The following is a 144179-nucleotide window of genomic DNA, read 5'->3' on the forward strand; positions in this document are numbered from 1 at the left end:
TGGCATCCCCTGCATTGCAAGACGGATTCTTAACCACTGGACCACCAGGGAAGTCCCACCTTCAACTCTTATAGCAAAACACTTATTCCAGTTGTGTTAAGGCCAATCTTTTTCTTGCTGTGCCCGATGCCCCCTCCCTGGTCTAACACCTGTCACCTTGTGAGGAAGTACTCTCAGTTTTACAGGCAGGTAATTCCTCCCATCTGGCAACAATGTTTGGTATAGTGTATCAGGAAATGCTCTTGTACTTGGAAGAGTGAAGACACACTTCAGGGTGAAGGTTATGGGCACGGGGATTCTGGACAGGAAATCTCACTGGTAGAATGAAATCATGTGTGATGTCAACACCTGGGGAACAGGTGGACACTCACATAAATCTGGAAATGAGGAAGGAGTTCCACTAACAAAGATCTTCTCTGAGTTAGATGTCTAAGTAGTCACTCTGTATCACATGTTTTTTTTTTTTGTTTTTTTTTAAATTTATTTATTTTTGGCTGTGTTGGGTCTCCTTGTTTTTTTTTAAATTAATTTTTATTGGAGTATAGTTGCTTTACAATATTCTGTTAGTTTCTGCTGTACAGCAAAGTGAATCAGCTATATGTATACATATATCCCCTCTTTTTTGGATTTCCTTCCCATTTAGGTCACCACAGAGAATTGAGTAGAGCTCCTGTGCTACACAGTAGGTTCTCATTAGTTATCTATTTTATACATAGAAGTGTATATATGTCAATCCCAATCTCCCACTTCATCCCACCCTACCCACCCTTTCCCCCTTGGTATCCATGTTTTTTTTTTTTTTTTTAATAAATTTATTTATTTATTTATTTTTGGCTGTGTTGGGTCTTCGTTTCTGTGCGAGGGCTTTCTCTAGTTGCGCCAAGTGGGGGCCACTCTTCATCGCGGTGCGTGAGCCTCTCACTATCGCGGCCTCTCTTGTTGCGGAGCACAGGCTCCAGATGCGCAGGCTCAGTAATTGTGGCTCATGGGCCCAGCTGCTCCGCGGCACGTGGGATCTTCCCAGACCAGGGCTCGAACCCGTGTCCCCTGCACTGGCAGGCAGATTCTCAACCACTGCGCCACCAGGGGAGCCCCGGTATCCATGTTTTAAAGATAGTTTTACCACATGGAACAAGCTAAAAGGTGAGGATCTCAGGCAAGAGGCATGCAGAGATATCTGCCCTTGGGGCGAGTGTAGTATTCAGAGGAAATCATGTAGAACAGGGCAAGCTAGCTAGAAAAGGATTAAAGACTTGTGCTTCCCAAGTCAGATTTCTTTTCTGAGTACTCTTCCTGTGTTTCCACTTTGTTCTCCTTTAGGATTTAGTAAAGACTCTTACAGGGGTTGGCTTGTGTCAGCACTGCAAAGGGACAGAGCCGACCTCCCCTAGGATCAGCATGGTGGCGGTGGGTGGGCTCACAGGGAAGGGACCGAGTCAGAGCAGGCACAGTACTTGGGAGGCAATGCAGTGAAGTGACTGAAGATATGGCTGCATAGTCAGACTCCTGTCCCACCACCAGCTGGCCGTAAGAACTTCATCAAGTTGCTGGACTCTTCCTTGTCTGTTTCCTCATCCATAAAATGACAATATAGACTCAGCAGGTTGCTGGGAAGATCTAATATATTGATGTTTGTAATGTGCTTAGAACAGTGCCTAGCCTATAATAAATATTATATCAACCTTTCTTTTCACCAGGAAACTCGACTCTGGGCACTACATTTTGGAGGTTCTGCATTTTACTTTCTTAAGGGAAATGACATTATCTTACACGCTTCATGACTTGAAAATGTACTGACCTCCCATGTGCCACTCCGATCCAGATTTTCTAGTCTCTAAACCATGTATGGCATCTTATCACCAGGATACTCTTCCTTGCAGCCCATTTTCACCATGACCTTGGATTCATTCTGTCTGTAGAGCATCACCTTTTTTTCTTCCCATTTGCTTTGTTCAGGGTGGTCTCACATACTGTCCTTGTTCCTACCTCTTTGTTTTCATTAAGAATATTTCTTTACCTGGAATGTCCTTCAATCCCAATTCTTTCCCCGTTCCCTACCTCCCCTCCACAAACTCTACTTATTCTTTTAGATCTAAATTAGTCCAAACTTTTTCCAGGAAGTATTCTATGGCCTCCTTAGCTTTCAACTATTTATAGGTCATCTCCACTAGATGGTTCACATGGACTTTGAACTCAACATATTTAGACCTGAGCTCTTTTTTTTTTTAATATTCATTTTTTAAATTATTTATTTATGGCTGTGTTGGGTCTTCATTTCTGTGCGAGGGCTTTCTCCAATTGCGGCAAGCGGGGGCCACTCTTCATCGCGGTGCATGGGCCTCTCACTATCGCGGCCTCTCTCTGGAGCACACGCTCCAGACGCGCAGGCTCAGTAGTTGTGGCGCACGGGCTTTGTTGCTCCGCGGCATGTGGGATCTTCCCAGACCAGAGCTCGAACCCGTGTCCCCTACATCGGCAGGCAGATTCTCAACCACTGTGCCACCAGGGAAGCCCTAGACCTGAGCTCTTTATCCTCCACTCCTCCCATTTATTTTCTTATAGTTTTTCTCTTATTGCTGCCAGCCAGGGTGTGTGAGTTGAGGACACCAAATTATGACCCAGTAGAAATTAAGAACATCCAATAAGAATGCATCATCATTGATCCTGCTCATATTTTATCCTCAGTATCAATTGGCTACCATGTTGTCTTGGTTCTACATCCTACGTAATTCTTTATCCCATACCTCTCATTAGTTTTTGTCTTAACTACTGAGATAGACTCCTAATGATTTCCTTGCCTCTCATCTTGTCTTACTCCAAACCATCTTCCAGGCAGCAATTAAGATAATCTTTCTACTACACAATACAATTGCCCTAGTCTCCTCTTCTGATATTGTAAAGACTTTCTATTGTGTAAAGTTGAACTCTCCATCCCTATTGCCACCTGGTTTCTGCCTCTCTGCCATTCTCATTTCCCATCATTGCTCAATTTTTACTCTGACTTCAGCCCACTAATGGGCCACCATGCCGTTTCCTGACTCAGTGCCTTTGCACACCCAGTTCTTTCTACCTGGAAGATCCTTCACTCATGAGTCTACTTAGAAAACACCTTCAAGACTCTCCTCAAATGCCACCTTTTTTGTGATGTTTCTCCTAGTTCTCATGCCCATCTTAAGCGTTATCTATCTATCTATCTATCTATCTATCATCTATGTAAATTGTCTACCTATAGATAGATAATTATAGGTATTTGTAGGTATCTATCTACAAATTGTTCAATCTTCAAAGTAATAAAAAATATATATTACTACACACACGCACACACACACACACACACACTACACTAAAAGTAAGCAATTTGTTTACAGTCTGTCTCCCCTACCAGCCTGAGTTCCACGTGGGTGGGATTATGGGTTATTCATATCCCTCTCGTTTAGCAAGATGCTTCATATGTTACAGGTGGTCCATTAATCTTCACTGAATAAATTAATAAACAGAATAAATCATACTCTTCACAGCGAGAGTGTAAAGTCTGCAAGGGAGAGCGCAGTGCCTTTTACATACACTCTTGCACCTCATTCACGTTTGGAACTTAGCAGGCGATCAACAAATATGTATCGACGATCTCAGTTGAACTCTGTCACACAGAAGTAGAATCTGTTTTATATTATTATTAACAAATATGTTTATGCATATATGCCATGCTCTCATAATTAAAGTTCCTTTAGGGTAAGGACAATATTTTACCCACTGCTTTCCCCACAGTGATTCATGCAGTGCTGTTTAATGAATGTCCATTAATTGAATAACCAGGTAGCAGAGCCTAGATTATTTCTTTCCAACTCTTATGGCTTTTTGTTTCCTGGGACAGTATTTGGTCTCTCCCATTAATGGTTCCTAGTGAAGAAGTTGCTGAGGCCTTGGGGGACCAGCTTCGTTGGGCCAAGCAGGGGCTCTAAGCTCTTTATGAGTGTTCTGATGTGCTCTGACAGGAATAGCGTCTTTAGGTGTCTCAGATAACACACTCTTGAAAGCACCTGGTCATTGACTTTCGTCAGGAAATGGCAGTGCTCCAGGGCCTGTTCATTCTGGCTGGCAGTGAGTTGAGTGAATTCTGGGCAGCCTGTCAAACGTGGGTGGCCATTTTCAATTCTGCCCGCACCAGCAGAGCGCTCCTCTGCATTTCCTTATCTGCCAAGCAAAAATGATAATTGCCTCTCATCTATCTCAATGAGTTATGATGAGGCTAAACCAGACTATTCAATGTGAAGGAAGCACCCGTTGGAAGTGCTTGAACAGCATCGATGCTGAGTAGAAACCGGAAAATTCCTTCTCACCCGATATTAATACCTGCTGTGACCTATAGCTGAGTGATGAAAATTATAAATGATTAGGAAGTAGAGATTTGTTCCATTAGATAAGGGTAATTATAGAATTATGAATATGGAAACGCCTCTTTTTTTCTTCCTTTTTAATACATTTTAATCCAATTACTATATTCGTCATCTGTGAGGATTATGTATTTTATTAGTCATGTAAAAGGAATGAATAGCATTTTACGCCCATTTTTAACAGATGGGGCAGGCAGGAGTGGCTCCCATACAAAATGATTGCCAGGGTCAGAAAAGTTGTTGTCACACGTGGTCAAACACTGCCCCCTGGTGGTCCAAAATGATCTCACATCTCCTCCAGGAAGGAAAACCCGCAATCCAAAGGCAACACATCCTTAGGGGATCTGAGGATCTCTCTCTCCTCCTCACACGCATAAAACTTCTTTCCCTACTGTTCTCCCTACTCCACCATGTTATTTACACCACCATAACTGCCATGTTATAATTTTATTTTTAAGAAAATTATTTATTTATTTATTTATTTTTGGCTGCGTCGGGTCTTTGTTGCTGCGCGTGGGTTTTTCTTTAGTTGCGGAGAGCGGGGGCTACCCTCCGTTGTGGTGCGCGGGTTTTTCATTGCGGTGGCTTCTCTTGTTGCGGAGTACGGGCTCTAGGCGCGCGGGTTTCAGTAGTTGTGGCTTGAGGGCTCAGTAGTTGTGGCGCGTGGGCTTAGTTGCTCAGTGGCATATGGGATCGTCCCCGGACCAGGGATCGAATACGAGTCTCCTGCATTGGCAGGCAAATTCTTACCGACTGCGCCACCAGGGAAATCCCCATGTTATAATTTTTTTTTTCCCATGTTATAATTTTTATGCATAAAAGTTTATAACTTTTCTAATTCCAATGTAGGCTTGCTGAGCACAGTTTTGAAGGTTAAGGAAACATTTACTGAGCACCTCCTATGTGCCAGGCCTTTGCCTCCACCTCAGATAAGAATCTCTGGACAACTTTATCTTATGTATCCCTTTAATCTAACAGAGTATGAATCTCATCATTTTCATGGCCATTTCCCCCAAGTTGTATGAATGTATATATATGACTTATTTGTTGTCAGTCTCCCCTCACAACCATGTAAGATCCATGAAAGCAAGAATCACATCTGTTTTACTCAGTATTGTATAGTTAACACCTAGTCAAATATTTGGCACTTAATAGTTCATCAATAGTGTTTGTGGAGTGAATGGGTAAAACTGGAAGGAATTATTTCAACTGCAATGTGATAATTGTTGATACAAGCAAACATAGGGAGTTACAGAAGCAGAGAGGAGAGCCAGCCAATGGGGGGAAGTGGGAAGGGATGGATATGTGTTCAAGATAGGTTCGTAAAGGAACCAGTGGATGTGTGAGCTGTAGAAGAAGGCAGGTAAGCAAGCAGATAGAACAGCATGAGCAAAAGCATGAGCCTGAAAATGAGCATGGCGTGTATAAACTGTGATTATCAGTTCAGTCATGTCGGAGGGCACCATGCTTAAGACCATCCAGTGGGCAACTGGCAACTATTGTTAAGAGTGTGAGATAGCTATATTTGTTTTTTAGGCAGATCACCATTTGAATGGCCTCACAGTTGTGGATCAGGTTCTATTCATTTATATATGCAGGGCTTGGTGTGCACGAATCACTCTCTAGATGTTGAATGCAAACATGAATCAGTAAGAACAGGAGTAAGAGAAGGACAATCATGAGGATGGTTGATGCAAGTAGAAAATAAGTGAAGAGAATGGGCACAGGTCTGTGTGTAGAAGAAAGAGCAAAAGATGGCGAATGCATGTGATAGTTTTCTCAGATTGTGTAAACTCCATGCTGGATCCTCAATGAAAGTTTTCTGAATGACTCAGTGAACTGGAGGACTTGTTACCAGAGAAATAGTGACCTGAATGTGTTGCAACAAAATTCTACAGATTGTGCAGTTTCATTCCCCGTTTACCAGTGTGCCAGGCATTGGGCCAGTTGAATTAATTGAGTTCTACCTTTGCTCTCGGTTTGGTGTTGTACTGCTCATTCTGTAGTGCCTTCCTTGTATATGCCATTTAAAGAGCGAGACCATTGATTTGCTTAGATTTAACCTACTTTTCATAAGGTTTCAACTGTGAAATGAGTGAGGAAAGCCCCCTGAAATCTGGGTTTCACTTCTGGAAATTGACCCCTACTTAAAAGTTTAGAAGCTTTGTTCTGAGTGTGCTGCCATGAAAATTATGTTTTGGCTTATTCATAGAGTAGGATTTTACCTTAAACTTATACATAGAACAAAATCCATTTTGGAGTAGCTTTCCTTACATGTTTTTCTCTTTGTGGACACTAGCTGAAATTCATGGGTCTTTTAATAAATATATTACTTGAGATTGAATTCCACTGCATGGCAAGACCTTTCTAGAATTTATTGCAGTTTCTGGAGGATCTGAAAATTTAAGAATCAAGCACAACAATTTACAAGTGTTCTGGATTTTGTGAAATTTTAAGGAATCATCTGTTTTTACTGAGGCTTCCTGTGTTCTTAAATTTACTGAATTCTTTAGTGATAAGATAGTGTGGAAGGAGTCTGATAAGAGGCTTGAAAAGAAGCTTGATTTGAACTGCAGAGAGTTTCTCTTTATAAATAACACTTTTTTTGGATAACATTTTCTGAAAAGTTCCAAATTGTTATTACTTTTGAAAAGGCCATTACTGGTAAAAAGTCAATCAGAAACTATTTTAATTATGTCACACTGAAAGAGATTTAAGGGAATTTGGTGTTTTCCAGAACTTTGTAAGTGCTGTAAGAGTGAAAGTCAGAGGCACTGTAGCTGTGTGGTCCAGAAAATCAGGAAGTCGTTGTTGCCATGTAGGAGTCTAGAGACGGCAGGAAAGGCCAGTGTCCATGGTCACAGTTGTCCTGAAGTAAGGCATTGTCAGAGAAATGTGACTGCTACAAAAGATCATCTTTGCTTTTCCCACCAATTCCAGGGGGGAAAGAATGACTTCTACTTCCCTTCCACCTTCCAAATCTAATGCAAGCACATATCATTGGCAGAATCTATAGAGTACCAGGAACTCTGCTGGCAAAGAAGACAGGAAGTGTAGTTCACAGGCTTTTAGTCCTTGGGGAGAGTACAGAGGGATGAGAACGATGCTGAATGATGTTAGACAATATCAAACATACTCATCAACAATAATTAGAAGACCTATAAATCTTACTGGCTCCTTATATTGACAGAGTATATCCTTGAGTAATTTTCTCAGAAATTGGGCAGTACCTTTTATGAGTTCTTATCTATATGAAAATATCTTTATTTTGCCTTTGCATTTGATTGATCATTTGATGGATATAGAGCCCTACCTTATTTCCTCAAAACTTTAAAGATATTTCTCCTTTATCTTTTAGCATTCAGAGTTGCCAACAGGGACTCAGAATCAATCTGATTTTCACTCCTCTGTAGGTAAATTATTTTTAATTCTGTTGGCAATTTAAAGGATTGGATGTTTCCAAATTTCAGCATTTGTGCGGGTGCAGTCTTTTTGCATTTGCTCTGTTTAGCACTTAGTTGGTTATTTCTATCTGCTGATTCATGTTGCTCTGTAGTGCTAGGAAATTTTCTTCTGTTATGTCTTTATTTCCTACACAAACTGCTCCCCCTCGCACCCAAGTATTCTAGAAGAGCTCTGAGATGAATGTTGGAGCCCTCAATCCATCTTTCTTCTGTTCTTTCTTTTGGTGTCAAATCCAAAATAATCATTGCCAAGATTGATGTCAAAGAGCTTACCTTTGATATTTTTTTCTAGTAGTTTTATGTTCAAGTCTTTAATCTATTTTGAGTTGATTTTTGTGTATGGTGTAAGTTAGGGGTCCAGTTTCATTCTGTTGCATGTAGTTGTCCAGTTTCCCCAACACCTTTTATTGACGAGACTATGCTTTCCTCATTTATATTATTGACTCCTTTGCAACAAATTAGTTGAGTATATAATACATGGGTTTGTTTCTGGACTCTTTATTTGGTTCCTTTGATTTGTTTTTATGCCAAAGCATACTGTTTTGATTACTATAGCTTTGCAATATAATTTGAAATCAGGAAGCATGATGCCTTCAGCTTTGTTCTTTTTTTTTCAAGATTACTTTGGCTAGTCAGGGTCTTTTGTGGTTCCATACAAATTTTAAAACTATTTGCTCTATTTCTGGAAAAATGTCATTGGAATATTGATAGGAATTGCATTGAATCTGTAAATTGCTTTAGAGAGTAAAATGAGTTTGAGTGTGTTCCCTCTTCTTCAATTTTTTTTGGGGAAGAGATTGAATAGAATTTTCATTAATTCTTCTTTAGATGTTTCGTAGAATTTGTCAGTGAAGCCATCTGGTCCTGGGCTTTTCTTTGTTGGGAGGTTTTGATTATTGAGTCAATCCTTACTTGTTATTGATCTGCTCAGATTTTCTTTTTCTTCACAATTCAGACTTGGTAGGTTGTATGTTTCTCAAAATTTATCCATTTTTTCTAGGTTGTCCAATTTGTTAGTATATAAATTGTTTATAGTAGTCTCTTATGATCCTTTGTATTTATTGGGTATCAGTTGTAATATTTTCTCTTTCATTTATAATTTTATTTAGTTGAATCCTCCCTCTTTTTTTCTTGGTAAGTTTAGATAAAGGTTTGTCAGTTCTGTAAACTTCCCTCTTAGAAATACTCCTGTTATCCGATAAATTTTGGTATGTTGTGTTTCCACTTTCATTTATTCTATTCTTTTTCTTTCTTTTTTTGCCTCTCTGTCCTTAGGGCTCACACTCATTGTTTTAGTTCGAATACAAAGATAGTGTTGTCTAACTCTCACTAAAGCCTGGAAAGGGGAAAGGAGTCAGCTGGCCTACATACTCAAGATATATGCTCTCAGTTAAACACTCTGATACCTGGTTGCCCCACACATGTTACCTCTTGACTCTGGACTTAGAACTCCCCCCAACTGCATCTACCTCTGAAATACATGCCTTCCTCGAGCTGGATTTCTCTACAGATCTGAGTCCAACTGGTCTCCATTGTTCAAAGTTTGCTCAAAACTTCTGGCCTATTTACAGCACTTCTATTTTCTATTATTGCAATGGAATTACTCTATCTTAAATATATTTTATGCTATTTCAAGGATTTGGGGCAAAAACAATGAGAAATGAATGTATCCAACCCTCCATCTTGATCTAACTGGTGACTTCTCAATTATGTTTTCCTAAAGAAATAGTCCCTTAAACCATTTATGGTGTTGCTCAAATAAGAGGAGATCACCCTTTGCTTTCAGAATTTTAATTAAAAAATTGATTTTCAAAATATGTATATTCAAAATTATTATCCTGCATTTACAACACAACAACTAAAAAGTTATTGTTCTATCTGTTCTGATACATTTTGTGCAGACCTACTCAATGACAGAGAAATCAATTTGTTAATCCTTTGAGATTACTTTTGATTCTGAATTTTTGTTTTGTTTTTTTTACTCTCCGTACTTTTAAAATGTTGTCATCAGCCATGTTTTTGGGCTGAGCTGTGAAAGGAGGAAATGAATCAAATCATTAAGAAAATGGAAATGTTCCCTTTGTTTCATTCATTTTCATTGTTTTTTTTGTTTTTTTTTTACACTCCACAAATGTTTTCAGGCACTCTGTTAAATGTTGGGAGGAGAGAATCATGGTATTTTCCAGAAACTAAAGAAAGTAAGGTTGTTACATAGATTATAGGGCTATGATGATAAGACATGAAAACAGTGAGACCACAAGTTTGTAAATTACACTAAGGAATTTAGAATAACTTCAGGGCAATGAGAAGCCACCAAAATATTTTAAGTGGAGAAGTGACCCAATCAGATATCAATTTTATGGATTCCCACCTTGGCTGTAGTATGTAGAACATACTAGAAGTGGGTAAGATTTTTTCTTTGCAAAAGACTGTCCTATTCTTACATGTTTTTCTTGCTCTTCTCTTCCATTTGCTGTTAGATTCATTTTACAAAAATGAAAACCTAGCCAAGAGATTACAAACCAGTTTAATAAGAAGGTTGCATGTGATTCTGTAATAGATCTTCTATAATGGACATTCTATAATTGCTAGAGTTTAATAGATTTCCCCATCCTTTTTGTGATAATTTATAACTAGGCTTAGTTTATAGCTCTGGACTAGAAATGATGTTTCTTTCTTCTGTAACCATCAATTTCATATTGAATGTATGAAACATTAAAAGTTTCCCAAAGAGGTATTACTCAAAATGTTAAACTCTAGGGGAAACTTTGACTTACTCTGTTCCTCCTCATTATTTCTTTTTAGTATGTAATTTGGTAATTAACTGTCCATCTCCCAGTAGATAATGAAAAAGACATATAGGCAAAATATTGTGGTTACACAAGTGCTTGTTAATGAGTAAACAAATAAATTACATATAGAAGGTTGCTGACAACTGCTTAAATTTATAAGTGATTCTTATTGTTGTGTTAAATGTTGTGTTCCTTCAGCAGAATAAGTATATTTTACTCATATGTTTGGGCTTTGTGGCTACAATAACTGTGAGTGGAAATATATTTGTTTAATGCCCTACTCTGTTCCCAAAATCATCTGAGATATTTATATTTGTAAATATAAGCCCTCATTGCAGGCAAAGAAGTGTTTGAAAGCTAAATCTGTAACAAAACTTATATGAAAATCAAAGTGGGGCTTCCCTGGTGGCGCAGTGGTTGAGCATCTGCCTGCCAATGCAGGGGACACGGGTTCGAGCCCTGGTCTGGGAAGATCCCACATGCCGCGGAGCAACTGGGCCCGTGAGCCACAATTACTGAGCCTGCGCGTCTGGAGGCTGTGCTCCGCAACAAGAGAGTCCGCGATAGTGAGAGGCCCGCGCACCGCGATGAAGAGTGGCCCCCGCTTGCCACAACTAGAGAAAGCCCTCGCACAGAAACGAAGACCCAACACAGCCATAAATAAATAAATAAATAAAAATAACGACTGTGGAGTTTTCATGTGTTGCCCTTTCTTAAAAAAAAAAAAAAAAATCAAAGTGGCCTGGGTGTAATTATAAAATGTCTTTCAAATAGCTGTTTGTGATGAGTTTAACATAAAGTTCATGACAGAAAAGTTTGCATTTCAGTTCCTTCTAGATAAAAAATAACCAAAGTAACTAATACTTTATAAATAGTAAGTACTACTTCCTAGAGGTTAGGCTTTTTTTTAGCCCTTAAAGTTGCTAATTCATTTAATTTTCACTATAACTTTATGAGGTCGGTACTACTATCCTCCTCCATTATATCTGAAGAAACAGAGGCAGAGGGGTTAAGTTATTTGTTTACTGACACCTGACTGATAAGTAACCAAGGTGGGATTTGAACCCACACACTTTGGTCCCATGTTATTGGCCAGCACACCATGTTTCTACATTGTTAGAAGGCTATCTCAGTAATCCCAACAAATGATGATGGTAGATTAGACAAAGGTGATAAAGTATCTATCTATCTATCTATCTATCTATCTATTATCTATCTATCAATCATCTATTTATCTATCTATCTATTGATTCTGAGAATAGAGTCAACAAAATTTTCTGATATTTGCCTATGGAGTATGAGAGAAAGAAGGGGATCAAAGATGACTACATGGTTTTTGGCTGAGCAATTTAAAGGATGAAAATGTAAGAGAATGGGGAGTGGGATTTGGGGGGAATATTGGAAGTTCTGTTTTGGGCATGTTAAGTTGAGGTGCCTATTATACAAATATACAAATGGAGATGCATGCAGTATATACAAATGAAGATGTTGAGGGTCAGTTGGCTATATGAGACTGGAGTTCAGGTGACAAATATAGATCTAAAAGTTTGGGAGTTGTATGCATATAGATGATGTTTAAACTTTGAGACTGGTACAGACCACTAAGGGAATAAGAGTGAAAGTAGATCAGACCAGGGACTGATCCCTGGGACACTCCAACACTTAGAGGTTGGGTAGAAGAAGAGGGTCCAGCAAAGGAGAAGAAGAAGCAGAAACACTGAGATGAAAGCCAAAAAAAAATCCGGGGTAGTTAAAGCCAAGTGAAGGAAGATATCATGGAAAAGAGAATCATCAGTTATGTCAAGTAATAGGTCAAATAAGATGAGGGTTGAGTATTTACCATTGGATCTGGCACCCGGAGATCATTGGTAATTTGACAAGAACAGTGTAGGTATAGTAGAATGTGGGTAAAAGCCTTATTGGAGAGGGTTCATGGGAGAAGAGGAGAGAAAAGATAGTGAAGGGAGACAATGCTTTAGGAGTTTTGCTGCAAAAGGGAGCAGAGAAGTATGTCAGTAGCCGGTGGAAAAATAAATAGAAAAAATTTTTTAAAGTGGGAGACATAATAGCATGTTTTTATGCTGACACTGTAGAAAGAAAAAAATGATGAAATAAGAGGGAGAGGAGAGAATTCCTGGAGCAATATATCTGAGCTTGTGAGAGGAGATGGGATCTAGCACACAAATGGAAGGGCTGGCTTTGGATAGCTCATCTGTAGTAATAGACAGGAAGGCAGACATAAGTGTGGTAGGTGGATAGATGTGTTGGTGGGAGTTTGTGGAAGTTATCTTCCAATTACTTCATTTGCTCAGTGAAGGAGAGTCATAAGCTGAGTGTGAAGATAGGGGAGGTGGTATTAGAAGCTTGAGGAGGTTTAAGAGAGTATAAGAATAAAATTAGAGTAATAAAGTGTGATTTCCTGGAAAAATTAAGGGCTCACTTGGAGTTCAAGTTCGTGAATTTAAAGATAGACGAGTGAGAATAGCTGTGTGATTTCTACAGCTGTGTTCATCTGCATGGGTACAGCATGGATTAGATGGAGAGTTAATTTAGCTCGGGTGTGGGTTTGGCCAACTGAGAACAACCCATTAAATGGAGGGAGTTGTAGGGATGTGTAAGAGAGGGAGTGCAATAATTGCCCATGGAAAATAAGCTGGTAAGGAGGGAAGGGATGACTGAGAAGGATAAGGAACATGAAGAGGTTCTATCAAGGAATTGGAGTCTCAGTGTGACTGAAGGATAGGAATCAAAGTACCAAAGGGATTCAGCTAGAAAAAGGAGGTGGTAATCAAAGAGCGCGATGATAGAATGGAGATAATGGGGGGATTATGATTATTGATAATAACTGATCATAATATGATTATTGATAAGGTCTAGGGAATAACCAGGAGACTAGGTGACTGAGGAGAAGTTGAGGATCTAGATCCCTAGAGGAGGAGAGGTCAAAGAGCTCAGAGCAGAATGTGGGAGCTTCATCCATGTGGATATTATCATGAACACAGAAATAGAGTTGAAGAGAGTAACAGTGATCCAAGAACTAAAAAACATAGAGAAATGAGGGAACGTGACCTGGGGGTTTGTAGTGCACCCCAACAATGAAGACAAGAGGTTGAATAGTCTGGTGACATGAGATGCAAGAGTGGGTATTTCAGGGAGGAGTTAGAATGGTCTGAATGTGGAAAACAAGAACACACACTCCTTGAGAAGCCTACAGGGGAAGCAGAATCCCCAGGGGAGAGAAGGAAAGACATTGTTTCCAATGGGAATTTCCATTGGGAAAGACATTGTTTACGTGGGGAATTTAAGGCTTAAAGGAGACAATGCGCGTACAGTATTCGGCACGTAAATGCCAGGAATTTTGTTGTCACCAGACCCTGAGAACTGTGCCCTTTGCTGTACTTTCCCATTTTGGAAGAGAGTTCAGTTAAACTCCATTTCCTCAGGAACAAATGGGAACTTCAGGCTTCAGAGCCCTGGACTAGCTGCTGCTTTAAGTGGCCTGACCTTAGGGCAGAATCTGCAGCCCACGTGGTGTGACCTGCTGGGACCAGTGTTGCTTTCATGGAACGTTGCTGAAAGTGTTACCATTAAATTCCTAATTAAAGAGTTGCCTCCAAGTGATTTTATTCTGTTTTTCTCTATGGTTAGATGTTAAAAAGTTTTCCCTTTTTTGCAGAGGTTTATTTTTCTGATCATCTAAAATCGTTTTGTATACCTAAAGGTTAATTTCAAGCTCAAATAATTTGAAACCAAGAAGACACTCTTAGACTATAGAGGAAGGAAAGAAGATGGGAACTCATATTAAGCGTTGAATATGCCCAGCACTGCGGTAAGTATTCTTCTCATTTGAATTCATCCATTCATTTTGTTCATTCATTCATTAACTCACCAAAAGTGTGTGTGTGTGCGCGTGCGTGTGTGTGTGTATTGAACCCTTGCTAAATACTAGGGATTCAACAATAAATTAGAAAAAGACTCTCTGCTTTGGAGGAGCTTATGGTTAAATGAGAGAAACAGCTAACCAAACAGAAATTATAAGATAGTGGGATATATGTTAATAATAATTATGGAATATTTACTATGCACCAGGTGCTGTGTAAAGATCCTTTACATTAGCTCATTTAATCTTGTCAGCAGTCTTCTCAGACACTACATTAATCATCTCATAATAATGTTGTGTTGGGGCTTCCCTGGTGGCGCATTGGTTTAGAATCTGCCTGCTAATGCAGGGGACACGGGTTCGAGCCCTGGTCTGGGAAGATCCCACATGCCGCGGAGCAACTGGGCCCGTGAGCCACAACTACTGAGCCTGCGTGTCTGGAGCCTGTGCTCCCAACAAGAGAGGCCGCGATAGTGAGAGGCCCGCGCACCACGATGAAGAGTGGCCCCCGCTTGCCGCAACTAGAGAAAGCCCTCGCACAGAAACGAAGACCCAACACAGGCAAAAATAAATAATAAATAAATAATAAATTTAAAAAAAATTAAAAAAAAATAATGCTGCGTTACAAACCATTTCAAACCTCGGTGGCTCATGACCATAAATATTTACTTTTCTTTCATATATATATACATTTTTCCTGTTTCAGAGTGTTGGTCAGCTGGGCTTGGCTCCAGGCTTTTGACTGGGTTCGGGTCTGCTCACGTGCCTCCACATTCTCCTTGTTACGGCAGCTCCTCCAGGACATGTCTCCATGACAGGTCATAGGAGTATAAGCTGGCAAGCCTCTGCTCGGTTAAAGCCTTGACTCATGGCAAATCCAGTATTATTCCATTGGCCAAGGTCTGATGTGTAGTCAAGCCCAACATCAGTGGGTGGGGAAATGTACTCTGTCTTCTCCAGTGAGAGGTCCTGCCGTCACATGGAAAGAGTGAAGAGCTGAGACAATGATTCAGCCAACTATAGACGTTTACTATGAGATCATCCCCAGCTTACCGGTGAGGACATTTAAAGAAGATAAGCAATTTGCTCAGGGTCCGAGAGCTAGGGACCTTAATCTCCAGAGCCCATGCCTTTGACCACTACGCTATTTTGCACAGGGTGCTTTGGGAGCACATAGGTGATGCAGCTCACCAACCTATTGGGGTGTGAAGTGTTCAAGGACGGATCTGTAGGGAAGGAAGGGACTGGAGCTTATCCTGAGTAGTATTTGGCCAGACTGGGAGTTTAGTAGCAAAGGGGCCATTGGTAGTGGTGAAAGCAGTTTCACTGGAGAGGTGACAGCAGAAGGCAGACGGTGGTAGGTTGAAAGGTGCTTGGGAGGTGAAGGAAGAGAAACAGGTTCTAGAAGCTTGACTAAGATGGGTAGAAAAAAATATGACAATAGGATTGGAATAGGATAGAAGATAGCATTTTTTTTTTTTTCTTCAGAGACCTGAGTGCTTAGTGCTAACCTGAGAGTTAGTAGAGAGGCCCCGCTGGATTAAAGTTTGGCCTCCATCACATCTTTGCCCCTCCATACAAGATGACCCCGCTGGATGGTGGGAGGTGAGGGACAGAGAAGAGTTGAATGTGACTCAAAAAAGAGGGAGGGGGGGACTTCCCTGGTGGTCCAGTGGTTAGGACTCCACGCTTACATTGCAGGGGGCACGGGTTTGATCCCTGATTGTGGAACTAAAATTCCACATGCCATGAAGTGCAGCCAAAAAAAAAAAAAAAGAGAGAAAGAGATAAGATCATTTCAATGATTGTATGTGCCATTGCATATAACATGTAGGGTAGCTCAGTGTCTGTCATGTAGCCTACAGAATTGAATTGATACATTTATTTAACTAGTATTTAGGAAACATCACAAGCAGGTTTTAAAAGACTTTCTGGAAGTCCCCATTAATTGAAATGGAATCCTTCACAATATTCCATGCTTGTGTCAGATTAGTCAAACGTATTATTTCCTTTCATACACAAAAGGGTCTACTGAAGCCTCAGTCATGGGAATATGTGTGTTAGGCAAATAACTTTTAGAGGTAGTTGGCACAAGTATGTATGTGAAGATTTTTGTATGCTAGAATTTGTATAAGGTTTTTAACTTTTTGCTCTCTTATCTTTTAAAACAATGCAGGTGACTATAGTTCAAAATAAACCAATGAAAAAATTCAATTTGCCTTTTCGTATTTGAGATAAATAGTTCAGTTGGTTAGGTCAGGCCTCCTTCCCAATATCATAGTGTTAAATGGTTTCTTTGCCATTTAAGACTCAAATGAATTGAAAATATGTAAACCACTTGAAAGCTGTTGAAACATTCAATTCAGACTGGGGATGATGTGGTTGGCTAAAAGTTACGGTGTGTGATGGTAAAAAGAATTTCAATTCATTAATAGTTATTAATGAATAACAACCTCAAAGCTCAACGGCATAAAACAAACAGAGTTCACCCCATTCCTGATACGTGTCTCTCACAGATGGGGGCTGAGCTTTGCTTTATCTTCTTCCAGGTCGTGGTAGCAGGGGGAAATCAGGCATGGTGAATTGTGAGTTTCCTCTTAAGTTTTCCACCTGGAAGGGGCACAGGTTACTCCCGCACAACATGCACTGAGCAAAGGGAATTACACAACCACGCCTAACTAGAAGTGTCAGGGAAGCAATCAATCCCAGAAAAAAGAAGCCAGAAATATTTAGTGAATAGCACTAATGACAAACAAATGGAAGGTATCCTAGCTGTCATTAGCACTGTTCTCTAATTCTGTCGGTGGTCTGTACTACAGGTTGTCATATACTCTGTTTGTCCTTCCAGATTCTCTTTCTGCCTTTCTTCATCCTGCTCAGCCCCAGAGGCTGACTTCCACACACTGCATCACCTGGGCTCCCTTGCCCTCTGGTTTCTTTTTGGATTTGGCCACTGCGAGTCCTTGGCTACAGATTGAAGAGTAAGAGAAGAAAGCTATTCTATTCTGTGGATCCCTCCTTGCTGGGCTGCATTTGTTAGAAGCTGAATTCCTCTCTTTAAGGTCATAACCCCTGATCAGACAGCCTTCTACAGCTACAACTTTCTCTTGGATCTACAGGCCACAGGTGGAAATGGCTTCTCTCTGGTGGTACACACTAGGTCCTTCACCATCCTTTGTTGGTTTCTTTTAATCTGTCCACATCCTCATAAAAGAATCTTCATTAAATATACTTCATTTACCCCTTTATAGTATGCCATCTATTTCTTGCCAGGTTGAGGACTAATATGTGGGAGTATGATAGTAAAAACGTAATGAGTCTTGGATCTACAAGTTTGGTGGGCAGCAAGCTGGCAAGGAGCTGCCCAGATTCCATGGAGAGCATATTCTCCAATGCCCCAAGGGGAATAAAGGAACAGGAAGATCTGCTTAGGTGACAGAGCCAAGAGCCACGGACTGGGGAGCCCCCCTCTGGGAGTAGAATAGAGACAGAAGCAAGGAATGTTCCTTATCCCAAAGGAGGAGGACCCTCATAATGACTGGCCAATGGGTCACCAGAATTTCTATCTTCAGTGAATGCCATGTATTCCCTATTGTTCCCCTTTAGAACAAGCTTGTTTATCGTGATTATCTGTCCCCATTTCACCACCGTATATTGAATATGTTAGGGAAGATAACTTGTATTTTACATTTGTCTCTTGTCAAGAGGACTCACATCCACATCTGTCGGAGAGAGTACTGTGCACCACCCAGAGATCCTGGACATAGAGCTTGATGTCATGGACAAATGGGACTTGGGGATTTTCTATCTTAGGAACAGTGTGAGTGTACTTTACATGTGGGAAGGAGAGTCAACCTGCTATTTGGTGACCAGTAGGGTGGTAGTCATTGGTGCTGCTTACCAAATATTTCTGGCTTTCCTCCTTCTGGGCTTCTGATGGGATGGAACTTTTCCTGATCATTTGGAATTAAATGTGGTTATATCACTTACTTTGACCAATGAAATATAACTGTGCTACTTCTGGGAGGAAGCTTTAAGAGAGCCAGCACGTGATTGGCCATGTTTACACTTTTCCTCTTCTACGGTGGCCATCGATGTTCCAGATAGAGGCAGTCCTTGTAGGCCTTTGGCCCCAGAGTGAGCAGTGAAACAGAACAGCGTCCACTGTGACTCATGTTGGACATGTCCAGCAGGAGAAGGAAATAAACTTCTGTGGTTTTATTTCACTGAGATTTGGGGGGTTTTATTACAGAGCAAGTTAGGCTCTTGTGATTGATATTGTAGTGAAGATAGTTCTAGACAGAGAGTACAGCATATGCATGGAGGCCAGAAATTTCACGTCATTGGTATGTCAGGATGCATAGTTTGGTGTCTAAGGAAAATGACATTCTTGAGAAAAGAGAGGTGTGTTGGGGACAATTTAATGTCATGTAAAGAAGTGCAGATTTTATTCTGCTGGTAAAGGGGAGGCGGTAGTAGAATGTGGGAGAGACCTGATCAGCGTGTAGAGGGGGCTGTAGACTGGCACAGAAGAGACTTGTTAGTTGGCTCTTGTAAGAGTCTAATAGCATCCAAATTAAGACAGTGTTTATGAAAGCAGAAAAGCAAGGAATGAGGGGCAACTTGGAAGTCAAATCAGTGCTGCTTGATGGTCACTTGGAGGTGGGCAGTGGAGACAGAGAGGAATCTAAGATGATCTGGGATAATTTGGGGGAGCTTGAGGATGTTAGTTTTGCTTTAGGCTCTGTGTTTGCCTTAGCAGTTTTCAGCAAACTGCCTGATTAGAAGTCAAGGACCGTTGTCCTGTCCAGCCTGGGAATGCAAGAGGTGATTGCTTGCTAAAGTCAAGGGTGCCATGTCTCCCTTCTCATTCTCTCCCTCAGTGGGAGGGGTGGCGGGAGGGGTAGAGTACGGCTATCAGTGCATTTTTACTTCTGCTTTCTCCTCTGAAGTGTTGTGAAGTCTGGTGCCTGATCCAGGGAAGAGAATAACATTTATCAATCCTCCACTGTTTCACACATTTTTGAGAGTAGAAGAGATGAGAGGAGGGTGAATCTTCAAATCAATGGGATTATGTGAGTTTTCTTTAAAGAACATTTCAAAGTCATATACACAATTTAAACGTAATCCTGAGGAAATCCAGGGCTTAATCACAGGTTCTGGCCCAGTGGAAGCCCTTCAAGTAATGTTTACTGAATTAAGCAACATAAAAATCTGTGTGAAAGTATAGTTTACTTTATGCTAATCAGAAGCTCTGATTGACTTCTCAAAGGAAGATCACGGAATTCATGTTTTTAAGGATGTGTATCAATGGTTGCAGTGTTAGATGCCCACAAATAAAGGATATTCAAGATAGGGACCAGGTGGCCTCCACCTTAAACTTGGCTTGTTAGAACTCCTATGGGCAGTAGCTCAGTTTGCTTACTCATAAGTCTGTGTGGTTTCAATTATTTATGATTTTCTGCTAAAACTGGATGTGGTTCCTTTGGTCCTGCAGTATCCATCTGGGTCATTGACGCGCCCCCGCTGGGTCCGTGTGTGCAGTGTGTTTATTGGCAGTGCAAAATTCGGCAGTATGGCAGGGAAATCACATTTTAACAGGCTGGGGAAGGTGTCCTGTGGCCGCGTGGGAGAACGTGAGGTGGTGCCAGGAAGCTTCCAAGCTCTTTGAGAGGGGCTCTCTCCTGCAGAATTATCAGTCTGAACCTGTGGTATCTCCTTCAATTTTGAATGTTTTGAAGGGGAACAGATTGCAGCCCTCTCCTGCTGTGTTGGCCCATCAGAGGGAGAGAGAAAAGTGATGCTTCCTGCTGCTCCAGAAGGGAAGTGAATCAGCAGGGCCCTGGTTTCCTTCAAACTCTAATTACTGTCTTTGCTTCTGAGATTGCCTAATCCAACGGCCACCCTTTTAAAATCTGAACTCCAGGGTCAGACACACGGAGGGGCAAGAGAACAGACCAAACCTGTATTAGTTCACAGAACTCCAATTCTTTATTAATCACAGCTTGCTCACAATGACATACAGGAAAATAGCACTAATGAAGAGTAAATATGCAGGCAGCAACCTTCGGGAGTTGGGAGTTGGGGGAGAAACGACTTCAAAACTGCGATAGGTACTTATGGTGGGTATCTGTTGATTCTCTCAGTTGGCACAAACGCCCTGCCTAGCCCCCTTGACTGCATCAGCCCTCATAGATGGAGTAATATATATAAATATTTTTTAAATAGGCAGGATTGCCTCACACTGGGGAAGAAAGACCAGCTTAAGTGAAAGTCCGCAGTGTTTTTGATTTTGTTTGCGTGTGTGTTTGAATGCAACAATCAGCTCACAGTTTCCAAGTGGAAAAATATTCAGTAGCATCATGTACTTGTACTATAGGTAAGAGCTTAAAATGAACATCACCAATCATGGCATCCACAAATAAGCCACCTGACACATTAATTCATTCCATCAAAAGAACTTAAACTAGAGAATAAGCCCACTTCATGAAAAGCGATTTCACGGCTGCTTGAACCATTTGGGTTAGGATCTGTGTTCAGCACTTTAAAAGGTTCAGCTTTTTGCTTCTACCCAGATTGATCTCAGATCTGTCTTTTTCATCCATCCCTTTCTAAAGCCAAAGCACATTTGTAGCACATAATCCAGTAGAAGCAGAAGTAAATGCTACGAGTCGTGGTTTTTCTTAGCCTGGTTTTGTAGTTCCTAGGCAGTTAGTAGATTATGAGCGGACAAACGTGGTGATTTGTGTGGAGTTGTAATACCTGTGATCTAGGTATGGTCTCAGTCAAGTTCAGAGATTACCAAGCTGTCTAGGTCAGTAGGCAATGGTGGGTTTCTAGCACCAAAGACTGTCTATTGACCTCATTTTTCTGTTGGAATGAAAAGGGCAGGGAATGGAGTCAGACATGGGGAGCTTCAAAAAGAACAGACCTAGCAAATTCACTTGAGTGGAAAGACACAACATCAAAAGCCTGTTACAGGACATGTAAGATTATGAAATAACTTGCATAATGCAATACTTGTATTTTTTAACAAAAATGTAAGTATTTACAAAATAAGATCCAAGGTATTTTTTAAACATCAAGCAAAACATTCTGCAAAGAGACCGCATTGATTTATTTTTTTTTATTTTTGATTCTGTTTTTTGTTTTTTATAATGAGTTCTTTTTAAACCATGTCATACATTTCCCATACTGATATCGCATGATCCATTATAATATAGGCAGGGGGATTTTACTAATGGTGGGGCGTGCCATACCCTCCGTCGCTTCAGCCAGACAGTTCGACCTGGAGTTCCTTGTTCCTGCGCACCTCCGCAGCATGCCTCTCCTGAAAAACACCGAAGGGAGATGAGACATCAGGAGCCTCGCCTGGTCCACAGAGAACTAGGAGGGCCAGCCCACTAATTTGGCTACTATGCGCTTGACCGGAAGTAACCCTCTTTTGCTTCTACCGTTAGGAAATGTTCTCATTTCAAAGAAAGGAAAACGTGGAACCCAATAAGGGTCACATTACAGGAGATCATAGAAGACTAATAGTGTCTAAAAAAATTTTATCACTGTATTTGACTAAAATGATGAACAAAAGAACATATGATTAAGAGAATTTAAAAAAATTTTTTAATTTTTTGATTAGGAGAATTTTGACTATTAGAATTACTGTATAAATCCAGAGAATAGCAATAAAATATCATACTGTCTTCTCTATCATTCTGAACGGTGTTTTTCCTTTTCCCTAACATTTTAAGGGATTTATAATTGCCAGTGGACACTTTGGGAGGATAAGATGCAGGGACAAGACTTTTTGTATACTTCCTAAATTCTTAACCCCTTAGTCAAGGTCTTTCAAAACTTGAGTCCAAATGACCTCTCCAGTCTTACCCTCCACCCTTATCCTACGCCTGCTTGATTTCTCGGTTTAACGGAATTGTCTTTTCATGCACTTTTCAATGCTTGAGTTTCCTAGTCTTCCAGCTCCATCCACCAGGATAGTAAGTAAACAGACTCTTTAATCCCTGTAGCGGTTGCCTCTTTCTCCGTGAAGACTTTCATGAGACTGAAAACTATCTCACTTTCCATTTGAAAACCTGCATTAATCTTCCCTTTTTATGTGGCAGCCGTTTTATTCTAACTTGTGCTTTGGTCATTTCTGTTCTTATCTCATCAGCTCTCTTAGGCAGATGCTTATTTAGAAGCTCGCTGAGGGCCAGGGCTGCATTTTCTCACTGTTGTTCCACTTGCAGGGCCCAGCAGGTTCTCTTGTACATAGTGCATGATCAATAGATGTTTATTTACATGAGGATCTGGGGCACTAAACTTGATTTGGGAACTAAACTCTCTGAGAAGGGAACTGATAGGAAAGGTGGAATTCTATTTTTAGTACACAGTTCTGCCTTGGATGATTATAAGCACATGGGCTTGCCTATCATAGGTGATAAATAAGTGGGTGTTAAATTGAAATTGAATTTTTAAAATATTAATTGTTATTAGTATTATTTATTTTTCTATTTAGAATATTATTTATATTGCTATTTTTTTTCCCCTGCAGCTCCAGAAATTTCTTGTGGCTCTATAGCAGGGGTCCCCAACCCCCAGGCCACAGACAGGTACTGGTCCGTGGCATGTTAGGAACCGGGCTGCACAGCAGGAAGTGAGTAACAGGCGAGCGAGCGAAGCTTCATCTGTATTTACAGCTGCTCCCCATGGCTTGAGTTACCGCCTGAGCTCTGCCTCCCGTCATATCAGCGGGGGCATTAGATTCCCATAGGAGCGCGAACCCTACTGTGAATTGCGCATGCGAGGGATCTAGGCTGCGCTCTCCTTATGAGCATCTAATGCCTGATGATCTGAGGTGGAGCTGAGGCAGTGATGCTAGCGCTGGGGAGCGGCTGCAAATACAGCTTATCATTAGCGGACAGGTTTGACTGCACAGAGACCATAATAAATCAACTGCTTGCAGACTCATATCAAAACCCTATGAGTGAGTGGCAAGTGACAATTAAGCTGCATCTTACAGAATAGACTGGACACAAGCAACACACTTCGGGTGTCACTGTCTCCCATCACCCCCAGATGGAACCATCTAGTTGCAGGAAAACAAGCTCAGGGCTCCCACTGATTCTGCATTATGGTGAGTTGTATAATTATTTCATTATATATTACAATGTAATAATAATAGAAATAAAGTGCACAATAAATGTAATGCACTCGAATCATCCCAAAACCATTCTCCACCCCCCGCCCCGGATCCGTGGAAAAATTGTCTTCCACGAAACCAGTCCCTGGTGCCAAAATGTTGGGGACTGCTGCTCTATAGATTCCTTTAGTTCAGAGGCAATGATCTTGACCAGCTATAAAGTAAATCTTATCATTAAGCTCTATTAATCTCAAGGAGTCTCTGCTTATAGGTTCCTTATAATACGAAGCATTTATTCGGCACTTAATATGTACCAGTTCTGCATAGGTACAGATTTTACCTGTATTAATTTCCTTGATCCTCGAAACAATCCTGTGATGGAGGCTTTATTCTGGTGCCCATTTTACAGATGAAGAAACTGAGGCACAGAAAGGCTAAGTCACTTGCCCAAGATCACAAAACTAACGAGCAGCAGAGCTGAGACTCCAACCCAGGGAGCCTGGCTATGCAGCCCCCGTTCAACCACTGCTATGTAGCCTCAATGTGAACGTGAGGGGAAAATTTTATAGTTGTGTGGAAAAAGGTGTCTTTTCAAATGTAGGTTCTGGGAGAGAAAGGCATGTACAGCCCTACATTTCCTTCAAAGGTACAGAGTTAGAGTAAACAGGAAGTTGATTCTAGAGAAAGAGTTTAAAAGCAATTTTATTTAATTGGTTTAAATGAGCTTTTTGTCATTATTCAAAAGCCATGAAGAGAAGAGGGAAAAAGTATGTATAGAGAAATCATGTCCTGTTTGGAAATGTCACAGGGGAACTAGCATGAATGCAGCTGACTCTTCTTTCTTTTTGTTCTGCTATGGTGAGGAAAAAGATGCCATAAAATCTTTTTCTCATGCAGAAAGAAACTAATTAGTAAGACCTGAGCTCTGACAAAAATTGAGAGAAAGCCCAGACCATCACTATGTTAGGAAAAAAACCAGCCTCAAGTCTAAAGATTCATATAAACTCAAAAGGAAAGATTATAATCAGTATTATTAGGCTACTTTGGAGCACACTTCTTATTCAGCTCAAAATTAGTTGCAAAGAAATGGATTTTGCCATAGGAAAGAACAAATATAATCTGTGAGCTTGAGATAACATGAAAAAAAAAGGAAATTTAAATAAATGCTGAGCTTCTGGGAAAAATATTGTTTATTTTCAGGTATTTTAGTAAATCTATTATTTGAAAACCTTACGTTCAAATCATCAAATATATCCTCAAAATTGTAATGTGATTTTGTATAAAAATGTGGGAGAATCAAAGGCAGATATGCAGGGGGCATGTAATTTTCAACATAATCTCTTTTTTTTTTAATCATCAAAATGTTGGCAATTGTCAGACCTTGAGTAAGAGGTTACTGAGGAAGTTGTGATACTCTGAGAAAGCGCATCAAGAGGTCAAGTCCATTCTTTGATAATATTCATTTCATTATTGAGCTTCTAATATTTGCCAGGCACTGTCAGACACGCTGGGTTAGAGTGAAGCAGATCTAAATTTACAATGTTCTCTACAATTTACTCTCTTGCTCCCATCAATATAATAGTGCTTAAGCACCTGTATGCAACTATTCTTTTGATATGCAAAAATGTGTAAGAGATGGTTTTAGGAAAAAATTCTGATTCTCGGAGAAAATGTTATTAGAGAGATTTCTGTACTGGAAGCGAAGAAATATGAGGTCCTTCTTTTACTTTACCTTTTAATATCCCCTTCACCTCACTAGGTATCAAATCTAAACAAGCGGCTTGAACTAGATGACCTAGGGTATCAATTCCAATCCATGAAATCCTATTATATGAGTATTTAAATGCAAGATGAGATTCAACATCATCAGAATCCTTCTTTTTACTAATAACTATGAGCTTGCAGTACAAAAGAGGGGTCAGGAGTGAGTCGGGAGTGCAGGAAAGCACATTGTCATACACGAAGATGACGCTGGTCATGGGGGCACTATCAACATCCAATGCCGTTGCCAAGTCTGCTTACTATGCAGTGTTTGAGGATGGCCAAAGTTACAGCTTTAGCCTAGTATAAAAGTTTGGAGTCAAAAAGACATGGGTTCAAACCGAGACTCTGCCATCTGCTTAGCTTTGTAACCTTGGCCAAATGGCTTAACCTCTCTAAGGACCAGGTTCCTTAGATGTGAAATGGGGTTGATAACAGTATTTCCTTCTAGGGCTGTGGTTTGGATTAAATTCCATAGTATGTGTCAAATGCCTGGCCTATGGTGAGAAATCAGTGAAAGCTAGTTTAATCCTCTTTTTCCTTTCATTATTCATTTATCAGACATATTCCATAGGAAATAGTTACACAAGTAGCATTCGTGAATCAGAATGATAAAGAAAAAAAGTCAGATGAGAAGAATGAACGGTTACAACAGACGGAAATTGATAATGGTTGAAATCTCTATCTAAAGAGTTATATATCATCAAAATCATCTCTTAGAAAAAGAATCACAGAATGTTACTCCCTGAAGAAAAAACATTTTTTATCCTTTCTATATCCAGATTATTTTGCATATGTCTTTAGCCTTCACGCAATTAAAAAAAAGGAAACTGTAAATCATAGCTAATGTGATATAGGTGTGGCTAACGCAAGGAAAGAGAAGGACATGGAACTCCAATTTACTGATCCATTTCTCAGACAGGTCCTGGTCCACATTCAAAGGTTGTCATTGGAAGTACATTTAAATGTTTGATGTTAAAGGTATATGTTTAATGAATGTATCTATTGTCAAAATGATTATACCTGCTTTAACTGATTTTTCGAAATTAACTACTCACTACAGTTCCTGGTTGGGTTTGATAAGAGAGCTGCTACTACCCAGGGTTCCAAATGGGTCAGGTGGTGAATTTTCTGTGGGATACTGTCTAGTGGGTTAGGGGAAGAAGGACACGTGGGAGAAGGAGAACGTGTCTCTTATCCTTTCTGTATGGTGAGAATAGGTGTTTCCTCTCTCTCTGTCTGTCTCTTTCTATTTTTTAGAAATAGAAACTCCAAGAATAATAACATTTTTAATTTTACCACAGTGTCAATCATAATCCATAGACTACGATTTTGAGCCCTGAGCGTGACTATTTATGTCACTCAATTTGAGTGACTGAAACAGATCAGCCTAATGCAGGTCTTTGTGGCACAGGCATCTTTTTTCTCACACCCTCTTCATTTGATTCTTTTCTATATGATAAGTTGGAGTGTTGAGATGAAGTGCTAAGGAAATTTAAAAACAGTGTAACATTCAAAATTGTACTGAGCACAAAGCTAATATGTGTCATGTGTTCAGTAAATGTATCATCATCATCACAACTACATTTATCATTAATAATTATTAACTGAATGATTAATAAACTAATAATCATAGGGTATGTTCTCATATAGGAGACAGTAGAAATTGTGAGAGGCATAAGGAATCCTGGGAATAGAATAGAGAGAGAAGAGGGATCATGAACTGAATTATGTATGTATGTATGTATGTATGTATTCAAAAATATTTGTTGAGTTCTTCCACATTTTAGGCACTGTGTGTTCAGTGGTGAATAATATAGACACAGTACCTGCCCACATATTACTCACATGTTAGTGCTTTTATATTTTTATAGGTGCTCATTTATTCAATAAATGAATAGTAATATATGTTAAAAAAAAGAGTGTAACATTGTTGAAGGAAGAAGGAACACGTTTACGGAACAAAAAATAAAAAAGATTTAAATATCATTTATGAAAACATAAGAAAACATATTTAAGAAGCCTTTAACTCAGTGCTTCTCAACCCTGGCTAAATATGAGTGCCTATGGGTAAGCTTTAAAAATAATGCTGATCTCTGGGTTCCGCCCCAGACAGCTACATCAGAAGCTCTCATTTTAAAGAGCTCTTCAGTAGGTTCTAAAGTGCAACCAGCATTGATTTTGCTTTAGGCTTTCAGTCTTATCTAAAGACTTTGTTCTAACATGGCTGGAACTCTGAGAGGTCTGTGGGAATTCATCAGTGAATGACACTGAGGATACCATCATAGCCACCATCAAGGGACATGCTCTGCTCAAATGCTCAATTTGATTAATTGAAGAGGAGGGGGACTGAGGGCTGGGTGGTAGGCAGATCGCTGCAAAAGCTCACGTGGAATTGTATCACATCTCTTGGCTAATCGGTAGGGCCAGTGAGGGCTGTCAAAATGGTGGGCACTTAGTGTGGTCGCCTCATGACTATCTCACTAATAGATGTCATTTCAGTAATAATCATCTTTTGATGTGGGAGATTCCAGAAAAGCTTATGTTATATTGGCAGTTTCATGCACTTTCAGCATAATTATTATTATTGATCCTCTTTTTAATTTCTAACTTCATTGCAGTAATTTCATTCAGAAAAAGTCACAATAAAAAACTAACTGTCTTATTTTAGGAAGAAGCATACATACATGTGTACATACAAACACATATACCATATGTCAACAAAAAATCTACAATGTACTTAAAATACAACAAATGGAAGTAAAGTTAGTATGCTCTAAGGAGTGTCTCCACTTTACTGAGAAGATAACAGATCTTGGCTGTCACTGGTCAAAGATTCTATTAGATTTGAAAACTGTCTCTTTAGCTATGGAATTCCAGGGAAAATGTGGCCCTAAAAATGATGTGGGCTGCATCATTCAGCACAGGATAAAATGCTGTCAGCTGAGATTTACATCAGAACAGGCTACAAACCGCTGGTTCTCAAACCTGATTGCATACTGGAATCATCTGGAGAGTTAAAAAAAAATATGGATGCCTGAGTCTCACCCCTGGAGATTCTGCAGCTTGATGCCAGGAATATTAAGCATTCCACAGGTTGATTATTTCCAGGACAAACTGTATGTATGCATGTATGCATGTATGTAGACATGCAAGTGTGTATGCAAATATGTATGCATGGAGGGAGGAGACCAATTCTGGGTGAGAGTGAGAAGAGAGAAAAAAGGAGCTGGCCAGAGGGGTGGGTGAAGAAAAATACACAGAGAAACATAAATTGCCCATTAAAATCCAGCACTTCTGGAAATAATAGTTAAATATGCAAATTTTATGAACTATTTTACAACTGAAATCAAGAAGGATCTGTTGTGTGTTTGAGTATGTGTAATTTAAAAAAACAGTAATGCTCCTGGATAGCCTTGGATTGATATGTCTTTTTTTAATTTAATTTAATTTTTTAAAAATTTTATTTTATTTATTTTTTTATAAGCAGGTTCTTATTAGTTATCTATTTTATACATATCAGTGTGCATATGTCAATCCTAATCTCCCAATTCATCCCATCACTTGGATTGATATAAATCTTGCACTGGATATTAAAGGTCTAATTGCCAATCCTGGAATAAGATCAGCATGCCCCATTCCTAGCAATGCCATTTGCTTTTATTTTTTTAGGGCCTAGGATGAGAGATGAAGGTTGATTCACAATTATCCTGAGTAAAAGATACAGCAGTTCTGAGAGAACAATTTCTAGAGGATTTCCGGGACTGTTCATCCTGACTGATGGGAATAGTTATATGTTCAGGTTGGTGAGAAGAAAGGCACCAGGATGCCAGAAATTGAGTAAATGAACTTCCCCTCCTAGCTTTTAGTGTAGATTTTCCTACATGGAGAGAATGGGTTTTCCGCTGTTCATAAATATTCTGCCCTTTTCTGACAAATATGTTTTTCCAAATGTATGGAAATATGTCCAAATATATTTTGACAAAACCTTTACATATTTAATATTATATATTAATTATTAGACTAAATTTATTACTTTACTATATATTATTGTCATTTATTACTGATTGTATGAAATAGTTAATATTTCCAATTTAATACTTTCCAGTAGATGGGTTCCTAAGATTTGTACCGAAGTCTGTTATACATTTGAAAAGCAGGAATCAGCCTCCCTCAATCTACTCACCACTGGAAAATCTGACAGAATTCCAGCTTTAAGTCCTACTCCCATTCCTCAACCATGCTTCAGTGCCCACTAAGGCCATGCTACCCCGGGAAACCCTGCCCATGGGGTTAGGTGCCTTCTGCACCTGCAGCAGAGATTGATTAAGTCTCTGGTGCCTGGGCATTTGAGAGTTCATCTGGCTGTGTTGCATATGAATGCGTGCATCTGCTCAGGACTCTGTTATGATTACCTTTTCCTGCAGACGTTCAATAATAGCAGCTAGATTAGCCTCACGGTTTTCCTTAATTTGTTCCATCTTCAGGATCAGCTTCTCCTCTGCCATTTTGCTGAAGTTGTTGTTCTCCTCCAAAGCCTTCTGGAGGACCTCTCGCTCGTGTTCCCGCTTCTCTGCCAATTGTTTCAGCACCTGAGCCTCCTGAGACTGGGGAAGAAAAACATATCCATTTTAGAATCACCCAGACACAAACCTGGTGGAATAATGGTCCACTGATTCAAGACAGCATTCTTTTCAAATGAATAGTACTTCTAGCCTTGAGCACCGTTGTCAATTCCCTGCTCATCTGCATGCCTTAGAATTTTCTATAGAATGTGGTGAGTGGGGAAATGTAATGAGCTGAATTTTCAGCTGTGAGTTTTTTTGGCAGATTGTTTTAGAAGAAGAAGCATTTTACCCTCCTGGAAGAGTTTTTGTTTTCATAAGTCGCTGCTAAGCATTTACGCAACAGGGAATGCTGTAATTAATCACCTGATGGCAACATCCACGGAAGCCTGAGGAAAATAGGTGAGGATTGGGGCACGTTCCCATCTTTTGCCTGCCTCATTGTTTTTGATCAGTTGTAGGCTGGGCCCTGCAATGAGCCTTTCAACTTTCCCCAAATTGTTAAATTCACTTTCTCATTTTATTCCATGCCCACCTCTGCTCTTTTTTTTTCGTGCACCAAATTCTCTTTGGAGACTTGGGAACAGCGCAAACTTCATCTCCATATGGCCACAGACAACAGAAACTCCTTTTCTGGCCCCGTCTTGAATATGCCAAGGCCACCTGGGTCACCTGTGAAACCCTGTGATTGCTCAGTGATTACAGCAGAAACATCAGAAACCTGTGTACCCACTGCGGCACGTCCCGCACATTTTTGTGCACTGTAATTCTCCTGCAGCATCAGGAGGCTATACGGTTCTGTATGTTAACAGTCAGAGGGGTGCTTGATAATTATGCCGAGGCCTGGTATCCACCCGCGAGATTCTGACTCTGCAGTTCTTTGGTAAGACCCAGGAAGCTACATTTTTGATAAGCATCCCTAGTGATTGTAATGCAGGCAGTTCACAGCCTACTTTTTGAAAAATACACTGGCATGGGCTTTGGTGTCAGGTCTGTGTTTAAGTCCTAACTGTGTCAATGACCCTGGATATATTAACATCTTTCCACATTCATCTTCTCCTCCGCAATTATGCAGCTAAGAGAAGTCTTACCCAATACTGAACTATCCAGGTTTAAGACTAAATTATTACACATCCATAGTTCCTGGGTAATTCCTTGGGATCAGCTGGTCCTCTGAGGTGAGGCTTCACAGGAGTAATCGTAAATGTGAATATCTAAACAATGGTAGATCAAACGAACATTTCATGGGCTAAATATTGATTACCATTAAAAACATTAATAGGAAGATATTTAAGTTGATGGGAGTGGTCGTGGGCCCTTACTGGAGAGATTGTGATGTATAAACAATACGAAGTCTGACAGGGAAAGAAACTTTTCTTTAGATAAAATTCTACAGGAATGGTAAAATCAGACGGCCTTAAGAGTCTTTGTTGATGTGGTTATTCTGAAGTTTATCAGGAATATGTCTAGTGACTCATTGGAGATTAAACAGACAGTTCTGGGAACCAGCCCCACTTCTTGTTTTAACCCCATAATCGTTTCACTGACATCTTTAGTGGACCCATTTCATTCTTGCTTTGCTATAGCTTGCAAAAAATACTATGAAAAATGATAAAACGTTAACACAAAGTAAGTTCAAGATCAAATGGAGCCTTTCTGGAAGAAACATGAAAAAATATTTTCTAGCTTATTCATCGTCCTGCCTCTAGGTGGGACTATTGGTAAAACATCCTACATTGATTTTGCTTATCTACTGCTACCAGGACTACTGAATTGTGACACAGGGAAAGAGAGACTGACTAAAGGTGTGTGTGTGTGTGTGTGTGTGTGTTTAAAGTTTCTCTCTGAGAGAAGTCTTCATGAAATTATTTTTTTGGCATATGCATAAAGATAGTAGCTTTCTCATAGGACTATTTGCCAGCATCAAATGAAATAATGTTTACTAGGTATTCAGCACGGTGTCTAATATCGAGTAAATTAGTGCTGAGCAAACGGCAGCCATTATTATTGAAAGGAAAACTCAAAACACTTGTGACAGGAGAGGATGGCAAATGAACCTTCTGCTACACCTAAACTCAGATGTAGAATCTTGGTTATCTCACGTGTGCAGGATATCTGTTCACATTCCTTTAGTTATTGACAGTGAGTGGATTCAGGTGTCCTCGTGGTTGGTGACATCAGCCCTTTCTTAACTCCCTCCTCTCTGCCAGCACACGTACACTGAATGGGGCTGTACTGCTAAGAATTTTCACAGTTAAGGAAGCACCACAAAGAAGTAAGAGGAAATGACTTTGATCTTTCATTTCAGAAAGTTCAATTCAATTTACATAACCTAAGTCCAGAAAACTTTTTGAGGGAGAGAACTCTGGGTTATCACAAAACAAGGGTGCAATGTGTCCAAGAATTATGGATAAGATTGGGGCCTTAGGTATCTCTTGTAATGGGCAGAAAACGATGGGGCAGCTCCAGGAAACCAAAGAACACCAAATCAATCAAAATAAAGCAAAACAAAATTTTTCAAAATCCTCTATAGCAGTGCTTTTAGTTTGTATTCCTCTGTATGACATGGTCCATCAGCCAAGGCTGCTGAAGCCAGTAGATATGTGAACTTTCTGCTCGGTATGTTAGTAAGTCCCTTTCCCCTCCTCCTTCTCCTATAGATCAGTGCTTCCAGCGCTGCCCTGGATAGGATCTACCTGGATTTTTCTGTGGCTGTTTCTTGCAGAGTTACCATGGATAGTTATCCAGAAGCAACTGCGTCATTTTTAATTTTCAGATGCTCAAATTAACTTTGGCACTTTGTGAAATTGTATTGTAACTTGATGTTTATATTTGTGCTCTTAATTTTCTTTTGTGAAAGAGCCAAAACCAGTCAAGAGACAGCAGGGGAATAGGATTGAGAAGGGAAGGCCTTGGCATTGAAAGGGTAATAGAGCAATACATTCCTTTTCAGATCTCTTGCCTTGGTGGGACACATTTGGACTGTGTGAACACAGACTCCCTCGGGGGCCCATAATCAGTAAAGGAGGGAGGCCTGTTGCATTTGTGGAGTGTGGCGTTTGGCTCAGTTTGAAATGCCTCAATTAATGGCGTTAGTACTTTTGCAGCCACTGGGGCTAAATGAGATTACCCAGCCTAGGTGTCAAGTGCATTCCTTTAGCACAATTAATGGGGTGAAACAGAAACAGAAGGCAGTACAGAACGTTCTCACGTGAGGCCGCTGCTCAATGATGAAGACCTGCCTAACCGGGCCAGGCCACCCTTCAGGGCCACTCGCTTCCATGAAGACTTTCCTTACACGCTGGTAGGGATTGTTACAACCACCACTGCCTCAACTCATGCATTAGTAGGATCTAATAATTATACATGTTTCAAATATTTAAAGCTCAAGTCCATGGAAAAAAAATACAGGATGAGAAGTTGATTATGGAAAGAATTCCTCACCAAGAAAATATGTCTGCCTCCCAGTTTTGATTCTTCCTCATACGTACTCAACTCTTAAATTCTTCCATGGAGCTAACAGCCCTGAGGGCTTTGACCTCAGTTCCTAGGGTCTCTGGAACTCCACTGCTGCAGAAAGTCATAATTCTTCTTCCTTCTTACATAGCCTGGCATCCAGATATCACCACCTATAACCTCTTTAACTTTGTTCCTGGGGAGAAATTGATTCTATGAATACAGCTTTAATCTCCCAGTCACGGCCTCACTGGTTCCGATTCTAAGATTTCTATCAATAAGCAAATAAGTATTTGGGCCAGAAAACTGCCTTAAAACAGAAAATGAATGTGAGGATGTGTTACATAAAGGTAGAAGCATTTTCCTTCATTTCAGTAGGAGTAAAGTTTTTGCTACGTGGTCGAATAGGTATTCTTACTTTATTCCTTGTTTGGGCAGATTAGCAGAAAGGAATCTTGATTGACTTATAGGGAAGCTGGAGAGGTGGGATTTGCTAAAAGTTGTTAAAAATAAATTTTTTAAGGGAAAAGGATCTGACCATGGAGGAACATTTCTGAATAGCATGTACCTAATGTTGAAGGTCACTGAAATGTGGAAGTAGAAAATGAGGGCATGATAATGACCAGCAGGTATAATGCGAATGTCAAGGCAAAGTATTTATAGAGCTAAGACATCCAACATGATGTTCTGGGAGATGCAGAACATCTCCATCTTGCTATTGTAATAGCGGAGCCACATTGATGGTGAACACCTATTCTAGGCATAAATTTCCTCACATTGAACTCAGTATCACTGAAATAATTACAAGAGAGATACGTGAAGGGAAAAATAATGAGATGGTGAGAAGAATTATTGTACATTTAGGAACACTTTAACTATATAATTTTCCAAAGAGGTTCATTACCATTTCTTATATTACTGAGTATAAGCATTTAATTACTGTATAATGAAATGGAAGATAAATTTGAGTTAAGTGGTATAATAAAACTCATTTTACTTTGGGTACACAGAGGAGATTTAAGACTATATTTTAGATAGTGCTAGTTTTTATTTCTCTGTGTTTTGAAGTATACACATTTCTACCTCTCTATTTTCTTTTAAAGTATTTTTTTTTTTTTTTGATGGACCATTTTTAAAGTCTTTATTGAATTTGTTACAATATTGCTTCTGTTTTACGTTTTGGTTTTTTGGCCGTGAGGCATGTGGGAGCTTAGCTCCCCGACCAGGGGTCGAACCCGCACCCTGCATTGGAAGGTGAAGTCTTAACCACTAGACCGCCGGGAAGTCCCCATACCTCTCTATTTCTTGTCCCTTTTCATCATTTGGATATATTTCTTGCCTTCTGGAACCATTTATCCGACGCTAGATCGCCTAGTACCTAAGTGCTTTTACTGTAGTAGGTTAGATGATGTGCCTCTAATTATTTGCTTTACTGTTAACAATGAAAAAACATTATTAACCCAGCTAAAGTCACAAATAAAGTCTTGTTAAATATGATGATTGAATATAATTATGTAAAACAAAAGGGTTTAATATTCACTTTGTGTTGAAGAATCAGAAGCATAATAAGAAATTTAAAATGACTGAAATCCAAACACCTTTAGAATGAGCCCTTCTGCCAGAGTCTGTAGTGCATTTACTGTGGTTAACTCCTAGGAAAGAATCACGGGGGTGCTTTTCACACACGGGAAGAGTGTGGACCACGTGTCACATTCTCTAAGGAGCAGAACGCTTCCTGAATGTTGAATTGTGAATAATCCAGCACTTTAGCTCATAATCATTGCTATACAAACCACCCATCTTTTACCGGATCCGGCTTTAGTTGCCATCTACAATGTGAGATGCCGACAAATGGAAAAGGTAAGTCTACCATGTTTGGTGACAAATGGTCCACTTCGAGGCCATATTATTAAAAATAAGCAACACAGATTTCTTTCGGAGGTTCGATGACTTTGGAGTTGATTGTGCCAGTATTGTCAGTATGCCAATTATAGTTTACTGGAGTGGTTTGAATAACTTTCTTTTTAATTTAATTGATTTTAGCATGAGATTTTATCAATATCATTCAATTCCTTAAATTTTCATCATTGTTTTTCATAATACTAATTTTTTGAAGCCACTTTTAGTTGGGCTGAACTATTTATATATCTGTTACCTATCAAACCACCTTTGTAATTTGATAACTAATATTTTATAATGTTTAAAAATATTTATGAAATGTATTATACAGTAACATTTCAGTATCTGTGTTAATGAGAAGCTTTCTTTATAAAATCATGAGTTTGCTAGATCATCATCTCTGTGAGGTTGGAATTGGATGTGTTTTTACACAATAATAGCTGACACTTTCACAGTGCTTGTGATATGGAATAACTCTTTTAATTCTCACAATAACTCCAGGATGTAGGTCCTATTGTTAGTCTCATTTTACAGATGGATAAAATAAGACATAATGAGATTAGTGACTTGCCCAAGGTCACACAGCTATTAAGTGGCGAAACCAGACTTTGATCACAGGCATTCTCCTTAACCATGTGTTCTTAACCACTATGCTTTTAAAGATGCTCTTAAACACTGTGCTTGTCTTACCATAATCACATAATTTATTGTCCAAACTGGGATACTTACGAGATTGAGATAATAATGATAAACAAACAGTAGGAATAAGCTGGGGTTGTCCTGGGCTAACTGGAGTGTATGGTTAGCTTAGCTCTGCTGCCTCTCACTAAATAAATGTTTGTTGAATGAATAAATGGATAGATGGATAGATGGATGGATGGATGGATGGATAACTGAAGTGTTCATATCATTTCATCCACATGGGTAAGCTGCTGTATGGAAACTTTAATTTCAAATAATGAGCTTCAAAGCTGACCTCATGAGGTAATGTGGTCTCATGGAGGTGAATACTGATTCTCAGAGATAATCAAAGAAGGAAGAAAAAAATCAGGAACAGGACTTATTCCTTTTATAATAATCTTCTACCAACTAATCAATGGAGCATTAATTCTGGTTCAAAGGGGCCTAAGGGAGGAGCATTTAACGTAGTGACCAGATGGTCAGTGCTGCAATAGTATCAACAGATGGAGTGAGGAATTGGGGAAACTGCCAAAACACTGAACACAAAGTGAATTTGAGCCCACACGGAGGTGAGTCAGTGGCAGCCCTCCAGCTCCAAATCCAGCAGGCTCCAGCAGCACAGCCTAGGTAGGTCACTGCTTCCCAGACATGATCTCTAAACTCAGGTCCCAGAAGCAAGTCTTTCAAGGGTACTAATGGAGGGGGAGGGGTCTCATAACCTTTTTGTTTTAAAAGCCCTATCAGAAGTCATATTTCACCTCTGTGAAATACCTCTGTGTCTATCTTTATCCTTACTTTGAGTTAGAATTATGTTAATTTAGTGAGAGAATGCTTATTTTATGATAATCAAAAATATTAATTGGCAGTTAAAGATGCTTTGATTATAACCATGACAAAAGGAATTAATACTTATTTAAATGTATTATGTTTGGTAAGCGGAATCTTTACAAACTGTTAGCTTGTAAGAAAGGAAATGGAACCAGGGCAATATGAATGTTGCCGGTCACTCGGCTAGGTTGGACATCTGAGTATTTTTGAAAGCCTTTAGTGACTCCTCATTTCTTAGATAAAATGGAGTTTGAACACCTAACCTGGCATTGAAGGCCCTCCACGATCTCACCTCACTACTCTCCAACTCCCTACCCAAGGCCACTAGCCCAAACTACTGGTCTACCCACTGCCCTGAAAACACACTTTCTGCACTCTCACCTCTGGGTATCCTTAGTTCTGGAACCATTCTCTACATCTAGAACACTTTCATATCTTCTCTTATCTTCCCAATGACCTTCTTTTTCATTTGAAGTCAGAGTCCTTAAAAATGCTACCTCTGACCTCAGTTCCTACCAGTCTCCCCTTGCTCCTTCTACTCCCACCATACTGTCCTCTGTGTTATTTCTCGAATAGTCCTAGCATACTCCTACCTCAGGGCCTTTGCACTTGCTATTCTCTTTACTTCAAATTCTGTCCCCCAGAGAAGAGTCCCATGGCTCACTCCTTACCTTCTTGCCTTCTTTTCAAATGTTTTCCTTCACTATCTTCATGCTTCATTTCAAATGTTCTCATATTCAAGAGGCCTTTTCTGACCACCCCATATGAATAGCACTTTTCACTCCAGAACTACCAATTCTCTTTGTCCTGCTTTATTTAGTACCATCTTATTGGGTTGGGCATGTGACCCGACACAGGTCACTGAGACTCAATTCTAAGACTACTATTAGAACTATTAGGAAAGAGAAGCTCTCTTTCTGCTGGAGTTGCTGATTTGTGAGAAAAATAATTTGGGACTGACTGAAACAAAAAATCCTTGGTATTGAGACCAGTTAGTTGCAGAAAGAAATGATAAATGTAAAAAGAAATATTGAGCTCCTGGATTAAGCTGTTTTTGAAGCTGTAACATTCTGAGGATTTTAGTCCCATACCCTCTTTTTGCTTCAGTTAGTTGAGTTGGGTTTTTGTTATATGCATGTCCTCACTTAGATAGTTACTGAGATATATGCACTTGCTAAAGCCTCTGTAAAGAGAATTAAAGAATTTAAAGAATTTTCTTTAAAGAGAATTAACAGTTCTTCACATGAGTGTTAATTAAGTCAGTACAACCCAATAGAAAAAAATCAATTAATGTTTTCTTAAGTTGTCACTTTCTGTTAATTAGTTGTATTTTCTTCTAATTAAAACCCTACTTCCTGGACATAACTATATAATGATTTTTTTAAAAATCATTTTTTTGAAAAATGAAAAATCATTATTTGGAAAATTTTAGTAAGAGCAGAAATGTGACAGGATACTGATTTTAAAGGGCTCCAAAGAGTATTTTTCCTGGGTGTCGCAATGCTGGATGATTACATTTGTAAATGTCTTTTAGCTACGTGGCCAATTTCTAGTTAAATTCAATTGTTTAAATGTGTAATTGTTGATAATTTATTGTTGTCAGGGTACATGAATTTTACCAGAATCAGTAATTAGTTAACTCAGGGAATTTTATGAGCACATCCAGTTAATTTTGATCATCTCTGTGTTTTTCTTTTTCTTTTAATAATTTCCTTCAAATTAAATATACCAGCAACATCCTGAACTATGATGTTGAATTTTCATCTCTAATTTTCAATTTCAGGTCAGTTACTGACTTCTAATCAAGCCATGGCATCTCCATATGTCAACCTATGACCTATATTTACACCTGTTAGCTATAAGATGCCAATGCTTTGGTGAGAACTTAAATTACCTTGACTGTAACATGCTCTCTACTATTGTAGTTAGTTATTCATATTTGTTGGCGACAGTCTCGAAGGATTGTAACTCTGAATACGTTAGTTCAGTTTTACTATGAGAAGAAAGCTATAAATGACAACAAAAAAACCTGATAAATATTTCTAAAGCAACTTCCTGTATGTCTACTTGGGTTAGTAACTTAGTTTCCTTCCTTTGAAATCCAAATTGATAACAACAGTAATTGGTCAAATACAATAAATAATATGTAAAGAAATACTCACTGGATGTAAAGAGAACTTCACCTGAGTAAAAATTGAAATTGTGATCAGAAAGTTACATGATATAGGAAGATTTTCCAACCACAAAGATTAAAACAAAAAGTATTTTTGTTTCAGAAAACTTAATCTAGGATTTATAATCTCTGAGCCTTGTTATTTGATGCTACAGTTATATATGTACATATGTGTGAGTGTGTGTGTGTGCATGTAGGTATATATAAACACATATACATACACACACATTTGGGTTTGTTCTGCACTCCCTGTTAGAGAATTCAGTCTTTAGGAGAAGGACTATTTTCCTTTTCTTTGTAAGTATCCAACATAGAAATGTTTAATGTATTGGCTAACTTTTTATAAACATCTAAATAAAATTTAAAAATCATTATAAATGCAGAGTTTCCATTTAAGTCATGAGACCATGCATGGAGCATATTCTTAGTGACTACATGATTCTAAAAATATATCATGATAAAGTCAGTGGAAAATACAACATAGAAATTAGTTACCTGCAGTAATTCATTTGGGTTAATCAAGAGCATCTCGATGGGATGGACCCCCATAATCACACAGCTGATATACACATATTCAGACATAACTTCTGTCTCTATGTATACAGTCTTAGGGATTTCTGTATGCCCTCCATTTTTAATACCCTTGGCTTTTCTTATTCAGCTGATTATGGAAAATTAAAGATATAGCTCTGTAAGAAACAGCTCTTTAATACAAACAAGGACCAATGGAAAAAAGAAAAAAATGCCATCAAGGCTTAGAAATGGGTAGAGGAAGATACTCATATATTCCCGAGAGGGTTCTGATCTTGGATGAACCAACTTCAAGGACAGGGAGTGAGGCCTTGGGGACAGGGGCAAGCTTCTGGCCCTTACCCTGGGCTGAACAGCGTTTCTGGGCAGGAAGTATCTCAGAGAGAGTATGTGGTGCTTTCTAGTTCCGAGGAAAACCATGTACTATGCTTTGGGGCAGGACGCAGACTCTGAGAGGAAGGGCTCACCACTTGGGTACCTCTCCCCATCACAACCCCTTGAGTTACGGTACCTAAGGCTGTGCTTTCTTGACAGCAAGGATAGGCTAAGGCAGGGAGGCTTTTATCAAAATGGGTCCAAGATGGGGGGAGGGCACTAGGGCACTGAAGTTCTTTCAGTGTCTGAGATCTTTGGTTTTAACTAGCCTCAAAGCAGCAGTTTTTACTTGAAGTAGCCTGGATCTACGTCTAGAAGACCTACATGTGCAGGTTCAGACATCACTGTCTGAACTTCTGATGGAAGTATGTGTGTGTGTGTGTGTGTGTGTGTGTGTGTGTGTGTTTGTGAAAGCGGAGGGGTGGGGGAGGGGAAGGGAGAGAGAAGAGGAGAGAGAGAAGGCAAGGAAAAGAGGAAGCAGAATTTAAAAACCTGTGGAAAAAGTTACCTTTCTTCTTTCCTCTGCAGCCTCCAGTTTCTTCTGGATCTCCTCCAGGGACAGATCTTTCTTCTTGGGAGAAGCTAAAGTTCGTGGGGCTTCTGAGATAGGAGATGGTGGCTTTAAGATCAGCTCAAAAGCCTGGCCGGAGGCACGTTTGTTGATTTGCTTCACTTCCATATCTGAGAGATGAATATTTGAGAAGGTTAAGCCCACAGAACACAGGCATGGGTTTACTAAAATAATTTGAATGCTGGCAATTAAAAGTAGCCTTGTTAGTCTGGCAAAGATGAGTAAAATACTGCATATGATCATTTACTCTACATTGTTTGAACATATAAGACCTCTTTCTTTAGTATAATTATGGATATATTTTAACTGGATAAATATTTACAGTGTTGGGAAATTCAATAATGTCCATAGGGAGTTGAATCATGGTAGGCGTGCCCAGAAAAAAATAGCCTGAATCGATTTTAAACTAACTTTATTTTCCTTTTGAATAAATATGAGCCTCATATGAAAAGCAAGGAGCACAGATTTAGATTTATTTATTTTTTTGGAAATTAGCATAGCTGGAAACATTTTCAGATTAAATAATGAGGAAAATAACAAAGTCCTCCAGTTCTCACACCTAATCCTGTGATTAGAAATCACAGGAGCTGTATTGGAACCAATGTAGCTCCCTGAATGGTTGGAAATACTTGGAGCAGTCAAGGCTCATGTGCAAGGTATCCTGCTGGTTTCTGTTTTGCCCTTCAGTGTGTCTGTTGATTTGAGTCATCAAGCAATGTAATGTCTACTCTGGGGAGGACACTGTGATGGGGGTCCCTGTCTTCAAGGTGCTTACAGTCTAATGAAGACAATAAGACAGGGTACCATGGTAATATCTTTGCTTCTACTTTGTTGCTACTTAGAATGTCCTTCTTCATCATCCCTCAGCTGTAGACAGAAACCGGGGGAAGAGGCATTGTGGTAGGGGAAGGAGGGGGCAACATCTGCTTATCTAATTTATACACTCTGTACATTTTAAAAATATTTAAACTCAATAGCTGCATAATATGCATAGTAATTAAATGGGCAAAAACCTGAAAATAAATGCATAATATAATTTATAATGTAAAATAATACCATTTATAGTATAAAATAGAGTGATAGCTAGCACCTGCTAGGATATTAGTGTAATTACACAACTTACAGCTTAGTAAAATATACTGATTTTTAAAAGCTCATTGGACAGCTCTCACTTTTAGATGAGCGTTTTTTTATTTTGAACCCCAGACTACACCCCTCTCATTTCGGCCCCCCAGTCCTTGTTTTGTCCTCGGAACCCACCCAAAGTCAGGCCAGTCTCTGTCGTGCATCACAATAGTATTTGAAAATAGTTATGATTTTCCATTTCAAATTTTTTCCCCAGTCTAAAGCATTCTCAGTGTCCTAAAGTGACACTGTTTCTAGATCTTTACTACTGCATCACTCCCTAATCTCACAGGGCTCACTGATTTATTAATGTCCCTTGAAAATTGTGGCAACCAAGCTGGCCAGGTCTCCAGACTAGTTCTGACTCGAGCAGAGCAGAGAGGAATTATAAATTAGCTTCCATTAATGTTCTTTTAGCAGCCTCGTTAGTGCACTTTCAGCTTGTGGTCAGGTAAGACCCCAGGTGAACAGGAACTGACCTTACTTAGTCCTGTGAATGCTAACAGATCATATAGACAAAGTCAATTCAGTATGTTAAAAATGATGTGGCTTTTTTCACAAATGTAAAAATATTTTAAATCTTCCTGAAGGCATCCAAATTTGTACTTATATCTTAAGTACAATTCTATAAAATTTATGGAAAAGGATTTCAAGAGAACAGAGAACAGAGGCAAATAAAAATCACTTATTTGATAAGGTGATGGTATTTTAAATGGATAGAGTTAGAGACACTGAAATCAGAACTGCCTGTATTTGCATCCAAATAGTAAGCCCTGCTTACTAGGGTGTGATACTGGGAAGGTTAATTCACTTCTTTAAGCTTTCATTTCCTCATCTAAAAGATGGAGATAAAAGGCACCTTTCTCATAAGACTGTTGTGAAGATTAAAAGATGAAGGATACTTGTCCAAATTAATCAAATTATATACATTAAATATGTGCAGTGATTTGTAAGTGCCCTCAATACAGCTGTTAAAAAAATTAAATTGTAAAGATGTTCCAAAAAAAAGATATAAAGGATACTAAATGTAAAGCACAGGCCATAGCACTTAGTGTTTGTAAATGTAAATAATAATAATTATTATTAATTCTTGTTATAATATTTGTCTACAATAAACACTTCACATTATTACCTAATATAGAAAGAGAAGACAAGGTTAAAGACTTTGGGAATTTGAAATTCTCTACCAGTTCTTTTAGGAAGCAGTTCATGAGCTATGCTAAATTGTCTATTTGACTTCTAAGTCTCAGCTTACATATAACTTTTGATTTTCGTTTCCCTCTCTCCAGTCCCTAAGAGGGCAGAAACCATCACTGTCTTCTGTGTCCTACCAGTAAATGCTGCCTTAGCAAATAACCACACTGAGTTCCACTTACTGATTATTTGTATGTTGTAATTCTCTTCTACTAGGCCATGAGTGCCTTGAAGAAGAGGCCTGAGTCGTATTCATCACTGGAACCTCAGTGACAACACATGGTGAGATACAGTCTCAGAAGAAACATAGCTGGATTACTAGTCACAGCCACATTTAGCAGATTAAGGATAGGGCCAGTGTATTTGTTGACTGAATGAACTTATACGAAGTAGACATGGGGCCTGCATTCTAATGAGTTTTGGTTGGAAACCAAAATCTTTTTGCATGAAAGACATTTCCTTGTGAAACAGTTAATTCATATTTATGATGCTTGTGCCATGATAGAATCAGTTTGAAAGAAAAACGTCTTTGAGTCCTGGAATATTTTAAATGCATAGAAGGGGTTAACTGCCATAGATCCTTTCACCTTACCTTTAATGTATTTCCTTATACATGTGGAAAAGAAAATCGTTGTGAGCCGAACAGGTAGCCAAATATGCCTCAGCGTTATCTACTACATATATAACTGCACCAAACATTTTGATTAAATGCACTGAATTAAGTAAAAATGGTATTGTTGATAATGACAGCTACCATTTTGAATGCTTACAAGAGGCCAGGCTCTATGCTAAACATGAAACCATTTAAACCCAACAACACCACTGGGAGGAAGATACTAGAGTTAAATCAGGCTCAAAGAATCTAAGTTACTTGCCCGAGGTCATGCAGATAGTGGCAGAACCAGGAAGGTAATCAAATTAAGTAGTATGAATCAGGATAAATCAAACCAAAAGGGTTTTACTGCAAAATAAGGTTCATAGCTATGCCACTTCTTCAGGATTTTCTTTTAAAATCCTCTTTATCTGGGGCTTCAGTCATAGGTCGGTTTTACTATTGGAACTTATTAGGTTGTTGACATGCGCACACAAAATACGGGGATTTTATAAAGACTACACTAAAAAACTGTGATGGTGGTTGATTTTCTCTCCTGAGTTTTCTAACTACAAAGCATTTTCTTGCAAATTGTGATCTCCAATTACAGCTTAGCATATCATGTTATTTGCAAAGAAAAGCCTCGGACATATTGTGGATGTTGACATGTTGGATGCGATGGCTAATAAGCACTCAGTCATGTTTCTTAAGAGACATTAATGTGCTGTTATTAGCATCAAACTCATACTGTTTTGAGCAAACGGCAATCAATAAGACCCGTTAGCTAGACCCGGCAGGTCAATAGTAAGATCTACAAAATATTGATTTAATTATACCAGGAACTGTGAGACAGAAACAAATACATCCAAGCTTTGCCAACTGATCCAGCCAGCAGGGGCATTTCTACTGTGGGCATTTCTACTGTAGGCATCTCACCATCGTAAGTATAGATGCTGATGTTGCGAGGTTCCGGGTAGAAGCAAGAGCAGATCAGTGACAGCATGGACAGCTCCTTCATTTTTTCCTTGTAGGCTGAAACAAAAGGCTCAAGATTAGTATCTATCATTTTCTGAATTTCCTCTGAACGTTTCTTTTAACCTGAGTAATAATTGTAGCCTCCTGCAGAGTGAATGTTGCCAGGGACACTGCCCTCTTTCACAAAATATAAATGAATGAAAGATGGAAGCGGACGGACTCTGGGGTGCATATTCCTTACTACAGAGGACATAAAACACAAATTGTTGCAGGTTAGATAAGAACTGAGAGAAAGGGAGCTAGAGAAAGAAAGGAAGGTAGAAGGAAATGAGATCCAGCAGGGTAGGAGGGAGAGACAGGAAAGATATGGAGCAAGCAGAAACAGACAAAATGGGCAAAGAGAAAGGTCCATTCTAGTACATGTGCACACAGGTCTGTTGTATATAAATTAGCTTCAGGAGGTGTCCTTTGCTGGTTGACCCTGAATGGCCACATACTCATTTGGGGAGAGTCAGAGAACTCAACAGGATAGTTATTAAGCAAATATTGATATATTCTGCAAGGACCAATGTTGCTTATTTCTCTTCATCCCAAGTGCACCTTTTTTTTATCTCCCTCTTTCCACACACACCAAAAACCTGGACCTGAGATCTGATAAGGATGTCTCTTCCTCTCTGCACACTCAGTTTGGATACCAAGCAGCTACTGGAGTTCAGACCTTCCTTCCCTTTCACTCCCCCCAACCCCCCCCCCATTTCATTTTCCCCTTTGTCTTTCAAGAGATCTCCTGTCCAGGCAACCTTAGAGGGCCTCTTATCTCATTGGTCATCACCGGGACAAGTGACAACAAGATGGGGATAAAGAGGTGGGATCCTCTCACCTTTGTTGGTTATTTAATTAGCAAAATTAATAAATTAAGGAAAATGGAAGAAAAATAATAGAGATAATGTGCACTGACTTGTGAGAAAGTATAAACAAATGGTGATGTCCTAACATATTGAACCTCACAGGGAGCAGGTACCTCTTGGCAGGGTCTTCTGATCATTATGTAACCCATGGAAGAGTACCTTGGGAAGGCGAGAATCTGCAGAAGATTGTTTGGGCATTATTGCCAGGTGCCTTGTGCCAGAATAGTCCTGCCAACACCCATTCTGAGAGATTTTACTGGATGCCTTGGGAATTTTAGAAGGCTGAAACCATATTTCTTTGTCCTATGTGTCTATTTAGTTAATAAAATTATGTCACTTATAAAGGTCCAAGCCGATCTTCACATGGATGTTCAGTGTGAATCACAATATCTGTCACATAAAAGCATTCTGTGGTTCAATGCATTTAATTCCATGAACTGATTAAAACCAAAACAGCAAGTCTTTGTAGGCTTGTACCTTTTTCTGGTAAGAGGATGCCAAATGGTACCAAAATATTTTGCAAAATTAAGCACATATTAGAAGCACATGTTAAAGACATCAACTTTATTAGAGAAGGACAATCCAAAAGCAAAATAAAAGATATTCTGTCTCATAGAAAAGGGAACCTTTCTATACTGTTGGTGGGGATGTAAATTGGTGCAGCCACTATGGAAAACAGTATGGAGTTTCCTTAAAAAAACTGAAATAGAACTACCGTATGATCCAGCAATCCCATTCCTGGGCATATATCCAGAAAAGATGAAAACTGTAATTTGGAAAGATATATGCACCCCAATATTCATAGCAGCACTATTTACAATAGCCAAGACATGGAAACAATCCAAGTTCCCATCAACAAGTGATTGATTGGTTTAAGAAGATGTAGGGGGTGTATATATATATATATATATATATATATATATATATATATATATATAATGGAAAATTACTCAGCCATAAAAAAGAAATATTGCCATTTGCAGCAACCTGGATGGACCTAGAGAATATCATACTAAATGAAGTAAGTCAGACAGAGAAAGATAAATATTATCTGATATCTCTTATGTGTGGAATCTAAAGAATAATACAAATGAATCTATATACAAAATAGAAACAGACTCACAGACATAGAAAACAAACTTATGATTACCAAAGGGGAAAGGGAGGGGGCAGGGATAAAGTAGGAGTATGGGATTAACAGATTAAAAACTACTATGCATAAAACAGATAAGCAACAAGGATTTACTGTATAGCACAGGGAACAATATTCAATATCTTGTAATAACCTATAATGGAAAATAATCCAAAAAATATATAAAACAGAATCACTTTTCTGTACACCTGAAACTAACACAATATTGTAAATCAACTATACTTCAATAAAAAAAGATTTTCCATTTTATAGAGAGGTAACAGATTAAAGCTGTAAAAGAAAATGAATTTCTACTGAAGAAAACATTCCTCAACATCTGTCCTCAGTTTCCTGGAGATGAAGTTCACCAATTTTCAGTAAGGTCACTGATCTAATTAAGATTGATAAAGGTGTAAACGTTGTCCGGAACCAACACATTTAGAGCCCATGTGTAATATATAACTGTGACTGATAAAAATGTTTGTTCTTTCCTCTCTTAGGTGGTCTGGGGACAAACCCCAGCTCATCTCTGTGGGTGATTTCTTTAATGGCATCCTTACTTTGATTATTTTTTTTAAACATCAGGGCCTGTGACTCTACATGGCACGACTCTATCCAGTAGTAGCCATTGCATAGATTTTCGCTGATATAGTTGCTCTGATCCTATGGAACCCCATAAAACCAGTTGCAACCACAGCCCAAACAAATTCTGATTGTTTTCATGCAGCAAAGGCATACGGTGAAGATGGGTCTCCTTTCCACTTGCTGCAGTTGCCCAAGATTTTCCCCAGATGGCGCATTGCCCTTCCTAATCCTCTCCACTCATCTACATCCTTCTCAAGATCTGAATCCCAATTCAGATCACCCCTCTTCAGTGTTTCCCTCTCTTCGGGGGTACTCCCACATTGATCTCCTGTTGTCCTTAGTAGGCTCTACTACATAATCATGATTATACACTGTTATACATGATTATATACTGTTTCAGGTCATTCACTACTGGTTTTTGATGTGTAATTTTTGTTTACTAAACTAAGCTCTTTGAAGGCAAATGTTGCATCTTACTCATTTATGAAATAATTTACAGCATAGTTCTGAATGGAACAGAAAGCAGTTGCTTAATAAATAGTTGTTGGCTATTTTGCTCACTGATTTTAAATCAATCTCTCAGTTGACAAGTATCAATATTTATGATCACCACCTATGGTCAAGAGCTTCTGTGAGGCATTATGAAATTAAAAAGAGATGTAATATATGTGTCCTCATTCTTAAGGAGCTTTCAAGTCAGGGGAATGAAGTATATGGATATAAAAAGTGATAGAAACACATGCAAAATAGGGTAAGTGTCAAATAGAGGCAGATGATTTGTACTAGAAATTCAGAAGAACCTCAAAGCCCTAGGGCTGTGGGGATGGTGGTCAGCAATGGCTTTACAGTTAGAGTTGCCAGATTTAGCAAATAAAAATACCAATACCTAGTTCAGTTTTAATCCAAATATTGCACGGGGCATACTGAAAACCATTCCTGGCTTTTCCGAAATTCAAATTTAACTGGGTACCTTGTATTTTATATGGCAACCAGAGCAAATGGACCAGGATCACAGGGTTGAGGAGGGTTGAGGAAAGCAAAGAAGAGAGGAGGTATATTTGTTAGTGTTGACATGGAAATGGGTTTATAAAGAGACCATATGGAAAACTTTTATGAGTGGAGCAGTGAGTTTACATAAGGATGGATGACTCAACTCAACTCCAGGGAGCATAATTCACTTCCAGGTCTTGGTGAATGGCCTTCTCTGTGTTTCAGGAGACAGCTTTTTCATAGACTGCACTACAAAGGGTTTTTAGAAGTTGTGTCCTGATAGTAAGTCTTCTTTGAGGTCAATTTTACTCCAAGATTTTGGGTAAGATGTTTTGAAATTTTGCTCATGTAAAAGGGTTGCTGGGACTTAAAAACATTATGTGTACATTAAAACGAACATGGATATAAACAAGAATGTCAGAATTTCAAGAATTTTAAATGTGTAAACTTAAAAGAAATTTGAATTTGAGAGTTTAGTTTTGAGTCCACCCTTAGGAATATTTAGGTGAGAAAGTTTGAAAAGCACAGAGGTGGCAATGGGTTGGTTTGCTGTTAAGTCCTGGTTTGCCTGCATGATTCTGGTTTAAGCCCATTAATAACATTAATGACATCCCCATTCACGGTCAAAAAGTTTGGCTATTACAAGTCATCCTAGCAATAGGAAGCCATTGAACGTTTTGAAAGTGGAATTACCTGATAAAAGCTCTTCTTAGACCTATTTGGCCGTTTTATGCAGGAAAGACCCATCACTAGGAGACAGACTTAAGAAACAATTGAATAAAGTTCAGCAGGTAATGCAGTGTGGTTTTGGGAAATGGTAGTGCAGAGGAAAAGGAAAGGGAAGATGCAGGGGACTTTATGAAAGATGAATTGATAGAAAAGAATAACTAAATTTGGAGTCAAGGGCAGATGGAAGAGAGTGAGAGATCCTCATGGATGGGTAGCCAAGGGAAGCTTTCCAGAAAAAGGGTCGCTAAAACTGAGTCCAGTAGGATGAGTTTGCCTTGCAGAAAATAGACCATGGGTTGAGGTACGGAAATATATATAATTTGGATAAACTTTTTTATTGACAATAAAACAAATCCCAAGCAAATGTGAATGCTATTAGAAACATGTTACTAAGATTTCCCTATTGAAATTTCATACTTTGAATTGACAATCATTTTCTTCATTGGTTTTTGGAAATCAGCATATATTAATCTTTTCACTATACCCAACACCAAGCAGTGTGCATGTTTGTAAGGATGCGGGAGGAGATAGTTAATTCCATATAATGTTTTTCATTGTTGGTTGCATTTGCTATTTATTATTAATGTTTACAGGTAAGTGTATTTCTCTAGTAAATTCATTTAAAATTCAACCCACATGATGCGTAATAATTTTATAGCAATATCCACTTAACCTAATGGTGTATGATCGCTGATATTTTTTCCATTCTTCTAAATGGCTACAATGAACTATGAATAATGGCAAAAGCTGCTATTTGTTGAGCACAAACAATGTACCAGGCCTGGTGCTAGCTGGTTGCATGTATTTTCTCATTTAATCATCTCAACAATACGATGAGAGGTACTATAATTAGTCCAGATTTACAGATGAAATTAAAAGACTCAGAGAAGTGGTGTAGCTTGCCCAATGTGTAGTAGATGATAAAGTGTGGAGTTTAATTTGAATGTAGGTCTGTCTGACTCTAAATGTTTTGCTGCTAATGTTATTCACTTCCCCAAGAATTTGCTCAGATGTATTACACTCACCTTCACCATCTATATATTGTTTCTAACTAGAAAATAATGCATATTGTTACTGAGTTTTAAAATAATGAGTTCAAGACTTTTTTCTTTCCCATTTTTTTCTTTGGCATTTGTTCTTTAACTTTATTGGCTACATGGCTATAGGTAAGTGTAGGGGTTTATAGAAAGAAAATGTAACTTTTCTTTTGCTTGTGGATTTTACTCGGTACAAAGATGGCTAGAAAACGCAGGAACAGTTTCTCAAAAGGAACTTTGAGTATATATATTTTTATTATATGAGTAAATATATCCTTACACACTCATATTCCAGCTAATGAGGTAAAAAGATAAAGTGGTAATTATCTAGGTATTTTAGGAAAAAAATACTTTCGCATCAGTTATTTGGATTATTATTTTAAGGATGATATATTTTGGCAGGCAATCACCTAAATTTTCTCAATTTTTTTTTTTGCTTTTTCCTGTGTGTGTGCATGTGTGTGTGAATCTGGAGATTGTAGTCCTCCCTCGAGGAACAAAGAGTGGTTGAAGAGAACAATACAATCCGTACTAGAGATTTAATTATCAGATTAGGTCTTGGGATAGATTAAAATAGCAGAGAGATTTTGTTTACTTAGTAAAATACGAAATAGACACGCACATATATATGTATATACATATAAAATTATTTCTCCCATTCTTCTAAATATATATCACAAACTCTAAGCCCTTTGCTCAAAATTTCAAATACATCTTAATTTTATACACTTTGTGTTTCAACAAGACAATAATCTATATTATTCATGACAATATACTCCATTACTTTTGAAAGGCTTGAATAATGAAAAATAAGTGTTTTAAAAATGTTCAATTTTCTATTTCACCTGGCTTGTGTGGGAATGACCATCAATATGAGTTCTCATACTTACTTTGTTATTTGATTTAGAATCAGTAGTATCACAAAAATATCTTCCATTTATTCATTCTGGGCAAAATTTTATTTGACTCAGTTTTGGCTAATGCAGAGTATAAAAAAGAAGTAATATGTATTAGACTTCCTGTTAACATGTGAAAGACAGTTAAGGAATGCTCTGAAAATGTCATTAATATACTACTTTGGAAGAAAATATCTCATAATCTCTGAATGCGCTACTGGTCTGTGTCCCCACATAGCAGTGTTAACCATAAGGACAGAGTCATTCAGGGCGCTGGTTGCCTGACCATGGGCTTGTGTTTTGGGGGCTCCGATGAAGGATGCTCAGGGTCTGTTAGCACATTGCTTTTCCTCCTTTCCTTTCTCATGTTTTACCTGCAATCATTGATCAGTTTAGTCCAGTAGGGGGTAGGGGTGGGGTTTCTTGGCAAGTCCTAAGCTACTCAATTTGGAGTCAACCTAAATTTCTTCTTTTGAAAGGTCTCTGGGCAGAAAGTAAAGGACAAAGTTAGATGATATACAGAATGCAGGATGTAAATTCCTTGCAATGATTTTACAGCAAGTAGATTTGCATTGGTTTCTAAGAGATTTCATTGACAACATTTTTTTATTTGAAGCTTTCCAATTTATATAAACAGTGAATTAAAAGCACCTCTTTCTTTGGGAAAAAACGCTGTCATTTCCAGGTAGGGGCATCTTTAGGATCTGGCAAGTTGGGGGCGATAGTTGTGGACATTCCTGGTAGTCCTCGTTGCTGGTGCCAGGGTTTAAATGACAGATAATGGGAGAAACAGGGTACTCTGCTAATTGATTCTAAAAAGACTCAAGACTTACACCCACAGTTATTAAACACTGAACCCACACTCTACCACTGATCTCCTAAATCTGACTTCTCTCCGTGCCTCCTATTATCTGTCTTTAAATAGATGGAAATCCGTTACCTATAAGCTCTTTTTTTGATGCCTTCTTTATCCATGTCATAAATTAAGCTCTTGCTGCTCATCTTAACTTGATTTTGGCCATATTGTGTTATTGTGTGTGTGTGTGTGTGTGTGTGTGTGTGTGTGTGTGTATGTGTATGTGTATTGTGTTTGGTAGTCTGATTGCTTTGAGGTCCTAGAGCCTGAGGTCAGATTATCTTCTAAAAGTCAAATCTATCATCCCGTTTAGAAATACTTTCAGGAGTTCCATCACAGTGATTTTCTTCTTGAAAGATGAAACAGACTAAAATGATTCTATTTAAAACATTCGCATACTATCTTGGCTTCAATTTGGACCCTAAAAAAACCTTAGCTTGATGAATATGTAATTGAGAATTCAACATTTACATGAAAAAGAAATCTCAGATTTTTCAAGATCTATTTTAACATCCCAGAAGATCACTGATATGAAGTAATGTTCTAGATATTTCTGCCATGATGATGTAATGCTAATTAGTTTAGTATAAATATGGATTCAGTTTGTATTTATTCCACTCACATCTCCCCACAAGGATTATGATCTCCTAAGCTATAATAATCAGGGAGGTTCTGAAAGATTAATATTTTGATCAGCCAGAGCAGCATACTTTTTCTGTAGGAATAGATATCAAATCAAATAAAGGAACATTTAAGAAGGTCAAAGCTGTACAACCCATCATTGGATTTTACAGAAACATATGAGGCTCTTAAATTTCAATTCCATTGATTCTTGGCAAAACAATTGTGACAAGGAAAAGAAATTGGGTGACATGAATCAGTCCTTGTGATCAAAATTGTAATAAAAGCAGTAAATTGTATCAATCTGGGACCTCACCTTACTCTTGATTCCAGGTCAAGAGCCTGTTGAGTTTAATGAGAATTCCGCTGTATCATGCAGGGTCTTGTTCTTTTATCTTTCCCCTGAGAAAGAAATTCTTGTAGTTCTACATGGAGACCAAACTACGCTGTGGTTTACAGGAGTAATGGGAGCACTTTATTCTGTCTGCAATTCAAGATTTTATCAGCAAGCCTAATTCTGGGTACCGAGGGATGTCTTTTTCTTAAGTCACTAGTAGTAGTCACAAGCCTAGGATGATAGCTAAATTGGTTGGGACTTAAATGAGACAAAGCCAGAGTGAAAGAACAGAGACCATTCATCTGGCTGAGTGGAGTTCTCATAGAGGAATGGCTCTTTTCTCCCCTTCCCTGCAGTCTCCTGATGGGGAGGGAACCTCCATTTGAGGGCTGCCATGATGTTCTCTGAATTGTGTCTCCACAATGGCTGAATGTGACACCCAAGAGATTTAAATCTCTTCCCATTATTTTTTACAAAATCCTTACTACTTGTAATAGTTACTAGCATCAACTGCCAATAAAAGAAGTATTTAACTTGCTGTTATTGCCAAATAATACTTATTAAATTTCCATTGAATAGAATCCTTATCTGGGTAGTATACAAATTGTCTTTAGAGCAGTTTTTCTAAATTTTTTCTTAGGAAATGAATGGCATATAAAAGATTAATAGACAATATTTCAGGAAAAGGCCACAAAAGCCTCATGTAGGAGCCAGCATTTTGCTTGCTTCCCAAAACCTAAAGAGAATTCTAGAGTCTTACTCAATGAAACTTTGTAAAATGCAACAGTATGTAACATTTACTCAGTAGTGCTCTAAAAGTTGGATTTTTAAATCATATTTATTAGAGTTCTGTTTTAGTCATCCATTCAAAACCTATGTAATAAAAGCTTAGGTAACTGGCTTAGTGAACAAAAACTGAGCAGTCAGGTAAATTTTTTCCCCTGAATGAAAACAAGTCTTGTGACCTTGTTAGTCACACTTAAGTAATATGTCCTACAGTCACTTTGTGTCAAAGAGAATAGAATGAACAAATATATATTTAAAAATATAGGAAATATAAATATTGTCAAAGTTTAGAATTGCCACTGATATTTAAAAAAATGAGCTATACCATTGATTGAATATCTCTGCGAGTATGTGAGTGTACTGGAGCCTTTGAGATGAGTGTGAAACCTCTTAATATTACGGCTTCCACTGTGTAATTATCTTCAGCATCCATTCTCGAGGCAGCTAAATAGCGTGGAAGAAATCCTCAGGTTAATGTAGATATGCCATGAAAATTGCTTTTTTGTTTTGGAAATCAAATGCTGCTTCCTCAAGCTTTGCCATGTAAAGACTCATTTTCTGAAATAGGATTCATCCCATCATATACTAGAACTTGAATTAGTATAACTTTCTGCCAGGAATGAAAAGCAGTATAAAAAGCAAGTAAGAAAAACGTCGGGAGCTTCTGAATTCCACAGTCCATTTTGTGTCATCACTGTTACAAACAAGATTAAAATATAAAAGACAACTTGGTCCAAGAAAAGTTTTCTAAATTTTCTTTCTTTCACATGCGTTTTGTTTCTTCTGGAAATAAAAGCTCTTCTAATAAATGGTAATTTTCAGTGATGCAAAAGTTTTGTATGCTCGTGCTATGATAAATGTAGTTTTGTTAAGTTATTGTTCTTTGCATGCCAAAGTATCACTTTGCCTTTTTTGTAATAAAGTAAATGGCTACAGGAAGGATAAAGAGATTGAAATTTGGGTTTTGATTTATTTGAAATAAGCAATACACATCACAAAAAACCCAGAAAGATTTAAAAAGTAACCGTATGTTCTCTTACAGGTGGATTTCATAATACGCTTAACCTATAAGATACAAATAAAAATACCTGAGCGATCAGGAGGGTTTGTTCATACTTTGAGGAAACATATTATGAAGGTTTTTAGTTTGTTTTGGTTGTGCATTTTGTTTTTCTACTTTAGTGAAATCTGGTTGACCTGGATTGGTGAGCAGTTTCTCAAAAAGAGTTACTTTAAGGTCACCAATATAAATATGTTTAGATTATTAATAAGTCTGCATTTTGTCTAATGCAATTGGAATCACTAGTCTTAGCATCGTAGAACTGGAAGGAACAGCAGAAATAATGTAAATAATCTAATGATAGTCTCATTTTATAGATGAAGAAATCAAACTTAAAAACCTTAGTATTATTAAAGGCCTTCCCCCACTTTGGGGATGGTAGGTGGTGAGGTGGTGGTGATGACAGGGACAGAGGGGAAAACAGCAATGGAAGAAAGGTGTAATGAGTGGAAGTGATGAAAGGCTTTTTAAAAAATCATCTTTCTTCCATATTTGACTTTTTCTCCTGCTTCTAAATCTGGTTGTACATTTTTGATGTTGGGTGATATAAAGCAATTCATTTGCATTGTGGCAGGTTTTTTTTTTTTTTTCCTTTCCTGAAACCTAAGGATCATTGATCTCCTCTTCCAGAGCACTTGGAACAGCCTTTCAGAGGGCTTCACACACTTTCATCCTTCTTGGGAAGCAAATTCATCTGCATGTGAAGACCAGTGCCTCACGCATACATACAAAATTCTTGGAATGCATCCAGAATGGTGGTACTTGCTGCTTCTGCTGACCAAGGCAATATATATGTACCATGTATTACTTGTAGAATTCCTCCATTTACAAAATTTTCATGAAGAATGGCATTTCTCTTTTACTTTACAAAATTATGTAATGTGTTGCCATTCTAATGAAACTACGCTCTTGGATAGTAGCTCAAGTCTTAATTAACCCCATGTTTCAGGTAGGAAAATAAGTATTAGATGGTGACTGGATTATATGACCTTTGAGGTCTTCTCAGAACTTAAGATTTTTCTGTTAAGAACTTGAGCAAGTCATTTAATTTTTCTGGACCTTTTTTTTCATTGACAGTTGGTTATTTCCAAGCTCTGGAATTCTATGATTCTACAAATTTAGCAAATATTGTCTTTAAATGAATTAACTTCCTCATTACATGCAGATTCATTTTTTTTGTGTTTTCTGCATTAAGGGCTTTCTTTACCTACCTTCTTTTAAACAAATTATTTTAAGGCATTACATTTTTAAAGAAAAGGAAAACTTACTCTTCATATTTCTGCTTTGTAAATTGTTTCCTCTTTCCAAATCTTGGTATTTCATAACAAATATTTACATGATAGACACAAAATGTTATATATAATGTGATTCATAAAGCAACTCATCATTTGAATTTCAAATTGTCAAACTATTTGAGCAAACTTAGTTTTCCCCATACTACAAGGAAGATCTATTTTAAATATATATAAAATATATATATTTTATGATTAGGCAGAATAGGTGATTGATAAAATATGAGCTTTTTGGATGCCATCTGGAGCCCCTTTTGAATTCATGATACTCATTCCTAAGATATGAGAAAGATTACATGTTGGTATAACTGGTTGAGTGAGATCAGAATAACCTATGCTTCTTATTTTCTTTGTGGCAGCAAGTATTACAAGACTTGGTCATAAACACTCCTAGTAAAAAACTGAAGGTAAAATGGTATCAAGTGTTTGATCTGCATAGATAAATATGAATCTGAACTTGGCATAATAAATTGCTGATATTATTTTAGAAATCATAACTTGGTAATACATAATACTTAAAGGCACAATATGGGCTTTCCTTCATGTTCTGTTTTCTCTAGATTTATTTGGCCTAAATACATTCATAAAAAAGTGTACTTGTGGTTCGGGATATTGCTCAAAATTTCAAAAAGCTGGCCAAGTAATAATGTGTAGAGCAGGACAGAGGATCTGTGTACCAGGATGTGGTGACAATTCAGAAATGTCTCCAATGGTTGACTCATGCAATTCCATAAGGCTGAGTTTGCATCTCCCTAAAAACAGAAGTGACTCAAACTTAATGGTTTCCATCCAAAGGGCTTTGAGTCTCTTCTTCTTTCAAAGACAGAGTCATGTTCCTGGCTTGTTTCACAAAGCTTAGCCCTTATTCCTCTACTGTTGGGTTCGCGGCTAATCATTTCTTCCCAACTATATTTAAGTTTTTTGAGGGCGAGAGAAGGTGTCTCATTTAATGCATGCATGTAGTTATATGTAGCAGTTAGTGTTCTCTAAATGCTTATCTTTTGGTGGCTGAGCAGGAAGGAGCTGTCAACAGCTGCAAATGATACCCCCTTGGATCTGTCAGTGGCTCAGCTGGCTTCCCATTGAGACTAGGCTAAGAGTGGGGATTAGGAGTCCAGATGTTGGAGCCAGACTGAGCTCACCGATTCTCTCCACTAAATTTACTAACTTCCTTTTATGCTAGCCTGGTATTTCTGGGTGCTTTGAAGTGGCCTACTCATCTCACTTAGCCCTTATCCCATAGCTGTAGCTATGGTGATAGTTTCAAAATGGCACTAGTTAGTTAGTGGCACAACTGTAATTGCTTGGTTCCCAGGCAAAATTTAAGCAGCCCCACCTACCTCAATCCTTCATAAGGTCAACTTCATGACAACAGGTAATCACCTCTGTCTATGCACGGAGAAAAAGGAGGCAGGTGAATGTCTCCTCTGCATTCATTTATATGTTCTGTTGCTTTTTTGGCCACAAAACTGACTTAAGATGAGTAGATATTACCTTGGGATAATGGAAAAAATATGAGTAAAAGCTGAAGACTTACTTAGGCTCTAGCTCAGGATCTAACCAACCTTAACAATTTATTAAACCTTCTAAACATGAGTTTATTTATCCACAAAATGGGGATATTATTGTAAAGATTGAATTAAATAATGTATTGCAAAACTGAAGTGCTAACTCATATGAGATATTGTTAGCAAAGATTAATCTTCTCTGATTTGCTCTTTTTTCTTTGAGTGGCTTTTGACGTCTACAGGCCGTGGCTACAGTGAAATGCTGTGGCATCTTGCTTCTTGTAATGCTGTGGCGTCTCTTCATCCTTATCTCATCAAATTACTGAACACAATCAGAGCCCCTACTATGTCCAAGGGAGACTGTAGGTATAGTGGTTGCCTAAGAGGGCTCCAGGGTCAGACTGATTTGTTTCAAATCCTGGCCTTAGCACCTACTGGCTGCACGTGGCTTTCCTTCCCTGCCTTCCTTTCCCAGCTGTGAAAATGGGGGTGATAATAATCTTCTCAAGGTGCTTGGGATAGCTGTCACTGCACTCGGCACACTACACTCAATACACGTTACCCAATAGTATCATTACTGCCGGCCACACGATGCTGTGAGGGCGACAAAATACATGAAATGTGGTTCTGGCCTAAAAGAAGCCCTCAGTGTAGTTGCATATAAGATAAAGAAATGTCTGTAGCAAAACACACAGTTAACAACTGTTCCCAGTGAGGCAGCTGGAGTGAAGAGAGAGGGCTTGAGATCTGAAACCCACCTTTGCCCTGAACAAGGTGTGTGACTTTGACAAAGTCACTTAACTTCCCTTGGCTTCTCCCATCCTTCCTTGTCTAGTGGGAATAATGAAACCTGACTAAAAGTTGCCATAAAAATGAAATGAGAAAAAGGGCATAGGGACACGTGACATGTGACTGGTTCATGCATAGTAGGGGGACAATAAATGATGGGAAATACGATGACCACAAGAAGGTGCTGCAAGTTGGTATGTGGCTAATCCCCAAGCTCACTGTTAGACAGTAAAGCTGTAGAGTTCACAGGAAGATCAAGGAAAGCTAGATCTGAGGCTGCCTTGCAAAGCCTGCTACTCTGTCTCAAGGAGAACAAAACCTTTTTCAGAAGCAATTCTGAGAAATCCTATTTGACTTCTTAGCTGACCGTCCTCACCCTATGTATTCACCATTCACGTCTAAAATTTATCAAAAGTGATAAAATGTTGGCTATTTGTTGTCAGGAGCAGCGTCGTCCCTTTGCAGAAGTGGGTAGGTGTTTATTCTCTTCGGCTCTGCAAGCAGGTCATAAAGTTCATCATTCTCTCCCAAGTTACATTTTTCTGCAATTCTTCTCTTGCATAAGTTGGAATACAGCTTCCTGCAACTCATAACAAATAGACTGCTACTGTACACGCTTGAAAAAAATTCATTTTAAGAAAAATTTCAGCAAGTGGAATCCAGTTCTTTCAAAGCAGCATAATTCAATATTTCTTCAATGTTAATGCTGAACTTAGAAAAAATTCTCATCCTAGGTACTGAATTTCATTTTCTTTTATTTGTTCTACTACTAAGCTTTTTTGTTTTAAACCAAGTTTTTGGTTGATAGAAGAGATGCAGTTCTTTTCTTTCTACCATTGTGTCTTGGTTAGGCATTTCGGAAGCTTGTTCAATTTTTTTTAAATGAAAGAATGTCTACATTTTCTTTAAAGCTGAACTCTTCTACTCACTGCAATATATTATGACCTCGTGAGGATTTAAATTGTATTGATGCTTTCATATATAAAGCTCCTCCTTTGTCATTATTTCATGTTTATGAGAAAGTAGGAGTATATCTTATCATCTGCATTTTATGGCCTATAAATATGAACAATATTGAGTTTTTTTATATGTAGATTGTTATTATCAACAGTATCTAATTTGAAAAAGGACTATACTTGCAAATGTAAACATATTTCTATTAATATGCTTGTAATTATGTCATAAATATAATTCCAACTTTATGTACCATATGTTTAAATGAAATGATATTTTGGAGGCAAAACAAAATAGTTGTAATGCTCTTTTATAACAGAATTACACTCCCTTAAGCCTTTGTCAAGTCAGATGTCAGATGAATGCTAATTTGATTTCTCAGGATATCTTTATTATTTTAATAATGACATTCCAGTAACATTTTACAGTGTTTTATTGATGGGTACCTGGAACACTACTGATTGAAAAGGTATTATTTTCATGAGTACTGGGAGAATAATACTAAACTCTAAGTATCTATATCCTTTTTCTTACTACAGTCATATAAGGAATATTCTGTTTGTTCTGTTTGGCTCTAGTATTTTTGTTGTACTTATCTGCTAATGGGTGGAGAGTAGCAAGGCTAAATTGATCCAGGTAAGAAATACCTGAAGTTATCCCTGAAAGAAAAGATCTAGCTGAAAGATCGGTGTTGAAAATGGAAGTAGGAGAGCAGGAGAGTTCCAGGCAGGGAGGAGACTGGAGAAACAGAAATGAGAGATTATGAAACAGCCAAGTGATGTGAGATTTGGGTGAAATTGATGGGTTAAGAAGATTTTAAAAACAAGAGACTCTGTGTGTGCGTGTGCGTGTGCATGTGTGTGTGTGTGTATGTGTGTGGTACGTGATATAATTTCCCCTTTCCTGCTCTCCAAGAAACGTCAGGGAAGACTTTTACATTTTAATGTTTCTGGAATCAGCTTTTATTTCTACTGAATGTGACATTTTATGTTGATGAGCCTTACTGGGTAGGTAAGAAGGGTTAGTTTTATTGAAGCTATGTATGTATTTGAAGGAGGATGAGATATGAAGTATAACAGGGAAACATGAGATGAGAAATAAATGCAAAAGAAATGTATTTTTAATTCTGGCATTACCTGGAATGGATTTATCTTGGAGGTGTTCTATATTGACGGCTGTGTCATAAATATCACATCAGTTCTCCCTCTACCACAAAGAATTATTGAGTGATGCTCATTTCCTAAATTCCAAGTAATTCCAGTAAATTTGTTATTACATGTAGAAATTTACAAAGTATAAGAATTTAGTTATTTACTTTAAATTAATATTTTTATTTAGTGTTTTCATCATCCATCTAGGGTGTCAGGGAAGGGGATTACTCTTTTGGATTACAAAGTGCTTAACACTGAATTGCTTACTTAATCCTCTCAACAACCATGTGATGTTTTAAAAAATTGAAGTATAGTTGATTTACAATATTATAATAGTTTCAGGTGCACAGCATAGTGATTTAGTATTTTTGCAGATTATACTCCATCATAGCTTACTAGGATAAAGGCTATAATTCCTTGTGCTATACAGTATATCCTTATTGCTTATCTATTTTATACATAGTAGTTTGTATTTGTTAATCCCATATCCCTAATTTGCTACTTCCCTCTTCCCTTTGGTAACCACAAATTTATCTTCTATGTGAGTCTGTTTCTGTTTCACATATACATTCATTTGTATTTTTTATTTTTTAGATTCCACATATAAGTGATATTACACAGTATTTGTCTTTTTCTGTCTGATAACTGTGTAATTTAGGTGGTCTTATTTCCCCCTGAGATATAACTGAGCTATACCTGAGATATATTGTGAGATATAACCAAGAAAATTGTAATACAGAAATGATAATTCACTCAAGGATTATCGACTAGTGAATAGGTGGAACAAGATTTAAAATTACATCCATCTAATCCCCATACCCACCTCTTATCCGCTAGAGGTCTCTTATAGCATTTGAGTGGCTCTCTGTATTTCCTAATTGGTGGTCTTAGTACATCATTATATGCTGCCTCATAATATTGTAGGGTAGTGTAATAAGATTGTTAAAATGGTGGAGACTTCTATTTATAGTTACAAGCTACTATTACTGGTTATTAATTTTTTTTGTATGTACAGGGTCCTGTTTTCTTCAAAAGACTAAATTCTCCAAGGGTAAGGACCATGATTATTTATATTTTTACAATACCTAGCATAGGCTTCAGAACAAAGTTGGTATTTGAATCTATTTTACTGCAGTTAATGCCATTAACTTTTTTTTAACATCTTTATTGGAGTATAATTGCTTTACAATGGTGTGTGAGTTTCTGCTTTATAACAAAGTGAATCAGCTATACAAATACATATGTCCCCATATCTCTTCCCTCTTGCGTCTCCCTCCCTCCCACCCTCCCTATCCCACCCCTCTAGGTGGTCACAAAACACTGAGCTGATCTCCCTGTGCTATGCGAATGCCATTAACTATTAATAAATTTAGACTGAAGGTAAACCCACTTAGTGTGTGCCTTTCCTCACTTGTGCATATTGTTACTGGACAGAAGAAAGTGCTACATTTTATTAGTTTTGTTTTTATTATATATTATCATATCTAATATAGATGTAACATACATTAGATATATTCATATATATCATATCTAATCTAATCCTATCTAATACATATAATATATATTAATATATATTAGATATCTATATCTTTTTATTGAAGTATAATTGACTTCAATATTGTATTAGTGTCAGGTGCACAGCATATTGATTCAATATTTTTATACATTATAAAATGATTCCCACAATAAGTCTAATTACCATCTGTCATCATACAAAGTTATTACAATATCATTGATTATATTCCCTATGCTGTACATTACATCCCTGTGACTTATTTATTTTATAACTGAAAGTTTGTACCTTTTGGTCTCCCTCACCTATTTTGCCCAAGCCCCCTTTCTGCCCCCTGGCAACCACCAGTTTGTTCTCTGTATCTATGACTCTGTTTCTATTTTGTTTTGTTTGTTCATTTGTTTTGTGGATTCCATCAGTGAAATTACATATATATATATATATATATATATATATATATATATATATATATATATATACACACACACATACACACACACATAGACCTGTGTTCTGGCCCTAGCTCTAAAACTTACCACATGTGAACTTGACTAAATTCTTTGAGCTTAAATTTACTCATTTTTAAACAGAGTAACATGTATACTATGCCCATCTCATAAGGATTATAGGAAGGTTAAAAAGTATGGCACAGGTGAGTATTTTCTAAGACCTACAAGGTCCCACATTGATAGATCATGCTATCCAATTTTTCTTTTGAATGTTTTCAATCTTCTGTGTTTATCTTCTCCTTTTTTTTTTTTTTTATTCTATAAGTAAAGATTAGGTCAGAAATAGAATGAAAAGATGATTTTTAAAGCGACAGGAGTCTTGGATCATGTAATCTGTGCATGAAAAGGCTAGAATCAACTCTGGTAATTTGTCATGTGTTTGAACAATGACTATGAGAAGTATGCTAACTTCTCATAGACTTAAAAAACAACAGTAGATACTAGTGTGTCAGGAACAAAAAGAACAGTAGATACTAGTGTGTCAGGAACAAAAAGAACCACGCAGTAGTAAAGACAATTATGTTCCTAAGCAGGGTTCCAAGGCACGCTGCAGTAACTCTAGCTGCTGTTCAGTTGCCTGAGATGGTTGGTGGCCCTCCGCATTAGAGTCTGGAAGTGGTAACAAGTGACATCTTGATGTGATTTTCTGGTCTCAGTTTTGCAACAGTCAAATGTTTTATACCGTTGAGCTTTATCATGTGAGTTAGGTTTCTATTTACTAGGAAGCCCAAACTGAAAGACTGTTATTAGGTTTACTGTAAGCAGTTTTGTTGAATGGAAATTAAATTTTATGGCTGCCATTAAGAGAAAAAAAAAAAATCTTCCGAAAGAGGGAGTAGAATGAAAATGTAAACTTTAAAATGCTTTCTTGTATGAGTATTTGTGGAACTAAGTTTAGATGAATTTCATCCATTTCTTTTCCAGATATAAAGACCTACAACTAAATGGTTGACAGATTCATATTACTGATCATCTATTGTGATACTAAGTACTTGTGCTAATGGATGATTTACAAATTCTGACATCCAAAGTACAATTATTCCAGAAGAGTAACTGCTAAATAAGCATACTTATAGGCATTGGTTTACAATTAAAAAAATCAATTCCAGATAATATTATATTTAATGGACTATACAAGAACTGTAATTATTTTTGATCACAAAAACAAATTTTTAAAATCTTATAATTTTTCAGAGTATTAAATATTTTAATCTGGAGGTCAACAAAATTGCAAATGAGAAAAACCTTAAAATTTTGTTATGGTTTTATAGTATAATGTGTGGCTTCTTTTCTTAAGTACAATTCCTAGAGAAGCTACCTTTCCAGATGACTAGCAAAATGATTGCTGAAATGCATTAATTAACCTTTACATTCACATAAAAGTGTTTTGTGAGAACAAATGTACACAAAATGTTATCTTAATCATGACTAATAAAAATGGGTTATATAAACACAGGTTTTACTACTGCAGATGTCTCCTTGACAAATGACAGGACCTGATTCCTTTATTAAAAGATAATTAAAAATGTTTGCAAGGGAGTAAGAGCCTCCCCGCAGATGTCTCTTGCCTGAGTGTCTGCTTTTGAGGTAATAAGATGGAGAAAGTCTTGAAGTAATATCTAATGATTATGTTAAATGTGAATGCCATGGCTGTATCTCTCTTTTAGCTCTAGATTTATTTCATAAAACAAAGATTAAACATCTTTATTAAGATTAAACATCTAGGGTCTACGGAACCAGCTAAGAGCCCATTTTGAAATGTGTTAACCGGAAGATACTGATTAGATTAAGTCAAGAATTCTTTTTTTCCAGAAAAAAAATCACTGTGTCCACAAGAGAAGTCCCTGCAGTGTTCTTAGTTGAGCCTTCAGAAAGCGAGGTGGTTCCACACATTAGAGCCCCCAAGCCTTATAGCTCTCTTTCACCAAAAGCCTAAATCCCAGCAATTATTTTAACAGGCCCCAGGTTAGCTATTAAAATAGTCATTAATTTGAAGGTATTTCATCTTCAAGGTGGATCTGTGCTCAGAAAGGATAAGACCATCAGGCTTGTTAAACAAAATAGCAGTATCACTGGTTCAAACCCCATGATGAGAACACCTCTGAAGTCTAAGGGTACTGGTTAAAGGTGAAGATTCTGGAGCCAGAAGGCCTGGGTTCAAATCTTGGATCTGAATAACTGTGTGACCTTGGGCAAGTCATTCGTCTTTTCTGCACCTCAGTTTCCTCATCTGTAATAGTACCTACTTTTTAGGATTATTGGATGATGAACATAGCTAATATGTGTAAAGTGCTTAGTGCCTAGCATGTTATATATACTATATAAGGACGAAAGCAATAAATTAAAGTAACTTCTTATAGACACTCTGAAATTTACTTCTATGCCAGAGAAATGATCCTTGAAAATAAGCAATGTCACAGGAAAATTGTTGATTGAAGGACCAGTCAGGAAATTTTTTGCCTCATTCTTCAGGGTCCACCAGTTTAAATTTCTGTTATCTCCAAATGAAGTATACATACAGCTACAACAGACTGCTAGGATTAAACGTTTAAAACACACATCATTACTTGTACAATGCTGGCTTAGCATGTCTTCTTCCTTTTTAAATGTACCAGGAGTTGCAAAAATTGAAAGTTTCCTAGCTTTTGAGAGACCCTGAAATGAACAGTTAAAAACAACAGGAACAAAGGGATGGATAACCTTGAGGCTTAATTCAACTTCATGGGGAAAAACAGTATATCCTCTTATCTCTATGGCCAGTTTTATTTGGGACCATGTTTTTAGTGCCCTATTTGGGAAATGGTAAATTTCTAATTTGAGATATTTCATGCATAGTATCATTTTTGCAGGAGAGCATTTCCCGAGATGTGGTGATGTTTGCTGGGTCACCCACCCACTGAATGCCGGGACTGACATAATACATCTTTGATGATAATCCCTGAAGACCCATTTTTTACCTCTAGGTTGACTTTCTTAGAAAGTTAGTATAGAATAATGGAGGTCCTTTATTGGCTTAAGTAAGCAGAAAACACACACGTAATCTGTTTTCAAATATACAGCCATACTCAATAAAGTATTAATAATTTGCTCATGTGGTATCCAGGAAGAAATGCTCTGTTAGATAATTTGGTAAGTAATAAGTATGGGATATGTTGAGAGACAACTTTAGGACTGCTCAATCCTCTGTGTTAATTTCCTTAGTATGTAGAGTATTTGCAATGAATTAGCCATATCGTAAATGGGGTTACAGACTTTTGCACGATATTCCATAACTAAAAGTTTCTGAATTGAACTTTTTGCTCTGTGCATTGTTCTGTAAATGACAGTAAACTAGCAGTATTGATTTATCATCCTTCTCAACTGTGCTGCAAGCCACATTCATTTTTTTCTTACACACACACTGCCCCCCCCAAACAGAGTCAAATTCTTATTTCCACATTTCTCTTGAAGGTCTTTTGCTGAATCCTGCAATATGAATATATTACAAAAATCCCATTAAAAGAGAATGATGGCACAGAACACATAACTCCCAGAGGAATAAAATCCCTAAGTATATGAGTTTGGAGGTGAAATATTTTGTAAAGATTGCCATAGACTTGAATGTTAAGACGTAATGCCAGAGCTTATTGTGGAAGGAACGTGTCTATCACAATTTTATATTGCTTAAACTGATGTGTTTGGTGGCTAGAATCGGCATCTTCTGGAAGCTTGTTAGGAACGCAGAATATCTGGCTTCAACCAGACCTTCTGTATTAGAATTTGCATTTTAATGAAAATCCAGGGTAATTCACATGCATATTAAAGTCTGGGGAGCATAGTAATATGAACCTATTAAATATTTTACGGTTGGATTAGAGTTACATGACATAAGAGAAAAAGAATTTCCTACCTTTGCAAACATTAAAAAATCCACTTTTGATAATCCTAAAAATTAGTTTATGCTTATCGATTTCTTCTTATTTCATTAAAATTAACATCAATTTTCTACTAAATAATAAAACTACAAGGAGGTACTCAATAATTATTGAAAGCTGACATAACATTAGATTTGAATATTCAAGCTGAAATCACACTGGATTTGGTTTAAAAGGTATCCTTTAAATGGAAAAAAAAAAAAAACAAGAAGTGGGAAAAAGAGTAATAGCCTGTTTGGGGGGCCCCTCTCAGTATCACATTGTATCTACCTGCTTTATCTACTAACTTGACATCTCCCTGAAAGTGGTGAGTGACATTCAGATGTGTCCTCAACACTGAGCACATTTTAAATAAATGAATAACTAAACAATGTTTTTGTTTAATTATTCCTTTATTTAAACATTGAAACATTCTGTTCCTATATAATCTTGATAGTACTGCTGGCCACCATCTACTATTTATCCACTACAAACTCCCTAATAACATAAATGATATTACAGTAACAATGTAATGATACTAGAAAGTAAAATCATCGGAGAATAATTAACCAGGACCTACACCTACTTCCAGATTATGAAGATGGCTCATTTCATCTCGTCTCCTTGAAAAAGTGTACAAACCCTTTTCATTCACTAGGCTAAGCATGGCATTAAACTTATCCAATAAGCAATTGAATGCTCCAGATAAAAGACGTTCTTAAATAGCAAGTATTTGGAACAGGGTTTAAATCAATCTACTTCTTTGGAGAACCTGATTGCCCTCTAGTGGGGTGAAAAGTTAATGCAGACTCCAAGCCTTGGTTCTGGAAACATCTGGGTCACTGGCTGATTCCGTTTATTTTTCTTGTCTGGAAAATTTCTTGCATTCTTCATATAAGGTCACAGGTTCTTTGACAACAGAATAATGTGTGTTTTTCTAAGACCTCAGAGGAAACTGGTGTGAGCTGGAGTTAGATATAACAGCTTGGGGTGGCCACACCCAAAGCAGGTAACCACCAGCTCTGAGGCCAGCGTCATCCAGCCTGTGTGAGCAGTGAGCTATTGGGGTGGGTGTATAGTCGGTTGGAATAAAAAACATCGGTGACCGATAAATCAGGAATTTTCCTAAGGATGGTCTGGATTTATCAATGACAAAAATCCTCAATTAATTATGTAATTGATTTATCTTCCATTTCATTTTTAATTGTACAGATTTAACTTTAAAACTCTGCTTAATAGCTACTACTAAATATTCACAGAATTGAGTAACTATTTTGATTCTAAATTACAGGGAGGAAAGCTATTTTATTGCGTGAACCGGCTTTATGACACTGAGAGGACATTTCTTGAATCTAAGGAAAATGTACCCTCTTGCAGCATTTCACCATTGAGAACAAGTTATTTGAAGGTAAATATATTGTGCCAAATGATTAAATGCTTATTCCACGATCTATCCATTAACAATTAAAAGAATATGACGGTAAGTAAAAGTATTTTTAATGCAACAAATACAATTCTGCTAAAACTGTTAATGATTAAGGGCAGAGACAATTGCTCTGACAATAAAAACACTCCCTTCCCCCTTAGAATAATTTAGTACAATTATTCGGTAAGTCACATCACAAAACCATGGTTAATTTTAATTAACTTTAAAGTTGTGTATTTTAATATGACAAACCATCCAATCCAATAATCATTGATAATTATCATTGAAAAATTTATTTTCTTTCAGAGAATTTTACCATGCGTAGGTAGACAACCACCACCCAGTGTATTAATTTATATCATTAAACCAGCTACCTGCCTTGAGCTACGCTGGGTCAGCAATGCTGCTACACTGGGTCAGTAACGCTTACTGCAGTCTCAGCTTACTCTCCTGGTACGAACTATGCATATAAGATTATGCATATAAGATTAAGTGATAAACTACTGCTATTTCTCTTTCAATTTTATCCTGAAAATTTGACAAAATCTTCCTCTTTACACTTCTAGTTATTTATATATCCATTTATAAGGTGCCCACTTCATTAGAGAAGATAACAGGGAATATTATATGCACCCAGTGCAATCTTGCTGAATACAGTAATTGTTTAATGAATCAGGAAAACACTCCCGCCCTGGTGATTAACTGATTATGCTTTGCAACTGGAATGACTTCAAATTCCATTATTTTAATAATGCAGAGGTTGTACTTCTTTTCATGATTTGCTTACTCATGGCAGAAAGGGCCCTTGCGTTTGTCATATTTGGGGTGGGATTTTTATTAATGGGATGGTGGCTATTTCACCATCCATGTTTCTGTGCAGAATTGAGTCCGTATCAAGAATCAGCAATTGGAAGAAGAATTTAGCAATAAAAACAAAAAGTTAAAATTTTGTGCATAACCTATATTTATATATTTGTAGATAGGGTCTATGGACTATAAGGTGAAGATCAAAATATTTCAATTATATACGGATATTTTCATCCATTGCGGCCACAAACAATTCTCTGCGGAGAATTTTCCAGCAATCTCTGGCACACAAGCCCTGCCCTAAGCAAGCACCTGCACTTGTATCTGACCCACATGAACGTACAAAGTCCCTAAAGGAAGCGAACATGTATTTGTTTTATAAGGTAAAATGAAAGGGGGAACGCATTCTTTTTTTGGGAGGGGGGTTGGGAACAGGAGGAAGAAAAGAAAAGTGAGCACAACAAGGGTTAATCCTTATTCAGATGCAGTCATTCAAACCTTTTGAACAAATATGGCCGGTGAGTCATGAAACAATAATAATTTAAAATACTAGCAATAATGTTGCTGCTGCTGAGTTTGCAGACGCCCTCCTGCAGCAGAAACCTCTCGGTGGAGGTGCAGAGCGCAGAGCGAGAGAGCCCCCATCCCCCCATTCTCAGAACCTTGCCGGACTGCCAGGCGAACCGCAAACCGCGGGAGGCCGGGGTAGTTCAGGACACTGCGCAGAAACCCTTCTCCCGGCTGCACCCACGCGGGCGAGCGCCCAGCCCTGGGGAGCGGCGCGCAGGGCGCGGCGCGGGGCTCTGCAGGGCTGGCTGCGCTCCACTCGCCGGCTCGCCACGTGCGCCCCCATCCGGCCAGCGGCTGTCGGGTCTGGGCACAAGCTGGGAAGGGTGGGGCCGAGGCCCTCGCTCGAGGAGCGAGGGTCTCTCCTACCGAGACCATCCAAGGGGTCTCCACCCAGGAAAGCATGGAGAACAGGGCGTGGACCGTGGGCTTTGGCTGCGGGAAACAGCCCCATGCTCCACGGGCTGTGGGAGGGCGAGAAGAGACCCTCCCCGCGCTCCTGGGAAGGGGTCACCTCTGCGGTCCCGCGGCCGGCTGGGGTGGGGCCGCGCCTTTGTGTGGCCGGGCGGGGCTCGAGCCGGCCTTTCCGCAGAGCTACGCACTTGGCTGGGAGGGGCTCGGCGCTGGGACTCGGAGCAACGCCCGCTGTCTGCGCACATCGAGGGGCGCCCGGTCTGTTCTGGACTGCGGGGCTGGAAAAAAGGACTCGAGGACGGCAGACCTCTCAAGGGCCCCTCCCCAGCCCCCTTTCCTTGCCCTGTATCTGAGCCTGAGGTCTTTCCGGCGCCGCCTGGGAGGGTGGGGCAGGGCGGAGCTGACCAGAGCGAGCCCTTTTCGCCTCTTTCCCCCTTCTCCGCATCCCCCACCGGATCCCGCGGAAGGGGTGCTTCCAGCCGCCACCTGACCTCGGGTCCCTCCCTGCCTGTTTCTCCCGGGGCCACCGAGCGCCGAACCGAGGGGCACTGGAGGCGCAAGACCCGTTGGGGATGGAGGCCCTGGATCCGGAACCTTGTTTGGTCTCTGCGTCTCGACCGTCTCTCCGATACAGGCTGAGCCTATGAAAATTGCCGATATGTGGCCCTGTCTGACCTACAAAACAGATACTTCACTTGGCTCAATTTAAGACCTTGACCCCTTTTGTGTCTGTATTATTATGTATACTCGTATCTAGGTTCCAGAAGCTTTCCCCCCAAACGATCAAATGAGTTCAAAGAAGGCTTTATCGCGTTTATGTCTAATAACCCTATGTAATGTGGTTTTGAAAAGAAAAACGTTAACCCACTTTTCCCCCCTTCTCTCTGTAAAACGGAACAATGAGGCCAGGGTGGGGAAGGCGGGGGCAATGCTCAGGTCTCACTCGGAAGCCGAGGCTGGGAGTCGGGAGCGCGAGGCTCCGGGCGTGGCGCTGCTGTCTCCCCAGGGCTGGGCTCCTGGGCGTCGCGCTGCGCTCCGCACCCGGCCCCCTTTCCGCGGCACCGGGTTGGGGGGAGGGGGCGGGCGCCAGCGCGGCTCCGCAAAGGGTGGGGCCGTCCGCATTGTGTGCCCAGCGCTGCAGGTGCCTCCCCCCCGGGACAGCCCGTCCTCACACAAAGAAACCCCACCCCAGAGCCTGCGAAACCGCTGTCCCTCCACCCCTCCCCAACCGCGCGCTTCCCCGCCCCTGCAGCTGCCCACCCGCGCCCTCCGTGCCCTCCCGACTTCCTCTCTCCTTCCCCCTCCCTTTCCCTAAAACAAAGGAGTGTAAGTCTCCCCCCCACCGCCAACCCCGCCCCGCGCCCTCACCTCTCCGCACCGCGCCCCAGGACTATCAGTTTTTCCGACCAGACAATGCCATACATTTGCCCGGTTCTTCTCCCGCCTCCCTCGTCTCCACCCATCTTTCAAACAGCCTAGATGGGACCGCTTTGACTTTGCGTTTTTCTTTTTCCTTTCTCCCGCCCCCTTTCCTCTCCCCTATTTTCTTTCTTTTTTCTTTCTTTTCTTTTCTTTTTTTAACTAGAGAAGAAATAAAGGATGTTACAAAGCACTTTCCAAAATGTCCCTTAACCCCATTTAAGGCATACAGTTAGAGTAGACCCCTCCCCCCCCACGACTGCGCCCCAATTTTAAATAGGGAAACAGAATAAATTCGCTACCCATGGGACGGCAACTTACCTGCTTCCACCTTTAAAAAAAAAATCTTTAGCTTTAGATTTCCAAGGATCCCCTTTTTGCCCTCCCTCAAACCCCAGAGCGGCCTCCATGCTTCCCGATTGCTATGTTAACAGTAATGTCTTTTTCTCTATAAAATATCTCCGAATGTCTTCCAAGCTGTAAGAGAGAGGGTGAGAGGTGGGCTCCAGGTCGAGCCGAGGAAGAACGAGGCGCGATGCCTTACCCATTGCTGTTTTAGCCATTGTAGGGATGTGCAGATGCTGAGCGTTGGCGAAGGCGGAGGGTCCAGCTACAGCAGCGGAGAGAGCGAGAGAGAAGACTGAATAAGGCACTGAGTCTGCAGAGTGGGACCGTGCGAGAGAAAGAGCAAGAGGCAGGAGCCCATGAATAATTATCACTCAGAAGCTCAAGCAGATTGGCTCCCAAGGTCCCCTGACATGACTCCCGCAGAGTCAGAATCTCCAAGCATTAAATATTGATCGGCCAATGGTGCTGGAGTACAAAGTACCAGAATGCAGTTTGAAATGGAAATCAGTCCTTCCCTGGCAGCTCCCCCCGTTTTGGGGGCCTGATAGTACAGTCCAAGTTGAGTGGAGCCTTAGCCCAGAATCCTTCTAGGAGCTAAGAACTGGGCTGTACCTACCTGGGAGCCAGGAGGCTTGACTTGATTTGCACGTGTTTCATTGAACAAATAGACATAAAACAAGGAAAGGGATTCAGAGGACTGAGAAGTCTTCATGCCATGCTGACTGCTGGAAACATTTGTTTCAACACTGTTTTTACTCGTTCATGTTTCCTCTTTTACCTTTGGCCATGTCTCTGGTAGATTCTAGTCTCTCAGGGTGACCTCATGTCTGGCTATGGTGGTAACTCAGAGGAGAACTGCACTATTGTCCTTTGTCTCCTAGCACAGCTGAACTAAGATGTCTCTGGGCTCTTGAGGATCTCTCAGTAGAGCAAGGCCTGATATTTTCTACTTTTGGCACAGAAGGAAGGGGCTGCCTGGGTTGCTTGGGAATAAGGACAAGTAGTTATGGTCTACCTGGGGACTTTGTGGAAGAGGATGAGAGCTAGCCTCCTGTGTCTGGGTCCTGTCCGACTGGTAACAGGGCAGAACCAACTTGACTGGTTGGCTTGAGCATTGGAGGAGCCACAGGTGGGTGGATGGCATGCTACCCTGGAGATGTAGGATTACATGGGTAGAAACTTCAGTGACCTTTCCAGGGCTCTAAGGAGAACCCTTTACACTGAAAGCTTAATGGAGGCATGATCTGGGGCGTGATTTTTTCTGAGATCCAGAACACCATTGGTACAGGGCAAAGAAAGATGTGTCCACATTTCAGGCTGAGCAATGTGAGGATCTCTGAGACCAGTTGCAGAAAGTGATTCATTACAAACAAGATATTCCTTAATTCCTTCCTACTCACTTAATGAATGACATTCATTAATTCATTCTTTCTCACTTGACTCACATGAATATTCATTGAGCATTTACCATGTGCCAAGCTCTGAGGATAGAGCAGTGAGAAAGATTTTAGGACTTGCTCTCATGGAGCTTTTTTATTTTTAATTTATTTTTTATTGAAGTATAGTTGAATTACGATGTTGTGTTAATTACTGCTGTACATCAAAGTGACTCAGTTATATATATATACACATTCTTTTTCATATTCTTTTCCTTTATGGTTTATCACAGGATATATATATATATATATATTTAAACATCTTTATTGGAGTATAATTGCTTTACAATGGTGTGTTAGTTTCTGCTTTATAACTAAGTGAATCAGTTATACATATACATATATCCCCATATCTCTTCCTTCTTGCGTCTCCCTCCCTCCCACCCTCCCTATCCCACCCCTCTAGGTGATCACAGAGCACCGAGCTGATTTCCCTGTGCTATGCGGCTGCTTCCCACTAGCTATCTATTTCACATTTGGTAGTGTATATATGTCCATGACACTCTCTCTCTTTGTCACATCTTACCCTTCCCCCTCCCCATAACCTCAAGTCCATTGTCTAGTAGTTCTGTGTATTTATTCCCGTCTTGCCCTTAGAGTCTTCATGACCTTTTTTTTTTTTTTTTTCCTAGATTCCATATATATGTGTTAGCATACGGTATTTGTTTTTCTCTTTCTGACTTACTTCACTCTGTATGACAGACTCAAGGTCCATCCACCTCACTACAAACAACTCAATTTCATTTCTTTTTATGGCTGAGTAATATTCCATTGTATATATGTGCCACATCTTTATCCATTCATCTGTCGATGGACACTTAGGTTGCTTCCATGTCCTGGCTATTGTAAATAGAGCTGCAATGAACACTGTGGTACATGACTCTTTTTGAATTATGGTTTTCTCAGGGTATATGCCCAGTAGGGGGATTGCTGGGTCGTACGGTAGTTCTATTTTTAGTTTTTTAAGGAACCTCCATACTGTTCTCCATAGTGGCTGTATCAATTTACATTCCCACCAACAGTGCAAGAGGGTTCCCTTTTCTCCACACCTTCTCCAGCATTTATTGTTTGTAGATTTTTTGATGATGGCCATTCTGACCGGTGTATCACAGGATATTGAATATAGTTCCCTGTGCTATACAATAGGACCTTGTTGTTTATCTGTTCTATATATACCAGTTTTCATCTTCTAATCCCAAACTCCCACTCCTACCCTCTCCCACGACCCTCCCCCTTGGCAACCACAAATCTATTCTCTATGTCCCTGATTTTGTTTCTGTTTCATAGATAGGTTCATTTATGTCACATTTTAGATTCCATATATAAGTGATATCATATTGTATTTGTCTTTTGGACTTACCTCACTTAGTATTATAATCTCTAGTTGCATCATGGGGCATCACTGTTAATTTAACTCTTCTGTGACTTCACTGAAACTTCCTTCAATCTAAGTCCATACAGAATCTGTGGTTTTGACATTTGAGAAATAGACAAATAATCTCTAATTCCATTGCATTTTAAAGCTAAAAAATAGTGCATTGTTGAAATCATGTACAGGTACAAAACTCTGGCAAGTTTTTAATTTTATAGAAATGATTAGAATTTTTCTCATGAATGAAATAAGTTCTTAGCAGCTTTCTGTCCAACCACCTTTCAAAATTTCTTTCTAGCCTCATGAGTAATATGCAGCTTTGAATGCATAAAACCATTTGAAAATTACAGGGTACTCTCCTTGGTGCTGAAATAAATTTCTTCACCTATTAACTTGTAAGACATTTTAACGCCATGGACATCTTGCTGAATGATAGAAAGCTACAGGAGCTGGAGCAGTTCTAACCTGCTGAGTCATAGGAAAAATAAAAGATAAAGTGGAGATCAATAAAATCATTTCTTGAACAGGAAGATTAGAAATTATCTTTCCTGTCATTGTATAGGTCTGTGACTATGACACAGCAAGAGAGCAATATGGAAGTTGGCAGCGTCTGGAAATAAACAACCCTTTTCTCCCTCTCTATGGTCACTTCCCACTTTAAATGTGAGAGCTAATTCCCTCTCAGTGGAGTAGTTTCCAATCATGAGATGAGGGATCTTCAGTATGTCTGTGTGATTAATATCGTTAAAGTATTCCTCTTCTCCCCACCACACCCTTTCCCCTCAGGCTATGTGTCATTTCTACCCATTCTTTAGCTTCCTTGGAGAAAAAGGTCCCTAAGTCATGGCATTAATGTCTTTAACAACCACCATTAACAGTTGAACAAGATCTATTGCACTTTTGATCGCTGTGAGTAAAACAAAACAAAACACACATTTTACGGTCTAATCTCTCACTCTCTGGGAACATTACTTACTGATGTATAGGAATGTGAGATGGAGGTCAATATACACAGGGGCAAGTGTCACATGGGTGACTCTTTTCTATTTCTGACTTTCTAGGTGCTAGCTACTTAACCCCCGTTATGTATGATTTTCAAATAATGTCAAGCTGGGGCTATCATCAACTGCCTAAGAAAAACTAAATAAATTCAAAGAGCTGAGTTACATCAATTATTGTTATATATTTATGTTCTTTTAACATAACCATGTCAATCATGCATCTTAGCCTGATGGGGTAGGGGCAAAATAAGGACAGAGAGATTATCTCATATTCAATAGTTTAATCATTATTCATTCATTTGTTCAGTTCATTCATTCAGCAAATATTTATTTAATGAAATTTCCGGTTTTTATATTATGAAATCAGCTAAGCTTCTCCTTAGTGTCTAAAAAATTATAAAATAAAGGAAACTATAACCCCCACCTCCTTAAGAAAATGTTATTAATTTTGAAGGATGAATATTATCCTGTGTATCAGTTAGAGTGCTTTTGGTTGCAAAGAATAGAAAAAACAATGCAAACTGGCTTTGATAATAGAAGGGGATTTGTCAGCTCATCTAACTATAGATTGAGCAGGTCCCAGAGGTCTGAAGATGAGAATCAGCTTTCCATGAAGCAAATGGTTTTGATGAGGATGGGTGGATGCCAAAATTAAAGAATAGGTACTAGATATGTACAATGTAAATAAGGACAACAATTCCTATATTACAGAATTTGAGGTAGGCTGAAGGGTTACCATGTGTAAACTGCCTAAATCACCATGAATGTTTAATAAATTATGGCTACTATGTTTATGGTTTTCAATACAATTAACCTTTTTAAAGGTAGGGACTGGGTAGTGTATATCTTTATATCCCTTTTAGTGTTTGGCTTCATGATTCACAGGGTAGATAGTCAATAAATGTGTGTGAAATAACAACAACAACAACAATTTTCAACACTGTTGAAAATAAATCAAGATGACTGAACCCATTGAAACCATAGCATGCTTCTAACAGCCCTTCTTTGCTTAGCTCATCTTGGGAGCAGGTACTAAGCTGTTTACTATTGTTTCTTTATTTATATCCTGCCCCATTCCCAAAAGGACTTAAGGGGATAAAGCTCATGTCAGTAGAAGATCCTTGGTAGTTTTAAAAATCTTTAACAGCAGTAAGAGGAAGTTGTGGAAATCAAAGGCGTGCTAACAGAGATTTTAATTACTGTGGGTTTCGGTGGTGTATTGTGTATTATCTCTGCAAGGAGGCCTGAGGTGTTGGTTTCTTTCCAAACTGGAGAGGAGCAGTTGCTTTGGAGGATTAGCTGATGTCATCTAATACAGTCATATGATTTTCTGCTAATAATAATCAAGGGACTGGGAAAGAATCTTAAAGTAATTATTAAAAGTTAGTGAGATATGAAAAATATTGTTAGAATTGAATTACTTGTTTTGATCTGACCTCAGTTGATTACAAAAGAAGTTTATGAAAAAGCAAAAGAGCCATAGAATTTTTTTAGGTGATTGGAAATGCAGTAAAAGCTGAAAATATCTAGAGACGCACCTAAAATAGTAACACATGAAAAAAGTTAACTGATTAACATTTTGATCATTTTGCCACATTTAAACCCTTATAGATTAATGAAAAATAAAAGGACCCGATGTCCGTTATCATGTATTTATTTTTTGTTTTTTTTAATATTTATTTTATTTTATTTATTTATGGCTGTGTTGGGTCTTCGTTTCTGTGCGAGGGCTTCCTCTAGTTGCGGCAAGTGGGGGCCACTCTTCATCGCGGTGCGCAGGCCTCTCACTATCACGGCCTCTCTTGTTACGGAGCACAGGATCCAGACGCGCAGGCTCAGCAATTGTGGCTCACGGGCCCAGCTGCTCCGCGGCATGTGGGATCTTCCCAGACCAGGGCTCGAACCCGTGTCCCCTGCATTGACAGGCAGATTCTCAGCCACTGCGCCACGAGGGAAGCCCTTTGTTTTTATTTTATTTAAAATTTTTTAATTTTTATTTTATATTGGAGTATAATTGATTTACAATGTTGTGTTAGTTTGAGGCGTACAGCAAAATGATTCAATTATACATATACATGTATCTATTCTTTTCAATTTCTTTTCCCATTTAGGTTATTACAAAATATTGAGCAGAGTTCCCCTGTGCTATACAGTAGATCATTGTTGGTTATCTATTTTAAATATAGCAGTGTGTATATGTCAATCTCAAACTCCCAATCTATCCCTCCCCCCAGCTTTCTCCCCTGGTAACCATAAATTCATTCTCTACATCTGTGAGTTTGTTTCTATTTTGTAAATAAGTTCATTTGTATCAACTATTTTAGATTCTGCATATAAGCGATATCATATGATATTTGTCTTTCTCTGTCTGACTTACTTCACTTAGTATGATAATCTCCAGGTCCATCCATGTTGCTGCAAATGGCATTATTTTGTTCTTTTTTATGTCTGAGTAATATTCCATTGTATATATGTACCTCATCTTTATCCATTTATTTGTCGATGGGCATTTAGGTTGCTTCCATATTTTGGCTATTGTAAATAGTGCTGCAATGAACTCTGGGGTGCATGTTATCCTTTTGAACCATGGTTTTCTTGGGATGTATGCCCAGGGGTGGGATTGCTGGATCATATGGTACCTCTATTTTTAGTTTTTTAAGGAACCTCCATATTGTTCTCCATAGTGGCTGTACCAATTTACATTCCCACCAACAGTGTAGGAGGGGTCCCTTTTCTCCACATCCTCTCCAACATTTATTGTTTGTAGTGATGTCCTTTAATGGAACCATCCAATATGGTTTGCTTAAAAGGAAAGTCATTCCAAGGAGGGAGTTAGTGTTCCTTATTAACAATGAAATCTACATTGTTCAGTGAGTTCTGGTTGATTCTGCAGTGGTGAATGAACATATCATTATTTTCCTCTTAGGTTAGTTATTAAAAATGAAGAATGCTTAGTTAATTATTATCTCCTGTCTTATACCTAGGGTTTTCTTTATGTCCAAATGAGACTTGCACATATTAGTAATAAGAATAATTTACCCAGAAGCAAAATGACTTATTGAAATTCATAAGTGTTATTGACGATTTTGTAATTCAACTTTTCTGGAAGTGAACTTGCCCTAATCATAAGAAAGACTTAATGTACATTTAATAAGTTGAATCTTTACATTAAATTGGTAATGTTGAAAAATTATTTGCTATCTTGACAGCAACTACTGTAATGTTTTCCTTCTTTCTGTGTGTTGATTTACAACTTGAGTCCAAGGAGAACATTAGGTGGACACCACTGAAGCTGGGAATTTGATTCCCCTTGGGATTCCACTCAGCATTTTAGCTTTCAACACTCGAGTGAGAACACAACAGAGACAATATTGAAGTGCCTGGAAGAGAAACCTAGGAGAAGTATGACTCACTCCATTTATCCCACAGGGCTTATTCTATTCTATTTTTTAAACAGAAGCCCCACCATAATCATTGCACTATACACACAGTTAACATTAGTTGCCTAAGAACTTCGTTTTATTTAAATCGCATCTGGAAGGATGAGGAGGGGGAATTAGGAAAGAGAAAAGCAAAAGCAATTTATTGTACTGTCTTCCAAAGATACTTTTCCACTAATCATTTATTAACTCATTCTCTGACCCTCTGAACTTCCCACACCCCATCCTGCTTTATTATCAGATGGAATTGAATTAATAGATGTAGGTAGAATTTTTAAAAAGTGATTTCATAAAAAATTCAGTTTGACAGTAACATTAGCCTTGAGCTCTGCTATAGACAGTAGAATCTCATTCTATTTTTTCTCATCTTTTCACATCTTGATGGACTCTTCCTTCTTCCTCTTTTTTTCTTCTGTTGCTTCCTTAATCATAGGGTAACTAATTACAGCTAACTTTTCAGGAATTCAGGTCAGCGACAAGGGAGAAATGTACAGATTAGGTAGCAAATGGTGCCTACAGTTTTCCTCTTTGGGTTTATTTAGAATATGCAGGAAATGTCCTCTTTTGGAAAAAGGGTTTCAAAAACTTGTGCACACATCTTATATTATCAAAATTAAGAATATTTACTAAGAATATTTTTGTGATGAACAATTTCAAATGGACACAGAGGAAGAGAGAACAAATAATGAACTCATTTCAATCAAGTTAAAAAATTATCAAGATTTCCTTGCTTCTATTTTTTCATTTTTCTTTATTTTTTCCACCTTTGTTGAAATCTTTAAGCGGAAATAGACATTATTAAATTTGCTCTTACATACTTAAGTAGGTATTTCTAAAACATATGCACCTTTTCTTACATAAATACAATTCTATTGTCACACTTAACAATTTTAATAATTCATTGGTAACATCTAATACCTGGCTCATAATCACATTTTCATGATTGTTTTGAAAATGCCTTTTTACAGTTTATTTTTTTGAAATGGTACCTAAATATGGTGCACACATTCTATTCAGTTTTATGTTTCTCAAATCTCTTTTAATCTGGAGCAGACCTCCCTTCATTTAAAAAATACCTGCCATTGAGTTATTGCAGAAACTGGATCAATTTTCCTATGAACTATTTTACATTCTGCATGTATCTATATGCTTCCAAGTTAAGTTGGTCACTTAACTTTTTTACTGAGTTTCCTGTAAATGGAAGTCAAATTTCAAGTCTTGATTAGATTCAGGATCATCTTGTCAAAGAATAACTCAGATGTATTCAGTTTAATTAAAAGCATAGCTGATATTTATTCACATGTGATGGAGATCAATCATGGAACCGAGGCAAGGAATGGTTTATAAAAGCAAAAACCACAGCATCTGAGGAACAGTGAAATATTATTTTTGGCCCATGGGCAAGGTGATTAGTTAAAATTTATCAGGGGGAACATTTTCCTTGAAACAAGGTGGCATTCATCAGGGGCTGGCAGTTATCAGGGAAGGCAACTTTAGTTATTTATGAGTTTTCTGAGAAATCCTGTGACTGAAAGTGATTGTCTTATTTCTGGGTATGGCTTTTGCTGAACTCTTGGCTGGACTTCTGCTGAACTCTGCTCTTTCGTTAAGGTAAGACTGTAATATTTCTCTATTAGAATAACTTTGTCCTCCTTTTGGTCAAAGTCAGCTGAGTGAGCCATAATGGCTTCAGTCTTTTTGATGCAGTAGCATAAGCTGAGCGTCAGCGTGGCATACTGGCACTGTGGTAGTTTTTAAGCACCTGCATATCATTCAGTAGAAAAGCCAAGAAGAATCATAAATATCAAAAGAAATATTTGGAATCCCACTATTTGTACCCAGTTTTTTTAAAATATAAATTTATTTATTTTTTTATACAGCAGGTTCTTATTAGTCAACCATTTTATACACATCAGTGTATACATGTCAATCCCAATCTCCCAATTCATGAAACCACCACCCCCACTCCCTGCCGCTTTCCCCCCTTGGTGTCCATACATTTGTTCTCTACATCTGTGTCTTAATTTCTGCCCTGCAAACCGGTTCATCTGTACCAGTTTTCTAGGTTCCACATATATGCATTAATATATGATATTTGTTCTTCTCTTTCTGACTTACTTCACTCCGTGTGACAGTCTCTAGATCCATCCACGTCTCTACAAATGACCCAATTTCGTTCCTTTTTAAGGCGGAGTAATATTCCATTGTATATATGTACCACATCTTCTTTATCCATTCGTCTGTCAATGGGCATTTAGGTTGCTTACATGACCTGGCTATTGTAAATAGTGCCGCAGTGAACATTGGGGTGCATGGGTCTTTTTGAATTATGGTTTTCTCAGGGTATATGCCCAGTAGTGGGATTGCTGGGTCATATGGTAATTCTATTTTTAGTTTTTTAAGGACCCTCAATACTGTTCTCCATAGTGGCTGTATCAATTTACCTTCCCACCAACAGTGCAAGAGGGTTCCCTTTTCTCCACACCCTCTCCAGCATTTATTGTTTGTAGATTTTTTGATAATGGCCATTCTGACTGGTGTGAGGTGATACCTCGTTGTAGTTTTGATTTGCATTTCTCTAACAATTAGTGATGTTGAACATCTTTTCATGTGCCTCTTGGCCATCTGTATGTCTTCTTTGGAGCAATGTCTAGTTAGATCTTCTGCCCATTTTTGGATTGGGTTTGTTTTTTAATATTGAGCTGCATGAGCTGTTTATATATTTTGGAGATTAATCCTTTGTCCGTTGATTTGTTTGCAAATATTTTCTCCCATTCTGAGGGTTGTCTTTTCGTCTTGTTTATGGTTTCCTTTGCTGTGCAAAAGCTTTGAAGTTTCATTAGATCCCATTTGCTTATTTTTGTTTTTATTTCCATTACTCTAGGAGTTGGATCAAAAAAGATCTTGCTGTGATTTGTGTCAAAGAGTGTTCTTCCTATGTTTTCCTCTAAGAGTTTTATAGTGTCCAGTCTTACATTGAGATCGTCAATCCATTTTGAGTTTATTTTTGTGTATGTTGTTAGGGAGTGTTCTAATTTTATTCTTTTACATGTAGCTGTCCAGTTTTCCCCGCATAGTTTTTTGAAGAGACTGTCTTTTCTCCATTGTATATTCTTGCCTCCTTTGTCATAGATTAGTTGACCATAGGTGCATGGCTTTATCTCTGTGCTTTCAATCTTGTTCCATTGATCTATATTTCTGTTTTTGTGCCAGTACCATATTGTCTTGATTACTGTAGCTATGTAGTATAGTTAGAAGTCAGGGAGTCTAATTCCTCCAGTTCCGTTTTTTTCCCTGAAGACTGCTTTGGCTATTCGGGGTCTTTTGTGTCTCCATACAAATTCTAAGATTTTTGTTCTAGTTCCATAAAAAATGCCATTGGTATTCTGATAGAGATTGCATTGAATCTGTAGATTGCTTTGGGTAGTATCGTCATTTTCACAATATTGATTCTTCCAATTCAAGGACATGGTATATCTTTCCATTTGTTGGTATCATCTTTAATTTCTTTCATCAGTGTCTTATAGTTTTCTGCATACAGGTCTTTTGTCTCCCTAGGTAGGTTTATTCCTAGGTATTTTATTCTTTTTGTTGCAATGGTAATTGGGAGTGTTTCCTTAATTTCTTTTTCAGATTTTTCATCATTAGTATATAGGAATGCAAGAGATTCCTGTGCATTAATTTTGTATCCTGCAACTTTACCAAATTCATTGATTAGCTCTAGTAGTTTTCTGGTGGCATCTTTAGGGTTCTCTAAGTATAGTATCATTTCATCTGCAAACAGTGACAATTTTCCTTCTTCTTTCCTGATTTGGATTCCTTTTATTTCTTTTCCTTCTCTGATTGCCATGGCTAGAACTTCCAAAACTGTGTTGAATAATAGTGGTAAGAGTGGACATCCTTGTCTTGTTCCTGATCTTAGAGGAATGGTTTCAGTTTTTCACCATTGAGAATGATCTTTGCTGTGGGTTTTTCGTATTTGGCCTTTATTATGTTGAGGTAGGTTCCCTCTATGCCCACTTTCTGGAGAGTTTTTCTCATAAATGGGTGTTGAGTTTTCTCAAAAGCTTTTTCTGCATCTATTGAGATGATCATATGGTTTTTCTTCTTCAATTTGTTAATATGGTGTATCACATTGATTGACTTGTGTATATTGAAGAATTCTTGCATCCCTGGGATAAATCCCACTTGATCATGGTGCATGATCCTTTAAATGTGTTGTTGAACTCTGTTTGCTAGTATTTTGTGGAGGATTTTTGCATCTATATTCATCAGTGATATTGGTCTGTAATTTTCTTTTTTTGTGGTATCTTTGTTTGGTTTTGGTATCAGGGTGATGGTGGCCTCATAGAATGAGTTTGAGAGTGTTCCTTCCTCTGCCATTTTTTGGAAGAGTTTGAGAAGGATGGGTGTTAGCTCTTCTCTAAATGTTTGATAGAATTCACCTGTGAAGCCATCTGGTCCTGGACTTTTGTTTGTTGGAAGATTTTTAACCACAGTTTCAATTTCATTACTTGTGATTGGTCTGTTCATATTTTCTATTTCTTCCTGGTTCAGTCTTGGAAGGTTATACCTTTCTAAGAATTTGTCCATTTCTTCCAGGTTGTCCATTTTATTGGCATAGAGTTGCTTGTAGTAGTCTCTTAGGATGCTTTGTATTTCTGCAGTGTCTGTTGTAACTTCTCCTTTTTCATTTCTAATTTTATTGATTTGAGTCCTCTCCCTCTTTTTCTTGATGAGTCTGGTTAATGGTTTATCAATTTTGTTTATCTTCTCAAAGAACCAGCTTTTAGTTTTATTGATATTTGCCATTGTTTTCTTTGTTTCTATTTCATTTATTTCTGTTCTGATCTTTATGATTTCTTTCCTACTGCTAACTTTGGGTTTTGTTTGTTCTTCTTTCTCTAGTTCCTTTAGGTGTAAGTTTAGATTGTTTATTTGAGATTTTTCTTGTTTCTTGAGGTAGGCTTGTATAGCTCTAAACTTCCCTCGTAGAACTGCTTTTGCTGCATCCCACAGGTTTTGGATCATCGTGTTTTCATTGTCATTTGTCTCCAGGTATTTTTTGATTTCCTCTTTGATTTCTTCAGTGATCTCTTGGTTATTTAGTAACGTATTATTTAGCCTCCATGTGTTTGTGTTTTTTACGTTTTTTTCCCTGTAATTCATTTCTAATCTCATAGCGTTGTGGTCAGAAAAGATACTTGATATGATTTCAGTTTTCTTAAATTTACTGTGGCTTGATTTGTGACCTAAGGTGTGATCTACACAGGAGAGTTCCGTGGGCACTTGAGAAGAAAGTGTAATCTGCTGTTTCTGTATGGAATGTCCTATAAATATCAATTAAATCTCTCTGGTCTATTGTGTCATTTAAAGCTTGTGTTTCCTTATTAATTTTCTGTTTGGATGATGTGTCCGTTTCTGTAAGTGAGGTGTTAAAATCCCCAACTCTTATTGTGTTATTGTTGATTTCGTCTTTTATAGCTGTTAGCAGTTGCCTTATATATTGAGGTGCTCCTATGTTGGGTGCATATATATTTATAATTGTTATATTTTCTTCTTCGAGTGATCGCTTGATCATCATGTAGTGTCCTTGTCTCTTGTAACATTCTTTATTTTCAAGTCTATTTTATCTGATATGAGTATTGCTACTCCAGCTTTCTTTTGATTTCCATTTGCATGGAATATCTTTTTCCATCCCCTCACTTTCAGTCTGTATGTGTCCCTAGGTCTGAAGTGGGTCTCTTGTAGACAGCATATAGATGTGTCTTTTTTTTGTATCCGTTCAGCAAGCCTGTGTCTTTTGGTTGGACCATTTAATCCATTCACGTTTAAGGTAATTATTGATATGTATGTTCCTATTACCATTTTCTTAATTGTTTTGGGTTTATTTTTGTAGGTCCTTTTCTTCTCTTGTGTTTCCCACTTAGAGGAGTTCCTTTAGCATTTGTTGTAGAGCTGGTTTGGTGGTGCTGAATTCTCTTAGCTTCTGCTTGTCTGTAAAGCTTTTGATTTCTCCATCGAATCTGAATGAGATCCTTGCTGGGTAGAGTAATCTTGATTGTAGGTTCTTCCCTTTCATCACTTTAAATATATCATGCCACTCCCTTCTGGTTTGTAGATTTTCTGCTGAGAAATCAGCTGTTAACCTTATGGGAGTTCCCTTGTATGTTATTTGTCAGTTTTCCCTTGCTGTTGTCAATAATTTTGCTTTGTCTTTAATTTTTGCCAATTTGATTACTATGTGTCTTGGCTTGTTTCTCCTTGGGTTTATCCTGTGTGGGACTCTCTGCCCTTCCTGAACTTGGGTGGCTATTTCCTTTCCCATGTTAGGGAAGTTTTTGACTATAACCTCTTCAAATATTTTCTCGGGTCCTTTCTCTTTCTCTTCTCCTTCTGGGACCCTTATAATACGAATGATGTTGCGTTTAATGTTGTCTCAGAGGTCTCTTAGGCTGTCTTCATTTCTTTTCATTCTTTTTTCTGTTCCGTCACAGTGAATACCATCATTCTGTCTTCCAGGTCACTTATCCGTTCTTCTGCGTCGGTTATTCTGCTACTGATTCCTTCTAGTGTAGTTTTCATTTCAGTTACTGTATTGTTCATCTCTGTTTGATTGTTCTTTAATTATTCTAAGTGTTTGTTCTTTAATTCTTCTAGGTCTTTGTTAAACATTTCTTGCATCTTCTCGATCTTTGCCTCCATTCTTTTTACAAGGTCCTGGATCATCTTCACTATCATTATTCTGAATTCTTTTTCTAGATGGTTGCCTATCTCCACTTCATGTAGTTCTTTTTCTGGGGTTTTATCTTGTTCCTTCATCTGGTACATAGCCCTCTTCCTTTTTATCTTGTCTATCTTTCTGTGAATGTGGATTTTGTTCCACAGGCTGCAGGATTGTAGTTCTTCTTGCTTCTGCTCTCTGTCCTTTGGTGGATGAGGCTATCTTAGAGGCTTGTGCAAGTTTCCTGATGGGAGGGACTGGTGGTGGGTAGAGCTGAGTGTTGCTCTGGTGGGCAAAGCTCAGTAAAGCTTTATTCTTCTTGTCTGCTGATGGGTGGAGCTGGGTTCCCTTCCTGTTGGTTGTTTGGCCTGAGGCGACCCAACAATGGAACCTACCCGGGCTCTTTGGTGGTGCTAATGGCAGACTCTGGGAGGGCTCACACCAAGGAGTAGTTCCCAGAACTTCTGCTGCCAGTGTCCTTGCCCTCATGGTGAGACAGAGTCACCCCCTGCCTCTGCAGGAGATCCTCCAACACTTGCAGGTAGGTCTGGTTCAGTCCTATGTGGTCACTGCTCCTTCCCCTGGGTCCCAACGTACACACTACTTTTTGTGTGCCCTCCAAGAATGGGGTCTCTGTTTCTCCCAGTCCTGTTGAAGTCCTGCAATCAAATCCTGCTAGCCTTCAAAGTCTGATTCTCTAGGGATTCCTCCTCCCGTTGCTGGACCCCCAGATTGGGAAGCCTGACGTGGGGCTCAGAACCTTCACTCCAGTGGGTGGACTTCTGTGGTATAAGTGTTCTCCAGTTTGTGAGTCACCCCCCTAGCAGTTATGGGATTTGATCTTATTGTGATTGCGCCCTTCCTACAATCTCATTGTGGCTTCTCCTTTGTCTTTGGATGTGGGGTATCTTATTTGGTGAGTTCCAGTGTCTTCTTGTCGATGATTGTTCAGCAGTTAGTTGTGATTCTGGTGTTCTCGAAGAGGGCGTGAGAGCACGTCCTTCTACTCTGCCATTGAACCAATCTCTGTACCTAGTTTTTAATTGGCCTAGAATTAACCAGGAGCATAAGTCTCATGGATCAGTTTGCTCAACCTTAAAATCTATGTGCCTATTTCCACCCCCCTTAAAAAATTAATGATTCCACTTCCATGGATCACATATTTCAGTCTGAGGAAGAAATCCTCATGATTTCTGGTGTCTTGAATCATTTCTGATAAGTTATCATGAGAGGCTCCCCATCAAAATTATGAGAAGAGGGATTTGTTATGAATCCTAAGAAAGGCAGTATGATTTTGTCAAAGTGTAGGTCATTTTTGATGTCATTAGCATAGGATACCCATCTAATTATACAGGAAAAGTAATCCCTTGGGTGTACATCAAGAGGACATAAAGATAAAAGAAACGAAAAAGAACTAGGGCAGGATGATGTAGTCAGCATGGGAGTACGATCTAGATACATAGGAAGAAAGATTCCCTAAGTGTACATGTTGAGGGTACATAAATTTATTGATATAATTGTAGAGAACAAACACTCTAGGTAGACTTAAACCATGTAATGGTTTCTGAAGAGCTTAGAGATATGGTTGATTCCAGGGCTGGGACAGAAAAAATTCAAGATGAGTCTGAAGCACTTCATTGTGTCAAAAAGTAAGGAAGTTCTAAAAAAAATGACATTGTAAAAATGACACAGGAGCCAGTTTGAAGGGCTCTCAATGGGACAATGTTATCGTCAACACAAATATCACAGTAATGGATGAGAACCCATTAAATAAAAAGCTCTTCTTTATCATAGAATGTTATATAATAAATGTAGAAGGAAAGATAGAGTTGGGAAAAAAATTCACCATTCTGCAACTACCATAGTGATAAGTGACTTAGGCAAGAATCATTAATAAATGCTAACACCATTAGGTGAAAGTCTGATGAGGAACAGATAATTAAACTGTCTCAGAGTATTTCCCCACACATTACTTATTTTTTTTCCCCACAGATTACGTATTAATTACAAAGGGTATATTGATAATTTTACATGGAGAAACCTTGTGGAAGCCATCTAAACCAAGTGATCGAAGCTAACATCACTAGTACTGTGATAAACTAATGTCATGTGCTTCTTGATGTGTTGCACTAAGGACACAACATCGGTTACTTGGTATTCCTAACAAACATGCAAAAACTAACTGTGACAGAACATCAAAAAGCCCGTGTTGATGGAGAGTTCATAAAACAACTAGCCTGTGTTCTTAAAAAATATCAATGTCATAAAGGCAAAGACAGGTGAGAAACTGCTCTATATAAACTAAAGAGACATTACAACTAATTGCAATGGGTGATCCTGGTTTGAATTCTGGATCAAGAAAAAAAGTATATAAAGGACATTAGGAGGTAATTAATATACTATACTATGATATTATAAGAATATTGGGTTTTCTGAATTCAGTGACTATACTGTGGTTTTGTAAGAGAATGTTTCTATTCTTAGGGGATAAACACAGAAATATTTAGGAATAAAGGGTCATGATATCTGCAACTAACTTTCAAATAGTTTAGCATTAGTAATAATAATTATTTCATTATTTATATGAATATATAATATATATAAAGAGAGGGAAAGAAAGAAGGAGAGAGATATAAAGCAAATGTGTAAAATATTAAGAATTTGTGAATGTAGGTAAAGTGTATACAGGAGTTAATTTAACTGTTCTTGTGACTTTGCTATAAATTAGGATTTTTAAAAAATAAAAATGTAAAAAATAAAAAATATCATTAATTCATTTTACCTCTCCAGGGCTTTGAGGCTTATAGGTAAATGACAGTTTTGTTTTAAAGGAGGACTCTTATATAGCTTCTTGAGCAGTTCACCTGTGAAGAGGAGAATAAAAAAATACACAACTTCCTCTCAGCCAAAAGTTAAAGTGTTAGACTTTCATCAAGGAAAACTTCAATCTAACCAGAAAACTTAAAATTATTACTAAAACTTACTCAAAGCTTTGTGATTTGGGCAACTAAATGAAATCCATTCGTAAATGCTCAATTATCCTTGAGGTGTAGTTGTAAGTCATGCCCTACCTTTATAGTTTTTTTCTGGGTTATGATAATTATAGAAAAGGCAATATTTGGTCACCTATTAAGTCTCTCAGGGGAAATTTCCCTGCTAATATTTTTGAACAGTTTGGACCAGTTTGCCTTTGTTACTACGGGTGATTTATGTAGCACGTGCACTAAAGGGCTGGACATTCACTTGGGTGCCACTGAGTAAACGTCCTGGGAATGTACAGATCCCTTGCTGTGTTGAGACAGTGCTGAGATACCTTTTCTTTCCTATAGGGACAGATTATTATAATTGAATAAGTATTTCTTATTTAAGTATGGATTCATGAAACCATAAGGGAAACTTTCTTTTGACACCAAGAGTAACAAAATCAATAAAGGGTACTTTTGTGCATAGTGGTTTCTGGATGGAGTAACCCCCTTTAGCTTCAGAAGTGCATAACTAGGATTCCCTTTGTATGTTGGACTGCCTCTAAAAAGTTATTTGTTTCTTCTTCATGTTGGGGCGTCTCAGGAAGTTAAAAAACTTCTCTGTGTTCATACCATGCCTGTAGTGGAAACTGACATGATGCCTGCATCCCCTTCAGGACTGATGGACTTGGTCCCCCAGCTGTCAGTTCTTCTTGGAAATTTTTCTCTCCAACTGTTTCGCCCAAGTTTATGCTCTCTCCTCAGGGGAGATCTACATCAAGTGACTGATTGATTCAGCGTAAAATGCCCTACCTTCTTGATGTAATGGAAGACAATTCTGACAGGCCAGTCCAGCTTTAGAGTCTGTATAGGGTCACCAGAGCCCTTGGTTGAGACTGTACCACAGCCCAACCTTATTCTCTGTCCAATTCTGCTTCAAAGGTGTTGAACCCAAGTATACACCCTAATAAATGCTCTACACAAACCAATTTCGGTCTTAGATGTTGCTTCTGGGAACTCAACAAAGCTACAGTCATGACCAATTTCTAAGTCATATCTATTATCAGCAAAGATGTTCACTTAAAACTTTAAATAAATAGATTCTGTAAAGAGAATGTCCAGCACAAAATATATATTGATTATTTTTAAGATACGTGTCATCAACAAATAATATGTTGGGGCTTCTAGGAGAACATTAATTGAGTCAGGATGGGGCATTATAGACAACTGCTAATTTTGATTTCTTATTTTCCCCCAGCTTTGTTGAGATATAATTGATGTATAAAATTGTGTAATTTTAAAGCGTACAACATGTTGATTTGATACACTTATATATTACAAAATGATTACCACCATAGTGTTCGGGAACACCTCCATCACAACACATAATTTAATAACCATTTCTTTTTTGTGGTGTCAAAAACCAAACTCTGCATACTGACTAAAATAAAGTGGAAATGAAATGGAGCAGGACCCTATAGTCCTTGCCTCCACCTGCCCTTTGTCTGTGGAAAAACTTTAGCCAAAAGTAAGTTTAATCAGAGAAGTTAGAAAATGCAGAAACACAGGAAAGCAGTCCAACAAGACTCAATAATAATAGTTTTGTCATTAAGCAAAGTCAAGGAGTCAATATTAGTTCCTTGACTAATATTCTGAGCCATATCCTGTGAGCTGTCTTATAGATACTGAAATCCCCACCACATGGAAGAAGTTAACCACATGATGCCCAGACTATAGCCATGACATTAGCTGCCACAATTCCAAGAATTGGCCTCAAGGAAATGGAAACAAACCGACCCTGGAACTGAAGATTAACTGTACTTAAAACAATCAAGATGTTGCTGATCAGACCGCCGATGACTAACTTCAAGATGACTGTCAGAGCTGACTGTGCTGTTTCTGCATGTAGCCCCCTACCTCCTTCTATAAAAGCTCTTGCCCACTGATTGTAAGTGGGGGGAGTTGGCATTTGGACAGAAGTCTGCCCCTTCCCCCCCAGTTGTTGGCATCCAAAATACAGGAAACTTTCCACCAACCTGGCCTCTTCATTGGCTTTTGAGTGGTGAGCAGCAGAACCCCACTTTTGGTTACAGAAAGATGAGTTTATTGCAAGGCTTTTGACCTGCAAGCCAGGAAACTCAAGTCTGTGGTACCAATGAGTTCCAAGTTGCTCACAGATGCAGGGTTTATTGTGAGGTAAATGTAGAACTTATTTGGCTTTTTCAGCTGAATAGTTCCCTAGTGATTTTCTTCCCTATTTGGATCAACGTTGCTGAGTCATGGGAACAAAGAAGTTCTGAGATTGGTGTGAACAGATTTGGTGTTTGGGGATTGGTTGGTGTCCTCTGATAATTTCTGAGAACTATAAATTTCTGTAAAGTTAGGTTAAGATTCCTTTATGTTCCTGTGTTGACTGTCTCCATTTTGTCCTTGACATAAGTGTTTGTCATTTTCATTTTGTTCTACAGTGGTGAGGACATTTAACATCTACTCTCTTAGCAACTTTCGAGTATATAATAAACTATTGGGCAACGGTTAAATAGTCATGGAATTCATCTTTACCAGGAAGGGAAAGTAAGGTAGCTGGATTTGGATTGGAGTAACATTTGACTATTCTATGGGAATCAGACAAGGTAGAATTTTGTACGTGATAATAAAGCTGGTTGAGAAGTGCTGGGTGTTAATTTGGGGTAATGAGGCTTGCAATCTATTGAAAGTTTATAGTGGGACAGGCCAGGCCAGAACACTCTTTGTTGTGACTTTAACTAGTAAAGCCACTGCCATGCCCACATGTAAACACGATGCATAAGTCTTAGCTACAGGATCAAGAAACATGCCAAGACAGATTAGGAACCAAGATGGCGGAGCAGAAGGACATGCTCTCACTCCCTCTTGAAAGAACACCAGAATCACAACTAGCTGCTGGACAATCATTGACAGGAAGACACTGGAACTCACCAAAAATGATACCCCACATCCAAAGACAAAGGAGAAGCCACAATGAGATGGTAGGAGGGGTGCAATCACAGTAAAATCAAATCCCATAACTGCTGGGTGGGTGACTCACAGACTGGAGAACACTTATACCAGAGAAGTCCACCCAATGGAGTGAAGGTTCTGAGCCCCACACCAGGTTCCCAACCTGGGGGTCCGGCAACAGGAGGAGGAATTCCTAGAGAATCAGACTTTGAAGGCTAGTGGGATTTGATTGCAGAACTTTGACAGGACTGGGAGAAACAGAGAATCCACTCCTGGAGGGCACACACAAAGTACTGTTTGCATCGGGACCCAGGGGAAGGAGCAGTGACCTCAGGGGAGACTGAACCAGACCTACCTGCAAGTGTTGGAGGGTCTCCTGCAGAGGCGGGCGGTGGCTCTGGCTCACCGAGGGGACAAGGACACTGGCAGCAGAAGTTCTGGGAAGTACTCCTTGGCATGAGCCCTCCCACAGTACGCCATTAGCCCCACCAAAGAGCCCAGGTAGGCTCCAGTGTTGGGTTGCCTCAGGCCAAACAACCAACAGGGAGGAAACCCAGCCCCACCCATCAGCAGTCAAGCGGATTAAGTTTTACTGAGCTCTGCCCACCAGAGCAACAGTCAGCTCTACCCACCACCAGTCCCTCCCATCAGGGAACTTGCACAAGCCTCTTAGATAGCCTCATCCACCAGAGGGCAGAGAGCAGAATCAAGAAGAACTACAATCCTGTGGCCTGTGGAAAAAAAACCCACATTCACAGAAAGATAGACAAGATGAAAAGGCAAGGGCTATGTACCAGATGAAGGTACAAGATAAAACCCCAGAAAAACAACTAAATGAAGTGGAGATAGGCAACTTTCCAGAAAAAGAATTCAGAATAATGAGAGTGAAGATGATCCAGGACCTCAGAAAAAGAATGGAGGCAAAGATCGAGAAGATGCAAGAAATGTTTAACAAAGACCTAGAAGAATTAAAGAACAAACAAACAGAGAAGAACAATACAATAACTGAAATGATAACTACATTAGAAGGAATCAATAGCAGAATAACTGAGGCAGGAGAACGGATAAGTGACCTGGAAGACAGAATGGTGGAATTCACTGCTGCAGAACAGAATAAAGAAAAAAGAATGAAAAGAAATGAAGAGAGCCTAAGAGACCTCTGGGACAATATTAAACGCAACAACATTCGCATTATAGGGGTCCCAGAAGGAGAAGAGAGAGAGAAAGGACCCGAGAAAATATTTGAAGAGATTATAGTCGAAAACCTCCCTAACATGGGAAAGGAAATAGCCACCCAAGTCCAGGAAAGGCAGAGAGTCCCATACAGGATAAACCCAAGGAGAAACACGCTGAGACACATAGTAATCGAACTGGCAAAAATTAAAGACAAAGAAAAATTATTGAAAACAGCAAGGGAAAACTGACAAATAACATACAAGGGAACTCCCACAAGGTTAACAGCTGATTTCTCAGCAGAAACTCTACAAGCCAGAAGGGAGTGGCATGATATACTTAAAGTATGAGAGGGAAGAACCTACAACCAAGATTACTCTAACTGGCAAAGATCTCATTCAGATTCGATGGAGAAATCAAAAGCTATACAGACAAGCAAAAGCTAAGAGAATTCAGCACCACCAAACCAGCTCTACAACAAAGGCTAAAGGAGCTTCTCTAAGTGGGAAACACAAGAGAAGAAAAGGACCTACAAAAACAAACCCAAAACAATTAAGAAAATGGTAATAGGAACATCCATATCGATAATTACCTTAAACGTGAATGGATTAAATGCTCCAACAAAAGACACAGGCTTGCTGAATGGATACAAAAACAAGACCCATCTATATGCTGTCTACAAGAGACCCACTTCAGACCTAGGGACACATACAGACTGAAAGTGAGGGGATGGAAAAAGATATTCCATGCAAATGGAAATCAAAAGAAAGCTGGAGTAGCAATACTCATATCAGATAAAATAGACTTGAAAATAAAGAATGTTACAAGAGACAAGGAAAGACACTACATCATGATCACGCGATCAATCCAAGAAGAAAATATAACAATTATAAATATATATGCACCCAACATAGGAGCACCTCAATATATAAGGCAACTGCTAACAGCTATAAAAGAGGAAATTGACAGTAACACAATAATAGCGGGGGACTTTAACACCTCACTTACACCAATGGATAGATCATCCAAACAGAAAATTAATAAAGAAACAGAAGCTTTAAATGAAACCATAGACCAAAGAGATTTAATTGATATTTATAGGACATTCCATCCAGAAACAGAAGATTACACTTTCTTCTCAAGTGCGCGTGGAACATTCTCCAGGATAGATCACAACTTGGGTCACAAATCAAGCCTCAGTAAATTTAAGAAAATTGACATTATATCAAGCATCTTTTCTGACCACAATGCTATGAGATTAGAAATGAATTACAGGGGAAAAAATGTAAAAAACACAAACACATGGAGGCTAAACAATATGTTACTAAATAACCAAGAGATCACTGAAGAAATCAAAGAGGAAATCAAAAAATACCTAGAGACAAATGACGATGAAAACACGATGATCCAAAATCTATGGGATGCAGCAAAAGCAGTTCTAAGAGGGAAGTTTATAGCTATACAAGCCTACCTCAAGAAACAAGAAAAATCTCAAATAAACAATCTAACCTTACACCTAAAGGAACTAGAGAAAGAAGAACAAACAAAACCCAAAGTTAGCAGTAGGAAAGAAATCATAAAGATCAGAACAGAAATAAATGAAATAGAAACAAAGAAAACAATGGCAAATATCAATAAAACTAAAAGCTGGTTCTTTGAGAAGATAAACAACATTGATAAACCATTAGCCAGACTCATCAAGAAAAAGAAGGAGAGGACTCAAATCAATAAAATTAGAAATGAAAAAGGAGAAGTTACCACAGACACCGCAGAAATACAAAGCATCCTAAAAGACTACTACAAGCAACACTATGCCAATAAAATGGGCAACCTGGAAGAAATGGACAAATTCTTAGAAAGGTATAACCTTCCAAGACTGAACCAGGAAGAAATAGAAAATATGAACAGACCAATCACAAGTAATGAAATTGAAACTGTGATTAAAAATCTTCCAACAAACAAAAGTCCAGGACCAGATGGCTTCACAGGTGAATTCTATCAAACATTTAGAGAAGAGCTAACACCCATCCTTCTCAAACTCTTCCAAAAAATGACAGAGGAAGGAACACTCCCAAACTCATTCTATGAGGCCAGGATCGCCCTGATACCAAAACCAGACAAAGATACCACAAAAAAAGAAAATTACAGACCAATATCACTGATGAATATAGATGCAAAAATCCTCCACAAAATACTAGCAAACAGAGTTCAACAACACATTTAAAGGATCGTACCCCATGATCAAATGAGATTTATCCCAGGGATGCAAGGATTCTTCAATATACACAAGTCAATCAATGTGATACACCATATTAACAAATTGAAGAAGAAAAACCATATGATCATCTCAATAGATGCAGAAAAAGCTTTTGACAAAATTCAACACCCATTTATGAGAAAAACTCTACAGAATGTGGGCATAGGGGGAACCTACCTCAACATAATAAAGGCCATATATGACAAACCCACAGCAAACATCATTCTCAATGGTGAAAAACTGAAACCATTTCCTCTAAGATCAGGAATAAGACAAGGATGTCCACTCTCACCACTATTATTCAACATAGTTTTGGAAGTCCTAGCCACAGCAAGGAGAGAAGAAAAAGAAATAAAAGGAATACAAATTGGAAAAGAAGAAGTAAAACTGTCACTCTTTGCAGATGACTTGATACTATATATAGAGAATCCTAAAGATGCCACCAGAAAACTACTAGAGCTAATCAATGAATTTGGTAAAGTTGCAGGATACAAAATTAATGCACAGAAATCTCTTGTATTCCTATATACTAATGATGAAAAATCTGAAAGAGAAATTAAGGAAACATTCCCATTTACCATTGCAACAAAAAGAATAAAATACCTAGGAATAAACCTACCTAGGGAGACAAAAGACCTGTATGCAGAAAACTATAAGACACTGATGAAAGAAAGTAAAGATGATACCAACAGATGGAGAGATATACCATGTTCTTGGATTGGAAGAATCAACATTGTGAAAATGACTATACTACCCAAAGCAATCTACAGATTCAGTGCAATCCCTATCAAATTACCAATGGCATTTTTTATGGAACTAGAGCAAAAATTCTTAAAATTTGTATGGAGACACAAAAGACCCCAAATAGCCAAAGAAATCTTGAGGGAAAAAAAAACGGAGCTGGAGGAATCAGACTCCCTGACTTCAGGCTATACTACATAGCTACAGTAATCAAGACAATATGGTACTGGCACAAAAATAGAAATATAGATCAAACAAGATAGAACAAGATGGAAGAAGATACAAAGCCCAGAGATAAAGCCACGCACCTATGGTCAACTAATCTATGACAAAGGAGGCAAGGATATACAATGGAGAAAAAACAGTCTCTTCAATAAGTGGTGCTGGGGAAACTGGACAGCTACATGTAAAAGAATGAAATTAGAACACTCCCTAACACCATACACAAAAGTAAACTCAAAATGGATTAGAGACCTAAATGTAAGATCGGACACTATAAAGCTCTTAGAGGAAAACATAAGAAGAACACCCTTTGACATAAATCACAGCAAGATCTTTTTTGATCCACCTCCTAGAGTAATGGAAATAAAAACAAAAATAAACAAATGTGACCTAATGAAACTTCAAAGCTTTTGCACAGCAAAGGAAACCATAAACAAGACGAAAAGACAACCCTCAGAATGGGAGAAAATATTTGCAAATGAACCAATGGACAAAGGATTAATTTCCAAAATATATAAACAGCTCAGTATGAAAAAAACAAACAACCTAATCCAAAAATGGGCAGAAGACCTAAATAGACATTTGTCAAAAGAAGAAATACAGATGGCTAATAAGCACATGAAAAGCTGTTCAACATCAGTAATTATTAGAGAAATGCAAATCAAAACTACAATGAGGTATCACCTCACACCAGTTAGAATGGGCATCATCAGAAAATCTACAAACAACAAATGCTTGAGAGGGTGCAGAGAAAAGGGAACCCTCGTGCAGTGTTGGTGGGAATGTAATTTGATACAGCCACTATGGAGAACAGTATGGAGGGTCCTTAAAAAACTAAAAATAGAATTACCATATGATCCAGCAATCCCACTACTGGGCATATACCCAGAGAAAACCATAATTCAAAAAGACCCATGCACCACAGTGTTCATTGCAGCACTACTTACAATAGCCAGGTCATGGAGGCAACCTAAATGCCCACCGACAGATGAGTGGATAAAGAAGATGTGGTACATATATACAATGGAATATTACTCAACCATGAAATGGAACGAAACTGGGTCATTTGTAGAGACGTGGATGGATCTAGAGACTGTCATACAGAGTGAAGTAAGTCCCAAAGAGAAAAACAAATATCGTATATTAACGCATATATGTGGAACCTAGAAAAATGGTACAGATGAACCGGTTTGCAGGGCAGAAATTGAGACACAGATGTAGGGAATAAACTTATGGACACCAAGGGGGGAAAGAGGTGGTGGGGTTCGTGGTGTGATGAATTGGGCGATTGGGATTGACATGTATACACTGGTGTGTATAAAATTGATGACTAATAAGGACCTCCTGTGTAAAAAAATAAATAAAACAAAATTCAACAGTTGAAAAAAAAAAAAAGATGCCAAGGAAAGCAATGGGCTTATGACAAGGTCCAAGTTTGGGAGACAAGCACCATAAAGCACATTTTTTCTTTTATCTACAAAGAGAAGGGTTTACATAGTTGGGGTGCCTGAATTCAGGAGCTGTTGTAATGTCTGCCTAAGAAAGGAAAAGGACTTTTCTGATTCTAGATCCCAAGAGAGAGTCTCTGGGTCTTTTATTTTAGTTACCTTTCATGACGTTTGGGATAATTAATATATGAAGTATATAATATTTCAGTTATATCCAGCATCCATTTATTGTAAGGGAAGCAGTAAACGTGATGGCCTATTTGAGGAGCATCAAGGATTGTTTGAGTGAAAAAGATATCTTAAGAGTTTTATCAGTCTGAATTTGGGGCTGATATTTGGGAAAGACAGTATCAGAGAGATTTGTCAGAGGAAACTTCTTATGACTTCAATATGTTAGCATAAATCATAGATGCCTAAAATTTGGAAATTATTACTTGGTTAAGAAAAGACAAAATATTTAAGATAAACACAATAGCAAGTACTAACAGATATTAGATACCATAGCTTTTTCAGAAAAAAAAGAGCTTTTATTAAAAATGATTTAAATGGTCTCTTTTATGAAAATTGAAAATAGAAATAAAAATTAAAAAAAAAATTGATTTAAGAGCATAACAAAAGCCCCAAAATTATACCCAAAGATCAACATTTTTCTGAACTATGACTTATAAGCTTTCTTTGTTTACTAATTAAAATAACTTTATATATATGCATTTAAGCATACACAAACACACATAAAATTACCTAGGTGTTTAACATTTAGAAATTATCAGGCTTGTCAGCATGTCCAGGACATCGATATCTTCACTGAATTTGTCATTCCAATAAAACTGCATCCTTTGCCTTGATAAACAGATAAAACACATCCACCACTGACATAACAGTACCTCTTTACAACTACCATAATGTCTATATTAGCTTCAATTTGAAAAAAAAACACCAAAAACCAACTTCTAGTCATTCACAGTTACAGAGAAAACTGGGAAGTAGGTAATTGAGAACTGTTATACGCTAGCACCTTAGCAGGATTTACTTTGCTTAGGAATATTATTCAAATTTATCCTTATGGAATTTTTCTGTATTTATATGTCCAATATTAAAAGAACTAAAGTCCTACTTAAAAAAAGACAGCCTGATATTATTGACATTTATTTACTTTTTACAACTTGATATCGAAAAAACAAACAACCCAATTAAAAAATGGGCAGAAGACCTGAACAGACATTTTTCCAAAGAAGACATACAGATGGCCAACAGGCACATGAAAAGATGCTCAACTGTGTTAATCACCAGAGAAATGCAAATTAAAACCACAATGAGATGTCACCTCACACCTGTCAGAATGGCTATCATCTAAAAGACCACACATAAAAAAATGTTGGTGAGGATGTGGAGAAAAGGGAACCCTCATAAACTGTTGGTGGGAATGTAAATAGGTACAGCCATCGTGGAAAACAATATGAAGATTCCTCAAAAAACTAAAAACAGAATTACTATATGACCCAGCAATTCCACTTCTAGGTATATATCTGGAAAAAAAAAAAAAGCCCACAAAAACACTAATTTGAAAAGATACATGCACTCCAATGTTCATACTTGTATTATTTATAAATGCCAAGATATGGAAGCAACCCAAGTGTCCACTGACAGATGAATGGATAAAGAAGATGTTGTTTGTGTGTGTGTGTGTATATATATATATACATACACACACACACACACACACACACACACACACAATGGAATACTACTCAGCCATAAAAAATGAAATTTTGCTATTTGCAACAACATGGATGGACTTGGAGGACATTATGCTAATTGAAATAAGTCAGTCAGAGAAAGACAAATACTTTATGATATCAATTATGTGGAACCTAAAAAATAAAACAAACTAGTGAATATAAGGAAACAGAAACAGACTCACAGATATAGAGAATAAACTAGTGGTTACCAGTGGGGAGAGGGAAGGGGGAAGGGGCAATGTAGGGGTAGGGATTAAGAGGTACAAATTACTATGTATAAAATAAATAAGCTACAAGGATATATTTTACAGCACAGAGAATATAGCCAAAATATTTTATAATAACTATAATAAAAATTGTGAGTCACTATGTTGGACACCTGAAACTTATATAATATTGTTCATCAACTGTAAAAAATAAAAAAACTATAATAAATAAAAAATAAACAAGTAGAAAATTAAAAAAATTTTTAAAAAATACTACTATTTTCTGTAGTATTTTTCTAGTAGTACTTCTCCAAGCCAAGCTAGGGACAGCTCAACTTCAAGTTTTATTAATATTTTGCTGTCATCATGAAATGCTCTCTTTATATCTTAATTTGACTCATTTTGAGTATTTCTGTGAGAGTCCTATTTCTTTTCTGAAGAAAGGAGAAAAAGTCATGCACTAGAGAAGTTCAAATTTCTCAGGAGGTCATGAATCTTCAGACAAGCCAGAAGCAATGAATCCTATTCCATCTGCATTTCCTTTCCAGCATATTTATACAATAGTCATAGAGATAACTAGAATTTGTTTTTCAAGTAATGCAAATGTTTATATTACTCCCTTATTATCCTTGTAATGTCTGTAGGATTTATATTTAAGTTTCATCTTTCATTCTTGACACTGGTAATTTGTGTCTGCTCTTTTTTTCTTGATCATTCTGACTGTTGGTTTCACTGATTTTCTCTATTGTATTTTCTGTTTCATATTTCATTGTTTTGTACTTTTTTTCTTTATTATTTCCTTCTTTATGCTTGACTGCAGATCTCAGGGAGAGCTGCCTGTCCTGGAACTGACTGACAGTTATCAGGAAGGCAGTTTCAAAATACCTTGTGACTGTGGGATATGTGTCGTATGTAGATTTCTGGGTAATGGCTACTGGACATCTGCTTTTGGTGTCTCCATCCTAGTTAAGCCAAGAATGCCCTCTTTGCTTCATCACAATTCTCTCAAACTTTTTGGTAGGAATTCCTCATGGGTAGTGCTGTGTGCCCCATGTCACAACACATGGATTGTCTGAATTTTTGTGATAGTGTGTTTTGGGTTGTGTCAGCCTGATCCCTCCTTGTAAAGGTCCCTGTCATCCAATGATTTCATCTATTGATGATGTTTGAATCAATTATTTCATTTGGGGTTATCAGATGTGATTTTAAGAATTCTATACTTTCTATATAACAATTCTATAATGTCATCCACATTATTCTGTAAAGAAGAACTTCCTTTCATCAAGAGGAATGATTTGAATCCTTGAAATGTAGTTAATAGAGTGAAAGCAAGACGAGCACTTCATTTTATCATTTTAATTGAAATTTTTTGAAGTAAGGATTTTAAAAATGTTATATATTAACTAGGTTTTGTCTTTTTCACTTTTTTATTATTATTTACTCATTTAAAATATATTGATATTCAATATGTTTTAAACAGTTATGTTCATTATTATATTTGATGTTCAAATCATCTTGAATTTGGACAGTAGCCACCCCTTCATGTTGGCTCCTTGAATTTTGGAAGTGACCATTTAACATAATTTCCTTGCTTCTTGACACAACAAAATGTTCATCTTGTATATTTCCAGATTCACATTTAGAATCAGCTATTCTTCTGAAGCCCCTGAAATATTTTAATAGGAAATGGCATTTAGAAACCATAATCTAGGTGTTAGTTGTGCTCAGTGCTATTTGATGTCATTGCTTCTAGGTCTCTTCAGTGAACAGAGCTAGGAAATTTGTATTTTCCAAGAGGAAAAAAAAAAGCCCAGGAGTTTATAATGATTTTTCAAATTCAGATTTAACATTAGAATATTTAACTTAACTTTTTTGTTTTTATACTTGTGTTGTTTTTCTTACATGAAGTATTTTACTATGTAATAGTATTAAATTTAATTACATATTCGCATATATCTAATTTCAAAATAAAATTACCAGTATTATTACCAATAAGTAGACTGTGGTTAAAATTTCTTTCAAACTCTATTTGTCCACAAAATATATTATATTCCACTAAATATGAAAAGTCAAAAAGCTATGTGGAAAAACAATTCTTTCTTGTTTGCTTATATCTCTAACTTGATATGCAATTAGGTTTATGTTCTCACTTTTTTCACATTTTAGGGCTTTTGTTTCAATTCCAATCTCTTTTATCCTCTTTTCTCTCTCTCTCTCTTTTTTTTTTATAGCTACCCATTTTTAAAAACAGGTTGTGATTAGCACAAGTTTAGTACAAAAAAATTCTTGTTCCAAATGCAATCTGCCAAATAAACGCAAATTCTTTTCTTATGTAAAAGATAGCATACCATCTATGCTATTCTGAATTTTAATTTTCCACTTAATAATATATCTTGGAGATCATTTTGTATCAGTGTATGATATGATCTTTTTCAGTCCTTTTCAAGACTATGTAATATTTAATTTACAATAGTTTATTTAAGCAGTCCCTACTGATGAACATTTGAGTTGTTTCCAGATTTTAGTATTAAAAATATTATGCAACTAATAACCTCATATATAAAAAATTCATAATTTTGCCATTTCTTGACAGATACCTAAAAGTGGAATTGCTAAGTCAAAAAGAAAAGGCATAAGTATTGCTTCTAGTTACTGCCAAATCCTCCTTTATCAGTGTTATCTCTTTCCATATTCCCACTGTCATGGGGTTGCTACATCACAATAAAATGATACATTGTCAAATTTTTGAATTTTTGCCAATCTTAAAGGTGAGAAGTGATAACTTAATAAAATTTTAATTTATGAGTTAAGTTGATCATCTTCTCATATGTTTCATTCTTCTTTTGTGTACTGTTTGTTCACATCTTTTGCCCATGTTTCTATCTGGTTGTTGTTGTTTTGCCTCAATTTTTAGGATATCTTTGTGCTGTGAAACTGTCATCCCTTTGTCTATGATATAAGTTGTATATCTGTTCTTAGTTTATTCTTTGTCTTTGTTTATGGTACTTTTCCAATACAAGTCTTTTATTTTAGTGTGGTCAAACATTATTTCTTTTATCGTATCTGAATTTTGAATTTAATATTTTTCCAACTCCCAGATTATTTCTTTATTCACCCTTATTTTATTTCTCCATTATATAATTTTGAAAATTTAATTTAATTTTTACGTTTTTACCTCTCTGATCTATTTGGTGCCAGTGTGAAATGCAAATCCAATTTTATCTTTTTCCAAATGGTTACCTTTTATTCCAACCCCATTAAAAAATGTCTATCTTTCCTCACTAATTTACAATGTCACCTTTGTCATATAAAATAATATACTTTTAAAAAAATAAATTTATTTATTTTTGGCTGCGTTGGGTCTTTGTTGTATATATGTGTGCGGGCTTTCTCTAGTTGCGGCGAGCCAGGGCTACTCTTCGTTGCGGTGCGTGGGCTTCTCATTGCGGTGGCTTCTCTTGTTGCAGAGCACGGGCTCTAGGCACGTGGACTCAGTAGTTGTGACTCGCGGGCTCTAGAGTGCAGGCTCTTTAGTTGTGGTGCATGGGCTTAGTTGCTGCTCAGCATGTGGGATCTTCCCAGACCAGGGCTTGAGCCTGTGTCCCCTGCATTGGCAGGTGGATTCTTAACCACTGCGCCACCAGGGAAGCCCCTAAAATAATATAATTTTAAGGGTCAAAAGTTTATGCAAATATTTCTGGTATCAGAGCCAGGTGTTCTATTCAACATTCTGCCTTCATCTCAGATAATGTTAACTCAAACTCATCCTTGAATTTGGCTAGAGATATTTTATGCCAGGTCTTATTTAAATGCAAATTGATTAAAAACAGAAGCAAAATTTCCAAGACAATATCCTATGCCATACTGAAAAGACGTATAAGGCATAGACTTTGTAATTAGGAGCTTATAGTTTAAATTAGAGAGATGGATATGCAAAAACACTATTTCAGTGTATTTTTCAATATAAAGCATTTGCAAAGATATATATATGGACTTGGATTGTTCAAAAACAAGATATAAAGAAACTATGAAGGCAAAACAATTGTATTTATTTTATGTCTACTTCCTGATTATTACTGGCCTCGTTTGTTCTAAATCCTATTTTCAAAGTAGCCCTAGAAGACTAGCAAATCAAGCTGAGCAGATTAAGAACAATATGCAAATAAGGAGAAAAAATTAGTGGTGTGAAAGGCAGAACACAGGGGTGATAAATTCTTTGGGTTCTGGTGAAGAAGAAACTCTGCATTTTATATTTAAGGCCAGGGAACTTTATGAAAACAGGGAAACTTTGAATTCTCTTCGTATCTGAATGTTTTCCCACTTAAGCAGAGGTTTCTTCCCTTTGGTGAATTATCCCCAGGGCCAGCAACATTGGATTAGATGGAATACTTTGTAACCATGTGGTCACCTGGACTTGCTTTCTGCCTGAGGTTTTTAAAGTTTTAATTGACTCCCCCCTCCCTTTTTGAAAATTTAAGAAGGACTTTCATTATTGGGAAAGGGAGTTCTAATTTTCCACTAAGAAGGTCAATTAAAGATCAATTTTATTCCTTCCTGCTTGGCATTTGAGTGATTGGAAAAACTTTCCCTCATCTGTCAGATGCTGAGGAAGCTAACTGAGCATGGATTCCTGGGTAAAAGGCATATGTGCCTGTTTCCTCACTCGAGACCCTGTTCAGGAATTGCTGCAGGTAAATGAATTTCTCTTTCAGAACAAATGTCAATTCCAGACTAGTATTGTATATTGAAATGCTGCCCTGGGGAGAGAGGAGAATGAAAGGAATGTTAAAGAAGTGTCTTAGCTAATAGCCTTATGTGAGAAATAGCATGTCATTTCTCAATCAAAGTCATTTCCAAGTCCTGCAAGGAGATTATTTATGGGGAGTGGTTATCTGGCAATTCTTAGATCATGTGGATCCATATCTGTCCCCTAGGTTTGTTCAGATGGATTTAGAGATTTAATTTTTAAAATGTCACTTTCAACTGCTTCTTTGCAGTTTGGTTGACCTCCCAGGCCGAGGTTGTATTTGTATTCATGCAATTACTGTATTTGCTTCCTTAAAGCATGGTAGAGGAGAATATTTGAACACATGTCATGGGACATAATAAAATCATGAGAATTAGAGATGAAAAGAAAAATGAAATTGACCACCTAGCTACAAAATAGGACTTGTGTACTTTCACCTTCCAATATACTCTCAACAGAAGAGGACACAGAAGCCTATTGTTTCTCAATGGCTTCCAGGTCAACTAATTCTTTTTGATGTTTAGCTCATTAAATAGATAAAGTATAACCATTTCATAGTAATAAGTTTCTGAGTACTCACCTTGTACTAGACATGATGGGCTTAATCTATACATTACTTAATTTGATTTAATCCTCATGTCAACCCTATACGATAGATACTATTATCCTCATTTTAGAGATGTGGAATCTAAGGGCTAAGAGAGTTTAATAATTTGTGCAAAGTAACAAAACTACTAAGATTTAGACTCAGATCTATCTGATTCCAGAGCACATGTCCTTAGTAACTATGCTTTATCTGTATGGAAACCTAAAAAGTATTTTGGATTTAGAACTTTACTTTAGATTTAAAATATATGTCAGAAATCTGATGTAATATCTTGGGGAACAATGAGAAGAGATCATGACCAAGGATTTGAGTCTGGACACCAGCTTCTATGGTATAGTATGTGAATTCTAACCATCTATATTTATTTAGCTATGTGTGTATGAATGAATAAATGGGGTATTAAGTGTTTGACTGAGAAATTAATATTTATATATGCACAGTTATTGACATACGTAGACATTCCTTAACTGACTGTTGGGATTGTTGCATGCTGTAAATTGGTTATCAGGAACTTAACACACAATTTCCTGTGGCATTGATGTTATTCATCATGCTTATGTATTAAGACCAATCCATAGAAAGGTCCATAATTTTATTTGTTTTTTGTAGTAACATACCCAGACTCATGAATGGTGCCTGGAATATAGTAGACAATAAAGCAATATTTTGTTGAATAAATGAGTGAAAGAACCTGAAGAATACTACTAATCCCATTAAAGATGTAATTGTTATTTATATTACTGGTTCTGTTGGAGGGTACATTCAGAATTCTAACTTGAGATGTCAGTAATTAACCTCTCCTCCCTCCTTTCCTGAATACACAAAGGTATGAATGGAGACCCTTCATCAGGCTACTAATTTATTTTTCACAGTTTGGGAAGAGGTCTCTAGCAGGCCTGGAATCACTGTTTTAGGATGAAATTATGAGGAAGAGGATCATGAAGAGGTATATGAGGGTGTGGTGGGGATGTGAGAACAGGTTAGTGTGTGGAAAGAAGTGAGGAAGGAAAATCTTCACTGATGGTGAGGTAGAAAGAAGAATTTCTCCTGCAGACTGGCTGGGGTGGCCCTCAGCATGGAAGAATTGTGTGTATCAGTATGTGTGTGTGTGTGTGTGTGTGTGTGTGTGAGAGAGAGATAGGGAAATATAATTTTTATTGTAGATTCGTAACAGAAATCAGTCATTTTGTAGCCATGGCACAAGCATGTGCATTCAAACTTCACATCCCAAACCATTCATAAGGAGCAATCTTCAAAAGAGACAGGAGATTCAGCTACACTAGACTGATAGGATTTGGAAGTCAGGCAATTGCATTTAGCATAAAACTGAGGAAAATGTACCTCTTAGACCACTTTAGATTCATTCATATTTCTTGAGAAGAGCTCCTTATAAGCCAATGATGGTTTGTGAGGCAAAAAATGTCCACAGAGACAAACAGAATACCCGCGTGGAAGTGCTTGGAGGGAGGCTCACATTTCTTTTTGCATTATCACTAATTTATTGAGACCAAAACATATTAGCAACTCTGGAAGAAGTGAAAGGTATTTGATTTCTTTCCCAGTCCACATATGTTTCCCAGAAGACCTGAGTTCTCTAAAATTTATGTTAACGCTGACTACTGTTGTGTCAACAATATCTAGGTATTGCAGCTTTCGTTAGAATCCTCTATTTTGGCCAATCCTGAAGTCACTTCTTAGCAAAAAATCTTGTTAAAAAAGGAAGCTCTTTAATCCTTTCACTCCACCAAGATACAACTTCGTGCCTTACAGTAACACTGCTTACAGAAAAATATTCCAGAAAGCCATAAGAAAGTTCACAGGTGTAAATCTCAAACTACGAAAGCATATTCAATGGCTGTCAAAGTCGAATCATTTCTGCATAGAGCTTCATAAGATCAACTTGTATCCAAAGTTACTCTCGTGGTTTCTCCTGAAGTACATGAATAAGAACGTGGGTCTTGGGGTTTCTCTTCAGTTTTCTTAGCCACCTTTTATTTTGTAATATATTTCTGTTGTAATCAGCGATCATTTGCTGCTTACCAAAACCGACTCAAATTATTTTAAGCAAAAATGGAAATATGTTAAAAAGATACAGTGATCCAAGAAGAGGAAGTGAAGTCAGACACCACAGAGAGCTAGGCCGGAAGTGGGAAGTCCTCCAGATCCACTGCAGCCTCGCTCTCTGTCTCCCTCCCTTGGGTATCTCTGCTCTTTCTCTTTCTCTCCCTGGGTACCCTCATTTCTCTCTCCCTTAGCAGATTGATTCACTTGTGCACACAGGAGAAAAATGTGTGCGTGTGTGTGCGCGCATGCGCGTGAGAAAGAGAGAGGGAGAGAGTAATGATTTTTTTACAATCACTGTTCAAAATTGCAAAGTTGAGACTTCTATTTATGATCACTCATCATCTGAGGTTGCCTCTATTTGATTTCTAATAGAAATTCAGCAATCTTCTTCTTCCAAATATTCATACTTTAGAGCATGAAAATGAAATTATTTATAGATTTATTTTCTCTGAAGTTTATGACAAAGCCTTTTGCAGTGTTGTCTATTTATTCCTTAATCTCCTATTAGAAACTGCCTCCATATCTTCCTCTTTCCAATGTCTTGAATTCCTCTCATCTAGTGACTTGGGAGGTATGAAAGTTCCTTCATTATGAGGTGTATATTCTCATCTGTTTTTATTCCTTTGGGCAATTTCCTTTTTAACTCTTTAAAAATGCCTAATTATTTACCCAGTTTATATAATCCATCTCATCTACTAGCAAAGTGGGAGTTCAAAACATCTCAAACTTGTATTTCTGAAATTAGGAAATTTAGATACAGAAGTAGAACACGGAAATAATGAAATTATGCCACGCTTATTATGGCGACACAGCGAGCTAACATGTAAAAGTCCTTACTGCAGTGATTGGCATGTGGAAATCACATTGTGTGTGGGTGTCTGTGTGTGTTGCCTTATACAATGAGGAGCAGGATTGTCTAGTGGTTAGGAGTCTGGCCTCTGGAGCTATACCTACTTGGTTCAAATCCAGGCAACATCACATATTAACTGTGACTTTGAGCTACCTTCCTAACCACTTTGTGTCTAGTTTTGTCATCTACAAAATTGGGATAATAGTACCTATCTCAAGGGGTGAGAATTAAATGTGATAATTCAGAGTAAAACTCATAGAGCAGTAGTACCTGAGATTCATAACTACTTGGTAGATATTTAGTTATTATTATCATTTAGCAGACAACTTTCACAATATTATATAGAAAGGCATAAACTGGGTTGTTGTTTCTCCCATGATATTCCACGGCCTCTATACACATACTATCTGATTTTTCACCAGCTCTGCCTGAGGGGTTTGGTCAGCTTTGTATTCTTCTGGTCAACTTCTGTGGGAAGGAGCCCTTGGTGCTGGGTCTCCCCAATTTGAAGGACTTCAGGAAGACTAGATGAGGGGAAAAAATAAGAGTTTCAGCCCACCTTTGTGTGTCCTCAAGAATGTATTTTGATATAAAAATTTCCAACTTAGAAAAGAGGTAACCAACTGAACATTCTTGAAAAGGATTCAGTATTTTCAGGACCAGTATTACCCAGAGATAACCTCAATTTTCTCAGCCACTCTAAGGATAGCAGCAATTTATCTCACTGCCATGCTCTTTCCCTATTTTAATATAAGTAACTTCTGTACTAACCTGCATTTTACCCATGCCTATAAATCTGGATGTCTCTGAAATTCTTTTATGGTAATAAGGAGGTCCACGTAGGATAGACATTAAAAAGCCCAGCAAGAAGATTGCAAAGGTCTATGATGTGGTCTGAATGTGTCCCCTGACCCTCCACCTCCGAATTTATATGTTGAATCCTAGCCCCCAAAGGCCAAGATATTAGGAGGTGGCGCTTTTGGGAGGTGATTAAGTCATGAGGTGGAGCCTTTATGAATGGAATCAGTGCAGGCTTCAGAAAGAACCCTCTCCCCTTCCACCCAGTGAGGATGCAGTGAGAAGGTGCTATATGTAAGAACCAGGAAGAGAACCTTCAGCACAGTGTGATCATGCTGGTGCCTTGACCTGGGACTTCCCAGCCTCCAGAGCTGTGAGAATCAATTTCTGTTGTTTACAAGCCACCCAGTCTGTGGTATTCTGTTATAGCAGCCTGAACAGACTCAGACAGACTATAAATTACGTCTTTACAGTAAGCATGTCATAAAAAGTGCCAACTCAGCTGTCACTTGGAAGTCAGCTTTTCTTTTTTGAATAAAGCTTCCATAGAAAAAGATTAAAAAAATTCAGAATATAACATAGTTTCCTCAGAGGATAGAAACATGTTGACAAATAAAAGAGATAACAAGTTTTGAGCATGGGACACTTGAGTGAGGAACATTGAACTCAGGGTCAGGAGATCTGAGCTGTAGTCACTCTGACTATAGTCACTCCATGTGTCTGAAATGAGCTTGTCACTGCCTAATGGGCATCAGAACTGCTCTGTTTCAAGCATAAAATAATTTGAAATATGAAAAAAAACCTCATAAGTTATTGGCTAAGTCGTCCAGAGTTACGTAGATTATTTGACTCGAATATTTACCATGTACTCACAGAAGAGTCACTTAGCCTTTTAATATATATCTGAAATGGAAATATTTACAAATACTTATTGTAAAATATTTGACAGCTTTGGCAATGTAAAGCTCCAGGCTTAGATGCAAATGAGTTTAGAGTTTGTCATTACTCTCTTGAAAAGAAAGGTCTTTAAAGAAAATGGGGTAAGTGACACCGGAAGCATCCTGTTTTAAAATCTTATCCTCTGGAAAAACATTGCATCTCTCTGAAAAAGACAATAGTTCTAATTTGTTGGATCAAATAAATGTAATTTGTGCCTTTCACCATCACGGGTTATAGCCTATAGGCATATGTATAGCGTCATTAAACAAAAATGACACCCTTATTATACCTGAAAAACAAATGACAGTGAGGCCAAAGCAAAGAAAGGCTGTTTCCTCTGCAGTAGAAAAGAGGACTAATCACAGAATTGGAAGAGAATCTAATGGAGCCTTTGAAGAAACTTACTCCCTGATAAGAATTCAAGTCAGAGAACTGAGTAGGTCTTAGGAGAGGCCCCCAAAGCAAGACAGCACACATCTGGCTGTGCATCTTTGTCAGGACTGCTTCACTTTTTTTTTTTTTTTTTGATGTTTTAAGAAGTGTATTTAGGAGTCAGGATGTATTTAGGAATCAGTACAGGGTACAGCATTCAGTGGTCTTGGGCCCAGAGGTGTCCAGGGGATTCAGGAATGCACAGCTACAGGCCAAGTAAGATGGACCCAAAGGTGCTAAGGGTTCAGGAGGGTGCACCTGTTGACCAGGTGTGCTGACACAAAAATGCTAGTGCATTAAGGCTGCCAAAGAGGACAGGCTGAGGCAGGCACAAGAAAAAGGGGGGGCGGCCAGGAGGAGCAATGATAGGGCTGGGGACTCTGGGTTGGGGAATTACAGAATGAGCATCCGGCTGGTGCCCACCCCTCCCACTCTGTCTCCACCCAAGACCCCAAGGGAATCAAACAGAGGTGAAGGGGCACAGGCATCAAGGATCAAGGGCACGATCAGAGCCCTGGCATTGCAGCGCTGCTCTTGCTCGTCCTGCTACTGCTACTGCTAAGCAGGCGGGCTTGGGGTGCGCTGGGCACCCAGACGCAGGCCCTGCACGCCCACCCCGCGGACCCGCTCCGCTCCCGCTTCTGGGGAACTTGTTGCAGCTAGTCTGGACGCCTGGACCATGCACTTGTGGAGGTAGCCCCCACAATGGGTGGGGGTGGGGGGCGGACGGAATTCTGGATTCGTGGAGGTGGGCCTGGGGGCTGTAATTCCCTGTTCTCTGAATGCAGACGGAGCTGAGGGCTCGGTGCCCGTGCGTCCTGAGAGAGGCTGATGGGCCTGGAGTCCCACCTTCCAGGAAAGAAGGAGACAGGGGGTGGGAAGCTTCCGTTCAGGACATTTGGTGGTGAGGGAAGAGGAGACTGGGGTGGGAAGTCAGATCTGGAGGGAAAAGGGGTGGTGGGCCCGAGCTCCTGGTTCAGGGCAGAGTCGCCCTGCCACCCCCCTCTCCCCAACTCCTGGGTCCCGAGGGGGGAGGAGCCTGGGGGGGGCAGTCTGCTCCCAAGGAAAGGGGAGCAGAGAGGTCTGTTCTAGCTCAAGGAGGGGAGGCACTGAGGGCCCAGACACCTCGTTCTGAGGGCGCAGCAGGCTGGGGACCTGGCCTTCTAGATCTGGAGGGAAGGCAGGTAGTGGGCGCAGGGGTGTGGATGCCTGGGTCTGAAGGAGAAGGGCGCTGGGGGCGGGGCTCTGGGGCATCGGGGGCAGGTGGTCAGGAGCCCAGACCGGGGCGCACTGAGCCCCGGCTCCTTGTCGTTCTCTGGCCGCTGGGGACTGGTGTTCACGGTGAGCCTGGGCCCTGGCCCTGTGGTGATGCTGTGTGGCTACCCAGCGCTGTGCGGACGCATCAGTGCTGCCAGCGGGTGCCTTCTGTGGGCGGCGGGTCCGAGGCCGTCTTCCAGCGCTTCACGTGCAGAAATTGTAAGGCCTGGGTGGCCAGGACTGCTTCATTTTTAAAGCAAGTTCATCGCTTAGAACAAAGATTGAAGCTGAATCTGGCCTCTGTACCCCAACTCTGGATTAAATCTCGGAGACAGTGTTTTGGGTGAAGAAGAAAAGAATAACTTTATTGCTTTGCCAGGCAAAAGGGGCCACAGCGGTAATGCCCGCAAAACTGTGTCCCCACCTGGAGGGGGTAGTGAGGAGTTTTATAGTCATGGTTCAAAGAGGAGGGCCTGATCAGCTCGTGGACATTCTTCTGATGGGTTGGTGGTGAGGTAGGTGGGAGTCGGCATCATCAACCTTCTGGTTCCAAGCGGTCTGGGGTCTACATGCTTATGGACAGTGTACAGTTCACTTCTCCACCTGATGGGGGTTTCAGTATCTGCAAAACAGCTCAAAGATATTGTTGTGTGTATCCCTTGAGGGGGACCCAGGACCCTGCCCCAAGGCTGCACTATTGTTTCTTGACTGTTCCTCCTTTGTCTCTGCATCCTTTCCTTTCCCTAATTAGCAACTGCTTGAACTGCCCATTGGAACTTCATGGAGGCTGAATGAAGCCTATTCCTACTAACAAGAAAACGGGGGACACAGAAAGACTTTTGTGCCCAAGAGCCCCACAAGGTCCTGCTTGGTTTCAAGATGGGAGTCCAGCTTCCGGGAAAGAAGCTGTAATTGCTCCCAAGTGGAATTACTGGGCAAGATAGCTTGTGAGACATCTTTCTAATTCCTGTGGGGGGAAAAAAAAAATCTCTTTGGTAGTGAAGGAGGAAAGTCCTGTGTGAGCCTATCATTTGGGTAACTTCCGCTTTGGGACATATTTGGCGGTGTGATCTCTCATTACAGCTACATAAGTGTTGTGAGCAATTTGAGAGAGAAAACTCAGCCTGGGAGAGGGAGGTGGCTGATCTGACATCCTCCCTTCACCGCTCTCCAGTTCCCAGAGCAACAGGGGCTACACCAGAGAACAGAGGCTCACAGGTACCTTAGCCTCTGGGGTCATTTCTGTTTCCAGTAGGGTGTGGGGGGGGTGGGAGGGGGACTTTATGAAATTCTTGGCCTGAAGACCAACTTTACTTTCACCTTCCCGATGGGCAGGCCCTGATTTGTTCCCAGTAACCATGCTTTTGCCTACTTCCTGTGGGCAGGTCACTGCCTTATTTCAGTAACCAAAACCCAGTCGTAGCCCCATCTATCCTGGTTCTCTTCTAATACTGCAGCCTTGCCCCAGGCCATCTCAACCCTCCCAGGGATTGGAGTGCAGGCCCTGAATCACAGCCAACTTGGCCATGTACTTGCTTTCTACTGGTCGGCTTGCTGACTGCAGGATTTCCTTGGCACCGTGCTCCACTGTGCAGGGGCCACCTCTGAAGTCTGCCATGCTCTGGACTGTAAGACCCATGAGGGCAGAGATTGTTTCTATCTTGTTCAGTATTATATCTCTAGGGTCCCAAATGGTGCCTGGCACATACCAGGTGTCTAAAAAGTTGTTTGTTTTTTTGCTGCTAATATCTGCTCTAGTCATCTATGTTAACCTGACTAATCCATCTCATCTAATTCTGGATGTCTGAGCTCTCACCCTCCCTCTCCGATTGATTCCCAATACCGACACACATAATTTAGTTGGAGTCCCGCACTAATTATTATTCATAGGAATACTTAGCACTTTCCATCATCAGAATGTCTTCCAATTTTAGTTAATTAATCAACCACAGATTTGTATGGAGGTGACTATAAAATCTTATGTGTGATGATAAATCATTGTAAAGTGGCATGACAGTTTATATGGAAAGAGATCAATGTGAAGTTACTTTCAGATTAACCATTGTAGGGAAGTCAACCTGAGGAGTGTGTGGTATCCCCAGTAGAGCCTCAGATTACCTTTGCGCAATGAGTCAGGGATACCTGGGTTTAATCTTGAATCCGTCAATTCCTGCCTGAGTATTGTGAGCAGGATTATTCACCTACCATCTCAGTATCCTTGTGTGTGAAATGAGGATAATGCTAGGATCTACATCAGAAAGCTGTGAAGATTAAATGAAAATGACACACAGACCACCAAATACTGTGCTTGGTACATAGGGAGGGCTCAGTAAATACCTAATAACTATGTAACTCCATAAACTGCCACTCAAGTCACAGTTGTAAAATTTCCTAAAATTTTGAAGCAATGGAAATTTACTTTTTGGTGTGGTACAAAAGAGTGGGGGCACCAGGGCTTCCTCTTCTGGTTAGATGGGTGGACTTGGGCAAGTTACTTCCCACAACAAGTTTGTACAGCTCCTGGGAAGAGTGATTCACAAAGAATGCAATGGAATGGAGCCCCTTGGAGCTTGATCTTGTATCCTGACATCTTAATTTCCTTATCTATAAAATATGCATATTAATTATTACTTTTCAGGGCTGGAAGGATTGAGGCAATGTGTATAAAACTGATGGCCTAGCATATAGTATGTACTTGAGAAGTAATTATTATTTTGGAAAAATATAAAATATATTTAGTGCTTGACACCATGTACAGAGTTAGATCTAAAGTCATTTGAGTTAATGAATATTGAAATACATTATATCTAACTTTTAATTAACTAATTAATTAATTATCTTTTGGCTGCTTTGGGTCTTCGTTGCTGCACGCGGGCTTTCTCTAGTTGCGGCGAGCGGGGGCTACTCTTCGTTGTGGTGCGTGGTCTTCTTATTGTGGTGGCTTCTCTGGTTGGGGAGCACGTGCTCTAGACACGTGGGCTTCAGTAGTTGTGGCACGTGGGCTCAGTAGTTGTGGCTCGCGGGCTCTAGAGCACAGGCTCAGTAGTTGTGGTGCACGGGCTTGGTTGCTCCCTGGCATGTGGGATCTTCCCGGACCAGGGCTTGAACCCGTGTCCCCTGCATTGGCAGGTGAATTCTTAACCACTGTGCCACCGGGGAAGCCCCTCTAACTTGGTTTTGATATAAAACTATAATGTTTAGAACGGTGAAGGTCTGAAGAAAATTTCTACTTTATAAAAAAAGCAAAATAATCTTCAGAAAAAGGACTTTCCCCCCAGTTCTCTCTCTCTCTCTTTTTTTTTCTTCTCTGAACCTTTGGAAGTCTACTTCATGTGAGTCTCTCACTGTATTGATATATAGATTAGTTTTCTTTATTCTATTTTGGATTTTTCCAATGCAAAACTCCTTTCTTTGGTAAAATCCCATTATCCTTGAACTTGGATTTTTTTTTCTCTTTACATCTGTATTTCTTCTAGACATCATTATAATCATCTTCTATAATTTAATTTTCAGTTCACTTTCCTTCTGTTTGTATTCACTTTCTGCATCTCCTTTGCCATCTTTTTCTCTGCTCAGATCTGCCAGATTTGAAATCTTCCCTAGCATCAGCTCAGGCTCAGAGCAGACCAATGCCATCACATGGGTGACTGCGGAAAGCCTTAGAAGGAGATGCATTAAAGTTCCAGAGGGGTCTACGGTCAGGCAGTTGGGGCAGATTATACATGAGAGACCTAGCACCATGTTACCATCTACCCAAATTCGTCTACAGTCCTACCTTCAAGACCACTGCATACAGTTACTGTGTAGCCTGTTCACTGTAGCCTGTAGCCTTTTCTACTCCTATTCTATTCTATTCTCTTCCTGGAGAAGGGCACTGGCTGAAGGACTGGGACATGAAATCCAGCCTGCACACCACCCACAGAGCTGTGCTCTATTTGCGATGATGTACATACTGGCAGGAAGGCTGTCTCTATCTAGCTCACACGAAGACTTCCATCTGAGTTAGCAGAAGATCTGCCTTCTTTTGGGGAATTCCTAGAAATTCACACAAGGTGGAAAGAACAGAGGTCCTTTTACTTCATTGTGTGGACTAATTACTCTTTCAGAATGTGTTTTGTACTTTCTCCCTCTGCTCTGTTGCTCATGCTTTTCTCCTTGGTTGGAATGTCTTTGCCTCATCTCTTTCCCCACTCCCCACTTCAGCTGTCCAATCAAAGGCAAGCTCCAAAGCTTATCTCAGACAGCATATTTATGAATTTTTTGTGTCATCTTGTGGCAGATGCACCCTAAGGTGACTCCCAAATGAGTCTTCATATAATTTTTTTCCTTTTAAGTGCAGGCAAAGCTTGTGATTTGCTTCTAGCCAATAAAAGACGGCAGAGGTAATGGGATGGTTACTCCTGGGGTTACCTTAAGTTATATAAGACTCTGTCTTAGCAGACTGGAGAGGCAGCTTCTTTTGCTGGCCTTGGAGAAACAAACTGCCATGTGTGAGAAGGCTTGTGAGAGGGCTATGTGGCAAAGAACCATGGGTAGCCTCTAGGAACTGATGGCCAGCAGGAAAGCAGGGACATCAGTCCTACAGCTGCAAGGAACTGATCCTGCCAACAGTCACATGAGCTTGGAAGAGCATCCTGAGCTCTAGATGAGAATGCAGCTCAGTCTGTACCTGGATTTCACCCTGGTAAGACACTGGGCAGAGGACCTAGCTAAGTCGAACCAGGACTTTGACACATGGAAACCATGAGATAATCAATAGGTGTTTTAATGTGCACCTCCTTCATTGGACATAGTATAGTACACAACAGGTCTCTGACTGCCTTCATGATGTGTTATGTTATTGTTTCACTTTTATAACACTTTTGCCACAGTATCTATCAAATTACATTGTTATTGATCGTTAACTTTGTTTATTGTATTTGGTTTAATGATCCCAGGTTAGGTACAAACACCTAGGCAGAGAAACAAGACATAAAAAACAATGCACTTTTGTAGAACATGTCCAAAAGGGAAGAAAATGACTGGGCTAGGTGACATCTCGAAATCTCAGTCTTTGTCTAAGAAGAGCTGGACAATGCTATCAGGTGTCTTTTACTATTGCCCAGAAGAGCATCACATGAGAAAAGGAATTTATGCCATTGTGTCCATTTGTAGGAAAGGAGAGAGATGGTAAAAAGGCATATTTTGGTGGTTTACAGGGCAAAGAAATGTATGGAGAAAAAAATACATCTTCACAAAATTAGTAAACAACTTATATTTATTTGAAAAGTGTTTAGAATTGCCGTGAAGTTCTTAGAAGAAAAAATATAATTTTTGGCTTTTATACTAAGAAAATATAGAAGAATTATCATATTTTCCCCAAATCAACATCTCATTTTAAAAATTTAAACCAAATGCACAGATTAAGATGGTGACATAGGTGATTTCCAACTTCAGCCCCCCCTCACAAGAAGACCAGCTAACCACTAACCATAGGCAAAGCACCATTGTGAAAATCCCAGAAACACAGGGGTGAGGCTGAAGCATTCCCATGGACCACAGAGATCCCGAAGGACCGAATTAGAAGGGTAAAGGGAGTGGCTACATTGCCCCTCACCCGGGACCGCATAGCAACACACTAAGGGGCCCCTCTGGGTCTATGGTTTCTCCAGTGGAGAGAAAAAGAGCCCAAGGTGGACATTCAGCTTCCTCATCATTGATTGGCACTTCCCAAGAAGCCCACTTAGGTATCCTCACAGGGATCACTGGGGAAATCTCTGGGGCTTGACCACTGAGAATCAGATAGAAATGGAACAGGGTGGCAAGGCTTATAGTAACCAGCACTGTACCTGTTAGAATGGCTACTATCAAAAAGACAAGCAGTAACAAGTGCTGGGGAGGACGTGGAGAAAAGGAAACTCTTGTGCACTGCTGGTGGGAATCTAAATTGGTGCAGCCACTACAGGCAACAGTATGGAGGTTCCTCAAAAAATTAAAATAGAACTACCATATGATTCAGTAATTCCACTGGAATATATATCCCAAGGAAATAAAATCACTGTCTTGAAGAGATATCTACACCTCCAGGTTGATTGCAGCATTATTTACAATATGCAAGTCATGAAAACAACCTGTGTCCCTTGACAGAGGAATGGATAGAGAAAGCATGAATGGAAAGAAAATAATGAATAGAATATTATTCAGCCATAAAAAGGAAGGAAATCCTGCCATTTGCAACAACATGGATGAACCTTGAGGACATTATGTTAAATGAAATAAGCCAGGCAGAGAAAGAGAAATACTATATGATCTCCCTTATACATGGAATCAAAAAAACTGAGATCATAAAATCAGAACAGATTAGTGGTTGCCAGGGGCTGGGAGTGAGAAGTGCGAGGGGAAAAGGGTAAGATAGTCAAAGGCTAAAAACTCCCAGTTATAAGCTGAGCAAGTTCTGGGTATGTAATGTACAGCATGGTGACTATAGTTAACAATAGTGTATTGTATATTTGAAAGTTGCTAAGAGAGAAGATTTAAAGTTTTCACCACACACAAAATTTTGTAACTCTGTGAGGTGCTGAATCTGTTAACTAATCTTTTCCTGGCAATCATTTTGCAGTATATAAATATATCAAATCATTATGTTATAGACCTTAAACTTATACAAAGTTTTAATATAATGTTATAATGTCAATTATATCTCAGTAAAGCTGGAAGAAAATAACGTTTCCATAGTAATGTTGAATGACAAAATGTTATCTAAATTGATGTGAATAGTGAAAGAGTATCATTGATTATGAAGCATGTCCTCCTTCCTATCTGCTCAGGTGCTTCTTTGACCAAATTCCATTAAAGCAGTTACTGTATTGTATTGAAATTATATGTTCATTATCAGGTGGGCTAGGGTGTGCAAGGGTCTGGTGAGCACAAAGAGAGAACCTGTGCTGCAGCTGATAGCTCAGAGGAAAGAAAGCTTGGGCCAGTGGCTTTTAACATCTGACCCTTCCACCAGAAGCGAGAGACCCATTTGGTGTCAGATCCCCACCCACTGGATGGAGAGGAGTGGGTGATTGTGGAGAAGGCAGCAGGAAGTGTTCACTGCTATGCTCTATGGAAATGAAAAGAGGGATGGATTAGGGATTTTATCTTCCCAGTGTTCTTGACAAAGAATAAAGTTCATGCAAAGTTAAATATTTAAAAATATTTACAACTGCCAAGGCATGGAAGCAACCTAAGTGTCCATCGACAGATGAATGGATAGAGAAGATGTGGGGTATACACACACACACACACAATGGAATATTACTCAGACATAAAAATGGATGAAATTTTGCCATTTGCAGAAACATGGATGGACTTGGAAGACATTATGCTAAGTGAAATGTCATACAGAGAAAGACAAATACTGTATGATATCACTTATATGTAGCTGTGTAGCTTTTGAGCACTTGAAATGTGGCTCAGCCAATTTGAGATATGAGGCATGTGTATACATACTGAATTTCAAAGGCTAAGTATGAAAAAATAATGTAAAATATCTCAATAATTTTTCTATTGACTGCACATTGAAATGATAATATTTTGAATATATTGGGTTAAATAAAATGTATTATCAAAATTAAAAAAACAATCCAAGTGCACAGGATTCACCTTCATATAACATTTTCAAAAGCTTGAAGTGAGAAAAACTTTGCTTTTGTGGTTCAGTATTTTACATATTCAAACTCTTTTTACTTCTAGTGCCTGAGCCCATCATTTTCCAAGTTTTCATTTTGATCATTATAGCCTCAATAAATGAACCTATTTTATTGCCATCAAAAGAAAAAAACCTCTTATTACACTACAAAATCAAAAAAGATTATGAATAATTATTCATATAAGCTAAGTCTGCAAGGCAATTAGAAGAGCAATTCACTTTTATTTTTTTATTGTATCTGCAAAATTCCTCCTCTGCCTCTGTTATTAGAGGTGTATGCTTTCAAATATGAGAAATGGCAATAACTTTGTTTTCAAATGGAAAACGATAAAGAGAAGCCTACGAAAATCAAACATCCAACCAAGCGCTTTATTCCAAGGTGTATCTTATTTTATTCTTTCACTCTCTAACCGGTCCCATTATTTAAGAATAAAATGAGCCCATTGAACTATTTTGATTTAGGGCCATTTGTTGAGCTGATTTCAGGCTAAATTAGGAAGTAGGCAATGCTTGCACTTAGCGTCCTTTTTGAGCCACCTTACTCTGTCCCATTCATCTGTATTGTCCTCAAGCCACTTGGGGAGGGTCTCCCATTGAGGTGCAACAGTTGGGTCTTCCTTCCCAGAACTATCTCACATCAGAGTTTCCTCCCTCCCAATCCAAAGTTACTTGTGCCTAGTCTCTTTTCCTCATTGTTTTATTAGGTAATAGGCTAGCAATTCAAGTAAGTTTGTTCAGAGAAGTTAATGGCTTTTTTCTACAGAAGGGTAGTGATTCTTTATTTTAGATGGCATTTTAAAGTTTGCCAAATACGTTCCCATTCATCTCGTTTGACATTCACAGAAACCTAGGAAGCATAGATTTCTTTCCCTGTTTTGCAGAGGAAGAAACTGAGAGGTTAAATGACTTCCTCAAAGTTAGGTGAGTAATTAGGAGAGAACCTAGGTCTCTTGATTCTAGGCCTTTTCCTTCTAATCTTTATTTACTTCTTTATTTTATTTTTAATTTTTTTAAAGTTATTTCTGAGTTATACCTTTTAAAGTAATAACTAGAATTATGACTTATAACATTATACCATAACATATAAGATTTTTAGAAATTTCATGTAATGTCTGAAACATTTATATTAACATATTTCCATACAAATAACCCAAAGAAAGTTTAGTATTAGTTTTTTTGTTGTTGTTTGTTTGTTTTTTTATACTGCAGGTTCTTATTAGTCATCAATTTTATACACATCAGTGTATACATGTCAATCCCAATCTCCCAATTCATCACACCACCATCCCCACCCCACCGCAGTTTTCCCCCCTTGATGTCCATACGTTTGTTCTCTACATCTGTGTCTCAATTTCTGCTCTGCAAACCGGTTCATCCGTACCATTTTTCTAGGTTCCACATACATGCGTTAATATATGGTATTTGTTTTTCTCTTTCTGACTTACTTCACTCTTCCCTGACCATGGATGATATATTTTCAGCCAAAGAAGAGACAGTGTAACTTCAGGCACTATATTAGACCAGTGGGGGGTTGTATTATTTAAAAAATTATCTTGTTACCCCTCAAATCATATCACATTGTTAATGTCCGCCTTTGCTTTTACTGGTTATTTTTATTTAGCAGTGTGCAGGCAATTTCTTGTGATGTTAAAACAAAGCAGATGTTGGCACTCCATCTCAGACTGAATGAATTAAATTTCCAGTAGATGGGGGATAAATTGTAGTTTAAAAAAGTCCACTGGTGATTATTATGCCTATTCCAGGTTAAAAACCATTAGCCCAGATCCTGACCAGTAATTAATTTTTGCCTCGTCTTATATGTCTGGTCTTAGTGGCAATCTTGGCCCAACCTCAGTCTAACTCATGATGGAACCATGTTTTCTGGCAGCCTTTCCTACCTGTGATATAAAGTGAACGATAGTGGGGCAGGTATCTTGTGATCAGTCTAAGCATGCAGTCATGAACTAATCTAATACTGAGACTGCTTCCCAGCATCCACTATTAACAAGTTAGGAAATGGTGTTTACTATATGGATTACTTGGATAGTAGAATAGCTTGAATTGAAACCATTTGGAAGTTACATATTTCTATAATTTTAGAACACTGTAAGCCAATTTAGAAGACTAGAATTTTTTTTAGACAGGGTTAGTGGTGATATAAATTACAATTGGAGGAGACTGAGAATTAACATAACTCTCATACTTTAATTTCCTCATTTTCTTCCAATTAAAGCATTGCTTTGTTTACCAGCACTCTTCTTTACCAATCTCTTTAAATGGATGCTGCCTATTTCAGAGGATAATAGGTATTAGCATGTCAGTTATCTACTGCTGTGTAACAAATTCTAAGAAATTTATTAGCTTAAAACAACAACAATTTTATTTGCTAATGATTCCACGAGTTATCAATTTGGGCAGTTCTTGAGCTCAGCTGGGTTGTTCTCATTGTCTTTCCTGGGCCATTCACTTGGCCGTAGACTTCTAGTGGCTTAACTGGGACTGGATTGCCTAAGGTGGCCTCACTCACAAGTGAAGTGTTTAGTAGACTGTCCAGCTGGGGTGCTCTGCTCTACTCCAAATGGTCTATTCAGTAGGCCAGTTCAGGGTCATTCACACTGTGGTCTTAAGGTCCCAATTGGAGCTGAAAGAGAGCAAGCCCTGATGTGCAAGTACTTTTTAAGTCTTTGTTCATCTCATGCTTGCTAGTATCTCATTGGCCAAAGCAAGTCAAATGGCCAAGCTTAGATTTAAAGTGTGGAGAAAAAATCTTTACCTCTTGATAGTTCATGGTCATCTTTACAAATGACCCACCACAGATAGAAAAAACTGGTATATGATTATTTAAAACAGAGAAATCCAAATGACAAATAACCTAAGAATAAAAAAAAAATAACACAGAGGAACAGAGTAGAAGGTTATAAAATAAATTGAAGCATTTATTCTAAGCATTAAGCAAATAGAGATTTAAGTAAACATTTTCTTAATATCATTCAAAGCTTGCTTTTTTTTTTTTTCCAAAATGGTTTTATCTATTGGGAAAGATTATATTAAACATCATTTAAATATTTAAGCCCTGAGGCATTCCAGGTCATGAATTGTGTTAATTTGCACAAAATGAAAGTTTGCATAAATGGCCAAACATAATTTCCATCCTAGAATATTTTACCATAATTATGAAATATCATATTAAAGTGTGAGTACATTGTCTGAGTAAACTAGAAATATGTCATTAGTTCAGTGCTCTGACTATGAAATGAGCAGTATTTACTCTTGAAAACTTCACTCAAGTAATGAGGCACATTAATTCTGAGCACGGTTTCAGTTATCGCTCTGAATTTAATGATCTTTTAATTCTTCTCTGCCTATATAAAATTCATGAACTGGGTTTGATGTATCCCATGTTTCTGGTAAGCACACACACCTTGCTTCTAATTTGAGATGTATTTAAGAACAAGACAGGCAGGGGAAAATGCTTGATCTTGCTATAAAGTACAAAGTACATGACCAAAGAGAGCTCATTAAAGTCAAAAAAACACCTTATGTGAAATTTTATGGGAATCTCTGCCTAACTCTACTCTTGTGATAGTCTACTTATTTTGGAATTAAAATACTGCAAAAATACTCCTTTTTTATCTCTACAGTTCCCAGGCTCTGAAATCACCCATTTCTATCCCTCTAGTTTATCTTCCTTTTTCTTGCTTTCACACCTCAAAACTCATTTCAGTTCAGCTTATCCTTTAATTCCACTCATGGGCTATCCATGCCTGTCCCTTAACTATCATCTCCCGTGCTTTTGTATGTGAGCTTTAGTTCACTGCTAGAAACTTTCCTTCATCTTCATTCTTTATTCCTTCAGTGGAAATGTGGTTTCCTCAAATAATGCTATAGATATAGAAATAGAAATAGATAGAGATATGTATATAGACGATAGATAGACTGTTGCCTTCTTTCGTGATTCTTGTGAACTCAGAAAGGCTCAACCCGTTCTCTGCATTTCAGCAACTTTTGCATTTCAACTCTTTCCTGCCATTGCTTCACTTGGACATTGTGTCTGTGCTACAGCTCACATTACTCTCTTCATATTTCTTATCTCCCACTAAATAATTAGTGACTTTAATATCCACATTGAATATAAGATGCTGAATCAAAGTTCCTTACTTGTACTACCAGTGACCTTAACTTCCACTTCCTAACACTCCTATTATTGCTCTCATATCCTGGATTTTGCCATTACCAACCCAGCTCCATCTCACAGATTGCTGACTTGTTTTTATCTGACACTTAGCTAACATTTCTTAACATTCACTAAATCTTACCCTTACCTTTTTTTATGAATAAGCATTTCTCTCTCCTTCTTTGCCCACTTTGCATAAGTTGGTGCAGTAGAAAGAGTAAGAGGCAGAAGGTCTGAGTCTCAATCTTCTTCCACCATGTGATACCTGAATGACCTTAGCTAACTTTGGATTTCAGCTTCTTTTTTTTTGTACGGTGGAACTTCTTTTTTGTACAATGGAAATAAAATAAAAACATATTTCACAAGATGAAGTGAATTCTTGAAGGACTGAGTTGAAGATTATTGAACATATAAATCTTCTTGAAGTTATTGTTTGCTGTTATAAGAACAAAAGAAACATTTTTAACAAAATATCATAATGAGTAGTCATCAAGCATGCCCAGTCATATTGTAACTAAAAAATGATGACATGTTTGTAGGCATGTGTTAGGAAATGTCATCGAGAAGACGTGACCGCTGGTTTGACCTGTAAGCTGGAAGGCTGCTCACCCCCTCCCCTGACCTTGGAATGTGCACTCCACTTACCTTCCCCTCCCTAGAAGCTACCCAAGGATACAGTTTTGAGATAGTAATGTGGTATTGTAAACATCTGGATGGTGTATATGACTAAACCCTTAAAGCCTCTATATAAACTTACAAGATTTGGTGGGGAGTGTGGAAATCTTGTCTTGAGGCTGCCCAAAGCAAACTGCACAACTAAGGTCCCTTGCTTATAAAACCTGCCACCTACCAATATGGAGGTAGCTGCCTCTCTCTCTGGTTTCTCCCTGCTCTCCACATACAGGGGCAGACTTCAGATGATGACCTGAAAACTCCCGAGGAGGTTGCAAACAAATTGTGTATGGAAAGTTTTAAGAGGTCTGACTAACGTAGGTCTGACCAGGGTCTACTATACAGTCTTTAGCAAGTATTAATTGAGGTACTATTTGTAAAACATTTGGGCACAGGGATTTATTTACCTCTTTGCCATTTCTGTGGTACCATTTCTCAGTAGTACACCTTCTGTTTTACTTGCTTCTGCATCTGGATCACAGAATGTTGCTGAAAAAGTCATTTAAAGTGAAATGATTTATTACACAGAAGATTCATGGTATTTAATTTAAATTGGACTTTTACCAGTACTCCTTTCTTCTCTTGTTTGTTTCATAGATCACTCTCCCTGAGCTGTCATCTTTCTTTCTCCAGCCTCCCAGTGTCACCCTCCCTCTTCATTCAGCCCAACTCATCTCATGAATTAGACTTATGTCTTTTAACTGGACTTAGTATCTATGAGGCCTCTATTTTTAATTAATGGAGTATCATTACTATTCCTTCCAAGGTGAATCATAGAGGCAAATTTGAGTCCTTTGCCTTTTAATTATTCGTACATTCAATTACTTACCAAATCCTATTTTATCTCATATTTTTCTCCTCATTAGAATTTGTGATGTGCAATTGCCCTGGGTCAGGTTCTCGTAACCTCAATCTGAGTGTCCTCAGAGAGTTCTAGCTATTTTTTATCCAGTTTGTCCTGCACATTTCTCTCAACCTGGACTTTCCATCAGAGCCAGGCCACTGGGCAACACACCCTACCCTGGGCCCAAATTTTTCTTTTTTTTTTTTTTTTGGCAGGCCAGTAACATTTTTTTTTAATAAATTTATTTATTTATTTATTTTGGCTGCATTGGGTCTTCATTGCTGCGCGCGGGCTTTCTCTAGTTGCGGTGCGCGGGCTTCTCATTGCGGTGGCTCCTCTTGTTGTGGAGCACGGGCTCTAGGTGTGTGGGTTTCAGTAGTCGTGGCACGTGGGCTCAGTGGTTGCAGCTCACGGGCTCTAGAGCTCAGGCTCAGTAGTTGTGGCACACGAGCTTAGTTGCTCCACGGCATGTGGGATCTTCCCGGACCAGGGCTCAAACCCGTGTCCCCTGCATTGGCAGGCAGATTCTTAACCACTGCGCCTCCAGGGAAGTCCCTGGGCCCAAATATTAAATGCACTGCTCAGCCTCCATTATTGCATGGAAGTATGGAAAAATCACCAATGTTTTTACAAAACATTAGACCTATTGTGTAAATCTTCCCGAGAAAACAGCTTGCTTTGATTAAAGGAGGGAAGACATGCTTCCTAGGAATGAGAAGGATGGAATAGTTAGTTTCCAAATTTATATGTTGGATATGGAAATCATGGGATGAGTGAAGGAAGGAGGTATTTGGATACAAAATTCACTTTTCAAGTTCTGATACTTGATTTTAAGATGGTTTAAAGGAGTCTTTTGCTTTCATCATCTGAGAGTTCTCCATGAAACAGTTTTTTTAATGAGTCTGGTATCAAGAAATACTGAATAGATTGGCACTGAAAATGGCCCACATCCTGAGATGTTGTTGCCATTAGTAACACATATTATGATTAGAAAAACTTAAATATTTCTTTCTTCACTAATTCTTTATTAATCAAAATACTTAATGAATGTCTATTACATATCAAGCGCAGAGCCAGTAGGTGACAAAATCAAAATTTGTAGTAAATCTCATACACCAAAGCCCATGTTTGTTATACCAAAAAATGACAGTTTTTCCAAAACCCTAAGCACATGCCCCAAAGTAAAAATATTTTGCTTGTTTCCATTGTACAGTAATAGAATTATTCCTAATCCCTAGCAATTGTAACTTTAAATGAAAGCAGTCAGATTCATAAAGCCCACATACTTCAACAGAGCAACTAATACTTCTGATTCTTGGGCAATTATGAGAACAGAACAAAGGACGATAGATCATCTAACTCTATGATTAGCTGAGGTGGTTCCAGAGATATTTTCAGGGTTCAACATGTAGCAAACATCTGAAAGCTTCTTCATAAACATAGATTCTTATGAAATTCTGAGACCAAGTTCAGACAAATGCAATTTAGTTCCATTAATGTGTAAGATTGTTTTGAGTGTTTTGCGGATACACACACAAACAGGAACAAATATAAGTTCTCGTCTGATTTCAAGGAGGTGAGAATCTGGTTGGGCATAAAGGGTATATACGACTGAAACAATTAGAAAGCAATCATGCCAGATTCTATTAATTAAAATAGTGTGGTGATGACACAGGAGGAGATAGACCAATAGAGCTAAATAGGCTACAGAAGTAGAACAAAGTATGTCAGAGAATTTAGTATAGAATAAGTTGAAGTTTCAACCCCTAGGAAAAAATGGGCTTTTGCAATTAATGTATGTTGGGGTACTAATTAATTATTTGGAAAAGGAAGGACAAATTTGTTCTCCTGTTAACTATGCACAATAAATTACAGGTGAACTAAGACATAAAATTTAAATAGTGAAATGATAAAAATTTTAAAAGAAAATATGGAAGAATTAGAAAAAAATTATAGAGTATGTTAGGACAGCCTGAATAGAGCTCTGCGCCTGTGTACGCGCATGTACACACACACACACACACACACACACACACACACACAGAGCAAAAACCCACTGAAACTAAAGACAAGATAGAAAATATTTGTATCATCTAGGACAAAAATTTAATATTTTTAACAAACAGCAAAGTTCATAAATAAAAGAAAAAGATGAGTATACTTTTAGAAGTAACATCATATGATTAGGTAAGGCAGATAAGAAAAAAATATACAAATGGCATATAAGTATATATAAAGATGTTCAACCTAACAAGTAAGCAGAGAAGCAAATAAAAACAGTAGAATGTTATTCTTAACTTCTTAGATAGGAAACTGTGAACAAATATTTAACATATTAATGGATATTTAGAGTGTTACAAATTCATTTAAACTAATGAAAGGCAGTATGTTAATATGTTAATATGTATCAATATTTCAAATATGTATGCTTCTGACCCAGTGAGTCCGCTTGTGGGAATATTTTCTTAATAAGTTCTTAAAAATGAATAATTATATTTTTTATATATAATATACATATAATTGTATATATAATATATATACAAAAAAGGCTTGTGGCAGGATTATTTACAATTGGGAAAAAAAAAACTTGAAAACAACAAGAGGTAGTGAAGAGTTGTTAAAACTGTCAACATTTTAGTCAAATTGCATGAATTTGAATTCTGGCTCCATGACTTCTGAGTGACATTAGACAAATTATTTAAGCTCTCTTGGTATCAGTCTTACCATTTACGAAATGGAGATATCAAAAGTGCCTGCCTTGTATATTTGCGAGAGTTGTAAATAGTATAACACAATTAAGTTTCTTAAAACAGAGCCTGGGACTTCGTAAGCACTCAAAAATGTAAGCTATTATTATTAAGAGATTGGCTAAAAATTATTGTTTCAATTTACTGTAATGATAGACTGGGTAATTTTCACCAACGTTTCCCGGGAACAGCTAGAAAAGTTGGACAAAAATATACAAATCCCATATATTTGAAGTCATGGAAAACCTATGAAGGTAATGAAAAGTTATAGGGCCAAAAACTAGGAGAAGAAAGAAACCTAGAATAGTGGGTATGTATTTGGGCCATTCTCCCCTTAAGTGAGGGGCAAAAATTGGAGCTCAGGGCCTGTGAAGGAAGATTTGGTGAACACACCAGGTTTTGGGTTGAGAATCAGAAGGAGTCTTCCCTAGAAGTAAGTGAGAACCTTGATAGAAGAGCACCCAGGGTGACTAAAGCTCAGGTTTAATAACCTTAAATGCTAACTGGACTAAAATAATTTTGGATTGCTCATATCTCTACTGTTTCTGAATGCCCAGAAGGAAAGTTAAACCCTCTTTCAAGGAAGATAACAACATTTTAGCCTCAAATCGTCTCTCAAAATCTTTAGAATTTAGTGCCTCACATAAAAATAATAAAGCAAGCCCAGGTATACTAGGTGACAAGGCAATTTGAACAAATGCCGAGAGAAATAGGTAGAAATCCAGATAATTAATTCATTAGACATGGACTTTAAAACAACTCTGTTTAAAATATTAAAGAAAATAAAAGCTGAATTGCGAAATTTGGCAGGGAAATGAAAAAGCCTGCAAAAAGGAACCAAATCAAGATTCTATAATTGAAAAAATGACAAAAATTTATTCAGAAGTCAGTGGATGTGCTGAACAACAGATTAGTCACAACTGAAGAGAGAATCAGTTAAATAGTTGGGGAAAATATCCACAATGAAGTACAGAAAGACACAAAGTGGGAAAACATAGTGGTAGAGAAATAAAGACAAAGGTTAACAAATTAGATAAAAACTCAAACCCAATTGTATGCTGCTTCAAATAAACACTTCTAAAATATAAGGATTCAGAAAATGTTAAAAGTAAAAGAATGAAAAAATGTATACTATGCAAACACTAACTAAAAGAAAGATGCTCTGCCTATATTATTATCAGGCAAATTAGAAAGTAATGCAAAAAAGCGTTACTAAGAACGTGAAGAGATGTTCCATATTAATAATAAAATTTCAATTTGCCAGAAAAGTATACTTATTCTAAACTTGTATGTGTCTAAAAATAGTTTCAAAATATAGAAAACAAAAATTGGCCAAATTTAAAAGAAAAATAGACTGATTCACAATCATAGTAGGAGATTTTAAACAATTGTCTTGATAACTGATAAAACAGGCAGATAAACATCTGTAAGGGTATAAAATAGTTTACAACATGAGTTACACACTTGACCTAGTTCACATTTATCAAACATTGCATTCACCAACTGACATATACATATTCTCTTCAAGCACATATGAAACAATTAACCAAAATTTACGTGCTGTCCACAAAGCAAGTTATAACAAATTTCAAAAATTTTTACTTATACAGAACATGTTCTTGGACCTCAGTGGAATTAACTAGAAATACATAACAAAAGATAATTTAGAAAATCTCCTTGTATTTGGAATTTAATCAGTACACTTCTAAATAAACAATAGGTCAAAGAAGAAATCACAATGGATTTTGTAAAATATTTTGGACTGAATAAAAGAAAACACAACATATCAAAATTTGTGATGCTGCTAAAGTGGTACTTAAAGGAAAATGTGTGGCCTTAAATGCATATATTAGAGAATAAAAACTATTAAATGTCAGTTACCAAAACCTCAGACAAGACAGAAAAACAGCAATATAAATGCATAAATTATGGTTCATTGTAAAATTGTATATACCTGATATGCTATGTTGTGGAAGGAAACAACTTGTAGGGGTTTTAGAGTTTTATCCTGTTTATGTAACATTATAAATGTATTGCAATATGTATGAAAATACACATAGCAAACTCTAAAATAATGATTGCGTATGGTGATCATATTTTGGGTAATTTTTCAGTTTTTCTTTATATGCTTCATATTTGAAGAATTTAATTCATAAAAAGTAACTATTTAAAAAACCAAATTAAACACAGTAATAAAGCTATTTTTATTCTAAAAAACAAAATATTGGCATAAGATTATGGAAGAATAATCTGTGACAAACCTCTGAAATGTGTGGATTTAGCCATCAGGTAATTGGTTTGGTCAGGGTAAGGAGAGATCAAAGAAGTCTTAGAAGTGGTGATGGTCAGGAAAGCCTTCAATGAAAAAGTCAGGACATAAGCTGGGCCCTGAAAAATGGGTACCATTTGGATAGACGGAAAGTAGTAGTTCTGGTATGCCAAGGTGAGCATACTCTGTCTACAAACCTACATTTCACTATAGATTAGGTTTTCTCTTTCTGTGTGTGTGTGTGTGTGTGTGTGTATGTGCATGCACAGATGCATTGGGGGGTTGTCAATGGGAGATAAAGCAAGTGTGGTTGATTCTAATCTCACTTAATGGCATTAGGCTTAGTTAAGACAGAATCCTGTCTTAGACTTTTAGACTCTTTCCTCTCTCTTCATGCCTGTATCCAATCAATTTTCAAGTTCTACAGATTTTAGATTTCAAATACTTCGCATCTGTAACATTCTCCCTACTTTTCTTTGAGGTCCTAATTATTTCTTGAATATACTCTGCTATTTCCTACCTCTATGCTTATGCTCTTGATGTTTGCTCTAGCTGGAATGCCTTCCTCACATTTTTTTCCTCCTGGATAAGTTTTTTCATTTTTTAGACTTAGGTGAGGCATCATCTCCTCAAGGATATTTTCCTTGAGGGATAAATATTTCTCTTCTAAGTCTTCTATGTTATTTTTATTTACTTTTATCCTAGTGGTTACAATATTATATTAAAATTATCTCTTTAGATACTTATATCTCCTACTGGACTATAAAGGTTTCAAGGGTAAAGGGTGTGTCTCATTCAATTTTGTAACCACAGGTACATAGTAGGTGTTCAATAAATGTTTGATAATTTGGGTCATTGTAAAATGATGAGGAGTTTAGACCTCAGTCTACAGGCTTTATTGACTCCTATTGGGTCCCAGGATAAGTTCACACAATAAGCTAGGTGAAAATTTTTTTAATTCTCTTCTGGAATAATATTTTCTTTGTTAAATTGTTTTTAATGATATATTATCTTACTTAAGTTATAATTTAACTCTAAACAAATACGTTTTTGAATTCTGCAGTACATAATCAAGAACCATTAGTCATCAAGTTTGCTAAGTTTTGGTGTCTATGATTGTTTCTCATTGATACTATTCTAAAAAGCATAATTTGTAATTTGGAGATTACATTATAGAGACATATCTGTATTTGTATGGGGCTTAAGGTGATGTTGAAAATGTCAAAGCAAAGAATGTATAATTTAGCTGATGGATTCATTGGTTTTACTTTTATCACTGCCTATGATGAGACACAAAAGCTTGTTTTATGGAAAGACTCATGCAAGGGAAACATAAAGCCTTTGGAACCAATGAGGCCTTTATACTGGTCAGTCGAAAACATAGATAAAAAACGTGTTTTGAAGAGGCCTCAATTTAAAGTCTGGAATTTTACCAAGACTAAAGTTTTCTCCAATCCACAGTCTTCTTGATCCATCCTACAAAGTTGCTTTTTATAATGACAAGTAAAAGAAGCCTTACATAGTGGATGACTTTGGAATTCATTTGTCTTGGAAATGGTGGAGTTTATTTGTAATTTAGAGCAGAATGAGAACAGAATCAGTCTCTTTAAATGATGTCATATACTTCAGAATTGCTGACATTATCCTAATAATCTGAAATAGCTAATGAAGGTGATGACATTTTCTTTCAACACGCAGTTGGGTGAAACTACAGATGTCTTAGTGACCTCTTTTTTGGATTTTCACATATGCATGTGCTGATATCATTTTGTGGGGTTTATTTTGGAAATTGCAAAGTTGACTTTAAAATGGTTAAAATTATTTTGCTAAGAAAAAAATTCAATTGGAAGAAAATGTCATCTACTCTGCCTATAGAGGGAGTGTTTGTAATGTTTGGCAATGCGTCTGGTTTTATTGATTTGTTGAAGAATGATGTCCACTCTTCATGCTCCATTAGTCATTCTCCATTAGCATACATGGCATCAGAGATTCTGAGAAGAATCCCAAAGAAGTCTACGTGCCATGAAAGTCCTCCACTTTAGAAGAGCCAGAATCTCGAATTAACATATCTTCAATTAGTTTGTTAGGAAAAAGTAGCAGAATAGAAATATGCCTTTAAAAATAACCATGTAATATGCAAACTCATATATATAATAAAAATATTATGTATACACAATAAATAAATATGCTTTTAATGTTTATTCTTTAAAATACATATGTAAATAATAAATAATGTATAACATACATTTATCTGCATGCTATAAATATATGCATGTCTTTAAATATGTATATAACACATATACCTTTAAAAATGTATATCTTTACATATATATATAAACTGATATATATGTCATATAAATATACATTGTCTTCTAAGAAGAGCAATTTAATTGTGACCAACAACATATGAGAATGCTTTGCTTCCTAAACCCTTGCAAAATTGGGTATTATTAATATCATTGGAAAATATTTTCCACTTTGATAAGTGAGAAAAGTATATTATTATTATCATTTCAATTTTAATTCTTTGATTATTATTGTGATTAAATTTCTTTTTAGTATCTTTGTTTTTTCTTTTGAGGTTGATTGTCCATATACATTACCTATTTTAATATGGGAGTGTTTATCTTTTGCTTAATGTGTCTGTACTCTTTATGTATTATGGATAGTTAGCCTTTCTCAATCACATATATTGTGAATTTGCTTTTCATTAGTCTCTTGTCTTTCAACTTTGTTTTAAGATGATTTTTTGAATGCTTCCTCTCCTTTAAAATGTGTAGGACATTCAATTCAATAAGCCAGTGGAAAAGTCCTAGTTCCATTTCAAAATGGACTGACCCTTAGGGAAGAGCTCTTAGAGAATTTGGTTCTCGAATGCATATTAGTGTTTCCAGCAGCTTATCTCCCCAACTCCCTAATTTATAACCAGTCATTCTTTCAGGTACCTATGGAAAATAGTCTGGGGGGTTCTAGTGTCCATTTATAAATAGTGAAATAAAAGCACAGAGCCCCAGCTCTTTAGAAGTATAGTTTCTCCTTTGTGTGGACTGCTTTTGCTGAAACTCTCACCATTAGAACTTAGTTGAGTGAACTGTATTCACTGGCTTTAGCAAGCAATAAATGACAGATTCCATCCAGTTGTCTAGAGAGCATCTTGATATTTTTCAATTATACCAAGTTATCAAATACTCTGTATTACATTGGTGAATGACTCATTTCAAGATAATCCATACATGGAAAAATATAACTTGGAGTCTAGTTCTTATTTTTGAGTATTACTCTTGTTCACAGCATGGCGCAGAAACTGAAGGAATAGGAAAGGGAGATTTTCCAGGCTAGTAAAATAAAGGGAAGACTGTAATTCAACTTACAAGTTTGCTTAAGGAAAGAGAGTAGGGACTTTTCAGTGGGGTGTAAATTCTTCCTGGTGAGTGGGTCATCAAAGGTTTGATGATGTAAATATCCTCCCCAAGACAGCTTCTCCATTGTAGGAAAAAAATGGAAGGATTGCATACAAAATTTGCATCCTTTCACTTTTCTTTAAGAAAGTAACATTCTCTTTGGCGTTTCTCTTTTAAAGAAAGCTGCTGCTGCCGCCAGTATTTAAGAGAAGAGCTTAGGTCAGTGTCACAATAAACAAACATCCTTTAAAAAGTGGCAGCAAAGGGGTACTGGGCAAGAGCTGACAAGGAAACAGGCAGTTACAGATGGAAAATTTATAGGTATTGTGTGTCAGATCCCTATCTGATGTAAGAGTTGTTGGGATCTTTTATATTTTCCCAGGATTGTGGGTCCTGACAGAGGAATAGGGGCTCTTCCTATTCCCCAGCAGGAGTGACAGTTTGGTGTCGATTTCTACTTAGAAGATCATCATCTTAGGTTATCCTACTCAGGCTGCTGTAATAATGAAAAGGCAAATTTCTTGGTTCTTTTGCCTTTTTCTTTTCTTCAAGGCATAAGCATGAGTAATATACTTCCCTCTAATTACAGGGCATTAAGTTAGAACTAGCAGTTTACACATTACAAATGAATCTTATGTAGCACATTTATCACCTAGTTAATATCTCAAGTCAAAGTTTTATTATACTACATCACATTCCAGAGACTTTGTAAATTGAGATTTGGTAAGATTGCTATCGTAAAATCTACCATATAAATCAAATGGGAGGACCCAAGATACAACTTACTAAAATTATTTTTTAATAAAGAAACTAGGCTTGAATAAGTATAACTGTAATAAGATGACAGCTAGTATATGGACACTAGCTGATTTATAAAATATTTTGGCTTATTAATAGATGCTCAGGGAAGGAAGTATAGCTTTAATTTTTTAAAAATGATAGGCTATTCGAATAAAATAAAGGATGGGGTTTCACTGCACCTTTAGAAGGGTTTTAAGATGACCAATCAAAATTGATGCTGTGTTGCTAATGTGTATGTTAAAGAAATACTGGAATGGGGGCTGGGGATAGGTGGGGGGAAGAGAGGAAAGTACTCATTTTGGGTTAGCGGAATAAGGCTAAACTGTAAGAAGTAAAATTTTTAGAAACTGACTTGTTAAATGTTCATTTGACAGAAAAGGAACTATATAAATTTTGATTTCCTCAGGGAAAAAGAACATCTAGTTTAAAAGAATAGTAATAACAGTGATAATAACAATAAAGCAACTAAGCGTATAATGCAGGTTATGGATTATAGAGACGTATTTTTTGTGTTAAATAAATCAAATTATATTAGCAATGTCACCTAGTAGGACTCTTTAGAGAAACTATTTTAATAAACAGATACGAATCAATTATATTTAACAGGTAATTTTTGTGTAAGTGGTGCTTTTAGAAACTGAAGGTATATTGTCTTATACTTTCCTTTATACTATGTATCTGTACAGACTAGTAAATGCTTGATAAATGCATGATTTTTGAGGGTAGTTAAAATATTTCCTCATAGTATTTAATTAGGATTCTTTTCAGTCATCAAGTTTACAGTGAATACTTTCTGTGTATCTGGCTTTGTGGTAGGTACTTTGTAGATATATGAAAACTATAATGCCGTTTCAAGTGAGTCAGAGGATTTTCTTTTATAGCTTTATTGAGGTATAGGTGACATGAAATAGACTGAACTTCTTTAAAGTGTTCATTTTGATAAATTTTTATATAGATGTATACCTGCAAAATTATCACCACCATCCAGATAATGAACAATGTCCATCACCTTCAAAAGTTTCCTTGTCCCCTTTTGTAATCCTTCTTCCGTCCCTCTTCCTCCTGTCGTCAGTCAGCCACTGATTTGGGTTGTCCCCCCTATAGACTAGTTGGCATTTTTTAGAATTGTACACAAATGGGATAACATAGTCTGCACTACTTTTTGTATTGCTTCTTTTACTCAGCATGACTATTTTGATATCCATTCAAGTTGTCATGTATCAGTAGTAATTTCCTTCTATAGCTGAGTAGTATTCCATTGTATGGATATACCACAGTGTTTTATCCATTTAGCCGTTGATGGACATGAATTGTTTCTAGTTTTACTAGTATGACTAAAGCTATAATGAATATTTTTTTGTACATCTTTGCATGGGCACATGTTGTCATTTGTTTTGAGTAAACACCTAGTGAAGGAATAGCTAGGCCATATGGTAGAAACATGTGTAACTTTTTAAGAAACTTCCAAACTGTTTTCCCAAGTGGTTGTACAATTTACATTCCCAGCAACAGTATATGAGAGTTCCAATCATTCCCCACACTCTCCAGCACTTGGCATAGTCAGTTGTTTTTAATTTTGGCCTTTATTTTTTAGTGAGAATGAGCTTGCATTTATTAGTCTCACCCACTGATTAAATAGAATTATCTGAGTCATAAACTACAAAATCGGGAAGCTACTAAGAGATGATGAGATTTAAACATTCACCAACTAAAAAGATATATCAAAGAAGAGTTGAAAATTTGGTAACAGAGAGGCTTTATACTATTAGATATACTTTTTAAAATCATCATGTCAACAGTTATCGCTAATGGAATTTTTAATCATCTATTGCAATCTGGACTGACTAAAATAAATAAAAGTTCCTTATAAACTCATGCCAAACATTTAATTAAATGTACCAAATGTAAATGGCATACTTCTTAATCCAGTCCTCTAAGCAAAAATGTCAGAAAAGTCCTTTTACTCTTTATTAATTTAAAAAAAACAAGATGTCTAGGAGAACAGAGGATTTTGGCTATTCTAATAGGTGCTGTTATGGACTGAATTGTTTCTCCCTACCAAAGTCCTAAGTACCTCAGAATGTGACCTTATTTGGAAATAAGGTTGTTATAGATGTAATTATTAAGATGAGGTCATATTGAAGTAGGATGGGCCCCTAATCTAGTATGACTTATATCCTTATAAATAGGGGAAATTTTGGCATAGAGGTTCACACAAAGAAAGAACACAATGTAAGGATTTAAATTATGCTGCCACAAGCCATGGGACCAGCAGAAGCTAGGAGAGAGATCTGGAAGAGAGCCTTCCTTGGTGTGTATGTTTAATTTTTTAAGAAATGCCGAGTGTTTTCTAAAGCAACAGTGCCATTTTACATTCCCATCAGCACTATACGAGAGTTCCAGCTGCTCTGCATTTCCGCCAGCGCATGATATTGTCATTTAAAAATTTATTTTAGCCATTTTAATAGCTTTGTAGTGGTACCTCACCATGGTTAAATCTACATTTTCCTAATGACAAATAAGGTTGAGCATACTTTCACATGCTTATTTGTCATCTTGTATTTTCTTTGGTGAAGTGTCCATTCAAACCTTTTATTGGCATAATTTTTTTGTGTCCATTTATCTGTTAACGGACACTTGGGTTGTTTCCACCTTTTTGCTATTGTGAATAATGCTGCTATGAACACTGGTGTACAAGTATCTATTTGAGTCCCTGCTTTGCATACTTCTGGGTATATAGCTAGAAATGGAATTGCTGGGTCATAATGTTAATTCTATGTTTAATTTTTTGTATTTTTATATTTAAAGTGGGTCTCTTGTAGGCAACATGTAGTTGGAACTTGCTTTTTTATCAATTTAGCATTCTCTGTTTTATAATTGAGATGCTGTATTAGTTTTCTAGGGATGCCATAACAATGTGGCACAATCTTGGTGGCTTAAAACCACAGAAATTTATTCTCTCACAGTCTGGAGAGTACAAGTCCAAAATCAAGATGTTATCAAGGTCGTGTTCCATCTGTTGTCTCTGCGGGAGGATCCTTCTTTGCCCCCTCCAGCTTCCGGTAACCCCAGGTATTCCTTAGCTTGTGCCTGCATAACTCCAGTCTCTGCCACTGTCTTTACATGACTTTCTACTTGTGTGTCTGCATCTTCACTTCATTTTCCTCCTTCTTATAAGGATATTAGTCATGTTGGATTAAGGGCTCAATCTACTTCAGTACGACCTCATCTTGACTACTAATTACATTGGCAGTGATCATATTTCCAGATAAGTTCACCTTCTGCACTGCTGGGGGTTAGAACTTCAATATAGCTGTAGACGTTTTTGCCCATGTACATTTAATATTAATGTTACTATTTTGGGGTTTAAAATCTAACATTCTTCTATTTCTCCTATCTGTTCTTTTTTCCCTATTTCCTTTACTTTTGCCTTATTTTGAGCTAAGCATTTTTTATTTTCCTTTTTGGCATATTTTTAATAACTTTTCTTTTTTTAAAAATTGATATTTTATATTTTACAGTATACTTCTTTAATTTAACACAAGCTGTCTTTAAGTAATATTATATTATGTCATGTGTGTTATAGAGCTTAAAACAATACATTCCCATTTCCACCTTTCTAGTCTTTGGGGTTTTTACATGTACATTTGATATGCAACTCACATCATATATCTCACAATAGATTGTTATTATTTTTCTTTTAGGCAGTCAGTTATCTAAAGATGTGCAAATATAAGAAATACATCTAAAATTGACACATATATTCTGTTTCTGGGGCTCGTCATTCCTTTGTGTAGATCTAGATTTCCATCTAGCATGGTTTTCTTTCTGTTAAATGATTTTCTTTGCTTGATAGTGCATTTCTGTTGAGTTTGAATTCTTTTAGTTTTTGTATGTTCTCTTATATTTTTAAACATTTTTATTTTGAAATAACTACAAACTTCAGAAAGTTGCAAAGAATAGAACAAAGAGGTTCCTTATACCCTTCACCCAGGTTCACTTAAAGGTAACACTGTGCATAACTGTAGTACAATATTAAAATCAGGAATTTGGCGTTGATACAATCCAGATACCTTATTAATATTTTCACTAGTTTTGCATGCACCTGTGTGAGTGTATTATTCAATGCAGTTTTATCACATGTGTATCCCATGTAACCACAAATACCCCTCATGTTATCCCTTTATAGCCACACACATGCCTCTGATCCATCCTGCCCTTAGCCCCTGTGAACCATTTATCTTTTCTCCATCTCTATAAGTGTTGCTTTCTTTTAATGTTATTTTCAGAATTCAGTACTTTAAAAATCTTTCTCCACATCTGCTGGCTTGCGTAGTTTCTGAAAAGTCTGTGATTATCCTTCATTCATTGTAGGTAATGGTGTCTTTCTTTCCTCTGGCTGCTTTTAAGATGTTTCTCTTTGTCATAATTTTAAGTGTTTTGATGTTGATGCCCCTTGTAGTTTTATTCATACTTTAGATTCTTGGATATGTGAGTTTATACTTTTCATCAAATTACAAAAAAAATCATCCGTCATTATTTCTTCAAATACCTCAGTCAGCTGAGGTAATCATAGGGCTCACGTCATTTGTTTCCCTTAATTTGAAGTGGTCCACATCTCTGGAGCTTTGTTTATTTATTTTTTTCTCTCTTTGTTTTATTTTGAATTGTTTTTATTGCTGTGTTTTCAGGTTCACTGATCTTTTAATATGCTGTTAATCCATCCACTGTAATTTTTATCTCAGGCATATTTTTCATCTTCACAAGTTTGATATGGGTCATTATTAGATCACCTATTTCCCTATTTAACATGATTAATCATTCTTCTGGTTTTTTGAATGCATGGAATACAGTTATAATTGTTTTAAGGTCCTTTCCTGTTAATTTTATCATCTGTTTTATTTCTAGGTCTATTGCAATTGAAGAATCATATTGTGTGGCTTCTTTGCATGCCTTGTAATTTTTATATTAAATGTCAGAATGTGACTTTCATTGAATGTAAATTTTACCTTGTTAGATGCTGCATATTTTTGTAGTCCATGAATACCTTTGAGCTTTCTGGGACAAAATGAAGCTCCTTGGAAACAGTTTGATCCTTTTAAGTCTTGCGTTTACATTTTTTTTCGATGAAGCCATGCAGCTTTTATTTTATGTTTTCTCTTTTTTTTTTTTTTTTTTTTTTTTAAGTATTGGGACAATTGCCTCTGACTATTCTACCTGCTGCATCATGTACTATGAAGTTTTCTACCCTAGGTGGTGAGAGCATATAGCATTCCCAGCCTTGGGTGAGTCACAGGGGTTCTTCCTTCCACAGACCTTATACAGATGTACTGATTAGTACTACCTGAAGACCCAAAGAGGATGATTAACAGATCTCTAGTGCTCTCTCTGTGTGCAGGTGTCTTCTCTGTGGTGCTCTGCTCTGTGAACTCTAGCTGGTTTGCCCTCCTGGGTTCCCAGCTCTGACTCCTCAACTCAAGGAGAGCCCTGGAATCCACTTATATTCCCAGCTCCCTCCACCACTGCTTGCAAGTCTCTGGGCTTGATGTCTGAAAAGGAGACAGCACAAGATCAGATGAGAGGTCCTAGTAGAAACTGTGAAGGAGGGCAAGCCAACTAAGAGAGAGAGGAAGGAAGTGCATAGTCACAGGAGCGGGAAGAACAGAGACGGAGAGAGCAATTGAGTCTTATTCACTGCTATGATCTATGGTAAAAAGGATCAATAAATACTTTCTGCTTAGGCATGGTAGGATAACCCTTTTGCTGAAGCTGTGTTGGATTCTGAGTAACTGTTCACTTCCTACAATGGGGTCTGGTTCTTTGTATAAAATCTGGTGGTCAGATCTGCAGCAACATAGATGGACCTAGAGATTTTCATACTAAGGGAAGTAAGTCAGACTGAGAAAGACAAATATCATACAATATCACTTATACGTGGAATCTAAAATATGACACAAATGAACTTATTTACAGAACAGAAACAGATTCACAGACATAGAAAACAAACTTATGGTTACCAAAGGAGAAAGGAGGGGGAGGGATAAATTGGGAGTTTAGGATTAGCAGATACAAATTACCATATATAAAGTAGATAAACAACAAGGATTTACTGAATAGCACAGGGAACTATATTCAATATCTTATAATAAACTATAATGGAAAAGAATCTGAAAAACAATATAGACATACACACGTATAACTGAATCACTTTGCTCTACACCAGAAACTAACACAACATTGTAAATTAACTTTACTTCAATAAAAAAAAAAAAAAGATCTGGTGGTCAGACTTTTCAATGCTAACATAAGGTTGGCTATGTGACTGGCATTCCTGTCTTATTTCCATGTGATGTTACTGCTTGCTGCAGGTAAGCACTCTACTTCTTATAAACAGAGCCTAACACTTTTTTCCACAATTATCCCCCCTATGACTTTGAAAACAGGTTAGTTTTGAAATTTGGCAGCTCACCTTTATACTTACTTTCTATAACTGTATTTAGGGAGTGCAGAGATGTGGGTCATGTGAATGAGAGTATCAGATTTATGTCCTGATTATTTCTGAATGAAAATCAACAATTCTTTTATAAAAAGCAAAACTAATTCTCCCACTTGTACTTTCCCAGTTGTATCCCTCTTCACCAATTCTATACCTCTCTTTATCCTTTTTTTTTTTTACTATAATGTATAAAGAATTACTTTCCACTCCTCCAGGGATCTTTCCCATAAAACCAGACCTAAATATACCAGGAAGTGAGTCTTTATACTTGGATTGGTATTAAATGGAATGGGATTTTAGCTTATCTTGTTGACATTAAGTAACACATTGGAGCTAAAGAAAACAAGTCCTTCTATTTTTTCTTTTTCTTTAACCCTGGTGTGCAGAAGAATCCTTGGATGAAATAGTTTTATTCACATTTTATAGGAGAACTTTATTGTAATAGGGGATAGTGGCCAGGGAAATGAAGGTTCTTAGGAACACAGAAATTCACTCATACCGCATAGGCAGTGTGTGAAGCTCTGAAAAAACTGATCTTCAGCTGGATGTCACCAGGTTTGCATTTTTCTAGTGAATACTTGATCACTATGTTCAGAATTCTTTTATTAAGCTTAGATTTTTTGGAAGTCTGACAGAACAAAGAGCAATACTTCAACTACTTATTTATCTACTTATGTCAAAAGAACACTCAAAAATGTCTTTGAAGATTACCCCTAAGCCTCTATCCAAGGCTATAAACAACTAGGGAAACACTTTTGGTGACCCCCTTTGATGTGTCATGTTCAGTGGAATAAATGCAGACGTTTCCGTTGAAATGAACATCTAACACCATGACCTATGGACACATCTTTTCTTGTCCTTCTGAATTTTTATTTTGTATTTATTACAAATTTTTCTCAGACTTCTAATTTTGACATACTTTAAATACAGAAAAAGTAAGGTATTGCTAGAAGAAACTGGTTAAGATTTCTATGAAATGACAACTACCTCTCTTAAGATTCCCCTGATTTCAGAAATGTCAAAACATGACAATATTTAAAAATATTTGAATACCTGCCACCTTGTCTATGAGGGAGAACAATTCCCAACACTATTAAAACACTTGTGTGTACAACTCTGAGGACATCTCCCTCCTTTCTAGAGATAATTGTGTTCCTTTAATTTTGCCAAGTATATGCTGTAAATAATTTGGTCTTGCTTTTGAACTATTCTATAAAAGGAACTATAACACGTGTTCTTACGTGACTTGCTTTTAATACTCAACAGTGGGATTCATCCATGCCAGTGTAGCTGCCATGATTGTATGGTACCCCACTGTATGTTATAATTTATCAATTTTACAGTTGATGGACCATTGATGTTATTTCCAGTGTTTCGCTCTTATAAGTTATTTGGCTACAAACATTCTTATAGTTGTCTCCTAAAGAACATGTGTGAGAGTTAGTATTATATTTTCCTAAAACTATACTTTATCCTCCAGGGTATATACCTAAAAGTGAAGTTGCTACGTCTAGACGGTAGCCTTTCCCATTCTGATTGCCAGCAAATGCTGCCATGCCCCCTCCTCCCATCCCTGAATATCCAGAGGGGACATGGATCCTATTTTTGCTTAATTGATGGACTGGATTTAACTTTATGTTCAAGCACATTCAGAGGGAAGAAGAAGAATTGAAGAAGGAAGTGGTGATGCTTCCTAGCCCACAAGATGACTTTCAATCATGGCCTAGGGGAAACAAAGGCCAACAGTGGTTGAGGCAGCTCTGTGGAACATGGGTGTGAGGTGGGTCTCTGCTTTCCTGGAGAAGAGTGTCAGGTTGCAACACAGGTGGTATCACAGAACCCTCTGTGAGGTTACCACTGTGCTATGGAATATGTAAATTTAAAAAAGGGAGCATTTCATTCTGAGACTGTATGGCTTGATTTATTTCAAACTAAAAAAGCTGAGCTGGAAATAGCTTGGTCCCCATGCTCTGGCTCCTCTTGATGGGCCTCAAAGTTTACTGTCTTCTCGGTCTCAGTTATATGGTCCCAGCCATCTCTGTCCCTCATCATGCTCTGTTGGCTGCATGTGACCTCTATGCTGCTTCCACAGTCCTCGACATGATGTCCATCTCTGACTCATATACAATATGGCAGCTCTGATGTTCTCCAACAAAAAGCCAATCCCCTGAGTTTCCTATTTTCAGAACCTGGGGATAATGTGGTTAAATGGACTTTCAGGGTCTTCTGGGGCTCTTGGAAGACCCTGAACCAGTCTTAGATGATCTCCTCCCCCGTTTTTGAGATAACTGCTAGGTGCCTCTGCCTCAAACACAAGTATGTCCACTATGTCCCCAGATGGGATGGCCTGGGTACTGGCGTACCGCCATTGCTGGGCTCAGGAGGTAAACAAGTTTTGTTTTCAATAAATGAAAAGATCTCTTGCCTCTAAAGGGATGAACAGCCGAAGGTAAAAGAGCAGCCAGTGACAAGCTTGAGGCGGAGCTGCTTTTCACGGTCATGAATGGCTGTCTTTACAGACTTCCAGAGAAGCAGCCTGGGCCTTCCTAGGGTCTTCTCAGGCTTGCAGGCTTTCCCTGGGTGCTCTTTCCCAGCTCGCAGCTGGTGGACCAGTAGCGTGACTTCTGGGAACGGGAGGCAGGGCAGGTGCATGTGACACCCACAGTCACCATTCACACTCGGTGGTGCACATTGCTCGCTTGTCTTTCGCTGATCTGGATAAAGTTGCTCTCAAAGCTTGGTGCTACTTGAATATAGCATACTCTCCCTTGTAGGGTGGTCACAGTTTCCCCGTGGAGATAACCATACCCCGTGCTCTTCATGGCTCTTATCAAGACAACCCCTGAGGCTCCTCCACACCTTTTTATTTTTTAACATCTTTATTGGAGTATAATTACTTTACAATGGTGTGTTAGTTTCTGCTTTATAACAAAGTGAATCAGTTATACATATACATATGTTCTCATATCTCTTCCTTCTTGCATCTCCCTCCCTCCCACCCTCCCTATCCCACCCCTCTAGGTGGTCACAAAGCACCAAGCTGATCTCCCTGTGCTATGCGGCTGCTTCCCACTAGCTATCTATTTTACATTTGGTAGTGTATATATGTCCATGCCACTCTCTCACTTTGTCACAGTTTACCCTTCCCCCTCCCCATACCCTCAAGTCCATTCTCTAGTAGGTCTGTGTCTTTATTCCCGTCTTGCCACTAGATTCTTCATGACCTTTTTTTTTTTTTTTCCTCTTAGATTCCATATATATGTGTTAGTATACTGTATTTGTTTTTCTCTTTCTGACTTACTTCACTCTGTATGACAGACTCTAACTCCATCCACCTCACTACAAATAACTCAATTTTGTTTCCATTGCTCTGGGCCAGCAGGGGTGGAATGTGGTCTTTCTGCAGGTTCTCTTTCTGCCTCAGGAGCCCCCAGGAGGGAGGGGCCACCCAGAGCGACTAAAGACAGGTTGGGGGACCCCAATTACAAACCACTCAGCTTTTTGTGCCAGGGACACTCTGGTTGCCTGGACCCAGAAGTGGTGTGCCCAGGGTGTGAGACGGGGTGGGCTGGGGACTGCCCTCCCCTGGGGGATGCACACACCTGCTCACTACTGTTTCTGCATTTTGATCTCACAGGGCAAGCAGCCAACTGCAAACCTGAAACTGCTTATCTCCCTCCGGAACCTCCAACTCTGCCTAAACCACCTTATGTGGCCACTTTTATCCTTTCCTGCCCACTGTGACCTGTTGCCATCACCCATCTCTTTCTCCTTGTCCCCACTCAGCTGACCCCCTTGGGGACACTGTCCTCCCTCCTTCCAACAAGCCTCAAACCAGGAGACCCTGCCCTTAGCTCAGTCTAGGTCTGGATCCTTGTTTTTTTTTTGAATGATCTCTTGCCTCTTAGAAATACTGTGTGGAATAAAAACGAAATCAGACTCTAAAGACTTTGGCTTCCTTTCAGAGAGCATGAAACTCTTAGTTGGTATATCAACCAACTGCTAGTTGGTTATTGGTCATTGGAGCTGTTAATAATGCGACATGAATCTAAGGATAAAGAGTGGATAATAAGCAGATTTTATGAATGGGCAAATTTGACAATGTGAAAATATATTATCTTCTCCCCAGGGTCGGATTCACTGTGAAGCTTACTAAGCTCAGTCTCTAAGACCCTCACTTGTTTCCAAGATCCTGGGAGGAGCCCTAGCAATGTGGTATGTAATTGTATGTTCTTTCTTCATTTGCAAAAGTATTCTATTTTAATCACAAACAGAGCTGCTCTCCAGTTCCACTAAACTTCCCTTCAGGACTACCTCCCCTTATGATGGGCGGAAGTACAATGGCCAAAGCATTTTGGGGATCTATTGAGAAATTTAGTGGGGCATAGAGTTGAGTTTAGTGGGATTATTTTGGCGGTTTTCATTCTTCTCCACGTGTAAGAGTTATCAGTAAGTGTTCTGGTTTGGTGAGACTTCCAGGAGCACTCCCAGGACCCTTTGGGCCAATGCACCTGGATCATCAGAAATTGTGGGACCGGAAGTTGCATTGCGATCTGTCATATGTGATGCATTCCTTACTGTGTCTGGGAATGGGATGTTTAGAGGAGAAATAAGGTTTGAAATATATGGGGCTAGAAGTTAGTCTAGAAAAAAGTCTTCTGATCCTCAGATGTATACAATTAGAGGTGGAGGATTTAGTGCTCAGATATGCCTAGGAAAAATGGAAACCCACTCGTCAGCAATTTCATCTGTATAAAGTATCTTTTATTTCTCTCCTTTCTTTGACAGG

General features: G+C 38.1%; 1 protein-coding gene across 1 annotated transcript; it reads right to left on the reverse strand.

The window, feature by feature from the left end:
• Positions 1-21797: 21797 nt before the first annotated feature.
• STMN2 (stathmin 2) lies at positions 21798-71174 on the reverse strand. The gene is made up of 5 exons (XM_059901576.1): positions 71113-71174; positions 44351-44446; positions 40441-40613; positions 29840-30031; positions 21798-21857 (listed from the first exon to the last, which is right to left on the reverse strand). The coding sequence occupies exons 1-5, from the start codon at positions 71129-71131 to the stop codon at positions 21798-21800; spliced, it is 540 nt and encodes a 179-aa protein (XP_059757559.1). The 5' UTR covers positions 71132-71174.
• Positions 71175-144179: the final 73005 nt, after the last annotated feature.

This window comes from Balaenoptera ricei, chromosome 17, assembly GCF_028023285.1.
Source record: "Balaenoptera ricei isolate mBalRic1 chromosome 17, mBalRic1.hap2, whole genome shotgun sequence".
NCBI classification, from domain to species: Eukaryota; Metazoa; Chordata; class Mammalia; order Artiodactyla; family Balaenopteridae; genus Balaenoptera; species Balaenoptera ricei.

What these genes read in the sequence shown, in the direction of transcription:
- STMN2 (XM_059901576.1), bottom strand. An exon ending in CAGCATCTATACTTACGATG is followed by an intron (nt 40,614 to 44,350) that starts GTGAGATGCCTA and finishes TTCATCTCTCAG; the next exon opens with ATATGGAAGTGAAGCAAATC. An exon ending in CTGCAGAGGAAAGAAGAAAG is followed by an intron (nt 30,032 to 40,440) that starts GTAACTTTTTCC and finishes TTTCTTCCCCAG; the next exon opens with TCTCAGGAGGCTCAGGTGCT.